Consider the following 144,179-nt stretch of genomic DNA (forward strand, 5'->3'; position numbering starts at 1 on the left):
TAAACTTACACAAATCTTTTTGTTGCTTGATGCGTTCTGGCAGCCTGTTCCACTCAGCTGGTCCCGCATATAGGAAAGTACTAGATTTCATAGTCGGTAAACGTAATTTTTTTATAAGTTGGAATAACCAAATTAGAATGTGTAGCAGAGCGCAATGGTTGAGAGGGCACATAGGTGTCACACAATACTGTAGATATTTTGGTGATAAACCAACAATAACAACTTATACTTCACTCTGTACTCCATGGTCAGCCAATGCAAATATGAAGTAACATGTTCATACTTCCTATTCCCAAACAAAGTTCAAATAATAGAATTTTGAACAACTTGTAACAAAGGCATGTCGGAAGATGTCATTCCTAAATACACAATGTTACAGTAGTCCAAACCAGTTAACACAACAGATTGAAAAATTTGTGTAAAATCACAGCCTGATAAATACATTCAAAGTTCCACAACTTAAAATAAGTCTTTAGGGATCTCTGACTTATATAAGGGCAGGCAGAACCATTGCAGCCACCCCAGAAAGGGAATTTTATAACGGAAAAGTATCCTCTCTAATTTGGTATGCGCCTAAGTGCAGGAGCATACTGGGTTAGGGAGGGCCCTGATCGGACCATAAGGAAAAAAAGAAGCCCAATTCTACAAACTACCCTAAAACATGGAAAAGAAACCTAGAAATAAAACTAAAACCAGAATCGATACAGTCAGGAACCAAGTTTTGCAGAATCTACTGTAATTGGCATTGTGGACAGGAATAACTGGGCATTGTGGATGGGTTAATTTATATATTTTTTTGTCATTGTTTACTGTTTCGTTTGGTTAATATCGGTGGCTCCATTTTCTTCAAAGGAAATTCATGCTTCATATGGCCTGGCCGAAACTGAGAGAAATATTTGTAGTTCTCATCCTTATGTCCTTACAGAAAAGGTTAAGAAGCAATAGCTAATGAATGCACATACTTAGCATATTTGCATTCAGGCTATGTGATATGTATCTGACTTTAATTATAACAGAGAAGTCTTTGTTTTCAGAAACAGTTCCCCCTCCTTAAAGTCAAGTTTTTCATGGAAGTTGCTGCCCTTCATGGAAATGACATGAAAGCCCTCTTCTAAGAGATACTAAGTCACATGGAAAAGCTGTAACATTGCCAACATCTTTAAACATAGAGTATTGTGAACTAACTCCCTGTTAATCTCTCTTTCTCCTTATCTCTTCTCACTGTTCCTCTCTCCTTCTTTGACTTCTGTCATCACTTCATCACTTCTTTTCTCCCTGAGCCTTATAATCTCTTTCTATTATTCCTTCGCCGCTTTTGCTGACTCCTCACACTTTCCTAACACGCCCCTTTCCTTTCTTCCCATAATCCTCTCTTTCTGTCTCCAAGCTTATCCCGCTTCATTCAGGACCAGTACAAAGGTATTAGTTGCACCCCTTTAAACTTTCAGGTTCCAAGCCTCTCCCCTCTCCCAAAGTTTTTATATTTTAACTCAACAGTAATGGTGGGGTGTGTGTGTGTAATTTTCTAAAAAGACATCTATGTGGAAAACCTTTACAAAATAGCCACCCAAGAGAGCAGGGGTGTGGCCATGGGTGGGCTTGGGCCTATCTACTTGCAACTCAGGTCCGCCAAACAACAGCGCACACTATTGAAGTAGCTGGCGGGGGTCCCCAAGTCCTACCAGTTGAAGACATCATCAGCCTGAACTCCCAGACTCTTGGAACACCACGGCAGCTGCCAACCCCATCACCCTGCATATGCTTAGTTCTTGTGCATATATAGTTCATGCATGACAGCCAAGCATGCTCAGGGTATTGGCAATGCTTCTGCTGGCTGATGCAGTGTTCCGATGGCCTGGGGTTAAGTGGGATGAGAATTTTTTCACCCAGTGCATTTGGAGAATTCCTGCCAGCTAAGGAATTTGATTTTTAAATTTGGTGGTGGTGTTGGTGGTGGTTGTGAATGGCAATTTTGATTTTTTTTTGACATGTTTGTTTTGTTATTTTTTTAAATTGTGTATGTTTGGTTGTAATCCGCCTTGTTTAAAGGTGGATTATAAATAATACTAGTGTTTAAGCCCGTTACATTAACGGGTGCTAGAATATATGCCTGTCTGTCTTTCTTTCTTTCTGTCTCTCTCCCTGCTCCTGTCTCTTTCTTCCTTTCTTTCTGTCTCTCTCCCTCCTGCTATTTTTCTCTCTCTCTCCCTGGCACCCTTTGTCTGTCTGTCTTTCTTTCTGTCTGTCTCTCTGGTCCCCTGTCTGTCTTTATTTCTGTCTGTCTCTCTCCCTGGCCTCCTTTGTCTATCTGTATTTCTTTCTGTCTCTCCCCCCCACCCCACTTTCCTTTGCAGAAGCAGCAGCGGTATTTTCCTTCCCCTCCAGATCCCTGTGAAGTAGTAGCAGCATTTTCCCCCACCCCCCATTCCCTTCTCTCCCCCCCCCCCCACTTTCCTTTGCAGAAGCAGCAGCGGTATTTCCCTTCCCCTCCAGGTCCCCTTGCTGCCACAAATTCAGGACTCTACTTTTTGACGATCGTGGTGACTGATCCTCCTCTAAAGAGCAGCCTGCGATGGTGGCCAGCTTTAGCGAACCTCGCAGGCCGCTCTCCAACTCGGTAGCACGTTCCCTCTGACGCAATCCCGTGCGTCAGAGGGAACGTGCTACCGAGGTTGGAGAGTGGCCTGCGAGGTTCGCTAAAGTCAGCCACCATCGCAGGCTGCTCTGAAGAGGAGGATCAGCAGCAGCAGCAGTGATGGCAGCGGCGGCAGCTGCGGCGAGTGAGGGCGGGAGGTGTGTTCCCTGCCGAGGACGCGGGCAGGGAGAGAGCTTGCCTGACTTCCATGGTGAGTGAGGGCGGGAGGAGGGGAGTGGCCAGAATGTTCCCTGCCGCCGGGTTGGCGGCCACGGATCACACACCACAGCGGCAGGGAACACGAAATCCTAAGTGCGCATGTGTGCTTAGGCTTTTATTATAAATAATATAAACTATAAAGAGGATATTTTGTAATAAATGTGTATGGATTTGTCAATGTGTATTGGTTCAGTTAATTATCTTCTCAAGATTGGATTATTGCAACTCAATGTACCTGGGTCTCTCAAAGGTCAGTCTGCAGAGACTTCAATTGATACAGAGCACTGCTGCTAAGCTCATTTTTGGTACGAGTAAAATCGATCACGTAACTCCATTGCTCAAGGAATTGCATTGACTTCCAGTGTATCTTTTAGTTCAATTTAAGTGCATTTGTATTGCATTTAAAATTCTCTTTGGCATTTTTATTACTTTGGTTCCTTTAGTTTCCAAGTTTTATTAATTTTTAATACACCGACCATCAACGGGTATCTAGCCAGTTTACAATAAAATTTTAAAATTGAGATAAAAGGTTAAGCTTATAAAAGTAAAATTTTGTGAGGAAGAAAAGGGGGTGCACATTAAGGACATAGACAGGACAGACTTGAAAGTGAGGATAAGGAGGAGGGAGAGGGGTAAAGTTACATTATTAGAAAGGAGAGGGAAAGAAGAAAGGGGGGGGGAAAGAAGAGAGTTGAAAGGAAACGGAGGGAGAGGAGTGAAACATGAGGATGGGATCGCTTCTTAAAAGCGGTTGGTTGAATGAGAAAGAGGTAATTCAAGAGCAGTAGTAAATATCTTGAAATAGGAAAGTTTTTAAGTTAATCTTAAATTTATTGATTAGTTTTTCATGACGGAGATGAGATGGAAGGGCGTTCCATTGAGTTGGAATGTACAGAGATCTCGTCTCACTAGGAGTTCAAATAAATTAAAACTTACACTTCCTTCCCATAGGGGTAAAAATAGAACTTTCAAGAGATTCAGCCACTCTTTCATTTTCAAACTAACTGAGCTCTGGAATAAGTTACTGCTTTCTTTTTTTTTTTTTTAATATAATTTTTATTGAAAAAGCAGTCAAAGATACTGCTTTCACTTAGAAGTCTAGGCCCCTTTGTTTTATTTCAGAAAGCTCTGAAAACCTTCTTGTTTACTAAAACCTTTGGAAACTATGAGCTCCTTTTACAAAGCCGCGCTAGCGGTTTAACGCGTGTATTAGCGCGCACTAAACCGCCGGCCGCGCTAGCCGCTACCGCCTCCTCTTGAGCAGGCGGTAGTTTTTCGGCCAGCGTGGGGGGGTTAGCGTGTGATGAAAAGTCACGCGCGTTAAACCCGCTAGCGCGGCTTTGTAAAAGGAGCCCTAAGTCATTTTAGATTCCATTCTTCTTCTACATCTATGTACTACACTTACATTATTGTAAACCGAGTCGAGCACCTTTTGGTGGAAGACCCGGTGTATAAAATGAAGTTTTAGTTTAGTTTGGTTTGGATTTGCTAAGATAAGCGGTGTGTGGTTGAGGCTTAGCCTTTGTATTTGGTTGTGCACAGCCCCCCTCCTTTACTAATGCGTAGCGTGGGTTTTAGCGCCGGCTGTGGCGGTAACTGCTCCGACGCTCATAGGAATTTTATGAGCGTCGGAGCAGTTGCTGCCGGTGCTAAAACCCGCACTATGTGTTAGTAAAGCAGAGATAGGAGAAATAAAAGGAAGCCCTCGAAGTACTAGACCCAATTAACTTAGGGACTGCTGAGCACTGCTACCTCTACTATTAATGCAGTTCTTGTGGCTTTCTCTTTCACTACTAGCCGGTTCCCTCACATCCAGCTTTTTATCATTCGGATTGGGAATGTCTCAACTTCTTCATTTTCATAATTCTTTTTAGATTGTGATCCTAGGGTACAATTATGATGTAATGCGTATTTACAAATTTTCCAGTGGATGAGATATGCCACTTAAGTGCGGCTTTCTACACAAAAATTTTCTGCCAGCCAGCAATGAGATAAGCGACCCTTTCCAGTACATAAAGCTAAGACATCAACACGTTACCGCAGTAGTGAAACGACGTTCCTGTGATATGCTGAACATGCATATGCAGTATAGTACTACCTGTGGAGAAACGCTTCTTTGTTGGAGTGAGGAGGAGAATAGTGGAGTCAGACAAATAGAGACAGATAGTGGGGAGAGTTTGTCAGAGAGTGTGAGAGGAGAGAATGTGCCCCAACTCTTGCATTGATGCACCTCACCCCTAACCCCTACAAAACACAAGCACATGACAAAGAGAGTGATGAAGGACAGCACACTGGCCACAAAGAGCCCTCACAGCATCCCTGGCCCCTCAAACTGATACCCGCTTGCACCCCGTAGCCCACATTCATTGGATAGACCACTGTAAGCACCACAGGCTGGGATGCTGCATGGGAGACATGCCTAGTAGGCACAAACCTTGGGCCCATTAAATATCTACAGCAGAGGGCCTTCCCAAACCCATTCCACCGCTATCTCTCTCCTTCTGTACCCTGGGAACCCCCACCTATGTTTTCATATCTGCTGATCTCGCCACACCCCCAAACTTTGACCATCAATTAGGACCCCATGGGCAGCCACCCCTATCATTCAGCTCCCTAACAGCTACCATGTATCTTCCAAACATACATGTCTCCAAACATAACTAACCTACCTACTCTCAAATCCCAAACATACCATCCTCCAGGAGAGCCCTCCCCCCTGTCAGCCAGAAGGGCCATATGGTACCAGTAGCTCCCCTGGTGGCTGTCATCCAGCATGAGGACCCGTATGCATGGTAATGCACCACTACATACACAACCCTGTCCATCCAGCATCCCTGGAACGATCCATCTCACTGGTTACCAAACCAGGACACACACCTGTCCCCATGCTTGCCTCCTGACCCTCATCTGTACCACCAAGCAACTCATGTATAATGTCCAGACCCTAACTATAAACCTTTTACACACAGGCCAACTTGAAGAGCAGCAGGAGGAGGCCCAGGAGCAGCCTGCTACCTGCAGCAGCCATACGAGCAGCCTGCTGCAACCCAGGTACCACAGGAGCAGCCTGATACTCACCAGTGTCCCAAGGAGCAGTCTGCCATCCCAGGGGAGGCCCAGGAAGGACAGGGAGGAGGAGAAGGTGGAGGTAGACACAGGAGCTTAGGAAGAGCTAATCCAGGGGCCAAAGGCAGACACCCAGCGGGATGGCATGTCTGCCCTGGAGGGTGAATAAGAGGGGGAGGAGGAGCCTCCAGCACCAGCAGCTCTGGCAGTTCCTACTGCCGGGCCCAGCCGCCCAGAGCTTCTCCTGCAGCAAGCCTCCCTCATGCGCAGATGTGCTCAGTGATGGCTCCGGTGCTCCTGTGTTTGTGGTTGTACTCCTCCTCTGCCTCATTTTGGGAGTAGCCAAAGGGGGTTATGAGTCAGGCTCACTGGGGATAGCCTCTAAAATCTGGGGGGATGAGAGAAAAAAAATGAGAGATGGGGTATTTATTAGGTTACCAGATGCCCAGATTCCACTGGACGTAGCCTCCTTTTTGAGGCTATGTCCGGGGATAGGGGCAGCTTTTCAAAACCTGGCACTTTGTCCTGGCTTTGAAAAGCTTTCCGTCAAAATCGTGTTGGGGAGGTGCATCCACGCTTGCGTGGCCACGATGTGGTGTTATGTCTGCGCAAGCGTGGATGCTATCTGGGGGCGGGGCTGGGGGGCGGAAGGGAGCATGGCACAGGTGGAACGTGGCAGAACTGGGCATGTCTGGGGGGCATAGCTATGGGTCCGGATTTTCCTTCGGGGAAATCTGGTAATCCTAGTATTTATTTATTTAAAATATTTATCATCTGTCTAAAACCTAGGCGACTTACAATAAAAACATCCAAAATCAATTAGACAGATATTTAACAGAAAATCTCATTTACATCAATAAAGTAAAAAAAATATAATTGCTGTGGTTACCTTGGGGCTGGGAGAAGTTTGGGCCAACCTGGCATAGAGGAAATGTATTGAGGGGATGGTTTGGAGGACAAGAATCTGAGGTTGGTGTGTCCTTGTAGCGCTTACCTAGTAGCCAGCCACTGGTGATCTCCCCAGGCTAATTTCCTGTAGATTTTTGAGTGCTGAAATATGTAGGCATCATGAGTGGAACCTGGGTATCAGGCACATAAGTCCATTATCTCCCCCTGGGTATCACACACAACCTGCATATTCATAGAGAGGAATGCTTTCCTGTTGCATTTAAGTGATCTCATTCACCTGGGGGGTTCTGACTGCGAAGCTTGTCCAGTCGATGATCCCTATGACCGAGAGGAAGCAGGATATGGTATAGAACTGTGCAATGATGTCCTGGAAAGGGGTGTGTGTGTGCTGGGAAGGTAATGTAGTCCAAGGTGTGGATGAGGAAGGCTTGGAGGAACTGGATAAGGCAGTTGGAGATGGTGGACCGGGTGAGACCTATGTTGGCTGTTAGGACAGACTGGAAGCTCCCGGAGTCCAGGAATGCAAGGAAAGTGGTGACCTTGAGGTGGACGGGTATGGGATGGTTCCTGCGGATGTGGGCCAGGAGGAGAGATTTGAGTTCATAGAGGTCCTGTAGGGCAGCCTTGTCAAAGTGGTATCTCTCTACGCATTCCTGGTCTGTGAGGCGGAGGGCAAATAGTTTCAAGTTTATTAGTTTTTTATATACCGCCTATCAAGATTATCTAAGCAGCTGCCCTGGGACTCACAGTTCCAGGGGGTCCCACAGTCTGGGCAACACCAGGCTAACTCAAATGATGAAGAACCTTCCTGTTTCTGGCACCCTCTCGCTGCCTGCCTGCCTCAAAGTCCATGCAAGACCCGACACTGGCGCAAACTTAAATGATGAAGAGCCTTCGAGTCTATCTGCTCGTAAGGCCTTGTTGGTACTGCCTCTCTGACGTATATGTGTCAAAGTGGGTGGAGCCGACATGGCCTTTACTGAGGAGGAATAAGAATCAAAAGTTCGCTACACAGCAAAAAGATAAAACACATGTAAAGGATTAACATAACATCAATAAATCACAGTGTGAATTATATAAAAGCATGTGGTAGTGATTTCACTTTTGAAAATTAGCCTGAATCAAAATAGATCACAATTTTATTGCCTCTTATAACACAATAACATAGCAGATGGTGGCAGAAAAAGGCCAACTAGCTTATCCAGTCTGCCTAGTTATTCTGGTTCTCAGTATCAAGGCTATATTACAGTTTACCAGCCACAGAGCTTTGATTATTCGTATGATATTGTACCTTATTTAAATCAGCTTTTGTTTGCCTTCTTTGGATGTCCTTAATCCATGTCTTTGGGTATACTTTTCAACATGTGATCAAATGCCCAACTACTCTCCTATCCATCTCATCCCCAAGCCCTGCAGTAATTCAAAAAGCCATGAAAACAAGTAATGTGCAAATATCTTTGTCCCCTTGGCATTGCAGAATCGTACCTGACTGTTGTTAACGTTCCAGTACTGACCTGGTGGATTTCTGGGGAGTTATAGCCTATTGGTATCAACCTGGCTCCCTGCCCCAAGCTAGTAACTGTTTCTCCGTATTCAACTAGCAACGGGCTATGCAGTAACTGCCCAATGCTAGCGGTCAGACCGGATATTACGGAATTGAATATCTGGTTTCATTATTGACTGTGGCAACTTAATCAGCTAAACCCATATTCAGTGGTTATATGTTTAGCAGTTAAATACAAGCCTTCTATTTATACAGCCTATTTTAACCATTAAACATAGCTGGTTTGGTGCTGAATATCAGAGCCTAACGTGATATAGCCAGTTGAGGGGAAATTCTAAAACTGGCACCTAAACTTAGCCACTGGTACAGCGGCATAGTGATGGTGAAAAGTGCCCGGGGTGGTGCGGCCCCTCCCCCGCCCTCTTCTCTGCTGCCCACTCCTTCCTCAATCCCGCCTGCCACGTTCGTCCCCTCCCCCCCTTTCCCCTTACTTCTAGTTGAAATTGTTGCTTATGGCAGTCAACAACATGCTACTCATGACCCCGTTGGCTTTCCCTCTGAAGTCACTTCCTATGCGCGGCACCCAGCAGTAACATCAGCGGGAGAGCCGATGGGGTCATGAAGAGCACGTTGTTGGCCGCCACGAACATCAACTTCAGTCTAGAGATATGGGGGAAGGGAAGGGGAGAGGAGGAATGGGAAGAGGCGGGGGGGGGGGGCAGAGAGGAGGAGGGATGCCAGCGTCCCCATCAACATGGCACCTGGGATGGACCACCCCCCTCGACCTCCCCCTTACTACGCCATTGTGCTGGTAGATGACCTGCCAGCACCTATTAATTGAAGAACACCATTAGAAATGGCAAAAAATGGTGAGGTTGAAGCGCCTACCAGGGCCTAAATAGAAGGCACCAGAATCACGCCTACATAAGTGCTGTAGACTGCCGAATGCCAAAGTAGGCATGGCCAATGCTGGAAATGGCATTAGGTGGAATAAAGCATCTTCCTAAGTGTGATTCATACAAAGATAGGCACTGGAAATGTAGACCCAGAAAACCCTAGCCTACATTTCCAGCGCCTATCTTTCCCATAGATGTGATTCCAAAACTTGCACCGATGCTTATAAAGTGGCCGCCGATATTGGCGCTGGTAACATAATCTGGCTCTTATTTGCTAGTCATTAACTGGAAGAGGTATTTATGCCCCTGTATAAGACTCTGGGGGAGATCTCATTTAGGAATATTGTGCACAATTCTGGAGGCCGCACCTTCAAAGAGATATAAAAAGGATAGAGTCGGTCTAGAGGAAGGCTACTAAAATGGTGTGTGGTCTTCGTCATAAGGTGTACCGGGACAGACTAAAAGATCTCAATATGTATACTTTGGAGAAAAGGCGGGAGAGGGGAGATATGATAGAGACACTTAAATACCTATGTGGCATAAATATGCATGAGGTGAGTCTCTTTCAATTGAAAGGAAAGTCCAGAGTGAGAGGGCTCAGGAGTAATCTAAGGAAATACAGTGGAACCTTGGTTTATGAGCATAATTCGTTCCAGAAGCATGCTCGTAAACCAATTTACTTGTATATCAAAGCGAGTTTCCCCATAGAAAGTAAGGGAAACTCGCTTGATTCATTCCACCTCCCATCCCCCCCTGACCACCGACGATGCTCCACCTCATCACATCCCCAAAAGACTCCCCCACCTCCAAGGCCACTGGTGCGCTACCACATCTCCCCCCCCCTGTGAACTGGCATGACCCCCCCGCCTGCAAACGCTGCCCCCCCTGCGAACTGGCATCACTCCCCCTCGCGAACGCCTGCCCCCCAGCGTAAACTGGCATCCTCCGCCTGCCCAAACTGAAAGCTTACCCCCCAATATGGCACTGACACGTAGCACCAACCCACAGGAGATGCGCCCGAAGATCGTGCCTCTCTTCCGACTGGGCCTTGAGCATTTGCGCATGCTCAAGGCCTTCTGGCTCTCATTCTCTCCGAGAATCTTGGAGAGAGGCGGGAGCCAGAAGGCCTTGAGCATGTGCAGATGCTCAAGGCCCAGTCAGAGAAGAGGCACGATCTTCAGGCACCGGCACCGGCGCTTCCTGTGGGTTGGTGCTGTGTGCCGGTGCCATATTGGGGGGTAAGCTTTCAGTTTGAGCGGGCGGGGATGCCAGTTCGCACGAGGTGGGGTGATGCTGGTTCACGGGGGGCAGCGTTTGCGGGTGGGCGGGCAATGCTGGTTATCAGGCGGGGGGCCTCGCAAATTGAGTCAATGCACAATTTGCGAAAATGTTTTGCTCATCTTGCAAAACACTCGCAAACCGGTGCACTCGTAAACCGAGGTTTGACTGTACTTTTTTTTACTGAAAGGGTGGTAGATGTATGGAATAGTCTCCCGGTAGAGGTGGTGGAGACAAAGACTGTGTCTGAATTCAAGAAAGCATGGGACAAACACATGGGATCTCTTAGGGAGAGGAGGAGATAGTGAATGCTGAGGATGGGCAGACTGGATGGGCCATTTGGCCTTTATTTTCCATCATATGTCTATGTTTCTATTTAGAAGGTGAAAACAAGGAATGGAAGTCATACAGTACAAATGCTGATATAAAGATGTTATTCACTATTTAGCTGTCACATGGTACAAAACCACAGTCAGATGTTTCTTGCAGCTCTGAGGATTAATGCTGTTTGCTGTTGTGATTGTAAAAGATATAGGACATTTTTTGTTCTTGCCGTTAATAATATCCTGATTTATATCTAGTGCAAACTTCTAAATCAGCCCTTTGATCTTTTTACTAGGAATGGGTTATTGTTTGAAACAAGAAATAAAATGCAATTTGTGCCCTGCTTTGTTTATGGCTGCCATTTTTTAAACATCCTGGCTGCCCCTTTTCCCCTTGTGGGCCTTTCTGGGCTCCTTGGACCTTTGAAAGCCTCTGTAAGCCCCAAGGCTGCCCTATACCCTCCCACCCCAGGTCTTCTATCAGTAAATTATATGAGGGCAAAGTTAAAAAAAAAAAAAAAAAAGCATTTAGATGTCCAAGAGTAAAAATGGAAGGTGCCATCAGACAGGTTAGTTAAGGCTGCAAATTGACCTAAGGATATGCTTTCATTTTTGCAAACAGTGACAACACATATTTCATACTCTGAATATTTGTTTGTCTATTGAAGAGCTAGCTTATTACTTTGAACCTTAAGGCTGATAGTGGAAGGAAAACCAGCACATAAGAGAAGATGGTGAAAGGTCACTTGGACACACAAAGTCAGAGGCATGAAGAAAGTACAAGAGTTTATTCACAGCATGCATGCTGGACCCCTGAGCTCCAAGCTGGCTCAGAAGTGCCGAAACCAGGAAGTTACAGAGATATTTATTCATTTTTCTGGCTATACAACTGAATTCTAGAAAAAGCTTTTCACGTGTTACTTTTCTTAACACTCATTGGTTCTAAGCTCACACTAGCAGGTCACTAGCAGGACACTTATCTAACTCTTACAGTTAAATGTACAGAAGGGCAGGGTACATCATGGCTCAAACTCTTATCTATTTAGCTTACAATGTGGTAAGGTAGGGACATACATTTTAGGCAGATGAAGTCAATAGATTGTACACTCTTTTCAGCTATGTAGACCAGAGCAATATTTTAAACAACAGTTAACCATTTCATGACCCTACAATGGTACCGGTGTAGACTTTTGTACCGACTCAAAAATGTTAGTAGACAACACAGGTAGAAGCATCATGGCTATTAATGACCACAAAACAGCTGTACACTGGAATTCTGTCCTATCAGTATAGTTGCCAAATTGGAAGATTTGATTGGTCCTGCTTTTTTGTCAATACTAGACAGCTCATTGCAATTAAGTATAGACCTGGATGCACCGAAAAGGTCCGTTGTACACCCTGTTCTGAATAAAATGGGAATGATATTTTAGTAACTAATTATTGACCCATTTTGAATGTCATATCACATGCTAAGACTGTTGATATGAGGCAGTCTATAGGCAATTACCATTCTGCCTTAACAGCATTCCCTTACAGTTACATTTGTATTTTTTATATACCATTGTGATGCCATATAAGTCACCCAGCGGTAAATCAAGTTTTAATAAAGATATGATAACGATATAGCCATGGACAAATAGTATACACTGAAGGGAGGAGTTAAGGGGATGCATCTATTTCCCAGAACTGCAAGCTTGGAGGTTTAAAATGATCAGTGCTGGGTATTGGTGTATGAAGGGCAACACTAGCTTAGAGCTGCACAGGTTGGCAGTTGGAGTAGAATAGGTTGAACCAGGCTGCTGGCGTCAACATTGAATACAATGCTATGCTCGGGGATTTTCCCTTTTTCTCTTGGGGATATTAACATTGCTCCTATAGTAAAGACTTTTAGAGTTCCACTTGATTCTCCTTCCAACTACAGGCCCATAGACTCCATCCCTTTTTTTTTTAAGTTGATGGAGGGGATGGTGGTCATTCAATTGGCAGATATTACATAATTCCCGGTCTTATGATATATTACATAATTCCCGGTTTCGCTCACAATTTAGTACTGAAACTGTGGTGGGGTCTTTGTTGGACAACCTGAATAAATTCTTAAGCAAGGGCACTGCTGCTGCAATTAGATCTGATGGCAGCCTTCGATCTGGTGAACAATGACCTGTATTTGCAAATCTTAGAGGACATAGGCATATCAGGTCTAATATATGAATGGTTTTGGAGTTTTCTGAAACCTTGTTCATATAGTGTGAAGGTGAGCCTGGAAGATCAGATTGTTGGAATAATCCTTGCGGCCTTCTGAAGGGCTCACTTCTTTCCTTACTGTTATTTAATGTTTACATGCATTTTTTAGGATATATGTTGGAGAAACAGGATATACTCTGATACATCTATCCAGATGATGTTACTATCCTATTGCCAATCCCATCCTCTGTTTCAGCAGTTACCAGTAATTCTTAAGATTTTTGTTCTGCTCAAGAATTAGATGTTGACTCATAAATTGAAACTTAATGAGAAAAGACAAACTCTTTGTTGGTTACTGGCTTATTTGAGCCAATTGTTACTAGGATTGTTATTAATTAGGTCATGTATGAGTTTTCAGCTGTAGTTAAGGTTCTTGGCAGTTTAGAAGATTCCAAGCTGTCCTTGCAACTTCAGATCAACCTGCTCATTAGCAGGGCTTTTATGCAAATACAAAAATTACACAGCATCCATAAATTCTTTGAGGAGGACTATTTTAGTTATTGGACTACTATAACGTAATCTATGTGGGTTGTCTGCAATATCAGCTGAAAACTTGTGCCTAAAGAAATCAAAGAAAAGAAGGAAGCTGTGGAATAAGAGGACTTAGGATGAAGTTAAGAGGTGATAGGCTCAGGAGTAATCTAAGGAAATACTTTTTTACAGAAAGGATGGTAGATACATGGAATAGTCTCCCAGTAGAGGTGGTGGAGACAGACGGTGTCTAAATTCAAGAAAGCATGGGACAGGCATGTGAGATCTCTTAGGGAAAGGAGGAGATAGTGATGCTGTGGATGGGCAGATTTGTCATCATGTTTCTAGACAGGATTTCCAGTTTCTGTTGTAAGACCCATTGGTTGCCAATGCCTGCTAGAATTGGTTTTAAGTTCTGCTCATACTTAAAGTGTTGTATGGGATGGCTCTCTTTTATCTGTATTCTCATTTTGAGTTGGCGATGTCCACAATACCTCTCTGACATATACGCCTCTTTTTGTTCCCTGTGATGTGGGGGGAAGACAAAACTGAAACATGTCAATAGAGTATTTAGCTATCAAGGTACTAAATTGGACCCTGACTTAATAGACATGCTTTGGCATTTCTCTGTTTATCGGGAGTTTAAATGTCAACTTAAGACATGGTTGCTCAGAAAATATGTTTTAATTGCATTATAAGGGATCTGTATATTGTAATTTATTTATGTGAACTGTAAGGTATGTGGCAGAATACAAAATGTTATGTTGTTATGATTAATAAGTATGATTAATAAGATTGTTGGTTGTCTCTGGTGTGTTTTTTTAAATTGTTGTAATTTTATTTTGTTAACCGCTTAGAAACTAGAATAAGCGGTCAAAAAAATACTTTAATAAACTTGAAACTTGAAACCCATCTGCTATGTATTTAAACTATAAATGGATGCTTACTGTTTTGTCTTTATTATTCTCATCATTCTCATTCTCTACATGTGTATTTCAATGGTTGGGGGAGGGAGGGCGTGACTGTCTTTTTTTGAGATTTGATTGCATAAGTTAGCTGTTGTATATTATTGCTTGCATTAGAGAATGAGATAGACGTTAGAGACGTGCGTCTCCGTTCCCACGGGAGCTCATTTTCCCATCCCAGCAAGCTCTGTTCCTGTCCCTGCCCCATTCCTACAAGCTCCATCTTCATCTGTACAAGCGGTTAAGGCAGAGCTTACAGGAATGGGGCAGGGACAGGGACAGCGACAATACTCAAGTTAAAATTTTGAATATATATTTTTAAAGTAGGGATACACTTTCCATGCATGTATACTTATGCTCACTATTGTAAGAGCCCTTTTTCTGCATGTAAAACCTGCTATACAGTCAGAGAAAGCTTTATAAAATACCCACCACATGCGTTAGCTGTACTGCAGGTTTTAGAGGTACTCCTTGGGGTGAGGTGGGGTTAGGGAGAGGCTTGCATTTGGAGGCCCACTTTTGAATTTTCAAATGCACACATCTGTATTTCTCAGGAATAAAAAATACATGAGGGAAATTAGTTTGTGTAACAGTGTGGGGATAATTTACTTCAGGCAGCTTTTGAAGTCAGAGGATAGGTGTATACTTTTTGCATGTAAATTGTGGCAAAATTTGCCAATAAAAAGTACTTATAGACTTTACACTGATGTAGACTGTGTGAATAACCCACCTAGCACTTAGGATAGACTCCTCTTAAGAGGCTTTCTTCAGCCCTAGGCTTATAAACATTATTAAAACTTCACCACCTTCTCAAATGATGACTTATCACAGCAACACATAAGTAGAAATCAGAACAAATTAAACACTAGAGGAGATTAGAAATCATCACACAGAGATAACCTTTTGGAGGTTATATTATTTTTCTTTTTGTTTCTGTAAAATTCCTTTCTTTATTATTTGTAAAAATGATAATGTCTAAAATTTGATAAATAAAAAAAAAAGAAATCATCACACATTTTCTCCTTTCTAAATTGGCAATATTTTATTTTGAAGACTGCTCAGCATTGAAATTACTGTATGTAGGGAGTACTGTAATATGTTATGCAGGCTGATCAGTGTCGGACACAATACAAGGCAATCCTTTCACTATTGATAAGAACGACAGTGTATGTATACCAAGGGCTTGATACACTAAAGCCTTTCTCCTATTCCATGTCTATGGGAAAAGATCTTGAACTATCAGGGCCCTACCAGTGTATTCAAAGTGTTTTGAATGACCAATATTCATCAGGAGAAAGCCAGCTCGGTTAATCCCAGTGACTGATTTGACCTTTCCCAATTCAAGCCAAGAATTTTGGCCACTCAAACAATGCATATAATTCCCTGAGAATCCAAATGAAATGTTTATTGGTTACGCCAGGCAAATTTTCCAGGAGCATCTGTGAGCCATGCAAGCTCTAGGAACTCTTAGGCGTGAAATGCTGATAGACTTCACTATCTCTGGAAACTTTGATCTGGCCGGTAACTGGAATAACATGGCTCCCCTTGAACTAGGTAAAAAATGTACAAACTTAAATATTCTTAGGGAAATAAATTTATAGTATCAATGAGTACTCCATGATATCCCAGAACAGCTTAAATGAATTGTTATCATGTGGACCGTCTGATATTCCCAACGCAGTGTCAATGAGAATAGCTTTTCACCCCATTTCTTCATCTGTCCAATTTATTAATAGAAATAACTTTCACAATATATCTTCATCAATCTAATTTACTGAATTTTATATTTATTGTTTTTCATAGAATATTTTCATGAGTTCCATTCACCTAGGTACTACCTCAATTTATCACATTTGGGCTCCTTTTACTAAGGTGCGCTAGCGTTTTTAGCACATGCAGGAAATTACCGCACGCTACACCGCGCGCTACACTTCTAGAACTAACGCCAGCTCAGTGCTGGCATTAAGATCTAGCGCGCGCAGCAATGTAGCGTGCGCTATTTCACACGTTAAAGCCCTAACGTGGCTTAGTATAAGGAGCCCAAAGTGTTATTTTAGCACATTATAGCATGAAAATAATTCAGCACCTATCTGAAATCACGTCGAGGGCTTTTTTTTGTTGTCAGCTGAGATGAGTTCATGTTTCGCCCATGCGGGCTGTCTCAAGGCAATATTCCCCTTGTAGAACAATATTTCAACTGCATTCAAAACATTGCAATAAAACATAACTAGAAATCAGAATAGAGCAAACACTAGAGGAGATTAGGAATCATCTGACATTATGCTAGATTATGCTAGATCAGGGATAGGCAATTCCGGTCCTCAAGAGCCACAGGCAGGTCAGGTTTTCAGGATATCCACAATGAATATGTATGAGATGGATTTGCATGCACTGCCTCCTTGAGATGAAAATCTATCTCATGCATATTCAGGGCAGGATTAATTTGTCGAGGGCCCCTAGGCACCCAAGTACATTGGGCCCCCTGCCCCACCCCACCCCACCATGCGCCTAGGCGGAAACAGGAAGCTGCGTCAGAGGGAAGCTTTGGGCAAGCAGCACCGCTTGCACAATTACAGTTCCCGTTGCCTTTCTTACCCGCGTTGCCTGCTTGTCTTACTTTCCGTCGATGGGGGGGGGAGGCCGCGTTGCCGATCAGGGGGGCCTACGTTGGCGATTGATGCTGGAGGGGCCCATCGCCGTTTTGAAAAAACAATGTTGATGCCCTCCTTCATCGGGCCCCCCTGACCATTTCGAACCCTAGGCACGTGCCTACTTGGCCTATTGGTTAATCCTGCCCTGTGCATATTTATTGTGGATATCCTGAAAACCTGACCTGCCTGTGGCTCTCGAGGACCGGAATTGCCTAACCCTGTGCTAGATTATGTTTTCTTCTTTCTAAATTGGCAATATGAATTTTTCCTATTCTTTTGTGGTTGTAACACTGTATTAGTGGGGTTTGTAAGGAATCTGACCCCACTTGTTATAATAAGCATATTGGAGACTCTAGTGTTAATTCTGTAATGATTTATTGGGTTGTTTTTTTTCAATAAAACATACTTGACATAAAATGTATTTTTATCAATGTATCAATGTTGAGTGTGAAAACTTAAAGCACAGCTATAATACCAGTAAGCAAAAATAATAACAAATTTTAAGAAAAACTTAGCTTTATGTAATTAGTGGCTTTGAGAGACCCTAGAATGGGCTTAAAATTTTTTTTAAAAAAATTTTCTGATCAAGCACAATCAAATTAATGGGAAAAACTTCAATTCATACAGTTTTCCCAACTTTAGGTTTTTCTTGCCAACCCTAATGTCCCATTCATGCATCAGGATGGGGTCATGAGAAATTTCAGAACTGGTCTAAAATCTCCCTTCTAAACCTGGGTAACTTGGCATTTGAAGAACACTGAACTTAACGGACTTCTAACTTTCTTTAATCCTTGATCAGGTAAGATTTGTCTCTTTGCTGATGATACCAAAATCTGCAATAGAGTAGAATGGTCTGAAATTTGACAGCTAAAATTTAATGCTAAGAAATGCAAGGTCATGCATTTGGGCTGCAAAAAACCCGAGGGAACAGTACAGTTTAGGGCAGTGTTCTTCAACCTTTTTATACCTATGAACCGGCGGAAATAAAATAATTATTTTGTGGACCGGCAAACTACTAAGACTGAAATTTTTTTAAAAAACCATCGCCGCCCCGTTCCCACGAGCTCGGTCCCACAAACCATCTGATCCCATCCGCACAAGCCTCAAATAGTTATGATTTTATATTGAACATATTTTATTAAAGTATAAAAAGAAACAATATTCTATACAATTGTCATTTTATAAATACAAATAATACAGGGCAAAGATCAACAAAACCCCTGTCTCCCCTCCCCTTCACATATATCCCCTCTACTATCAAGAAAACTGAATAAGCCAAATTATTACAGAATGATACACAAATATCATGTAACACAATACCACAGTTACACATGACAGGAATGGTGTTAGGAGAGTGGAACTAGGGCAACTGCCCCCTGGTCAGAGAGAGCCCTAAGCCAGCTGGAAGCTAAAGAAGAACTGCCTGGGCTTTGCACTCCCCAGTTATGTCTAGCAAGATACATATTTCAAATCTGATATATTTGAATCACAAGATAGAAATAAAATTATTTTTTTCTACCTTTTGTTGTCTCTGGTTTCTGCTTTCATTGCCTTTTCACTCTCTTCCATCCAGCGTCTGCCCTAAGAACATAAGAATTGCCACTGCTGGGTCAGACCAGTGGTCCATCATGCCCAGCAGCCAGCTCACGCAGCGGCCCTCTGGTCTAAGACCAGCACCCTAACTGAGACTAGCCCTACCAGCGCACGTTCTTGTTCAGCAGGAACTTGTCTTTGTCTTCAATCCTTGGAGGGTGTTTTCCCCTATAACAGCCTCTGGAAGAGTGTTCCAGCTTTCTACCACTCTCTGGGTGAAGAAGAACTTTATTACGTTTGTACGGAATCTATCCCCTTTCAACTTTAGAGAGTGCCCTCTGGTTCTACCTACCTTGGAGAGGGTGAATAGTGTCTTTCTCTATTAAGTCTATTCCCTTCAGTATCTTGAATGTTTTGATCATGCCCCCTCTTAATCTCCTCTGTTCGAGGGAGAAGAGGCCCAGTTTCTCTAATCTTTCGCTGTTCGGCAGCTCCTCCAACCCCTTAACCATCTTAGTCGCTCTTCTCTCGACCCTTTCGAGTAGTACCGTGTCCTTCTTTATGTACGGTGACCAGTGCTGGACGCAGTACTCCAGGTGAGGGCATACCATGACCAAGTACAGCGGCATGATAACCTTCTCTGTCTCTTCAGTCCAGCATCTTCCCCTTCCATTCACTGTCTGTCTTTCCCTGCCATCTCTCCTCCTGCCCCTCCTCCCCCCCAATTTGGTCTGGCATCCATCATCTTCCTTCTGTTCCCCTTATGGTCTGGCATCTCTGTCCTTCCCTCCCCCCTGTAGTTTTTAGCATCTCTCTCTTCTCATTTCCTCCACTCAGATCTGATATCGTTCTCTGCTCTCTCTTCCCTTTTCTTCTCTGGTCTTCCTTCTCTATTTTCTGCCTCCATCTAAATTAAATTCTTTCTTACTTTTTAGTCCTGTTTCCCTCTTTTCACTGTGTCTACCCACAGCTTGTTACCCCTTTCCCTCACCCCTCCATTTTCTTACCCCTTTATTTATCTCCTCCTTCCTTCCAGTATGTGTTCTTTCCCCACTTCCATTCAGCATCTGCTCTCCCCTCTCATCCATCTGCCTTCTGCTCTCTCTCCCTTCTTCTCACTTCCATCATCTGTCCCCTTCTCTCTCTCATCTCCTCCATTCCATCATCTGCCCCTTCTCTCTCTCCCCCCCCAACTTCCATCATCTGCCCTCCTTCCCCTCACCTTTGCGGGTCACTTTCTTTCTCCTGAGGGTGGCTCATGTCAGAGGGGAAGCTTTGGCCGAGCAGAACCGCTTGCAGGGAACAGTGGAACTTACTTGATGTCGATGCTGGGGCCCGTTGCCGTTTGAAGAAAAAAAAAAAAGGTTGAAAAAAGGGACCTGCAAAGGTGAGAGGAAGGGAAATCTCCAGGACAGCTGCTCTTTGCCCTCTTTCAGCGGCCCAAGAGTCTTTAGGCAAGCGGCAGCTCTGTGTGCTTTTAACTTTGGCATAGAGCTGCCCCTAAGCAATAGTTTAGGGCGGTTTCATGAGGCAGCCTCAGGGCCTTTGCTAGGCCTGCCCACATCGCATCATCGAAGCGGGCCGGCCTAGCAAAGGCCCCGAGGCTGCCTCATGAAACCTCGCTAAACTACTGCTTAGGGGCAGCTCTGTGCCGAAGTTAAAAGCACACAGAGCTGCCGCTGCTGGTCTGGAGGTGCGGAGACAAGGCAGTAAGCATACGCAGCAGGAGTCCCGGCGAAGGCAGGAGTCCTGGCACAGTGACGGCAACAGGAAGTTGCAAGCCAGCTGACGCCGGCACCTTTCGTTGCGGCGGGGACCTGAATCCTTTGCGGACCGGCAAGATATTTTTGCGGACCAGCAGTTGAAGAACTGTGGTTTAGGGGGTGAAGAACTTATGTGCACGATGGAAGAGCGGGACTTGGGTGTGATTGTATGTGATAATCTTAAGGTGGCCAAACAGATTGAAAAGGTGATGGCGAAAGCTAGAAGGACGTTAGGTTGCATAAGGAGAGGTATGGCCAGTAGGAAAAAGTAGATATTGATGCCTCTATATAAGACTCTGGTGAGACAGCATTTAGAATATTGTGTACAATTCTGGAGGCCGCACCTTCAAAAAGATATAAAAAGGATGGAGTCGGTTCAAAGGAATGCTACTAAAATGGTGTGTGGTCTTCATGATAAGGTGTATGGGGACAGACTTAAAGATCTCAATCTGTATACTTTGGAGAGGGGAGATATGATAGAGTCTTTTAAATACCTACATAATATAAATGTGCATGAGTCGAGCCTCTTTCATTTGAAAGGAAACTCTGCAATGAGAGGGCATAGGATGAAGTTAAGAGGTGATAGGCTCCGGAATAATCAGAGGAAATATTTTTTTTACAGAAAGGGTGGTAGGTGTGTGGAACTGTCTCCCAGAAGAGGTGGTGGAAACAGAGACTGTGTCTGAATTCAGAAGGGCCTGGGATTGGCACGTGGGATCTCTCAGAGAGAGAGAGAGTGAGATAATGGTTACTGTGGATGGGCAGAATGGATGGGCCATTTGGCCTTTGTCTGCCGTCATGTTTCTATTTTTCTATGATCAACTAACTAGCTAGGCATACCTGGCACTAACTAGTCTTTATGTCTGGAACATAGCAAGTTCAAAGTTGTGTTCAAAGCAAGTGAAATGAGGCTAGGATTCTGGGTTCAAATCTCTTTTCTCCCTCTGTTTATGTTTGGCGATAAGCAAGCTCCTGCCTTGTTCCCATCTCCCATGCTGCTCCTCTTAATCATTGAATAGAACTTCCTCTGCTATTTGTATAGATTTAACTATGTACAATGTTTTGGCATATAAGAATGTGTAATTACGTAACAGTGGTGTCTGATGCTGTAGGAGATGCACATGGAGGGTTTGGTTTTTTTTGTGTGTGTGTGCGTGTTGTCAGCTGGAACTGGAAAGGGTTTCCCCCAGTTACCACCAACTCACAGCTGTTTGTTTTTATTTTGTTTCTCTTGGCTCCTATGTCATATTATCTATTTATTTTTGCTGTTGTTACACTATAGTAACTACTCAGGTCTTCTTTTTTTCAGCAAATAAACCTTGGTTCCTATAAACAACTGCTGTTTTTGTGTTCTGTTATTACTCATCTTCAGTTCTTTTACCATTCATTTTTTCCTCTGTGGTTTTTGCTGCTCTGAGTCAGGAGTCTATAAGAGATTTCTTTGAAATTTCTGTCCCTCCCAGTCTCTCCTCCTAAGCAGTTGCCAAGTTAACAGGGTGGAGCTGGATAATTTTTTTTTTAAAGATAGGCTGATTCATATTAACTCCTTTAAAACACATAGGCACACCAACGCCCCCCATCACACTGCCAGACCCAGCTACAGGAAACTCATAACCTCAGGAGCAGCGAGAGCCCAAGCCTGCCTTAGTACAGCTGCATCCACCGAGCTAGGGAGCCAAAATTACAGGGACATAGTTCACAAGGTAAGCTGTCTTCAGTTTCTCTGACATCCTCAGAACACCTGTTTTTTTTTTTCTGACTTTTGCAATTTTGGTTCAAGTCCAGAGAGATAGAACAGGTAGTGCAATCTGCAGAGCTTCTGCTGGATGTTTTATTAACCACTCTGCAAGTGTCTGCATGTTCACAAGAGGGAGGCTTAGACGAGAGGTAAAGGCTTTAATTTTGGCCTTGATATTACACTAGGGATCAGGGGTCATAGATTTTTAGCAGGGAGAGTGGAAAAAGTGTGATTTTATTTTATTTGTGCCAAAGAAGAGGAAGCTACCCTCCTGGAGAGAGTTTGCATCTCCCAGTCTCAATAGAGGCTTCTTTTGTGGGAGGGTTCAGAGCAAAGCTGTCAGCACACGCCTTGCATGCTGTCCATTCCCAGCTCTGCAAAAGTTCTGTATGTAATTGATCGTGTACAACAGAAATGTTTAAAACAAATATTAATATTTTATAGTTCTCAAGTTAGGTCTGGATAAAATTGTAGATTTGCTTTCAGAGTCTTGCACAACCAATTGACTATTTTTTTTTAACCTCGGATTTCCAGAAGCTTCCTGTGAAGTTGTTCTTTACTGGTGGCCCTTTGCAAAGCTATCTATTCTTTCACAAATTTAACAGAAATGGTCAAGAATGAAGGAGGCTCTGTGGTGATTGATAAAAAGGCAAAAAGTTTTGAACTGTTCTATAGTGCTCAGCAGCGAAAGGCTGTCTCATGGCACTGCTAACTTCCCTTTTCAAACCTTCTCTGGGGTTTATGTTTCCACTAATATATATATATATATGACAATCCTATGGTGAATGCATAAGTTTGTGTCTATTTTTTCAACAACTTGAGCGTCTAGTTACAAAGTTCTCAGATCTGGATTTTAAAGTCCCTTGGAGCCTGAGGCTACCAAAAAGCACACAATGTATGTGTATATATATATATATATATATATATATATATATATAAATAATTTTTTTAGCTCATCCTTTCTGTATTTTGAGAATGAGTTTGAACTTGAAAATTCAATTTAGATCTTGGGTTGGTTTAGATTTAGCAAAACCTGGACGGATAAACATCAGGCAACTACTACAGTTACATGCATGCCCAAAGAGATATACACAATCAATTCCTAAATAAATGTGTAAAAATCACCAGCATTCTAATTTAAACATATGGGAATTTGGAGTGTTTGGAACCTGTTCATTAAATAACTAACTATATGCAGATTTGTGAGCACGCCTGTACTTACAAGCATGCCTTCAAGCATGGGTGCAGTAGTATTTAAAAGTGGATCTGGAATTGCCAAATCTGAACAAGACTGCTCTGCTCAAACTTGCAAAGCTAAATCTAAATCCCTTTCTCCCTCCCTGTCTTAAGCATTCTACTTGAAAATGCTCTGGCAGGGTAGGTACAGTGTGCAGGCATGCTGCGGGAGGTGTGGTGCCGCTGGCATGGACAGCAGCTCAGAAGACTTCTGCAAGAGTGCGGTCATTCTGAAAAATAGCTGGAGATAGCTCTCAATTTTCAGAAGTAGAAACGTTATCCGTGGCCGAATCTGTCTGCAAGAAGGGAAGTACGGGCTAAATCCCACGGCACAATACAGTTCTTTGTGCTAATCCTAAACTAGGATAGGTCCTTAGGGTAAACAGCTTGCTTTTTCCTGTCAGGAAGTTTCTAGCCGCAAAGAGGTGTGCCCCAGAGATTTTTTGACCACATCTGTCTATGTAGTAATGCACTTGCAAAACCTGCCTCTCCCTTCCGATACACTGTTGCATACCGTCCCAGAATTTTTCCAAAATGTTACTGGATGTAGTAGTCCTCCTTGCTTACTAACAAGCATTTTTAAGGGTTTTTTTTTTTTTTTTTAAGCAGTTGTATCTGAATATCTTTCTCCTGCTCACTTTATGGCACTTTTTTTTTTTTTGTTAATTCTCCTTTGGGCTCCGACTGAGAAAATGACTTTTTGAAACATATATTTTAAGTTTATTAGTGTGATAGTATTTTTCATGTTGGCTTCATTGCTCATAATGCAAAAGTAGAGTGATTCTCAGGGCTTCTAAATTTCCAGAGGGAGCCTTCATGCTAGTAAAGTACTATTCTTTTAAATAACTTGCATTCTAATGCATTGTAGAGTGTGTGAGTGGGATATCAAATACAAGCACCAAAGTGGATGAAAAGGGAAGTCATAAAGCCAGGGTTGACCTACCGTATATGTAAACTTAACCACCTGGCAGCTTTGCTCTCTTTTTTCTTTTCAGATAGGGGTAGTGCTCTTGAATCATGCAGAGATGCCAAGTTACCCGGTTCCAGACTGGAGATTTTGGAACAGTCCTGGTTTTGAACTTGCAACCCAAAGCAGTGTGGGATTTGTAGTGTCTGATCCTGTCCATTGAAATCAGTGATGCAAATCCCATAATGCACCAGAATGGGGTAGCCAGAAATCCAAGAATGTCCCCAAATCTTCAGCCCAGAAAATTGGTAACATGGCATCAGTGGTGTTGCCATGAGGAGTTCTCAGGAACCTAAGCCCCGTCACTTTGGGCTCACGCCATCTCCAAAATGGTGGCACCCATGGATTGACTGGTTCGCATGCCCAAGCCCCTGCAGTTCAAGAGGTGCACTGCCTGAGCCCCTCCCATGCAGCCTGAGCAGCAAGGAAGTCAGTGGCACGCTTCAGTTATCAATGCTGGCACTCTACGCTTGGTCAGTTCAGAAGCAGTTCAGTGGGAGAGCCGAAGGGTTTGCGAATAGCACGTTGTTGACCGCTGTGAATAGCAACTTCAACTAGAGGTATTAGAAGGGGGGGGCATGTGCATGGAGGGAAGGAATGGGAAGAGGTGGGGGGGGGCAGAGAAGTGCCGGCACCCCCACCAAAATGGCACCTGGGGTGAAGGGCCCCCCTTGCCCCCCCTTACTATGCCACTGCTCTTGAATTTGATGGGTGTGGCCAGTGGGGGAGAACATTTCTTCTTTACACAGGCTGAAGCACCGATGCACCTGTAAGTAGTCCATAAAGAGAGGACTGGGTAGATTCATTGGCTCCCAACAGAGCCATTCCATGTCAAGCAGTCCATTGATCCTCAGTTGACCATCTCGGAATTCCATGACAGTTTATGTATGATGCATTGTGAATATATGATGGATTACTATTACGGGTTGGTCCCTGTTGGCTTTGCTACTGCCAGTTCAATGAACTGGTTATCCCATAGCCAGGGATCATGCCCAAGCCAGGCAAGGCCAGGTCAGGCCAGGCAAGGTCAGGATTCACCAAATAAATGGTAGGAGAATTGAATCATCATCTCCCAAAAATGATTTTTTAATAAAGGTTCCTAAGCCCAGTAGGGTCTTGCCAGTTGTTCCCAAGCCTGGGTTTTGCCAGGTACTAATGCCCTGGATTGGCCACCATGAAGATGGGCTACTGGGCTAGATGGACCATAGGTCTGACCCAGTATGGCTATTCTTTTGAAAATGTGGGTTTCTTAATCACAATGTCCTTATTCAATGCTTGAAACACATCAATGAGTTTCAAGCAGTTTTAAAGGCCATAGAAGGTCTGGGAGCAAGATGACAACCATTGTCCTTTGCAGAAAAGATGTTCTTTCTTGTGGTATAAAAAAAAAATAAAATTCTAAGATAGCCTACGTGGAGATATTTTGCCCAGAAAACAAGACGAAATTAAAAAAACAAGTTCACGAGGGCATTTTTACCATGCCTTATTTTCACAGTGTCTCTTGCTGGACAGCTTACAATTTAAACATACATAGAAACCAGCATTGTTAATGTTTGTAAAGTTATGAGGCATATGTTAAAATATTTTCAGTTATTGATGACCAAAGCATGAGCCTTGCTTTGTGTGATGAATGTTTTAGCCCATTTTGCTGGGCAATAATGAAAAAGTAATCTAATTTGGGTAATTCCATCAGTATTAGCATCAAAATCGGTAGAGAGAAGCCAAATTTGAGCTTTCTACCAGTAGCTACTTTGGTTCCGATCATGCACAGACTGACAAGAGTACTCCTCATATCGGATGCTGCAGTTTAGGAACATATGTATATCTAAGTATAATATTTTGCACAGCTTAGTTTAAGACCTTAGGTTACTCATATATAAAATTTCATGGAATTCTGAGATGGTCGACTGGGGACATGTTTTGAAATTGGACCACTTGATATGGAATGACCCAGCAAAGTTAATAGAAGCAGAGGGCCTAGTATTAAAAGAAAAAGCTGAGCTCCTACAGTTTAGGCCTCTAGACTTGTGCCCTATTTTTGAAAAAATTATCTTAATTTAGAATCCTAAAAGTTATGGGCCCAATATTCAGAAAAAGCTGCGCTCTTACAGATATATTCCCATGCTACCGTCTGAAATTTGGGCCCTTATTTTCGGCCAAATTTATGAGCATAACTTTTCAGTTGAAAATTCATCTTATGTGAGATTAGAGTCGATATTCAAAGTGATTTAATTGGCTATTTATAAATTGCCTGTTTGGGACTAACCACTGATTTTCAGTGGCACTTAACTGGTTAGTGCAGCTGAAAATTACTGGTTAGTGCCAAACTTAAAACCAACTATTTTGGGTGCATTCTGAGAGCAGAGTCAGCACTTGGCTGGTTAAATGCCCATATTCGGCATACAACTGGCTAGGTTAGCCGCATAGATAGGACCGCATAAAAATCAGTCCTATCTTTATGCGATAGCCCACAGCTGGTTAAGTGCTGAATATTGCATTTAACCAATTATGCTTTATCCAACTTCTAAAACCCAGAATTCAGTGCCAATGCCTGGACATACCTCGACATTGACTTTCTGAGTTTAACGTTTGCAGCAGTCAGCAAAATGCTCATAATAGTTATGCTCATAAATTTAGGCCTGCAATTCATGTGCCTTGATTTATGAGCCTAGTGCTGAAAAGCAGTGCTAAGCTCCTAACTTCTTTCCCCTCTCTTAAATCCTCTCCTGTTGCTGTCCTCTTTGTATGCTCCTACATTTTAGTGAAATTTTGAGTAAAAACATATATATTCAGCCCTATAACATTTTCAAAAAGGCCAATTTATGAGCATAAATCTCAAAATTAGGAGCATAAATCCTTTGAATATTGGGTCCTAAATATATTTCTTAAATTTAGGAGTTTAGTGGTCAATAGTCAAAATGATTTAACTGGCCAGAAAAAGCTGTTGATCGGTTGTTGATGGAGTGGCATCCACAGCTAATGTTATTGTATCAAACCATCATATTTCAGGTCTTCCTCTTTTGCGCTGTCCTTTGGCCTTGCCAAGCATGTCTAATGATCGATCCCTTTGTATGATATGTCTGAAATATGAAAGTCGAAATACTGTAATTTGAACTTCCAAGGAAAGTTAGGTTTGATCTCAAATACTAATATTTGTTCTGCAGGCAGTCTGTGTTGTACGCAATATTCTTCTCCAGCATTTGAAAGGAAGCTCTGAAATGAGAGGGCGTAGGATGAAGTTAAGAAGTGATAGGCTCAGGAGTAATCTAATGAAATACTTTTTTACAGAAAGGATGGGAGATGCATGGAACAGTCTCTCGGAAGAGGTGGTGGAGACTGTGTCTGAATTCAAGAAAGCGTGGGATAGGCATGTGGGATCTCTTAGAGAGAGGAAGAGACAATGGTTACCGCAGATGGGCAGACTGGGTGGGCCATTTGGCCTTTATCTGCCATCATGTTTCTAGCATCATAATTCTTAGGCATCAGTTAAGTTCCTGTCTTGCTTTTTCATTGTCAAACTTTCATATTCATATGACATTATTGGATGTCATGGCTTAGACAAGTCAAATATTTATATGCAGAGATACATCTCTGCCCCTGAAGATCTAGTCTAGGTCCTTTATAGTTGTTCTTTCAACAGCAATACATTATTAGATTTCATGTCCATTTGTAGTTTTATTATTGATTAATGCAGGTTGAAGTTGTCTACTATTTCTATTACTTCTCCATCAAGAACGAAAATAATGATTTTATCAGTATCTTTCTCTTCTTCATATTAGAGGTACAGGCCTGTTTTGAGGCTATATTCCTTGAGCTTGAGTTTTAGATCATCTTGGCCTTTAGCTAGTAATGCGACATCACTAGCATTGTGAAGGTTGTTGATGAGTCTCTCAACAATTTTCACATCTCAGGTTACTTCATACAGTCCTGCTTATCTGATGAATTGTTCTGATAGAGATTGAACAGATAAGTATGCCGCCTTGTCGTACACCTTTGCTGATTTTGAACTATTCTCTCATTCCATTTGAAATGTTTCTTGATCAATGTAAAGATTTTGCATGAGAGCTAACAGGTGGTCTGGCATACTCAGTTCTTAGTTCTTCATGTTTTATACAAAGGTCTTGCTGTAATCGATGAAGCACTTTTAGTATTTTTTTCATCTTTTCATGGATCTAATGTCCATGATGATGTCTCTTGTTTCTCATTCTTTCCTGAACTCTGCTTGGACTTCAGTCAGTTCTTGTTTCAGTTTTGGCTGTAATTTCCACTGAATTATCTTGAGTAGAATCCTACTGGCATGTGAGATCAGAGTGACTATGCAATAATTTCCTTAGTCAGTTGGATCATCTTTCTTCAGTATTGGTATAAACACAGTCGGCCATGATATTGTCGTCTCACCATAGGGTCCAGTCTGTCTAGTTTTGTTATTTTATTGCCGTAGATTGGATTGATTCCTGTCTTTCCATTCACTTCTATGAGTGCATTCAACTTTTAATGTATAAATAAAAAATATATTTATATACATCTAAATCCAGGTGTATTCATAGGGCTCCTTTTACAAAGGCATGCTAGCGGTTTTAGCACGCGCTTAGTGCGCGTTAAAATGCCACACGAGCTAGCCGCTACCGCTTACTCTTCAGCAGGCAGTAGTTTTTTGGGTAGTGCGCACTATAGCGTGCGCTAAAAACGCTAGCGCACCTTTGTAAAAGGAGCCCATAGTCTCTTAAATAGCACAGTCTTAAGATTACAAAATTCAAACTGAAATGAAAACAAGTTGGGAAGAGTTACTGAATATATAAAATAGGGATACATTTTGAGTTTACATATACCTCAAACTAGGCCAATCTGAACCAAATTCGTGATTCCCCCAGAACTTTCCCTGAAGGAGTAGGTAACAAATTTCAGGACAAATCAAGTATCTTTGTGAGAAGACAAATGGTCAAACAACAGGCACATTGTCCTGACAAATATGCCTAAAAATGTGGAAGTCAATAACTTCCACCTTTTCATTCTTATTTGCTATTTCCCATTTTTTTAATAACTAAAAATGTCCCTTTTTTAATTGAAGTTAACTGAATAACAGACAGCTGCCAAAGGCTACTTTCTTTCCCCTTAAGAAAAATGGAGTCTGGGATTTTTAAGAGACTTTTTTTTCCCCCAGGGTTGTTTATGTTTACCCTAAACCTGCCTGAAAAAAGCCCCAATTCTCATCTTAAAACACACACACACACCCCTACCACACCCTTTGCCAATGTTCAAGAAAAAGGCTGGCCGAAACTAACAGTCTCACCCTTGTTTTAGCCCCCTGGCTAATGGCTCTCCAGTCATAGCTGGTGACCGTCTACTTCTCTCCCTGACAGCCATAGAATATGCTTTCTAGGCATGAGGGCATGGCAACTTTGCTATGCTCCTTCTGCTGGCTTGGGGACAAGTCTGCATAGCCGAGAACAGGAGAGCGGGAAGCATTTTGCAGACACTGGGAGTGGCAGTACGGGGATGAGCATGCACATTGTGGGCTACTGCCATAGAGTGATAAGCCCCTGCTACATGGGAAAGCCCCTCTCTTGTCTCCTGTTTTATCCGTAGCCCAATACATTCTTCTCAGCTTCAAAGAGGAAGGTCATGTTCTAGGCCCAAACAAACCTCAGGCTAGTGTGAGAAGAAAGAACCTCTCTTATCTGCTTTAACATCCCTTTAGAACGGATAAAACAGTTCTCTGCTGAAGGATATTCCAGCTGAAGTAGAAAAGGGAAGCAAGTCTTTCCTTATAAGAGAGTTGAGCCAGAGACATTGTTCACATTTTCCATTGCTTTCAGCTGTGTCATTTGGCTCATTAAATGTACTCTCCCTCACTCCGTGTGTTTCAAGGGAGGCTAAGCTAGGGCACACCTAGTGCAAACCACCCTTTAAAATTTTGATTACTAGATACAGACTAGGTGTTAGAGAAACTAGAGAGCCACTCCTCTGTGGGTAGAAACTTCTTTCCCTTAGTTCAGAGACACCTTCTATAGCAGTAGTCTTCACTAGATTTTTAAGTCAGGGCCACTTTGAACCCAAATGAGCTGAAGGAGAGCCATCAGATATCTTCCCATGCAAGGCTGTGACACTGCTGACCAGCATGTGTCGATGACATCTGCCCTACCAGCCCGCCTTCAAACTTTTTTATTGAGGGTATCCCCAAGGATTTAGGCATTTTAAAATGCATTCTTTTCATCTATTGAAAAGTGCCTTGTCCTTCAAGCAGGAAGTGTTTCTCCCACGAGCTTGTGTAGGGAGGCAAAGAGTAGCAGAGAAAAAAGTCAGAATGATGATGAGGGCTGCAATAGACCCCCGGGCCTTGCATTGAAGAACACTGTTCTATAGGGAAGTTAAAGCAGATAAGAGAGGTTCTTTCTTCTCACACTAGCCTGAGGTTTTTTTGGGCCTAGAACATGACCTTCCTCTTTGAGGCTGAGAAGAATGTGTTGGGCTACGGATAATTTATTTCCTTTTCTGATGAGTTTGACATTTTTGGTGACAGATAGCTGTGCCTCTTATATTCAACACTAGTCAAGAGGTAATTTGTATTTTTTTGTTGTTGTTGTTTTGGTAGAAATATCTGAAGTAAAAATTATGATCTGATAAACTGTACAGTATCTTTGGGTAATTGTGTTGTCTGTTTATATTAGTCAGGATTTTTCTTTTTTTTTTTGTGATGCACACAAAATAGAAGAAGCTATGGATTAAATGACAGAGGTGAAGCCAGAGGGAGAGGCATCTTGCAAGATATATTATTTCCACATAGGCTCAAGTGCTCAATGAACAGGGATGGGTGTGTAATTGGGAACACATTAAGGGCAAGATAAACCACTATCAAAGTTATAGAAAAGGAATTTTATTTTTGTTCTAATAAATGAAGTACTTTTTGCTTATGGGGTCACAAAATATTCCACCCAGCTAGGTAATGTACTGTAGGTCAAGGCACAGCCTCCTGGACAAAAGAAAAGGATGATGACCCTGGCTATTGTGACAGGCTGAAACACTTCAGTATAAGAGCTGAGAAGACAAGTCTGGCTCACCTGATCATTCTGTCTGCATAATATTTGAACATTGGCATTAAAGAAACAGAATAACATTGTGGTTTTAAAGACAGCCTATAAAGCTGAGCAGATTTGATTGATGACAAGAACTAGAAAACGGTTAAAATGGATCGGAAGGTATAGATAAGGGAAGATTGTGACATTCCACAGAAGGAAGGCACCGTATTTGGGGTTAGAAGAGCAGGGATCATTGTATGCATGCATGCGGCCATATATACCACTGCAAAGCCTGCTAACTTACAGAGTAACATTTCTTCATATACAATACTTCCATTATATTGATGGTAGGGTGACTAGATAGTTCAGTGCTGCTACTAACCTGTATTTGGATTTAGCTCGTCTTTTTTATTCAGTTGTAGCTCAAGGTGAGTTACTTTCAGATATAATGCCACATACAGAATGAGTGCAAACAAAAAAAAAAGTTTTCCTATTCTGTTAGTAAAAAGTTGCCAAGTTAACAGGGTGGAGCTGGATATTTCTAGTTAAGGCAGACTGATTCATATTCTTTTCTGTACAACACATGGACACACCACCACCACCACCTCCAGACTGGAAACTCCTAAGAGGAAAGCAAAGCCCCATAGCCTGTTTAGTCGCCTCTAATAAGTCAGGGAGTCAGCCTCATCCCAAACAAAAACTGTGCTGCTGAGATCCTCATCACTGCAGGTTTGCTCTCCTTGTGCTTTTTTATTATTATTATTTTTTATAGAATTTGATTTGACTCTTTTCAAGCTTGATATCAAAGTAATTTACATCCAAATATAATAAACTGGTAGAGATAAATCAACCTTGAACACTTGCACAACAGCCGACAAAATGCAGAGCGCAACAATATATACCAGGGGTCTCCAAAGTCCCTCCTCGAGGGCCGAATCCCGTCATGTTTTCGGGATTTCCCTAATGAATATGCATGAGATCTATGTGCATGTATTGCTTTCAATGCATATTCATTGGGGAAATCCCGAAAACATGACTGGATTCGGCCCTCGAGGAGGGACTTTGGAGACCCCTGATATATACCAAGGACTTCTTGTAACAGAGATACACGGTGAAAGCTATTTTGGTTCAAATTCAGAGATTTGACAGGTAGTACAACTCTGTAATTCATGCAGCAGCACCACACCTTTAACTTCGGATCCTGTGGCACACCTTTCTTGCTAAACAGGCCTAATTTCTTGGTGGCGAGGCCTTGAGGTTTGGGCTGTGAATGTTTTTTCACGAGAAACGGAGGCGGACTCTATATTCTAAAGTAGGTGTGGGGTGTAAAGTTAACTGAAAAGGCTGAGTCAATCTTGGCACTATGCCACTGCACAAATGGATTTTGAATTCAGATTTTTGGGAGGAAATTGATGGGAAAATAAATAGAGATGCACATCTCATAAGTGTGTATATGGGAAGCTAAAGATTTTAAACGAGTGGGAATGACCAAGCAGATTTATTTAATTTTTTTTTTTTTTTTTTTTTAATGTTCTATCCCACACCATCTACCATTCTGGGTGGCTTACACAGGGCCGCCATCAGAAATTTCTGGGCCCCTTACTGAGCAATCCTATTGGGCCCCCCACGCACCCCTTCCCCCCCGACCCCCCCTTCTTCCATGGGCCAAATACACACATACTTTTCTCTGTCGCCGCATTCTTTGACCAAAAGATTTGTAAGCCTTCAACCACGTCAAGGTAGACTCTTTCAGCAGGGCCCTAACCTAACTTAAACTAAACTAATCCATACCTATCTATTCTAAATTAACATATGTCTAATACTGAACTAATAACAAACTAACAAACATCTGCTTAATAAATAACTAATAAATAATAGTGCTAGTAGCTATAATTCACTTTTGAATGTAAAATCTCAGTTAAGGATTTCTTTTGACCTTTGTAGGCCAGAAGTAGATCACAATTGCACTGGAGGTCTCTGTTGCAGGATTAGCTGCTCTAATCGGATACCATCGAACAGAAAAAGAATTCCGATCGATATTGATCAAACGGATTAATAAAAATGTACAAAATTATTTACAATCGATTATTTAATTGATCAGAACTGATTGATCTGACAAAATAATTAATGTGTCTACTAGCCCTTACATATCTGACCGAGCACATATCTGAACATACATATCTGTATGATCCCATCCTCCTCAGCTTGCCTATAGTTGCATCATGCATGTTAAAAATGTACGATATGTTGATATGAGCACCTTCCTTCCTTCCCATCCATCCTCCTCAGCCTGTCCTTACACATCCACAGCTGCATGTTAATGATGATGTATATGTTATGATGATAAATAAGTGCATATGAGCACATCATTAACATGCAGCTATGATGAATATATAATGATGTTATGAGTGTGCACCTCTTCCTTCCCATCCTCCTCAGCATGTCACATACAGCATGTTACATTACACAGATTTTGTGTAATGTAACATGCTGTATGTGACATGCTAAGGAGGATGGGAAGGAAGAGGTGCACACTCATAACATTATTATATATTCATGAATCAATCCGATAATCATCACCACCAGGCTGTGTGTGTTATGGGATGGAGGAAGAAAGGTGCATGTTTAAATTGCGCGGGGACAGAAATCCCACCCGTCCCCGCCAAAGTCCCACCCGTCCCCGTGAGGACTCCCACCCGTCCCCACGAGGAATCCCTCCGTCCCCACCCGTCCCCGCGAGGAATCCCCTCCGTCCCCGCCCATCCCTATAAACTACAGAAATAGTTATTTCAATTAATTATGCTACTGAATTAAAGGCTCTGGTAGAAACCCATTTAAAAATAAGCAAAAAGATTATTAATTTGGAAATATTAATTGGGAAGAATACATACTTTGTAAACGGGTTTCTAACAGAGCCTCTAATGTTTATAAATTTTTATCAACACAACTAATATACTACTTTATCCTGAAGCAAAAAAAAAAAAAAAAAAAAGAATTTTTTTCCTACCTTTGTTGCCTGGTTTCTGCTTTCCTCATGTTCTCATTTAATTCCTTCCATCCACTGTCTCTCTTCTTTCTGCGTCTTCCATTTGCTCTGTTACTGTGCTTCTCCCTTTCTCCCCCCTCCCAAATTGGTCTGGCACCCATCTTCTTCCCTCCACTCCCCCCATAGTCTGGCATCTCTGTCTTCTTCCCTGCCAGTGTATTCTCCCCACTCTCTCTTCCCCATTTCCTTTCAGCGTCCTCCTCCCCCATCTTCCCCATGTCCTGTCAGCATCCTTCTCCCCCCTCTGTCTTCCACATTTGCTTTCAGTGTCCTTCTCCCCCCTGTCTTCCCCATGTCCTTTCAGCGTCCTTCTCCCCCCTCTGTCTTCCACATTTGCTTTCAGTGTCCTTCTCCCCCCTGTCTTCCCCATGTCCTTTCAGCGTCCTTCTCCCCCCTCTGTCTTCCCCATGTGCTTTCAGCGTCCTTCTTCACCCCTTTGTCTTCCCCATATCCTTTCAGGGTCCTTCTCCACCCATCTTCCCATGTCCTTTCAGCGTTCTTCTCCACCCCTTTGTCTTCCCCATGTCCTTTCAGAGTCCTTCTCCCCCCTCTGTCTTCCCCATGTGCTTTCAGCATCCTTCTCCCCCCTTCCGTCTTCCCCATGTCCTTTCAGCATCCTTCTCCACCCCTTTGTCTTCCCCAGTGCTTTCAGCGGCCTTCTCCCCCCTCAGTTTTACCCATTTCCCTTAAGCGTCTTTTCTTCTCCACTCCACCTTTCCTCCCTTTCTCCCTTCCTGCCCCTTACCTTTGTGGTGCTTCCCCACCCGACCAACAACAGAACAGGCCCAGTCGGACAAACCTCCCTGCCCTGTAGCCGCAAATCTAAATTACCTTCTTACAGCAGCTGGAGTATTGAAGCTGCTGTAAGAAGGTAATTTAGATTCGCTGCTACAGGGCAGGGAGGTTTGTCGGCCTGGCCTGTTGTCGGTCGGTCGGGGGAAGCGCCACAAGGCTAAGGGGACCTGACCGGCTGTGCACACTCCCCCCCCATGGCTGCATCCGGGGCGGACCACCCCCCCCCCCCCCTTCGGTACATGACTGCCTTTTCCCTACCTGCCCTGCCACAAGCAGCCGACCGGAAGTCTTCCCGATGTCAGCGCTGACATCGGAGGAAGGGAGGGCTTTGCTTAAGCCCTCCCTGCGACGTCAGTGCTGACATCGGGAAGACTTCCAGTCGGCTGTGTGCTGCGGCAGAGCAGGTAAGGAGAAGGAGAGGAGACTATGCTTGCGACCCTGGGGGAGCCCGGGCCCCCTGTCAGCTCCGGGCCCCTGAATGCAGGACTGGTAGTACTGCCCTGATGGCGGCCCTGGGCTTACAAACAATATACATACATGAATCAGGATGAATGATGGCAAGTTCTTGTATTGGTGAATACTTAATCTCAATTGCAGAATGAAATACAGAAACTTGATTGAAGGAGGACCCAACACGGGCTGTGTTTTGGCTAACAAGCTTTCATCGGGAGTCCTATTACATTGTAAATGGCACTCAAAAATTAGCACTAAATCATCACTCAGTGCTATTCGATAATTGCAATCAAAGATGAGTATCCATTATAGAATTATACCATGATAAAGCTTAACCCCCCTCTTACTTATCCCCTCCCTAACCCCAGATCCTACTTTTCCCTCTTTTGGAAACCTTCTCTGATCTAACGTTGTAACCCTTCTTCCATAACTCTTTTTGTAATCCGCTTTGAACCGAAAGGTAATGGCGGAATAGAAATCTGTAATGTAATGTAATTATTTGTAATAATTATCAAAACACTTGGAGAATAAGATGTAGAGCATCAGCATCTATGAGACAAACGGCTTTTTTTTGTTGTATAGAATATTTTGGACTCCTATTCGTTTGCAAAAATTGGATAACACAAAGGATTCCTTTTACTAAGCTGAGTTAGGGCTTTAACGCGTGGAATAGCGCACGCTACAATGCTGCGCGTGCTAGACGCTAACGCCAGCGTTGAGCATAGCGCAGGGTTAGCGCACGCTAATCTGCTGCGTGCACTAAAAATGCTAGTGCACCTTATTAAAAGGAGCTCAACATCTCATAGATGCTGGCACTGTCAACTTGAAGTAGGGACACTGGATCATCTTTTATTTTATTGCCCGTTGATACTCAACTTCTGGAAGTCAATTTGGGGCAAAATTAATCTGGTATTAAGTGTCTATTCCATTGTCGTATGACGTGATTTTATATGCCACCCCTGAAATACCTTCTATTAATAATTCTTCAGGCCTTCTGAAATGCCACCAAATGTTCAATAAAAAGTCAACAAAAAGTTGACAAAAAAAGTTGTAAAAATAGTTGTAAAAGTTGATAAAATAATCGATAGCTTAACCTAATTTATTAAATAATTTATTATGGCGTTAATATAATGTCTCAATAAGTGACCCGATGAAGATTTGGATGCATAAAGCCAAATGTTATGATATTTTATTGAACATTTGGTGGCATTTCAGAGGGCCTGAAGAATTATTAATAGAAGGTATTTCAGGGGTGGTTAAAGATACTCTACCCTAAAATAAAGATTCTGGTCAGACCTTCTATCAGAATTTACTGTCTAAGCCTAATATAAGAAGTGATTTTATTTGCGACATTGTTAAAACTTAATAGTCCAATTGACAAATATAAAAATAGACTTCTTCTTATGACTGGGGTGGCCATGCAATTAATAACTAGAAATTGGAAAAATTGGGATAGGCTGACTTTTTCTTTTTGGTGGGAAACACTTTGGGCTCCTTTTACGAAGGTGCGCTAGTGTTATTAGCGCACGCACCGGATTATCACGCGTTAGCTGAAAAACTACTGCCTGCTCAAGAGGAGGCGGTAGCAGCTAATGCACATGGCATTTTAGCATGCGCTATTCCACGCGATAAGGCCCTAACGCACATTCGTAAAAGGAGCCCTTTGTTTATATTATAGATATGAAAAGATGCTAGCGGAACAATCTGGGAATTGTAAGTTTTTTAAAGTTATTTGGAGTCCATTGGACTCATTTGTTAAACAACAGAATGATTAAAAACTTTAGTTAATAGGTACACAGGTAGGGAGGGAGGGGGATGGGTAATTTGTTTCAGTTAATTTGCAAGTATGTAAGTGCTACTCTTTGGTATTTTTGAATGTATAATTTTTGCACTTTGGGCTCCTTTAACTAAGCTGCGATAGCGGTTTTAGCGCGCGCTAGACCTTAATGCCAGCATTGAGTTGGCGCTAGTTCTAGCCGCATAGCGCAGGTTTAGCGCACACTAAAATCCTGCGTGCGCTAAAAACGCTATCGCATCTTAGTAAAAGGAGCCCTTTGCGTAAGCTGAGAAAAATCAATAAAGATTTAAAAAAAAAATTATCAAAACAAACTACTCAAAAAGACTCAAAAAACTCAAGGCAACACTTATCTTATGTGGCTTTTGCCAAAAACAGCACTGTAAAAGGCTGTGAAACTCCCATGGCCACATCCCCTTTTGGGGTGCATGTTATGGGGTTTGAGCACACATTATTGCAAAATAGAATTCAATTGCTGCCAATTAGGGCCCAGTAATTACGCACATCATGGGTTGGCACCACTATATATAGAATCCAGGGGCAAATGTTCACAATAAAATGGGATGATGCAATTTTGCATGAGGTAAAACTCGTTAGTTACTATAACGAGTTTTACCTCATGCAAAGTTGTCCTTTCTTCAGTAAGACATTAACTATTTTTTCTGCGGCCCTCCAAGTACCTACAAATCCAAAATGTGGCCCTGCAAAGGGTTTGAGTTTGAGACCACCGCTCTAGACTGACTCCATCCTTTTCATACCTTTTTGAGGTGAAATATTATTACTAACCGGAAGAAAGTCAGTGCATGTGCGTAAAAGCTTCCATATTCAAATTTGGAAGTATACTTATGGTTTCAGAAGTCATACTACAAAGACCTTACATTTTACATCTAAAGAACATTTTTATAAAGCATTTAGAGCAGGGGTAGGAAACTCCGGTCCTCGAGAGCCGTATTCCAGTCGGGTTTTCAGGATTTCCCCAATGAATATGCATTGAAAGCAGTGCATGCAAATAGATCTCATGCATATTCATTGGGGGAAATCCTGAAAACCCGACTGGAATACGGCTCTCGAGGACCGGAGTTCCCTACCCCTGATTTAGAGGGTTGATATTTAAAATGATTTAGCCAGGCAGGAGAGACTCCTGCCCATTTAAATCACACTGGTTGGCCCTAGAGCACATATTCAGAAGTACTTAAATGCATAGCACCACTGTATAAATGTTCCAGGTAGTACAAGGCGGTCGAGGGGTGTAGTTGGTGCAGAGGTGGAAGTTTTCCAGACACTGCAGATATTCAGGCCCTCTTTCACCAAGGTGCGCTAACCGATTAGCGAGCGCTAAACGCTAACGCGTGCATGTTAGTTTATGGACACGTTAACGTCTAGCACGCGCTAATTGATTAGCGCACCTAAATAAAAGAGGGAGGGTCAGTGTCTGTGGCTAGATAGCTAATTGGGCATGTTGGACCATGTTTACTGGAAAATTCTACAAATGGTAATGTAAATCCAACAATCTGCACTCTGTGTGAAGTTGTGTCAAACACACTACTTTTCACATATGAAGAGAGAAAAAAGAGACATCAGTTGCCGCATTCAAAGCTCAGTATCTACAGTGTGTGTTGATATTCGCAACACCTGTTGCCTTAGCTCTTTTCAGCAGCACATTTTGTTTGTGCAACTACACCGTATATAGATCAGGCATATTTGTTGACACCCCCTTTTTTATGGGACCCCTGAAGAAAACGTGTTGATCGAAACACGAACCGTGTTGGGTCCCATATTGCAACAAGTGGTTTATTTGTCCGCAACAATTTGTTTGTTCATAATAAATTTTGTCTGTTTCTTATACACCTGTCTGCAGGTCCTTTCTTTGTCCTTGGTTTATCGTATCTTCACTGCAGATCTGTTGGATCATTTTTTTTTTTTTTTGCTTTCGTTATATTCGCAGCACCAGCATCAATCATCAAAAAACTCTTGGTGCTCTCAGACTGTGTTCAATAGGCATTTTTACATTTCAATTATAATCATGTGTTACATGATTTAAATTTAAGAGTTTTTTGGAAGACCTATGATTGATGTTGGGTCATGAATAATAAAGCACCGATACTGAGCTTTGAGTGCGGCAACTTTTTCTCTCTTCATATAGGAGGGGGTACTGAAAAGTTATCAGCTCAACCAAGAAGAGAATGACATGGATATGGTTCAATCAATGATCTGAAACAATGTCAAAACATTGCCTCGCCAATTTGCTTGACTTCTATGAAAATGTGAATAAACATGTTAATAAAGGCAAGCTGGTTGACGTAGTATGTCTAGATTTCCAGAGAGCTTTTGGCAAAGTTCCTCATGAGAGGCTCCAGAGAAAATTAAAGAGTCATGAGATAGGAGGCAATGTTCAATTGTGGATTAAGAATTTGTTATCGGAGAGAAAATAGAGGGTAAGGTTAAATGGCCATTTTTCTCAATGGAGGAAGGTAAATAGTGGTGTTCTGCAGGGATCTGTACTGGGACTGGTGCTATTTAACTTATTTATAAGTTCTATTTAACTTATTTAAAAGATCTGGAAATTGGAACTACGAGTGAGGTGATTAAATTTACAGATGATACTAAACTGTTCAAAGTTGTTAAAATACATGCAGACTGTGAAGAACTGCAGGATTATTTTAGGAAATTGGAAGACTGGGCATCCAAATGGCAGATGAAATTTAATGTGGACAAATGCAAAGTGATGCACATTGGGAAGAATAATCCAAATCATAATTACAGGATGCTAGGATCCACCTTAGCGGTCAGCACTCAAGAAAAAGATCTGGGTGTCATCGTGGACAATATACTGAAACTTTCCGCCCAATGTGCGGTGGTAGCCACAAAGCAAACAAGATGCTAGGAATTATTAAAAGAGGGATGGTAAATAAGACTAAGAATGTTATAATGCTTCTGTATCGCTGAATGGTGCGACCTCCTCTTGAGTATTACATTCAGTCCTGGTCTCCTTATCTCAAAAAAGATATAGCGGCACTAGAAAAGGTTCAAAGAAGAGCAACCAAAATGATAAAGGGGATGGAACTCCTCTCGTATGAGGAAAGACTAAAGAGGTTAGGGCTTTTCAGCTTGGAAAAGAGATGGCTGAGGGGAGATATTATTGAAGTCTACAAAATTCTGAATGGTGTAGAACGGGTAGGAGTGGATCGATTTTTTACGGCATCAAGATTTACAAAGACTAGAGGATACTTGATGAAGTTACTTTTAAAAGCAATAGGAGGAAATCTTTTTTCACTCAGAGAATAGTTAAGCTCTGGAATGCGTTGCCAGAGGATGTGGTAAGAGTGGTTAATGTAGCTAGTTTTAAAAAAAGTTTGGACAAATTCCTAGAGGAAAAGTCCATAATCTGCTATTGAGACAGACTATGGACTTAGCCACTGCTTGTCCTGGATCAGTGGCATGGAATGCTGCTACTAATTGGGTTTTTGCCAGGTACTTTTGACTTGGATTGGCTTCTGTGAAGATGGGATATTGGGCTGACTCAGTAAGGCTATTTTTATATAGAATTTCATTTCTGGAAATTGACAACGAAATAAGATAACATGCTTTTCAGCTACAGAGGCCAAAATAACGCTCAGAATTTAGGAATCTGGTTGGTTGGGCTGAGAATGTTTCAGCACCCCCCTCGTATGAAAAGTGGTGTGTATGACACAGTGTCACACAGATTGCTGGGTTTGCACTGGCATATTTGTTTGCACTTAAGAACCATTGCATTGTGGTTGAAATTCTATAAATGGTACTTAAAGTTAGGTGCTATTTTCATATCCAACATTTGGTGTGGAAACACTTTCTAACAGACGCAGGGCGCCAAAACAGGACTGAAATGGCAGATTGACATGGAAATAAATTTTGGGCCTAGTTATAGGACAGTGCCTAAGTGTATCCATGTTCAACTGCAAAAGGGGGCATTCCCGTGGGAGGGGCATGGGCGGGTCAGCAGCATTCCAGAAAACTGTGCACTCTGTTATTTACTACTATGGATGAGCGCCTAACATGGTAACATAAAGTACAAAATCAAATTACCGTATTCTCTCTAATAATCACACTCGGGCTTCTAAAGCCTACGGAGATATTATTTCTCTTTCGCAGTTCTCCTCCTGTGATGACCAATTCTCTTCTCCACCCTGCCCCCGCAATGTGTGCAAGGGGTGGGGTGGGGTGAGGAGGAGGGGTTCTGTCTTTCATCCTGCCTCCTGCTGTAACTGATCTTGTGCTCTTCCACCCTTCACCCCCTCCCCCGACCATTGGATCTCTCTTCTTACCTCATCTTGAGGTTATGGTGCTGGGCTAGTGTGTGATTTATACAGGTTTCAGCCGGTGTAAGTTCTCACGCCCAAAGTTGGGCATGGAATTCGGTGACCAATGCTATTCTATAAAGAGCACTCATCTTGGAATGCCCTTTGTAGAATCGTTCTGGATGACATTTACTGAATCCAGCCCATAATGCTGTCCCATCAGTGGTGTAGTGAGGGAGGGGGCACCCAGGCTGGTGGTGCCCCACATTGCCGTACCATGTGCCCCCCCCCACTGTTCCTCATCCCTGAGCACCCCCTGCCTCCTGCATAACTCTTGAAATGTTTTCTATCATGAGTAGCATCTTCCAGTGGCTGCTCGCGCCGGCTCCAGCTCCCGTCTGACTTCACATCCTGATCCCATGACCAGGAAATGAAGTTAGAAGGCAGCCAAGGCCAGCGCGAGGAACAAGTGTGCTAGTGAATATTTATGCAGGGAGTGGGGCAGAGAGGATGAGAGGCACCGGCATTCCCCCGTGAAGACGGTGCTCGGGGCTGTCCATCCCTCGCCCTCTCCCTTATCACGCCACTGCTAATTATGCTCGGCTAGCTATCTGGCTACAGCACCGGATATCAGCTGTATTCAGAAAAATTTTGGGTACCACCAAACACCCAGATATTCAGTACCAGTACCCAGAGAGGGGCCACAATTGAATATCTAAGTACAATCTCTTTGGTGATTGTTAGTATTAAAAGAAATGCTGATTGCTGTCAAATGAATAGCTCCCCCACCCCCTTAGATACTTTACTTATATTATTTTATCTTTGGAAGTTTGGGGAAATAAATTTGCCTGTCACATTGCGCTGAACCAAAGGCCTGCCTGCAGGATTTGATCCCAACCTGTCCCAGTGCCAAAACTATGCAGTGAGAAGGTGGTATGGTGCTGAATTCTGGTAGGAACTGATTGTGAAACACTTTGATTTGCACTGAGGATACTTGATCGTGTGCAAAAGTTACTGAGGTGTGGTTAACCATCTTTCCACATCTTGTACAAACAAGTCCACATCTCCATGAAATCATCTCCTCATTCTGCCAAGGAGCCTGCAAATGGATTAAAGGATGGAGTTGGTCCAGAAGAAGGCTACTAAAATGTTGCGTGGTCTTCGTCATGAGGCGTATGTGGACAGACTTAAAGATCTCAATCTGTATACTTTGGAGGCAAGGCGGGAGAGGGGAGATATGATAGAGACGTTTAAATACCTACATAATATAAATGTGCATGAGTCGAGTCTCTTTCATTTGAAAGGAAGCTCTGGAATGAGAGGGCATAGGATGAAGTTAAGAGGTGATAGGCTCTGGAGTAATCTAAGGAAATACTTTTTTACGGAAAGGGTGGTAGATGCGTGGAACAGTCTCCCGGAAGAGGTGGTGGAGACAGAGACTGTGTCTGAATTCAAGAGGGCCTGGGATAGGCATGTGGGATCTTTCGGAGAGAGAAAGAGATAATGGTTACTGCGGATGGGCAGCTCTATGACCTCACAATGTAGGTGCACAGAGCCTTAGCCTATAGGAAGAGGAGATGCAAATGTTAAGAGCCTTAGCCAATAGGGAGAGAAAGAGATAATGGTTACTGCGGATGGGCAAACTAGATGGGCCATTTGGCCTTTATCTGCTGTTATGTTTCTATGTTTCTAAATGCTTTTAAAGTAGTATTAATATTTTCAAATCAGAGTCCTTGACAGTCTATTAGACAGCTTCAGCACCTTAAGTGCTAGTGCAGTTGTTAGACTTGGGTCAGAATGAGTCTTTCATAATTTCTTGTGTGAGGAGCCCAATCAGTGCATAACAGGGATTCTGTATCTGTGCATCAGAGATATGAAATGACCGAGAGCTCCTTTTACTAAGGTGCGCTAGCATTTTTAGCGCGCGCTTCCGATTAACGCGCACTAACCCCCGCACTACGCGTAAAAACTAACGCCAGCTCAATGGTGGCATTGGCATCTAGCGTGCGTTAAAACCGCTAATGCAGCTTAGTAAAAGGAGCCCTGAATGAAGAATGTAGCTTTTCTTCAGGGTTTGAAGGAAGTAAGGAAAATTGCTGTCTTTTAAGTCATAGAGGAAGTTGGAAAACTGGTATTATCCAGGGCCTGAGGAAGATATGGAAACGTAAAAAGCATACATTGCACTATGCCCCTGTTTGCTAAGGTGTGCTAAGGTTCTGGAATGCGTGTGTGAAAATTGCTAAAATTCATGTGTGGTAACTGCAAAACTTCTCATTAACTGTTGGAGACATTCCCAACATTTTTGAGAGAGCTGCCATTCAGTTACCACAGAGAAAAAAAAATCACTACTAAATTTTAATTGTACCGTTGATAATGCACGATATAGATAGCTACAGCTGTTGAGACAGCGTCAGCTGCTCTGTATTATCTGCTGCATTAGCAGGTATCACAAGATAATGACTTCCATGTTAATTTATTTTAATTTTATTTATTTATATATTTCTATACCACACAATCCAAAGTTCTTGGCAGTTCACAAGAGAACATACGTAATAAAGCAAACATAGGCAAAACATAAACATAGTAATTGGCTTGAAGTTTCTTCCTGTAAGTGTCTGATATTCAAAACTGAATAAGTTCATTGTTTTGGCTACTCAGAGCATGTCATGTTGTCTTTATTTATGCCGCTCTCTTGGCAGCAAGATTTTGACATGGGGTGACTTTTGCGGCCTACTCCCCGTCTCGACCCCAGCCTTTCAAACTAGTTTCAAACTTGTAGTGGTCCACAGGTTCAGGTAGGCGGTGTGGGCCAAGCACACAGTTAGGGCTACCACAAGCCCTAAACAGTAACAAAGTAAATGACGACAGACAAACACCCGAGTAGTCCATCCAGTCTGCCCAACCATACATGCTCGCTAAATTAATTTACCCCCTATTTTACAAAACTGCAATAGCGGTTTCTAGTGCGGGGAGCGGATCCTGACACTCATAGGAACTCTATGAGCGTCGGGAGCAGCTTGGGCAATTCAGTATGGCTCCCCGCACTAGAAACTGCTATTGCAGTTTTGTAAAAGGAGGCCTTAGTTTAAATGGTCCTTTTACTTAGATATTTCTGGGCCAGAAACCAGAGCCCTGCCCAGTAGTGTGCTTAGGTTCTATTTCTCTTGAGTGAATATTATTTGATCTTTTATTCTTCTACTTAAATGATGACTATATTATATTATATGATATATATTATATAATATATGATTGTAGTTTTCTAGATTTGTTTGCGTGGTAATGTGACATCTAGCAACATTGGTAATAATACTTTTTCTGACCATGCTCCCTGTTGATTTGATATTGTAAGCTTACAATCAGGGCAGGATTAACCAATAGGCCAAGTAGGCACATGCCTAGGGCCCGAAATGGTCAGGGGGGCCCGATGAAGGGCATCAACATTGTTTTTTCCAAATGGCGATGGTCCCCTCCAGCATCGATTGGCAATGCGGCCCCCCCCCCCGATTGGCAACGTGGGCCCCACCACAATCGGCAACGCGGCCCCCCCGCATCAATGGAAAGTAAGACAAGCAAGCAACGTGGGTAAGAAAGACAATAGGAACTGTAATTGTGCAAGTGGTGCTGCTTGCCCAAAGCTTCCCTCTGACGCAGCTTCCTGTTTCCGCCTGGGCGCATGGTGGGGTGGGGTGGGGCGGGGGGGCCCGGTGTACTTGTGTGCCTAGGGGCCCTCGACAAATTAATCCTGCCCTGCTTACAATTGGACCATAGGGATACGAGGTGGGCTCTCAGTTTGACATCTCAAAATGGCAATTTCCACATTAGCTGTTTAACATGAGAATTAGTGTACATTAACAGTTAGCATGTGATAATTCCCATGTTAACCAGCTAATACAACTTTGTAAATAAAGCATGATGTGCATTTCCTTCGTCTCCCTTTTCTTGTTTCCGCCTTTTGATTTTGTTGCAATCTTTCCCTGTTGTTTCTTTGCTTATGTTCTTGTGACATCGGTAATGTTATCGTCAGTTTTTCAGCTTTCTGTTACCCTCCTACATTATATTGCACACTGCTTAGATTTTAATCTTGGTTTTATATTGGCAGTATATCAAATAAATTGTACTTGAACTGAGCTCATGCTACATGATTTTCAATTGTAAGGAAAGTCATTTTAAAATTCTGCACACAATATTTGATTTTTGTTTGAAAATTCTGCAGTTCTATGCTACGATTACACAATATAATCACTGCCCTTGAATCATAATAAATGAAACTACAATAGATGAAAAAAAATATGCAGAATTGTTTTAGAATTCAGGGCAGAATTCTCTTAGGGCAGTGGTTTCCAACCTTTTCATATAAAGGGCTTCAATGTGAATACAAGAAAGCTGTGAGGGCCACCAAATATTTCAAGCTTACACTTTTAAGCCTTGTTAAAAATTCTGTTTTCATCATGCACTCTTCTCTGTTTTTACAAACTTTGGCATGGTTTACACAATTCTTTGAACATAAGTGTTTCGTGGTTTCTCTAGCTTTCTCATACCACTGCAGTACACAAGCATCTAAATATGACTCCTGACCTTTGCCCTGAACTTCAGTTGTATGTACATATGGTGTAGGCATAGCTGCCCTATGCTAACCTTCATCCAGGCTTCGCCTACAACAATCTTTTTATCAGACATTTGATGCACTGAGTGGGCAAGATTGAACTTAATGAATCTGCAGAACTTGAGGAATATTTCAGCCAGCTGGTTTAAAACAAAAACATTTGGACAAGTTCCTGGAGGAAAAGCCCATAGTCTGCTGTTGAGTCAGACATGGGGGAAGCCACTTCTTGCCCTGGATACGTGGCATGGAATGCTGCTACTATTTGGGGTTTTGCCAGGTACTTGTGACTTGGATTGGCCTCCGTGAAGACGGAATACTGGGCTAGACGATAATATTACCAATGTCTGACCCAGTAAGGCTATTTCTTGTGTTTGAGAGCCACAATGGAGGACCTGGAGGCCACACATTAGAAATCACTGCCCTAAGAATATCCTAATGCACATGATAACTATAGGTCTTGTTTATTTAAAAAACATTATAACTCTGTGGAGCTCAAGGAGTGGAGCTACATGAATGCTTGAAGCTGCTGATAGTGGTAGTAATCTCCCAAATCAGTCATCCAGTTCTGCCACCCCTTCCTTAAACATCTATTTGCTCTGTCCAGGTAACAATTCAGCCTGCCTCCTATCCAGTTAGTGAGCCTGCCTGACACCCTTCCCACATGCATACAGCCAATTTTCTCCCTCTTTCTCCAAAAAAGAAGCAGCCAGTCAGAATTCATGTGTGAAGTGCCGTTAACAGAATTGGGGCCTAAGTGCTCATGACAGAAGGACTGAGATTATATCACTACCCAGTAATATCTGATAAACTGAAATGCTTATATGCGACTACAATCAAATGAAACGATAAATGCATTTCCTAAATTGATCTACATCAGGGGTGTCAAAGTCCCTCCTCGAGGGTTGCAATCCAGTCGGGTTTTCAGGATTTCATCAATGAATATGCATGAGATCTATTTGCATGCGCTGCTTTCATTGTATGCTAATAGATCTCATGCATAATCATTGGGGAAGTGGGAGTTCTGAAATGCGGGGCTAGAGACCTATTGATCACTATCAATGTAGACTGCACAGAAGTGTGTTGCCCTTCCACTAGCCACTTGACTGTGTTATTGGAAGTGTGATCTTATGCTGTTAGATCAGGCTGTATCACATTTGGATGGCAGTACTTCAGAAAATCCAGCTCATATACAAGGCTTTCTTCAGAGTTGTAGTGCAAGATATAGGCTTTAAAAAATAATTTGTCCCCTGCCTTTGCACAAGAGGAAAAGCAAAACTTTCTTGAATAAGGCCCATAGTTTGTACAAGGGCTGATTGAGACTGCCTCTGTTTTTCTTTCCAAAAAGTAGACGTGGCAACACTATGCTGGTTCTTGTGAAGTTCATACATCAATGTTTCTGAACCTGCAGTTATTTTGCCTTAGTCTTCATTGTTGGATCCGGGCGAGAGGAAGAACTTTGTATGTTTTGTCATGGAAGACATGTCTGTGAGAGTACTCCAGAGGCATGTGATTGAATTTTTTATTAGACTTGGAAAGAGCGGTTATGAAACTCAAAATTCAATCACACAGCTCTAGGCGCATCTCATAGGCGCATCTTCCTCATCTACCATGACGAAATGTACAAAGTTCTTCCTCTCACTCTGACCGAACAATGAAGACTATGGCAGTTCAACCGCAGGTTCAGAAATGTTTAGGGTTACCAAATGGCTCCAGAAAAAGGAGGACGGATTGAGACATTCGGGTTTTACTTCTGCTGAATACAATGGAAGTAAGGATGACAGATAGAGACATCTGGGCTTTACTTCTGTTGAAACCAATGGAAGTAAAACCCGTATGTCTCAATCCGTCCTCCTTTTTCTGGGGCCTTATGGTAATCCTAGAAAAATGTCGATGGATGAGCTTCACAAGAACCAGCACAGCGTTGCCACGTCTACTTCCTGGAAGGAAAAACAGAGGCGGTTTCATTACTTTTCAATCAGCCCTCCTGACTGGTTGGTATTGTGACCTTTCTCGCTAATAAGAAACTGGAGAGGAAGAGTAGGAAATAGTTCAAGTAGGTGCAGGGTTGACATCACCAGGTGTCTGCAAAGGCAAACCTGAATTAGGAGCCCAGCTAGGGCCTTACAAATATCTGTTACCTGCTCCTTACTTTTATTCTTCCACTTTCCATCACTTTCCTAGGATACTTTTTCTTCAAGTCTTGATATACTCAAATTGCTATATGCTTTTTTCTGGAATAAAAGATTTATACTTTTTATGTTAAGGTCAGGCTGCTATTTATGAAAACCCTTTTATGAGCCCCTTATCTCCCCCTGCTTTAAGGTTTATATGTATCAGTCGATGCTTGCATGAAGGTTTGGTAATTATGACCACAACATTGCCAAAGAATACTTAGAGGGCAATTTTGAAGGCCAGTTTCCATAAGTAAAGGGCTTTCTGCTGTTTGAAAAGTACCTACCGTGGAGGTGGGAGAAAGTACACACCTTACTCTCCTCCTCCCACCATCCTGTCAGGAGACCTTTCCAAGGGAGCTTCTGCCTAGGTAGGAAAAGTAAATCCCTGCATAGATTAGATTTTTAAATCTTTGTGTTATATTTTCCTTTAGAACTTTACCCTTAAAAAAAAAATGCATGCATACTGCTCCAAAAGGTACCTACAGCTGCAACCAAAGCAGAGTATAAGAATTGCCATGCTGGGACCGACTGAAGGACCATCAAGCTCAGTACCCTGTTTCCAACAGTAGCCAATCCAGATCACAAGTACCTGGCAAGATCCCAAGGAGAACTATGTGTGGAATTTTGTTTTGATTATTGGCACACTCTACGGCCCATCTAGTCTACCCAGTTTCGACACTGTTGCATTTTCATAAATGCAAGAAAGTGAAGAAGAAAGGAACAAATCTCCATAGGTTTGAAAAGCAAACAGATTAGTGGAAAAGGCCAAAGAAGGTAGTCCAGTGCTGAACGTTAATCAAAGCACAATTTTGTTATGAGGTTTAATAAAGTCAGCAGAAAACAACGAACAGACTGCAGATAATGTACAAGATGCAGGCGTTGTTTATTAATAAATGCAGTAACATATACAACCTTATAGCCAACCAAGGGTGTTTCGGATAACACGCCTTCCTCAGGGGTCCTAATGAATTTAAGCATAAATACTAAGATAATGTGTAAACATAAAAAGGTGAAGCAAGCAAATGGTGATGTGACAAAGGTGACAGTGTCATACAAAAACATATTAAAGAGAAATAAAGTGAAAATGCGCAAATAATATCCAGTGTCTCTAAGTGTAATTGAAATACAGCGCAATTCAAGTTTCAAGTTTCAAGTTTATTCAAATTATTTGATGAAACGCTTTTCAAATTACAAAGCGTTTTACAGAAATAAAAATGAGATTTTAAAGAAATCACTGATACATAATATTTATAACTAGACCAACAGGGGTAATTAAACTTGAGAAACAATAGGAATGGAGGGCAGAAATACAATTTTTCAAGAAAAGTACATAAAAGGGAAGTACATTGGGTAGGGTAAGAAAAAGCAGAAAGTGATTGTGAAAGATCAAAAGAGAGAAAAATACTGGTGAACTGGTTTCATGAATGAGAAAAATCATAAGATGTTGTCTCATGATAGACTTAGTAAATTCAGTTGAAGGCTTCTTTGAAAAGAAGACACTTTAAACTACTCTTGAATTTCTGCAAATCTTGTTCAAGTCTCATGAACAAAGGGAGAGAATTCCAAATCGTTGGTGCTGTAACTGAAAAAATAGAGGCACGGCGTGTTCCGATAATTTTCAAGGAGGGAACGTTAAGGGTAGACTGAGAGGATGATCTAAGAACTCTCGATGAACTATATGGGATCAGGAGCCTATCAATAAAAGCCGGTATATTGGTCTTAATTGATTAACATTTGCTGTGTGGCCTTCTCCATGAATCTGTTTCCAGTGCCATAGACCATGGTTGGTCTCAGAGGTGAAGTGGGTCACAAGAGGAGCAGTCAATCCCCCAAACAGATTTTTCAGAAATATGCTTCTGAGGCTCCCCCATACCTAGGGTTACCAGATTTTACAATTGTAAAATTTTACAATTGTACAATTTTACAATCAAGCATGGCCCCGCCCCAGGCTCACCCAGTTCCATCCAGCCCCACTCTGTTCCGCCTAAGTCAAGCCCTGTTCTGCCCTAATTCCGCCCCTCCAACCTCTTCTTGTGCTTGGAGCTGCGTCAGGAGGGCATCTGCACACGCGGCAGATGTGACACGATGATGTCCCGTGCACGCGTGTGACGTCACCATGTTGAGTCTGCGCATGCGCACATGCCCTACCGACGCGGTCCCGAGCTGGAAGCTTTTCAAAACCTGGACAAAGTGCCGGGTTTTGAAAAGCTGACCAGATGCCCGGACAGTCCTCGAAAAAGAGGACATGCCTGGGTGAATCCAGACGTCTGGTAACCCTAGCCTTTGCTACTAATTTATTTTACCGCCGCTGCTTCTGCACTCTTCTGAACTTGCAGGCCGCTGGTAGTGTCAGCGAAATAACCATTGCCTTCTGCCTGCCCCATAATCCTTCTGTGTACAGCCACTTCCTGTTCCCATGTAGGCAGAACACTGTACACTGAAGGCTTGTGGAGCAGGCTCAAGGCAGCACTGACCTTGCTGATACTGAAAGGTCACTTGGACATACAAAGTCAGAGGCGTGAACAAAGTACAAGACAGGTTTATTACAGCATACCGGACTCTAGTGCAGTTAACAGCCTGCCTACTAGAGTGTTAGAATCAGGAAACGCATGGACTTTTATGCCCTTTTCGCAAACTAATATATGCAAAAACTACAATTTTCATTTGTTACTTCTATAACTTTTCTACAATTATTATTGGTCCTAAGCTCACACTAGCAGGTCACTTATCTAACTCTTACAGTTCTAAATGTTAAATGTACAGAAGGGCAGGGTACATCATGGCTCAAACTCTTATCTATTTAGCTTACAATGTGGTAAGGCAGAGACATACATTTCAGGCAGATGAGGTCAATAGATTGTACACTGTTTTCAGCTATGTAGGCCAGAGCAATATTTTAAACAACAGTTAACCATTTCATGACCCTACAATACTGCCTTTTTTTCCAACTTCCCAAATGATTTTTCTGTTTGGCTAAATGCTTTTGGGTCCATGGCATACCCTCTAAAGTGGTGCAACCAGCATACGCCAAACCTTCTGTAATAGTTTCTCACTAGAGCTTAAATAGCACTCAAGGGCTTTAAGCACCAATGGGCTTGATTCTGTAAAGGTTCAGCTTTAAAGATGTAAGAAATTGGAACAAGACAAAAACTAAAACTAAAACCTCCTGCTGTGGATTCATAATAGGGTAACTGAATATTTCATAGCTTCAAAATAAGTCAAGATAATTTTTGTGTTCTTGTAGATAGAAGAAACCAGAAGATACTGAAGTTACAGTGGTAGGGAACTCCGGTCCTCAAGAGCCATATTCCAGTCGGGTTTTCAGGATTTCCCCAATGAATATGCATGAGATCTATTTGCATGCACTGCTTTCACTGCACTGCACTGCATATTCATTGGAGAAATCCGGCTCTCGAGGACTGGAGTTCCCTACCCCTGGACTAGAGAATGACATGGGGAAAAATTTTTCCCCATCCCATCCCCACAAGTTTTGCTACTGTCGCTGTCCATGCCCCATTCCTGTAAGCTCTGCCTTAACCGCACAAGCTTTGAACATGCAGGAATGGGGCAGGATCAGGAAAAGAAGTCACCAGGACCGGACAGGAAAATAAGTTCCCATGGGGACAGGGAAATATTTGTCCCCGTGTCATTCTCTACTTGGGAGAACAGTATAGAAAATTGAATAAATAGCGTGAAAAGTTTCAGCCTCTGATAACCAGAGCAGGTATTGTGACATCATAATGCCTCATTCCACCAATGCCTAAGAGCCAACCTCATCAATGATGTCACAATGGCTTGATTGTTCTTTACTTGGCTCACTTTTACTACATTTTGATTTCTAGAGTGGTGAAGTATAGAGAATAACACGGGGTCAAATTTGTCCCCGCATGAGTTCAATTTCCACGACTCATCCCAGTGAGTTTTGTTGCTGTCCCTGTCCATGCCCCATTCCTGTAAGCTCTGCCTTAACCGCACAAGCCTCGGACACTTATGATTTTAAAGTGTTTGAGGCTTGTGCAGATGAGGACAGAGCTTGCTGGAAAGAGACAGGGACAGGAAAAGAACTTGTCGGGATGGGACAGGAAAATGAGTTCCTGCAGGGATGGGGACAAATTTGTCCCCGTGTCATTCTCTAACGAGGACCAGGAACCAACTCATCCTTATACTATGCAGTTACTTACTCTTGTACAAACTCTCTGTTCTTTTTTAGTTCAGGATGGTTTCTGTTGTGATTTTCGTGCAATTTGCGGTTGTCTTTCAGGCGGCTGCTGATACCAGCGCCATTTGTAGAATGCGACCCTTGGTGCTGATGTTTTTGGGCGCCAAATTTTGAACACCATTTACTGAATTTGGTCCTTAATGTGTAATAACTATCTCTGCACACCATTTTAGCTGTGGTAATTTCCATGTGAAGCACCTAACGTGCTTTAATTATAAGGCCCTAAGCGGGCAAGTCTATAACCAGGTGCCTATTACATAAAGGAATGTAGGCCTGTATTCTCTAAATGGCGCTGTTGTTTAAGGCCATCTTAAAAACAGCCACGGATCACATGTAAATCACGTAACGGTGCTGGTTAGACAATTGCACCCCCAGCAAAGACAGGGGCCAGAAATGCAGGCCAGGGTTTTCCATGCCTACATTTCTAGTGCCTATCTTTGATATGAATTGTGCCTAATGCCACTTTTGGCATTAACCCTGCCTATAGTGGCGTTAGGCGCTGGTAGGCACATCCAGAAGCACAATTCCAGCGCCTTTTGTTTAGACGTCGGTAGGCACTTTGAAACTTTACTTAAACACAGTTAAAAATGGCGTTTCCCTCTTAACTTAGGCGCCGGTGTAATTTTCCTTTTACTTTCCTTCTTAGAACACTGGCATGAGTACTTATGCCATCCATAGAGCAGGTGTATGTGTGTGCCTAAGTGCCAGAGATAGGCGTATAACTTAGAGTAGAGAATGACACGGGGACCAAATTTTCCCCATCCCCGCGGGAACTTACTTTCCCGTCCCGTCCCCGTGAGTTCTTGTCCTGTCCCTGCCCCATTCCTGCAAGCTCCGTCCTTATCTGCACAAGCCTCAAACACCTTAAAATCATAAGTGTTTGACGCTTGTGCGGTTAAAGCAGAACTTACAGGAATGGGGCATGGACAGGGACAGTGACAAAACTCATGGGGACAGGACGTGGAAATTGATTTCCTGCAGGGATGGGGACAAATTTGTCCCTGTGTCATTCTGTAACTTAGACTAGAGTATTCTATATGTTACCTGCCTGTAAGATCCGCCCACAATCTGCCCAGACCAGAACCTTCCCATGTAAATGCCTGAGACCCAACACACTCCTTCTTTCCAACCTCATTACCCAGTGGTAGGGATACTGATATAATTAGTAAGGGATATTTTAGTGATACCCTTAAGCTATGCGAAAAAAGGATGCTTTCAATCTTGATTCAAATATGGTCAATTTCAGTCCAAAGATCTTGGAGGAAAGGAGGACTGTACAAGGCCATACCAGCTAAGTAAAGATGAAAGCCTGAGAGATACAAGACTGTATAAGCACATAATACAAGTGTGAGTGTCTTATGGTGAGAAAAACAGACAGGTAACTAATGAATCAGCAGTGAGGTGGGGATGAGAGGGAAGAGTGGAAAAGCATGATCCAGTGGGGTAGAGATATTGTGAGTTAGGGACACTCTAGATTTCTCTTTCATATGGTACGTGTTGCGCTCATCTCTCATCTGGTGGCTTGACACGGTGACAGAATTTATCACCGTCTCCATCCCCGCAGATAAGTTTCAAGTTTTATTAAAATTTTGATGTATTGCAATATCATTAATTCAAAGTGATTTACTATTAAAAACGGGGTCTTAATTATTAACTAAAACCAACACAAACGGACCTGACGTACCAATACATAAGGGAAGTAGGGAGAACTACAATAAGTATAGTAAAGGATACATACAAAGAAAATACAAATGGAGGGTAAGAAAGTTTAAAAGTATAACTGTGGGAAACCATCCTGTATCATTCTTTAGCGTCTATTTCAGCCTCAGTCCTTCTGCACCAGTATTCTTCAATGCAAGGCTTGAGGGTCACTGGTTATGCCTATTCTTACATTGATTCTTCCCTCTCTCCTTAAAGAATGACATGGGAATGGTTTTATTTATTTATTTTTAGTATTTATATACTACTTATAGCCTAATAAGTAGTTTACATTCAGGTACTCGGGCATTTTTCCCTATCTGTCCTGGCAGGCTCACAATCTATCTAATGTACCTGGGGCAATGGGGGATTAAGTGACTTGCCCAGGGTCACATGGCATTTGAACCCACAACCTCACTGAATGGCCCGCGCTGTTCCCAACGCTCATAGAGTTCCTATAAGCGTTGGGAGCAGCGCGGCTCTCTGCGCTAGAAACTGCTAGCGCAGTTCCGGAACAGTCCTCTATAATAAAATCCTAAGCGCGCATGCGCACATAGGACGGCGTGTTTCCTGACAGTGTGCTGTGTCCCTCCGTGTCGAATTCCATTTTCGAACACGGAGGCAGGAAATATGACAGCGACTCCCCCCCCTCCCGCCCTCACTCACTGCCAGAGAACCCTCCATAGGCGTTGGAATGGGGAGGGGGAGGCACAGGCGCCCCTGCTGGCATCTACTTCTCCCCCTCGCCTGCTCACCCGCCCGCCGCGTTTAACTTCAAAGAAAAGCACTGCGCCGTGCTGCCGCTGGCCTCACCGTCTTCTCTCCACTGTGGCCTGCCCTCTGACAACTTCCTGTTTCCACTAGGGCTGGTCGCAGTGGACAGAAGGCACCGAGGCCAGCAACAGCGTGGCACAGCGCTTTTCTTTGAAGTTAAACACTGGGTGGGGTGGGTGGAACAGTTTTGAACTGGTTATGCTCCTTCCTGATGAAAAGATGGGAGAAGGGGGCTGGGGGGAGGGGGGATGGGTTTGGAGCTGGGGCTGAAAATAGGGGACATGTGAGGGAAGGGGGCTTTACTAGCACCCGTTAATGTAAAGGGCTTAACCCTTTCAGGACCATAAGGATCGTAGGCCAATTTTTGTGGTTTTGACGACATTTTTATGGTAAAAAGGGCTTGCAGATGCCAAAAAATTGATTTTTTTTGTGAAATATCATTATTTTTTTTTTTTAAAAATCAAACTTCTGGCTTATGGACAGTGTGGCAAGTGAATCTTCTCGTCAATCTGGCAACGACGCTAATGAATGAATGTCGGAACCAGTTTGTTTACATAAAGGCAGTATCATATGGAATCCGTACATATCAAATTTAGAACTGTAGACTATCCCAATCAAAATTTATAGGATTTTAAAGTTATGGGACAAATATGTCCCTTGGTCCTGAAAGGGTTAAACACTAGTATTTTAATATTTTTATTTCAGTTTCATGGCTTGGAGACCACCTAGTAGTTTTTTTTTAAGTTCAATGAGTTTTATTGATTTTATATATAAGATAAAACAAAACTAAATAAAGAGAATATCAGTCAAGAAGTAAAACGATCATAACAATCATCATCTGTGATACAAAGGAAAATGAAAATGAAAGGACAGATCCATAAATGTAAGATTCATTACATAGATGTGCATCAATATTCATGTGTATATAGCATTTCTTATGGAAGAGATAGAAGTATATAAGCATATTCAAGAAACAGTGCTTGAAATCCAATTGACAGAAAGAAACCTTATATATCAGATATGTTACACATATTGGAGCAATAATTTAATACAGGGTCCCATGAGTTTCAGGCCAGTCCAATGCTTGCCCCATGCTTCCCTCTGTGCCACATTCTAGTAATGTTCTGTTTCCCATTCTTCTTTTTCTCTCAGGTTTCTCTGTGGTTGCAGTGACTCTTAGATGCCATCATGTTGGTGTTGCTGGCTGGTATCTTTGTGGTCCACATTGCTACAGTGATCATGCTGTTTGTCTCTACCATTTCCAATGTAAGTGAGATGATTTAATTTAATTTGTGTAGTATCTACAGTTTTATGCTCGTAAACCCGTTTAACAAGGAAGTTCTCTTTTCTGTCTTATGATAGTACCACCAATAGCCGCAAAGCTTGAAGATGCAGTGGGTCACACACGTAGAGAAGTTTTGTTACAGGCATTAAATTTTGAGTCATTTGCTTATTTTGCAATATTAGTAGAAAGTCTCTTGGTAACATAAAGTACAAAATCAAATTACTGTATTCTCTCTAATAATCACACTTGGGCTTCTAAAGCCTACGGAGATATTATTTCTCTTTCGCAGTTCTCCTCCTGTGATGACCAATTCTCTTCTCCACCCTGCCCCCGCAATGTGTGCAAGGGGTGGGGTGGGGTGAGGAGGAGGGGTTCTGTCTTTCATCCTGCCTCCTGCTGTAACTGATCTTGTGCTCTTCCACCCTTCACCCCCTCCCCCGACCATTGGATCTCTCTTCTTACCTCATCTTGAGGTTATGGTGCTGGGCTAGTGTGTGACTTTGAGTATCTGTGCATGCTCAAGGTCCCCAATCATGCGCACATGCTCAAAGCCTTCAACATGTGCATATCCTCAAGACCCTGCACTGGCCCAGCACATAACCTTGAGATCAGTAAGAAGAGAGATCTACAGTATATAATCTCGAGGGATGATAGAGGAGAGCAATGCCAAGGTAGGGTGATTATTGGGGGAATTTTGATTTGATTTTAAAACCAAATGTTATATTGTTTCTGGGTCCTGAAGCAGGTTGGGTGGGCGATTATTGGAGGTGGGTGAATATTAGAGAGAATACGGTATCTCTCATGAAAAGAATGAAATCAGATAGCAGGACATGGCAAGTAAGGCAGGTTAAATTGTGCAATTGGGTGGAAGAGGCCTGCAGTAGGGATGATGGAGCCATGCTGAGAGTAGCTATGCCACCACCTAACAGATGCTGTTTACCAATGCATGAAAAATTTGGGATGATGGAGATATAGTTAGAATTATCAGACAGCTCCAGATCATGAAAACTGAGGCTGAACCATTCTGGGTGTACCAATATTCCAAAGTTTCTATCTATGTCTTTCAAAAGAGAAAAGTTCTGAAACCTAAACTATAAGGTGTGTTATAGCGATGTAATGATAGATGGAACTAATTGTCCATCACTGCCAATTAGGGGTTCCCATTTTTGTTTTGGAAATTTGGAAACCCCTGTAATTAGGGGGTTCGAGGCCTTTCAGTGAGGAATCTGAAGGAGGTCTTTTGGGTTCCAGACTGCTAAAAAGTAAAAGGGAATGGCTCTTATTGTGGCTGGCTAAGCTTTGTACAAAAAGAGAGTAGTTTCCCAGGCCAGCTTGACCTGGGAAACTAACAAAGGGGAGTAGGAGGAGTGCAGACTTCAGTACTGTAGCTAGAAGGCAATTTTTGGATGGGTTAGCATGTAGATTAGGTGAGCATAGATTTTCACACCCTGCTTACCTTTCACACTTAAAAATTAAATACCTTAGCTTGTGGGGATCCCTAAGCCCTGCCAAGCGAAGACTCAGGAGTCTGCTGACCCTTTTCAGAAAACTATAGCAATCAGCAGGAGAGACTCAAGTTGATAACCAACACCATGTACATGATCAGTTCTTGCACATTAACTAAGCATCTGTGAGAACTGAGCATGCCTGTGGTGCTGGTATTGGCATCAAAACACGGATGCTGACTGCCACAGTTTCCTAAAAGGTGTTGGTGGGCTGATGGATCTTCAGCTACTGAGACTTGAGGATCCCTGCCAGCTAAGGCATTTAATTTCTAAGTTCAGAGGGTCTGCAGGCTACTGAGTCTTCAGCTGGTGGAGCTTAGAGATTCCTGCCAGCTATAGGAATGGCACATCACCGATGGGTGAGCCTGAGATAAAACTGGATAGGCCCAGGCCCATCTGTGGATGGGTTTCTGGCATACCTGAGGGGGGAGGGGTTAGATCTGGCAATGAAGTTCCAGCTGTGAAGAGTAAAATGAAGAAACAATCCAACCAAAACTTAACCAGAACCTCAAAAAAAGGAGTGAAGCTGCAAAGTGTTAGATTACTGTATTCCTTAAGGAGCTAGTGGGACATAGAAAATGCATGAGTGCAGATGAGTTATTAGACTGAGAGTCCAAAAACTGGTGAATCCCAAGGACTCTAAAGAGATTTTTTAAAGTTTTGCTGATTTTATCTTCGGGGGATATGAAGTAATTATCTCAGACCAGGGAGGGGTGAGGGTGAGGGGAAATAAATTTTGTATTATTTTTTGATCAAATGTAGTGCTGTTCATGATATTAATTGTATGTAAAATTTATTGCACTTTGTATTCGAATTGAAAATCAATAACGAATAAAAAAAAGACCTGTTATATTTTCCTCCAAATTCCCCCCCCCTTATATTTCAACCCCCCTACCCCAGTCTACCTTAAAACACATTTTTCTTCACATAGATCATCAGCACTGCACTGATTCTGATACGTTCTCTGTGGTCAGTTCTGGAACCTTCCCTCTCCCACATTCCACCCAGGTGGAAACAGAAAGTTATGTCAGATGGAGAGAGATACAGCAGAGGGAAAAATACAAGACAGCTATAGGCAGTGTATCAAAATTGCTGGCAACCCCTGTTTTAAGTTGACTTGAAAATGGGAGGCTGGGAGATGTTGGGCCTAGCAATGGAAGTAAAACTCAGATGTCTCAATCCGTCCTCCTTTTTCTGGAGCCATATGGTAACCCTAGCCCAGGTGGAAAGGGAAAAGATGCTGGAACACAGGGCCACTTGTAATTGTGGGACCCACAGCAGCTGCCTTGTTTGCCCTCCCCCAAATGCTGGTCCCTTTGGCTAGAAAAATAAGTGAATTTCAAGCCTTAGTATCTATGTACTATACCAATTTCAGAATAATAAAAATACTTATCATATTATAGCAATATTGACAATATGCAGTGCTACATAATAGGTGATAAATATTCAGGTAGGATATGTCAAAAGAGCTTACAATCTAGGAGGCTGCATGAGGCAATGGGAGATAAAGGGGGTCTTTTTCTAAAGGGTTAGCAGTTACCTACCACTGGACTCATTGTATTCCTGTGGGCCCTGTTACAGATAACATGAGCTAATCTTTAGTAAAAGACCTACAAAGTGACTTGTCCAAGCTCATCATACCAAAGTATTTCTTAGAACTCATCCCACATTCTTACCTAGCGCTGGCTTTTACAAAGCTGTGGTAGAGATTTCTACTGCAAGCTGGCAAGGTAAAAGCTCTGACGCTTATCGAATTCCTATGAGCACTGGAGCATTTACCTCGCTGGCTGGTGGTAGAAACCTCTATTGTGGCTTTGTAAAAGGGGGGCCTAAGGTAGTTAACACTTTTACATATTAAGTAGAAAAAAAAAGTGCTTTTTACATTCTGTTCAAAACCATACAAAAAAATCCTTACAGGAAGTCCTTTCAGACTGGGCTCTCACTATTTATTTTCAATTTAGCTTACACCTTTTCAGTGACAGCTCAAGGTGAGTTATATTCCTGTAGGGGAGGTATTTCCCTGTCCCCCTGAGGGCTGATAATCTTTTACAATCTAAGTCTATACCTACTTGCAACATTAAAAGAACTGAGTCCAATTCAGCTGTTTGTTTCCTTCATCTTTAAAAGAATCAGCATTCCAGCAACCAAACCAACTTTGACAAATTAGCTAACATTTTGCATCCAGTTCTATTATGAACAAACTGGCTTTCCTTTAACCAGTAATGGGAAATTTCATCAAACCAGTCACTCCTGCTACTCTAGCTCTCTTGAAGAATGCTTTGATAGATACCATATCCTGCTTTTTGATGAGGGGGGAAAAAGATCATTGTTTCTCAACCTGTGTTTAACATAGACCACAGGACAATCAGACCCCAAATCCTTCCCATCTCCCTGAGAGTTACATTCTATAGTGCACTATAGGACTGACTGAGGACCTGAAGAGACCACACAGTGTGAGAAGGACTGTGCATACTTCCCTGGCATACTTAGACCTTCACACAGACGTCTGAGCAGGGGTCTCAAAGTCCCTCCTTCAGGGCCGCAATCCAGTCGGGTTTTCAGGATTTCCGCAATGAATATGCATGAGATCTATGTGCATACACTACTTTCAATGCATATTCATTGGGGAAATCCTGAAAACCCGACTGGATTGCGGCCCTCAAGGAGGGACTTTGAGATCCCTGCGTCTGAGCTCTAGACTCACAGTGGTTCCCAACCCTTCCTGGAGGACCACCAAGCCAATCGGGTTTTCAGGCTAGCCCTAATGAATATGCATGAGAGAGATTTGCATATAATGGAAGTGAGAGGCATGCAAATCTGCTCCATGCATATTCATTAGGGCTAGCCAGAAAACCCGATTGGCCTGATGGTCCTCTAGGACAGGATTGGGAACCACTGCTTCTAGAGAAAACACCTATCACAGGTGAGCACTTTTAAACTGGGGATTTCATACAGCTGCCAAGTTAACAATTCCAGGAGAGATGCTTTTTTAGCCGGTCCTGGATTTCTGTTGCATTATGGTACCTGCAGCACTGATGTCAATGGATAAAATCATGGACTACAAATACTACACTGCTTTGGGATGTAAGTTTTAAACCAGACTGGCCAAAAAGTCTCCCTCTTGGCAGCTCTGATTTCAACATAATAAAGATAAACTTTTAATTTAAAAGCACAGCTGAGTGGATTTTTGTTTTGGAGTGGAGTGGAGTTTTATTAGTCTTTCTAGAGTCATTGAGTGATGACTTTGGGGAACTTTGCCTCCTCCTCCTGACCATCAAGACCTAGTTCCTGAGTTATACTATACATACTGTTTCATGTATTCCTTGAGATTCATAAGCCCAAACCACCAACCTCAGTAGACTAAGACTATACAAGTTTTGTTTTATTGGGCAAAGACATGTTTTTAGCTCTGGCTTCCAAAAGAAAAGCAGTGTTTACTGGTCTTCAACAACTTGGATCTCCTAAAAATAATAAATGTCACACCAGGTATATATGAGGGGCATTCAATAATTTATCTACCTGAGAATGAAAGAAAGTAGCAAGTGTGCTGAAACAAGTCTGCATTGTATGACATGTCTCAAGGTTACTCATGCATAGTTGTGTCTCAGTGCAAGTTTAACATTCCAAGATGTCAGGAGAGTCCTTCTGCAAATCAAGTAAGGAACGTTTGGAGCACTGTCCATGATAAAATTTCTCACAAAGAAGGGAAAAGCCAAAGGAGATCCATAAATGCTTTACTGAAGTTTATGATGAGTCTGCCCCATCATCTTACAAAGTAAAATTATGGAGCAAGCAGTTTAAGTGGGGCAGAGAGTCCATTGAAGATGACCCTCACACTAGACGGCCTATGGAAGCAACTTCCACAGAAATGTGCAAGGAAGTTGAGGATTTAATTTTGTCAGAAAGATGAATTAAGGTTTCCTGAATAGCTGAAGAAATGGGTATCTTGGCAGGTACAGTTTGGAAAACAATTCAAGAAAAGTTGGGCATGTCCAAGGTTAGTGAAAGATGGGTTCCAAGAATGTTGACGCCATGTCAGAAGGCCACAAGGCTCCAGTGCTGTCAGGAGAACTTGGAGATACTCTGTGATGACCAAATGAATTATTTTCATCGTTTGGTAACTGGAGATGAGACTTGGGTCTATCACAGAGATCCTGAGTCCAAAATGGAGTCAATGCAGTAGAAGCACAAGTCATCCCTCATACCAAAAAAGTTCAAAACAGAAAAACCTGCAGGCAAAGTCATGGCAGTTGTCTTCTGGGATGATGAAAGACTTTTGCTTCTAGAGTTTATGCCACACAAGACAACCATAACTGGGGAGAGTTAAGCCAACACAACAATCACTTTGCAGGAGTCAATCAAGAAGAAAAGATGGCGTGCTGCTTCTTCATGACAAAGCACCAGTGCACATGTCACAACAATCACAGGCTTCCATCCGAGAATGTGGGTTTCAGTAGCTGAGCCATCCACCCTGCAGTTCTGGCCTGACTCCCACGGATTATTTCCTGTTTCGAATTTTGAAGAAATCTCTCCATGGATTGCAGTTTTCAAGTTATGAAGATGTCAAGGAAGCTGTGACGTTCTGGTTTGAAGGTCAAACAGAAGAATTCTTTTCAAAGGGGTTAGTAATTGCAGGAAAAGTGAATGAAGTATATGGAGCTATCGGGAGACTATACTGAAAAATAAAACAAAGTTTTTTTTGAAAACTCTTTTCTTTCCTATTGAGGAAGATAAATTGTTGAATGCCCCTCAAACAACCATAAAAGGACCTCAGGGACTTTATCACAGATGTCAAGTTACCCAGTTCTAGGAGGAAAAAAAGGCCTGAATTTCTGACAACCCCATCCTGTCTCATGTGACTGTTTAACACTGATTTCAATTAGAAACAGGGACTACAAATACCACAGTACTTTGTGAAATAAGTTGAAAACCACGGCTGACCAAAATGTCTTCCTCATGGAAACTTGATATCTCTGCTTTTTCAGTTTGTGGAATACATAGCTACAAAATGCATTATAATAGGGAAGAAATTTAGTTTGTAATTTTCTTTGGGATTGTACTGCCCTCTGGTGAGCAATACTTTTACGAGCTTTTCCAGCTGCAGATCTCAGAAGAAATTGCAATTTGTGAGTCAACATATTCTTTTAAATTGGCACATTAAAAAAAAAGGTATCTGCCAGTTTAGCACTTTCAACACATGTCACATGGTATATACCCCCATGTTAATTTCCAGGTTCTCCACACAGCTGCCAAGTTACTTAGCTCCAAGAGAAAAATTTTAAGCTAGTCCTGGCTTTCTGACAATTACAGTCCCTGCAGCATGAATTTCAATACACAGACTGAGGGACTATTAATCCCCACTAGAGGCTGACTGCCTTCCGGCTTCAGCACTGAAATCTGTGTTTGGATTTTGGCCAAAAATGCCTGTGCATTTTTGACTGAAAATCAAAACACATGTCCTCCCTAGTCATACTTTAGTGGCCTCTTTAGGGCAAGAACAAACCACACTCATTCCTGCCCTGTGACGTTGCTCCAAAGCAATGGCTGCTAAGATTACCGCAAATGGTTCTAGCAGCAATTTTGCAATTAGAACCAGCATGGTCAGGAGACTCCCTCCTGTTCATTCTGGATCCAATCATGAAATGGCTGACAAGACCTTCAGCAGCAGTCTCAGGAGAGCATCATGGAGCAGGAATTAGTATGGTTTGCTCCTGCCCCCACTAGACTACTAGGATGAGATGAGGGACAGAAAGTGATCATTGGTGTTAATGTGTGGAGAGAGAGGGTGCCACCTGGGTTTGGGCTCGAGAAGGGGTCCTTTTATTTGGGTGTGGGGGAGGGAGTAGAGGGCAGTTTCATTTACAGTTTCTACCAAAACCAAGCATCCAATTTTAGTTGCAGGTTCAGTTTTGGCAGTAACCAAAGACCCTGGGGTCTGTCAGGCTCTAATCCCCACACTGCTCTGGGATGTTCTGGCCAAAATGTCTCCATCCTAGAACTGGGTAATTTAGCATCTCTGTGTCCACTCTTTACCCATTCTATAACCCCTATATGAATTTCTGCCCTAGGTGTTCAATGTGGCAATTAGTGGTGTCTAACAGATAACATAGTGCTACACTAAGAGCTCCTTTAACAAAGCTGCAATAAAAAATGGGCCTTAGTGCACCCTTATGTGGGTTTTTCCTGTGTACTAAGGCCATTTCTACCTCAGCCGAAACATGGCTGATTTTCCCATTTTCTAAATTAATGGGCTGTGTGCTAATGTTGCCATTAGTAAGCAACTATAAACAAAAATTAGCATGTGAGCCCTTACCTAGGGATACCAGACATCTGGGAAAACCCGGACAAGTCCTATTTTTAGAGGACTGTCCAGGTTTCTGGACAGACTTTCCAAAATCTGGCAGTTTGTCCAGATTTTGGAAAGCCTAGAGCTCCAGCCACGTCTGGAGGGCTTTCAATAAGCATGCGTGGATGATATCACATGCATCCAATATAACAAGTTTGCCTATGCCTGCTATCCAAATTCCTAAATTAGCAAAGACATGGGATGTGGGTTCAAAACAGTCCACCTACAAAAAGGCACACTCTCCTGAAAAACAAAGCTTACTGCCTAAGGTTATCTATCTCCTTAGAGAACACTAGATGGAGCAGGAGTGCAGAACGTCACCAGAAGAGAAACACATACCCAAACAATAGTTATTCTCCTGAAGGCCAGAGAGGGAGACTTAGGACATCCAAAATACTACCTCCATCTGGAAGTTTGGGGCGTGGTAAACAATTAAACAGTAGGGCTGCCATATGGCTTCAGAAAAAGGAGGACAGATTGAGACATCCGGGTTTTACTTCCATTGCTTTCAATAGAAGTAAAGCACAGATGTCTCAATTTGTCCTCCTTTTTTTGGAGCCATATGGTAACCCTAGATTTGGAGGAGTAGCAGGAGCACACAGGACTGAGGGGCACTCATGCTGAACTGCCTGAACCTATGGAAATAATTGACACAAATTGTCACTAATTAGAAGTTAGTCGCATAACTTGGTAGGTGCATTCTATAAAAAGATACGTGTCACGTCTAATTAATGAGTCTCTAAAGGGGGCATGGTCAGGGGAGGAGCAAAGGCAGATTGTGAGTATTCCTAAAAGTTAAGCACATTGGTAAAAAATACGCCCAATCCACATACAGCTTAGGTGCAGATATTTAGGCCTGGTGTTTCTTGGGAGGAGAGAGGAGAAATAGCACAGTTACCATAGCAGGTGTTATCTGGGGACAGTAGGCAGATATTCTCACTTGTGGGTGACATCATCCATGGAGCCTGGTATGGCAGTGCTGCCTGATTGGTGTTTTGTGGTTGTTTTTTTTCAAACATCCTAATGGGTTTATTTTATAGCCTCTTCACCCACTCCACCCCCTATGCCCTCTCCTACCCACACTGGCGCTGTGGTGTAAACAAAATAAACAAAAAAGACTTTTCCTCACTTTGTTAAATCTTAGCTCACGTTCGTGGTCTAATACCAGCTCTGGCAGGATACAAATCTCAAATCTGACACATTGCAATCACAAAACAGAAAATAAAATTATTTTTTCTACCTTTTGTTGTCTGGTCATTATTCTAACCATGTTGGTCCCAGGCTCTGCGACAAACGTCTTCTGATAACTCGCTTGACAGGGTCTCTTGCCCTTTTGTCGTTTTCTTCTTTCTCCATGCTAACCATCCATCTTCCATGATAACCATCCATCTTCCTTCTCTGTCCTCCCCTTCCATTTCCCTTCCCTCCCCTGGAGGTCTGGTATCTTTCCTTTTTTTCGTCTCCATTCCTGTAGCTGCAGTGATGGACCCCACCATCTCCCGATCCACCATCTCTCCTTTTCTCAACTATCTTTTCATCCAGCATCTCTCCCTCCTTCCCTACCACCCCAGGGTCCACCATCTCTCCCTTTTTCTTCCCAACTACCTTCCAATTCAGTATTTGTATCCCTCCCCATACACCATCCCTTGTGTCCAACTGCTCTCCCTTTCTGTTCCTTCCCTAAATCCCATTGTCCACCATCTCTCTCCCTCTCCTCTGTTTTTAAATCCTTTATTTCTTCCATACCCCATCTCTGCTCTCCATGATCTCCCCCCAGCCTCCACCATCCATCTTCCCCCTCCACCAAGTTCATCTCTCCCATCCATCTTCGCCCCATCTCTCCCTCTCCAGTCCACCAACTCCCCCAAGTCCATCTCCCCTCTCTATGATCTCCCCCAAGTCAGTCTCCCCCTGGCCTCTACCATCCATCTTCCCCCCTCCACCAAATTCATCTTTCCCATCCATCTTCTCCCCATCTCTCCCTCTCCAGTACATCAACTCCCCCAAGTCCATCTCCCCTCTTCTCCATCTACCTTTTTTTAATGTTGCCAGTGGCGGTAGTGATTTAGCGATCCAAAGTTCTCCTGCCGCCACTCCTTGTGTCTTCTCTCCATTGCAGCCCGCCCTCAGTGAAAACTTCCTGTTTCGCTTGGGCGGTTGAATGGAGAGAAGACAACTGGAGTAGCAGCAGGAGAACTCTGTAGATCGCTAAATCACCACCGCTTTTGCCTGAAGTAGAAACTTGGTAGATGCGGCCGGGGAAAAGAGGAGAAATGCTTCCGGCCGGGAAGGAGAGAGCCAGCCAACCAATCACCTTGCTGCTGCCGATCCGCACAAGAGTTCTGCTCGGCACTCTCTTTGCCGAAGTCCTTCTGATGTAACTTCCAGTTTCACAAAACCAGAAGTTACATTAGATGGAAGGACCGGTGGCAGAGAGAAAGCCCAAATGGGTCTCAGGGAGCTAACGAATCAGTGAGTTTGGTTTTGTGGTATAACAAATTGATTCAAATCGATTCACCCAAAGTGAATTGGTGAATTGATTTGAATCAGGAATCGGGCAGCACTAATGGACAGTGCTAAAGTGTACTGTCACTTTAAGCTTTTGCAAAGCTTCAAGACTGTCCGCACCACGCATGGCTGTGAGAGCTGTGGCAGAGGCATAGCCAGACACCCCAGTGTGGGTGGGCCTGGACCCAACTTGGGTGGACAGATCTCTCCCTCTCCCACCTGGGCATTCAGGCTCCCGTCGGCACTCTGGTGTCTCAAGCCACCACCCTACTCCTCCCCATGGCATTTCGGTGTCTCAAGCTGCCATATACTTTTTAGAGAGAGAAATCTTCATCAGCAGTAAGCAGCTTGACTGATTCACTGCTTGTGCTGGCCCTGCAACTTTTCTTCTGACGAAATTTCCTGTTTCCACATAGGCGGAGTCAGTCAGAAGGAAGTCTGTGGCACCAGCACGAGCAGTGTGAATCAGTCAGTCTGCTCTCTGCTATGAAGATATGTTTAAGGATAAGCAGGAGGGAGATGTTTTGGAAGCTTTTAGCTAGCGGGGACTGGGGACAAAGATATACTGATACTGGGTAGGCCTGGGCCCACTTGATCCCACCCATGGCAATGCCTCTGTGATGTGTGTGTGTTTCAATCAGGTTTTGAGAGAGCACTATGGATGTGCATATGTGTGTGCTGGAGGAGGGGGAATTTGAGAGGGAGCTATGGGAAGGTGCTGGAAGAGGGAGGGAGGTTTCAGAGACAGCAAGCACTATGGGTAGGGCTACCAGATTTTCCGTCTAGAAAATCTGGACCCCTAGACGCGCCCCCCCCTAGTCCAACCCAGTCCCACTCATCCCCACCACGACATACCCTGGTTCCTCCACATCATGCCCTCGATCCCGCCCCAGCCCTGCCTCCCCCCCCCCAGCTGCCTGTTCTCATTGGGCAGCACATCCACACATGCGCGAATGAGATGCAATGATGTAACGCACGCACGCACACATAAACATGCGCATTACATCATCGTGTCGTATCCACGCATGCGCGGATGCCCTCCTGCACGAAGGAAAGCTTTTCAAAACTGGACAAAGTGCCGGGTTTTGAAAAGCCGTCCGGACCCCCGGACATATCCTCAAAAGGAGGACATGTCCCTGGAAATCCAGACATCTGGTAACCCTATCTATGGGGGGTCTTCGCTGGCTGAGTGTTTGGGGGATCTGACAGAGCTTTGGAGATATGTGTGCTGAGGTGGATTTGAGACAGGGATGGAGAGCAGAATCTTATTGGGGAATGGGAAGAAGGAATGCATTGCCTGGAGGGTTATGACTATGCTCACATATAGGGATTTTTTTTTTTTTAAATTACTACAAACAAATCTGTTTGCACATGCTTTTATGATTAAGTAGAGCAAACAATTGTTATGAGATAAGGGAGGGGTTGTATGTTTTTATTATTATATAAAGTATTTACCTTGTGCGCTGCTTAGGTGTAAGCCGATTATAAATGTGAAAAATAAATAAATAATAAAAGAATGGTGGGAGTTTTCTGCCCTCAAGCCAGGGTAGAGAAAACTGGTTAGAGGGGGAAGACAGAAATCAAGCCTAGGGTGGGGAGTAATGGCGAGGGTATGGGGGATGTAAGAAGGGAGAAATCTGGAGGGCTGTCTAACCTGGGGCAGGGAGGGCCAGGCCTTTATGATGAAGGAATTCTACACACAAATGTATAAATAAAAAATATAGGCATTTTCAAAATTTTTGCACAGAATTTTCAATTTATTTTTTTTGTGCACAAAATTCTACCCAGAGTACAGGGCACATGCTTTCTCTCTCTCTCTCTCTCTTTTAAATGTTAGAGTCTGTTCTATCTCATATTTAATTTTCCCTCATGGTAGGATGATTCATGCAGGATTTTGTCAGATTCCAGTTTGTCAATTTATTCATAAAAACTTTTATTTTCATTTCAGGTCTGGATTAAAACCATTCAAAATTATTCTGAAGGAATATGGAAACAGTGCAATCCTGAGGGGTCATGTTATGGTCTGCCTGACCTTGAAGGCAATGAAAGTAAGGAATTTCTGCATTCAACTTTTGGTTGTCTATGATAGCTGCATAATTTGAGTTATTATGGTTTGCTAGAGCTTTTCTCTTGCCCCCGATAGGCTGGTGTAAGTACACTGAGAAGTTATAGATTTTTTATGAACAGCTGTGGGTGGTTCCACATAGCTGAATTTCTTGTACAAAAGGATTGGTTTCTTTAATGATCTGCTCTGTACTAGTGCTGCCCGATTCACGATTCGAATCGGTTCACCGATTCACTTCATGTGAATCGATTTGAATCAATTTAAATTTTTTAAAAAATCAGCTTCCCGATTCGGACCCTCTCCCCTCACCCCCTAAAGCAGGAGCGGCAGCGCTGCTCTTGCTGGCTGGCCCCTGCCGCACTTGTTTTAGAGGTCGAGGAGGGAGGGTCAGTCGGGAAGTGCTGCAGTCCGGCTTCCCTCCTGGTCTCCCGGAAGGACTGCCTCCCCCGAAAGACTGCCCCCCCCGAAGGACAGCGCCCCCCCAAGGGAAGGCCTCCGCATTGTTCCTGGCCTCCCTGAACCATTTACCTTATTGCTGGAGCCTGCAGCCGATGATCACGATTACAGCGTCTTTGTGCTCTGAGCTGTTTCCTCTGCTGAGGTCCCGCCCTCCTCTGATGTCAGAGACAGGATAGCACCAGTCGCGGCAGTAAGAGCTCCGATGCTCTTAGAATTCCTATGAGTGTCAGAGCTGTTACTGCCGTGACTGGAACTAAAAACTGCGCTACGGTTTTGTAAAAGGGAGGGGGGGGGACAGTGCAAAATAACAGATTTATTTCTGAATGATCTTCTCCATCCAAACTTTTTTTAAAAATTCACTCTGATTTTATTAGATTTTATCCCCTTCTGGTTGTACGCTATTACGTAGGGATACTTTTAATAGTTTGGGGTTGATATGAAAAGTGATTTAAGTGGGCAGGAAGTTTTCATGCCTGCTTAAATCACTTCCTGCTGCCTGAATGGGAATATTCAGCAGCACTTAACCTGAGAGTGCCACTGAATATCATGGACAGCGCTAGTAAAGCACCAGGTTACACGGGTGCCAGCAGTATTCAGTACTGGCACCCACATAGCTGAGCGGCCTAATTTAAGACTGCACAAAAATATTTATGCAGGCCCGGCCAGATATTCAGCCAGGGCTTCATAACTCTTATGCAGCCCCAATTGAATATTGGCCTGGCCTGCATAAGCTCTGGGGGCCCAAGTCACCCAAATGTTTGCACTAATTGTGCACAGCTAGGGTTACCAGACGTTCCGGATTTCCATGGACATGTCCTCCATTTTTCAAAACACGGCACTTTGTCTGGGTTTTGAAAAGCCTCCTTAAATCACATCGGGTAGGGAGAAAATCTGCACAAGCACGGATTTCCTCCCTTCCCGAAAAGAGCAGGCAGTGGGGGGTGGGGGTGGGGTGGGATTAGGGCATTATAGGGTGGGTCTAGGGGTCTGGATTTCCGATTGGAAAATCTGGCAACCCTATGCACAGCCAGCACTGAATAGCAGTGCATAATTTAACTAGCGAAGATCAGTGTTGGGGGGGGGAGATGTTTCAATTTGTAAGGGCCAAAATTTAAGGCATTTAAAAATGAGACTCATCGCAAATCATTTGTGAAGGTAAAGACTTCGGCTTTTACACTTCACTTTTGGTGTAAACGTTCCATCTTGTTTTCTGAGTCTCTCTCAAGCTTCACAGACTCCGTTGTATAACACTGCGGGTTATTTCTGTGCGTACTGTTTGGGGCCCATATTGAGACCATGGGAAGGAGGCTGGTTAACTCCCACAGTCGAAGGCGAACCTGGAAATTCAATGTCGGATCATAGCTGGTGGCCATCATTGAATTTCTGGGTGTTTTTTAAAGCCGCTTTTGACATAGCCGGTTAAGCTGTTATTCATCGGCATACAGGCTAAGTTCTAGCGGCCAAAGATAGACCTGCTATTTAGGTGATTCTGTCTGTCCGCTAAACTTTTAAGTTGGTGTAGCGAGGGTGAGAGGCGCCTGGGGCGGTGGTGCCCCTCCCCCCACCTTCTTCTCCGCCACTCGCTCCTTCCTAAAAAACCCCCCCGCTGCGCCCGCACCCATTTCCAACCTCTTTTGACTTCCCTGGCGTGAGCAGCATCACCAACTCCCTGTCAGCGTCGGCTCTCCCTCTGACATCACTTCCTAGGCACGGGAACCAGAAGTGACGCCACAGGGAGAGCCGAGGCTGGTGTGAGCAGCGGGTTGGAGTTGCTGCTCGTGCTAGGGAAGAGGCAGAGGTATGATGAAGGGTGGGGGGGGAAATGAAGACACACGCATGGTGGGTGGAGGGGTGTGAAGGAGCTGGAGTAGAGAGGAGGAGGCTCCTGGGGCATACCGCTCCCCTCGCTTCTCTCTTACTGCGCCACTGAATAGTGGTGCTAACTGGCTATGCTGTGCGACATATCCGGTGATCGGGCTAGCTGCTAAGCACTAATATTCAAAGGAGAAAAAGTCTCCCCTGACCCGAAAGGAGTGAGGGGGAGAGACAGCCCGAACAAACATGGATCTAATATATGCTGGCTACATGGCGTCCTACACCGGATCTTTTTTGGGAAAAGCTAAGTACCTCACTACCTTCTATGTCCGGCTTGTGATTTTGTTTGGCCCGGATGATTTTGGCTGCTACTGTACCCTTGGGTGAGGGGTAGAGACAGCCTGACCAGTTTATTGGGGGGTTTTTTTTTTTTTTTCTTATTTAGTAATTTTCACTTTTAGCACACTAGTTTGTGCACTAGTTATTTCACATTAAAATTGCACTTGGGAAAGCCCGAGGATGTTTCACAAGTAATACCCTTCTGGGTGTATGATTGTGACAGCTGGGCATTAGGGGCCGTGTTCCCCACTGAGGGCCTCCCATTCATTTCAATAATTTATTAGGTGCTTGTTCGGGCTGTCTTTCCACCTCACTCCTTTCGGGTCAGGGGAGACTTTTTCTCCTTATACTTTTCAGTACTCCTCTTTTTGGGGTTTTTGTTGCTAAGCACTAATATTCAGCAGCCATCTTGTGCTGAATATTAATGCTTAGCTGGCTAAGTGTTAAGTGTATAAGACTGAAACAGGTTTCATATACAGAACTAATATCGAAAAAAAGAACAGGTTTTCTTTCATAGGTCCTAAAATTGGGCCAAATGTGGTCCGGACTAGCACCCATATAAGTGCATAATTTTTTCCTGCTGATCTTGATTAATACAGATTTTTGAAAAAAGTAAAAGAGGAATAAAAAAAAAAAAGAATAAAAATAATTATTTGATCAGCTAGAGAGGTTTTTTGGACCTATGAAAGAAAACCTGTTCCTGCATATGCTATTTTGTGAGTCTATACTCGTCAGTAGCGCAGGCATCTGAGGTCCTTTTTCTCTCTTTTTTCTATATTAGTTGTATATAAACTAAACTAAAACTAAGTTTTATAGACTGGGTCATCAACCAAAAGGAGCTCGACTCGGTTTACAATAATTACATTACATTAGTGATTTCTATTCCGCCATTACCTTATGGTTCAAGGCGGATTACATAAGAATTTCATGATATTGCTAAAAAACATAAGGCAGGTTATATAAGGATTGTCATGATATTTGGAAATATATAAGGGGTTAGGTGAACATTTTTAATATGCTAAGATAATCAGGTAGTGTTATATAGGTTTTATGTTATCCCGCATTTGTTTTTGAGTATCACTATACAATGCTACATACATCCAGGAGTTTTATAAAAGAAATGCGGTTACATCACTGCTAACCAAAAAATCTACAATTTATTATTTTTCTTCATCTTAGTAATTTACCATTTGTTTGAAAAGTCATGCCTCCTTACCAGTGCAAAATGTACCATTTCTTTGATATCTGCTCCCAATTACTCAAAAATGCCAAGTCTGAACTGTAATTGACTTAATCTTCCTCCGCTAGCCAATGCCCAAATCAGGATCTAATATTTTGACACTTCATTTATTGGAACAAATGCCTCTCCACTCTCATCTCCAATTCCCCCCCCCCCCATCAAACTTTCAGGAAGTTAACTAAAACCTACCTTTTTGACAAATTCCTCTGAACGTTCTCCTCTCCTCCCTCCTCCTCCTCTGACCTCGACTCTCTCCAGACCCTTTACCGCCGTATGTAACACTTCTATTTGTAACTCTGTTGTATGTAACTCATAGCAAACATAACTACTCCGAATATATTACCTACCTGCAAAAATTAACTTCTCCGTAAATGTATCGTCTAAAATGTAAATTTAACTTGATTGAAAAAATGCATTGTCTAAAATGTTAATGTAACATTAACGAAATTGTATCTTCGCTGTAATTGTACAGTCTCTTCTTCTGTTAACCGCATAGAACTTCCATGGTAATGCGGTATACAAAAATAAAGTTATTATTATTATTATTATTATCTGGAAATGTAGGTATTTTGTAAAACAGCTTAGTGGAGGGAACGCATTATTCATAACATGTAAAACATAATACATAAATTTGACAAGAAAAAGTAGACTGAAATAGTTAATTTCCAAAATGTTTAGCAAACAAAAAAGTTTTCAGAACTTTCCGGAACAAAGCAAAAGAACCTAAACTTCTTAATGTAAGCGGTAAAGCATTCCAGAATTTGGTTAATTTAAAAGCAAAAGAATAACTAAATCTCATAAAGGTTCTGTTTTTACCACTGAGAGAGGGAAATGTAAGTTTTAATTTTTGAGAACTTCTGGCGAGATGAGATCTATGAACATTCCAGTCTAAAGGAATCAAAGTGGAAAAATGCCAAATAGGATCTTAAATGCAATACAAATGCACTTAATTGAATTCTGAGATACACTAGAAGCCAATGTAATTCCTTGAGCAGAGGGGTTATGTGATCAAATTTACTCTTACCAAAGATAAGTTTAGCTGCAGTGTATGAAACCTGTTTCAGTCTTGTGTTCATAACAATTGAAATTTCTTGCCATTACCTGCTCCTGGCCCGCTGAATAGAAGGCCATTTATGTTTTTTCCCCATTCTGTAATGATTAGTACACAACTTGCCCTTGTTTTACTCCCTCTCATTTTGCAGAGATTTTTCTGCATAACTGTCTCTTTGTTTTTGTGTATGCTGTCTCTCTAGGTGCACTGAAGGCAGTTCAAGCTTTCATGATCCTTGCCATCATCTTCTCTGTCATTGCCCTAGCAGCGTTTATTGGTCAGCTCTTCACGCTGGAGAAGGGGTGTCGCTTCTATGTCACTGGAGGCATGATGCTTGTCTGCTGTAAGTATAATCCATCTGTCACCACTTGAAAGGATTTACGCTGCTGTTCCATCTCTTTTCCAAAGGCTGAGAAAGAGTTCAGTTTTAAAGATTGTAGACTGTGATTAGGGTAATTCCTGGGAACCTCTTTAAAAGTTCACCCAGGTGAAGAACCGCATCCAACCGTGAAGAATTTAAACATCAAGTTGAGGAGTTGAGGGTTGGGCCATGGGGCTTACAGATGTTCCAGATTCAGAAGAAGATCTATTATTCCCATTTACCTGTCAAAGTAAAGTCACACGATAGTTCATAGGTACGCTTACCTGGATAGCCATTGTTTTATAGGGAACTGGAAGAATAAAATAAAATATTGTATCTTTATAACTGCTACTGTTCAAGGAAGAGCAATGGCATGCTTCAATTTTTTTTCAATTACAAAGGAAAGGTATTTCCATCGTTATTCTTCTTAGAAGATACTCCATCACAATTCCTTCAGTCCATCTTTGGACCTGCTTCAGTGCTTCAAAGTGGCAAAGTGTCTCTTTAGACACACCTCTGCCACTGTGAAACTGGGCACCTGCCATGGCATTTCAAAGTTTAAAGTACTTTTTGAAGTCACATAATTGGCAGAGCCAATCAGCCCCAAAACAGCAGGAAATCACACAGTTCAACTCCTGAGGCTCAGATGTTGCTCTTCTGATCAATGGTAATCCTAGCTATCCCCAATGTTTTGAAATCCTCAAGATATATTTGCCTTGTGTTGTATGGAAATATAAACTAAAACACAGATGCAACCCAGAAGGCCTTTCTTTGCCTGAAAGGTAAAGAAAAACTCACAGAGACTTCAAATCTCATCTTATTGTGAAAGGTTACATAAAAACATAGAAACATGATGGTAGATAAAGACCAAATGGCCCATCTAGTCTGCCCATCCTCAAAAGATCGGAGAAGGTTATCATGCCGCTGTACTTGGCCATGGTGCACCCTCACCTGGAGTACTGTGTCCAGCACTGGTCACCGTACACGAAGAAGGACACAGTATTACTCGAAAGGGTCCAGAAAAGAGTGACTAAGATGGTTAAGGGGCTGGAGGAGTTGCCGTACAGCGAAAGATTAGAGAAACTCCCTTGAACAGAGGAGATTGAGAGGAGACATAATCGAAACAGTCAAGGTACTGAAGGGGATAGACTTAGTAGATAAGGACAGGTTGCTCACCCTCTCCAAGGTAGGGAGAACGAGAGGGCACTCTAAAATTGAAAGGGGATAGACTGTAAGGAAGTTCTTCTTCACCCAGAGAGTGGTAGAAAACTGGAACGCTCTTCCGGAATCTGTCATAGGGGAAAACACCCTCCCAGGGATTCAAGACAAAGTTAGATAAGTTCCTGCTGAACCAGAACGTAGGAAGGCAGGACTAGTCTCAGTTAGGATGCTGGTCTTTGACTAGAGGGCCGCCGCATGAGTGGACTGCTGGGCACGATGGACCACTGGTCTGACCCAGCAGCGGCAATTCTTATGTTCTTATGTAATAACCATTATCTCTTTCTCTCTCCGAGAGATTCCCACGTGCCTATCCCCCGCCTTCTTGAATTTAGACACAGTCTCTGTCTACACCACTTCTTTTGGGAGACTGTTCCATGCGTCTACCACCCTTTCTGTAAAAAAGTATTTCCTTAGAATACTCCTAAGCCTATCATCTCTTAATTTCATCCTATGCCCTCTCATTCCAGTGTTTACTTTCAGTTGAAAGAGACTCGACTCATGCACATTTATGCCACGTAGGTATTTAAACATCTCTATCATATCTTTGAGCATTAGTATATACTGCTTTCCTGGTTGGCTGAAGAGCCAAAAAAGCTCTGCCTTGGGGTGGACAGGTGGAAATTTACCTCAAGTGTCACCTATGGAGTCACCTATGGAGTCAGGCTCTCGGTATGCTCCTATGTGAGTTGTAATATTTTAACTTGTACCCTAACACAGTCTGACATTTTTTAGCCACATTGTTATAAAAAGAGAAGGGTGAGGTACTAGGAAAATTCTTATCCTTTAAATCAGGGTTGTCAAAGTCCCTCCTGGAGGGCCGCAATCCAGTTGGGTTTTTAGGATTTCCCCAATGAATATGCAAGAGATCTATTAGCATACAATGAAAGCAGTGCATGCAAATAGATCTCATGCATATTCATTGGGAAATCCTGAAAACCCGACTGGATTGCGGCCCTCCAGGAGGGACTTTGACACCCCTGATTTAATGGTTTCTCACCTGAGGCATTCTATGCTCATTTGTGTTCCACTCCCCTCACCTGAAGTAACATTTATTAATCCTCTTGGTCCTTAAAGACTAGAACAGGGGTCTCCAAAGTCCCTCCTTGAGGGCCGAATCCAGTCGGGTTTTCAGGATTTCCCCAATGAATATGCATGAGATCTATGTGCATGCACTGCTTTCAATGCATATCCATTGGGGAAATCCTGAAAACCCGATTGGATTCGGTCCTCAAGGAGGGATTTTGGAGACCCCTGACTTAGAATAAGTTAGAGCAGTGATTCCCAACCCTGTCCTGGAGGACCACCAGGCCAATCAGGTTTTCAGGCTAGCCCTAATGAATATGCATGAGAGAGATTTGCATATAATGGAAGTGAGAGGCATGCAAATCTGCTCCATGCATATGCATATTCATTAGGGCTAGCCTGAAAACCCGATTGGCCTGGTGGCCCTCTAGGACAGGGTTGGGAACCACTGAGTTAGAGCTAAATGTACTAAAAGGTACCACTGCATTACCATTTGCTAACACATATTAAAAATAAGAATGAGGTCAATATTTTAAGGTAACAGCTCCTGACTGGTTAAATTGATTGTTTGAGACTAACCAGTAACTTTCAGCAGCACTTAACCCAGGGGTGTCCAATGTCGGTCCTCGAGGGCCGCAGTCCAGTCGGATTTTCAGGATTTCCCCAATGAATATACATGAGGTCTATTTGCATGCACTGCTTTCATTGTATGCTAATAGATCTCATGCATATTCATTGGGGAAATCCTGAAAACCCGACTGGATTGCGGCCCTCGAGGACTGACATTGGACACCCCTGACTTAACCAGATAGTGTCGCTGAAAATGACTGGCTAGCACCTAACACAAAACCGTCTATTTTGGGGAGTTGTCAGCACTTAACCATCCGAAGTCATGCATAAATAGAACATGGCTTGGCATTGAATTTCTGGGCATTATGCCAGTAACAGCAAATCGCTGAGCACTGTTAGCTGAGCAATTTTTACATTTGTACCCCACATTTACCAATCAGGCTAAAGGCAAGGAAAGAAATATTTATTTAAAAATGGATTGCCCACAGCATCCTACAATTCTGCGCAGGGTACAATAAAAACATACGCAATAAAATCAGAACATACAATCAAACGCAGCAGAATCAAACATTAAAAACCAGTAACAGTCAAGGGTATGCTTTCTTGAATAAAATAGTCTTCACAAGTTTCCTAACCTGAAACATATTAGAAGCTCTCTTCACCTCAACCAGTAAAGCATTCCACAATGACATTTAGGGCCTGATTCTCTAAAAGTGCGTCCCGATTTTAGGCAGCTGTAGGCGTCCTACAGCTGTCTAATCAGCCAATCGGGATGCACATTTTTTTTAAAAAATGCTCCCCAGGCAGGCCGCCTATATTGAAGGCGAGGCCCGCAAGACACCTAGGCCCTGATTCTGAATAGGACGCCCGGGAGAGGCGTCCTATTCAGAATCGGCCTAAACTAAACCCCGATTCTGTAATCGGCGTCCATGTTACAGATGCGGGTTAGAGAAACGGGTTAGATTAGACACGGCCCGCTACACTTATCGCGGCAAGGGATCTCTCTGCCGCTATAAGTATAGCGGGCCGTGGCCCCCTGACCAGGAGGGTGCCCAAACCCTCTGCCCGAAGACGCACCCCCCCCACACTACCGACCGCCCCCCCCGACACTACCGACCGCCTCCCCGACATTAACGATCTCCCCCCCGACAATATCGATAGCTGGCAGGAGGGTGCCCAATCCCTCCTGCCCGAAGACGCACCCCCCCGGCGCTAACAACCCCCAAACCTCCACTCCACCAAACCTGTTCTTAGATGGGTCTTGCACGTCTTGAGCCGGCAGGCACGCCTCGTTGAAATGAAGCGGGCCCGCCCCTTCCCGGCCCATCCTGCCGAAGCCTAAGGCCTGATTGGCCCAGGCTCTAGAAGCCTGGACCAATCAGGCCTTAGGCATAGCGGGTCCGCCCATCCCCACTAAGTCTAAGGTCTGATTGGCCAAGGAAATATTAAATTACAAAAGAAAGAGCTATTAATTCACCAGTTTGTTCCTATTATACACAAACTTTCAATTTCTGGAGAGATTTTTTAGGTTCAGAAAAGATCTCAGTTGCTCTGGTGAAAACCAACAACATATATTTTATTTCCTAAGTAGCGAACTGTACATTTGCATGGGTACGGTAATAGAAAGGTGCCACCCCCAATTTTTTTTTTTTTACTTCATCTCTCATTATAAGAAATTCCTTTCTCCTATCCTGTGTCACCTTAGCAACATCAGGATATATCTAAATTTTTTGACCACAAAACTTTTTCTGAGAGTTTCAGATGTATAATTTCATTTACTGCATTCAAGTCTTGCGCAAATACAAAGGAAACTATCAAAGTTGCTCTTTCTGCCACTTCTGTAAGTGAAGTCTCCAAAATGTGAGAAACATCCTCCAATGGATTTACATCCTCTTGAGCTTTTTCTTGATGTCGGATTAAATCACTACTCAAATCCTATTCACTCATAGTGACAAGTAATATATCTTATCGATAGGCGGAATAGCCTGAATCGGCATAGACAAAATTTCTTTTTTTTTAAATTCTTTATTGATTTTTCATACTTCAATAGTGTAATACATGAATATATAATACGTCAATACAAGCACATTCAACTTACAAATATACATAACCAATCATTTTCTCCCACCTAACCACTCAGTGATTATTCAATAAAACACAGAAACATAGATTTTCCCAATAACCTTACCCTAATCAAATTAATAATTATCCTCCCATCCTCCCACCCACCCCAAGTGTAAATACTCAAAGGTCAAAATTAGGACAGAAATAGCCCCCCCCTCCAAAACCCTTCTCTGGATATGTATGAAAATAAACAAAAACTGGCTCATAATCAAAGACCTACTATAGTGAAGTAATATAAGATGGCAATGGACCCCAAACCAATTTAAATAAATTATTGTGCCCAAAACTATCGGCATTCGTGGAACTAGGTCACATTGCTGAGGATACGTTGAAACCCTCAGCTCAATGAGTGGTGGCTGCTAAGAAAGCAAATAGAGTGTTAGGAATTATCAGGAAAGGAATGGAAAACAAAGATGAAATTGTTACTATGCACTGGTATTGCTCCATGGTATGGCTGCACCTCGAATACTGTGTGCAGTTCTGGTCACCATATCTCAAAAATGATATAGCAGAATTAGAAAAGGGTACAGAGAAGGGCGACAAAAATGATAAAAGGAATGGGACAACTTCCTTATGAGGAAAGGCTAAAGCAGCTAGGGCTCTTCAGCTTGGAGAAGAGACGGCTCAGGGGTGATATGATAGGGGAGTAGAAAGGGTAGATGTGAATTTTGTTCACTCTTTCCAAAAATACTAGGACTTGGGGGACATGCGATGAAGCTACTAAGTAATAGATTTAAAACAAACCGGAGAAAATATTTCTTCACACAACGTGTAATTAAACTCAAATTCGTTGCCAGAGAATGTGATGAAATCAGTTGGTTTAGAGGGGTTTAAAAAAGGTTTGGATAATTTCCTATAAGAGAAATCCAAAGGCCATTATTGAGATGGCTTAAGAACATAAGAATTGCCGCTGCTGGGTCAGGCCAGTGGTCCATCGTGTCCAGCAGTCTGCTCATGTGGTAGCTCTTAGGTCAAAGACCAGTGCTCTGAGACTAGCCTTACCTAGGATAAGCAGCCTAAAATCTGTTTTTATGTTGCTACTTGGGAATCTAGCTAGGTACTTAGGACCTGGGTTGGCCACTGTTGGAAATAGAATACTGTACACTTCTCCCTCCGTATTCGCGGTTTCAGCAATCGTGGTTTCGATTATTTGCGGTTTTTAGCTCGCTGACTCCTCCCCCATATTAAGTCAGCTTGCATAGAGAAATCGCAGATTCCAAGCGTTTACAGAGAAAAATGGCCGATTCCCAGCACTTTCTTCACTGTGTTTTGCCTTGCCTTCAGGAACAGGCCAGGTTTTCCACCATGTTATTCACCATATTCATGATGGTTTTTAATAGAAAACAGTGAAAAACGTATGAAAAAGTTATTTGCATTTTTTTCTATATTTGCGGGTCTGTTAATCCCCTATCACAGCGAAAACGGAGAGAGAAGTGTACTGGGCTTGATGGAACTTTGATCTGCCCCAGTATGGCGATTTTATGTTCTCATGAGAGATACTGAGGGCTTTGGCATGAAGACACTTGCAAAGGCAGATAGGGATTCAGTGAAGTTATTTGAGGTAAAGGGAAGGCGAGTGAAGTGAAGTTGGTAGAAAATGAGTCATGTAGCAGAATTTTAAACAGATTGCAATTTCAGGCTTTTTGGTAATTGCTGATAACTAGATATTGCCTCTGAATATCAGTGGATAGGCCCACACAGGTGATTTAACCAGGCAAGAACCTCTCCTGCCCAGTTAAATCACTTTGAATTTTGACTCCCTAGCTACCAAATGGGGGGTTTACATGTAGGCATCCAGATTTCACCCCTAAATACAAGGGCTCAATAATGCATGTTATTTATTGCAGGCCTCGCTTTATGCAGTGGGACTTGTTTACTAATAATACACTTTACCAGTATTATCATACTTTAATAAATCTAATAATACACTAATAATCTAGAAAATCTAATAATTCACTAATACACTTTAACAGCGTTATCACACTTTAGTAAATCTAGTTCTTAATGTGGAGACAGAAGTAGGGTAATCAGAAGTCCGGGAAACCCCAGACATATCCTATTTTTAGAGGACTGTCCAGGGTCCCGGACTGACTTTTCAAAACCCGGCAGTTTGTCTGGGTTTTAGAAAGCCCTGACAAGCTCTGGCCACATCTGGAGGGCATCTAAGCATGCGTGGATGACATCACACACATCCGACATGCTCCAGGCCCTCCAGTCGCAGCCAGAGCTTGTTGGGGAAGAAGAGAGGAGGTTTGTGGGGGCGGGAGACTGAACAGGGTGGGGCTGGGGTGGAATGGGCCCGAAAAATGGTAACCCTAAATACAAGGCCTTGGAGGACTTTGCCCATAATTCTCATTAATAACATGAATTATCATTTTCTACTTCATTATGGTAGTGCAAATAGCTTTATTAATATAAACCTTCAAAATAAGGATTGTGGGAGACAGAGGAATGAGGTATTATACTGTAATGGTATAATTGTTTCACATTTTTTTTTACTGAGCAGGAAGCAAATCTTTCACTGTGATGTTTCCTAACACAAGTACTTTTGCTCCTACAGGGATATGTGTGCTGATTGCCGTTTCAATCTACACAGCACGATTTTCACACAGACAAATAATCAATGTTGAGTCCTATCATGCCTACTGCTTTATCCTGGCCTGGATCTGCTTTTGCTTCAGCTTTCTCACGGCGATCCTATACTTCGTACTCCGAAAGAAATAAGGATCACAGGAATGGGGGGGGGGAGGGGGTGTCTCTGATGGAGAACAGATTGGCATAATCCCGGAACCTCATCAAGCACAGGCATAAAAACACTACGGAGAGACAGCAGTGGTTCTACTATACGGAGAGGAAGAGGATGCTTGTGCCAAAGCTACAGCTGATCCATTAGAGGTGGCTCTCCACAAGTCTCACATTTAAAGAAAGCTCAGATCAAAACCACAAGTATCAGCAACGTCTACCCCTTTCACAGAACTGAGGGCTATGGGGTACAACCTGTTTTTGCATTTCCCTTGCCATGTAATATTCTGCTATAGACATCCTGTTCCACTTATAGAGTCATGTATCTAAATAATAATAAAAAAAAGTACATGAAATGAATTAATTAGTGAGGAAGAAAGACACATAGTCTGGTATGAACTTATCAGTCACCAGAGTTCAGCTATGACAATTTGGGGTGTAACTTCATTTTATGGTTAGGGTGCTTGCCCTTCTCATGGTTCTCATGGAGTTGCTCTGCTGCCTATTTATTTCCATTCCAAAGGCAGAATCATGAGGCAGTTTTTCCCCAAAATTCCTTTAAAAATAAAGAAATAATAATAATTTGGGGTTAAGTAACTTATAATTCAGTAGCAGGGAAGCTTTGAGGAATGTGTTGTATGCCTTGGCATCGTACTGTATCCTGAATAAAGATTTTGACTTGAGGTGTAATAAAATAATAAATCCATGCCTGAAACACTATAAAGTAAAGAAAAAAAAAATAAGGAAACTGTAATGTAGGCATTTACTCATAAGAATTCAAAGTGAAATTTAAGTGGTTGCATTGTAAGTTCCTGTTCTGTATTTATTTATTGGAAAAAAAATACAAAAACCTGTTAAAAATACAGTAGAATAAAACCAATTAGTTAGTAAACATGCACAAATCAATCCAGATCAACTTAACAGTGTTTTAAGTTAGAATCTATGTGGGCAAGTACGGGAAAACCTAGGTATACATCTTTCTAACCCTTCCCCCCACCTCTTATAGACCTTTTCAATAATGAAGTTAAAACATGCATAGCATCTCCAACCTAAAAATAATTATTGGAAATTAAAATCCCTTATTATGAATGTAGTATTAAATGTATTCCTGAAGAAGAAGACATCATCCTTTCTTTATTAATTCTGTTCTATGACATTAAATGGGACAGTGAGAAAGGTCTTCCAGAGCCCCTATCAAACACAGGATCTGCATGCAACCAGCAGCTGCCCAGATCTCTAGTACTGTATACAGGAAGAGACCTTGATTTTCTTGCCTCATAACTAGTTTTTATTCAACACATGTAAAGGCCTTTGGGTTTCAAGCATCTTCGTTTTCCACATCATCCCAGCCCTTAATCTCTAAAAAAAAAAAAAGTTCTTCAGTATACAGATTTTAAATCAGAGTAATCTTGTGAATACAGTATATTAAGAATAAAAATAAATACAGTTATACCTAGAGTGTAAAATATCTTAGCAATAATGGGTTCTAGGTAGGGAGCGTTTTGAATTACTAAGGGCCTAATGCACTAAGGCCTAGATTCACTAAACTCACCTTACCTTTCCGATCCGATCCGAGGCCGAGTCTTGCCGGCCGACGGATTCACTATGCATCCTCATGGAAATTAATTTGATCGGAGGTACGCCCCACAGTGACCCCACGGATCACTGCAGATCGATCCAGATGCATGCGTAGATCGCACTAGCGAGGTCAAAACAAAGGGTAGGGGGGGGGGGTGGCTGCAGTTTTGAGTGGACAGAACACACTTTAGCCAGGATAGAACACGCTGCAGATGGAACAGAACACGCTTTTAACCCGCGGGTTAAAACTGCGGGCTAACACTGCAGGGACAGGGCGGCAGAGAGCAGGAGAGTCGGCAGGGGCAGGGCGGCAGAGAGCAGGAGAGTCGGCAGCGACTGGTCCTCAGCAGTCGCTTCTTTTTGAATCAGCCAGCCCAATCGGTGTTCCTTCTTCTGTTTAGTGAATTGCTGCCTTCCTACTTTGCATGTCATTTCCCCTTATTTGCATGGGCAGATCGGATCGGGTGGGAGGCTGATCGGCCAGGAGGCTAGTGAATCGGGTCGGGGTCGGAGAAGGCTCGCAAACTGGTTGGAGAAGGCTCGCAAAGCTTAGTGAATCTAGCCCTAAGCCTTTATCTCAAAGACACATGATTGAAAAGCAAAACAAGCCTTCTTAAGTCCTGAGTCTATTGTGTGATGGAAACCCAAATGCTAACTAACTACTCCACCCAGGAAGTAATTGCTGGCAACAAATCCTCCCCCCACAATAGGCTATTGCTTTTGTGAAAATTAGTTTTCATACAACTGTGCAGGAAAACTGATGTGAAAATTTAGTTCTATCATCAGCTTTTGTTCAGTATCGTTACAGCTAGGGAATCTCTCACAGCCAAACAGTTTCCATTTACTCTTTTCATAAATTCTCTTACACTTATCGACCGATAGTAAATAGCACTTGTCTAGTTAGCGAGTGTTTCTAACTGGATGAGCGCTGGTGAGCAGGATATGGAGTGGCACATTTGCCACGGATTATTCCCTCTGACCACCCTGGCACTATATGGACAGTGCATGAGGGGTGGAGCTTGGGCCCAGCCTGAAGTTATCCCATTAGTGGCGATATTCAAACCGCTAACCAGCCACATTTAGGACTAGAAAACATCTATCCTAACTTTGATTAAAAAAAAAAATCCAGTTAGTGGTTAGAATATCATCACTTATCAGATAGCAATGCTGGTTTGGGCTGATTGCTGGATATTCAGCGCCATCTAGGTTCCTGGTACCAGCGTGAGTGTCTGGTAGGTTATTTTACTTTTGGCAGCTGGCATTGTAAAACCCAGTAACTGTGGCAGGCTGAATTTCTGCCCCTTAATTTATTGCCAGAAAAAGACAGTTCTAATTTCTCTTGGCTTGTAGAACAATCATGGCAGTAATAACTCTTTAAATAAAACAGTTTCACTAGTTAATGCAATGGTGAGGGCTTGATTCCATGTAGTTATCCCCAGTCATGATTGTCCAGTGGTGGAGAGAACCATTCTGTGCAGTTAGTACAATGGCGTCTCTTGCCATGTTATAACGGTTGCCCATCTGTCTCTCCACAGATACATCTGAATATATGTGAGAATCTGATGCATACATTCTCCCTTGTTCACACATTCTCCTTAGAAGTAAATTGTATTTCACATGTGCCATTGTTCTAGAGTTTGGCTTGTTCTTTGGTGAAATAAGACATTATTGTATACACTAACTGTAAATATTTTGATACAAGCATTTATAATCCTAGGTATTAAAAACATGTTCTCCTTCCATTTAAGCTGTGTGGAATATATTTGAGTGGATCAATAAGTTCTTGACTCTGCATGCTGTCACCACCCAAGGCCTCAGTCTTGTTTGCAGGGAATGGGGTTAGGCTAGTTTCCTAAACCAATCCTGTTGGCTCGACTAAACAGTCTGGGTTTTTGGATAGCCACAATGAATATGCACGAGCTAGATCTGGAGACACTAGAGCAGGGGTGGGGAACGAGGGCCACAATCCAGTCAGGCTTTCAGGATGTCCCTAATGAATATGCATGAGATCTATTTACATACAATGGAGGCAGTGTAGCAAATGGATCTCAAAGGTTAGAGCAATGGCTGGTTCAAATTCTGCTGTAGCTCCTTGTGATTTGGGGTAAGTCACAACTCTTCATTACCTGAGGCACAAGCTTAGGGGGTCCTTTTACCAAACCGTGGTAAAAGGGGTTCATAGACAACGGCGTGAAAGACAAAAGCGTGCGCCGACAATTGAGCGCAGCGCGCGCTGCCACGCCGCTCTAAATTACAGTTTTTAGGGGCTCTGACGGGGGTTTTGTTGGGGAACCCCCCCAGTTTACTTAATAGACATCGTGCCGGCGTTATGGGGGCTTTGGGGGGTTGTAACCCTCCACATTTTACTGTAAACTGAACTTTTTCCCTAAAAACAGGGAAAAAGTGAAGTTTTCAGTAAAATGTGGGGGGTTACAACCCCCCACACCCCCCACAACGCCCTCACAACGCGGCGCGATGTCTATTAAGTAAAGTGTGGGGGGGGGGTTACCCCCATGCCCCCCCGTCGGAGCGCTAAAAACAGTAATTTAGAGAGGCGCGGCGGCGCGCGCTACGCTCAATTGTCTGGGCGCGCCTTTGTCCCGGCGCACTTTTGACCTGACACTGTAAAAGGTGGCCTCGGCATGTCCTTGTGCAGGTCATTGCCACGTGCTAAGGCCATTTTATTGGGGTAAAGCGGCCAATTTTTCTGTTTTCACTATTAATGGCCATACGCTCTTTTTCCCATTTTCAAGAGTGCTTCCCATTTTTGACTCCTAACTCCTCTCGCCTTGGGTTCTGCATCCCCAACCCTATATGTCATGTCTGTCCAAGTTAAATTGTAAGCATTTCCGAGCAGGGACCGTCTATAAATGTAAAAATATACAGTGCTGCGTACGCCTTTTAGCGCTATATGTGATAAGCAGTAGTAGTAAACTTTGTTGTTCTCACAATTTTTAAATGGTTTAACTACAGCCTCAATGAAATGATAATATTATAGTTATTTTTCTTATGCTTTTCATATATATTTTGGTTTTTAATTAGTTCTTCCTTCTATGTTTTCTGCTATGTACTCTAGTCTTAATTATATGTGAACCGAGTTGAGCTCCACTGGGAGATGACCCGGTATATAAACCAAAGATTCGATTAGATTAGCACGTGAGTCCCTACTGCAACTCATTATGTATTAAAGCCCTGATTATATGGTGTCTAACTCTATTCAGTGCAGTTGTCAATCAACCACTAGGTGCTGTTTGTAGGATCATTTTCCTGTCCCTGCCCCATTCCTGCAAGCTCCATCCTCATCTGCACAAACCCTTAAACGCTTTAAAATCAGAAGTGTTTGAGGCCTGTGCTGTTAGGGCAAAGCTTACAGGAATGGGGCAGGGAGAGGGACAGCGACAAAACTCACAGGGATGGGACAGGGAAATTGAGTTCCTGTGTCATTCTCTACTACTGACATCAAGATTGAGAGGGTAACAACTGCTTACTTACATACAGAGGGCCGGAGATACTAAAGACTTTTGTTGTTTTGTATCTATGAAAAGAAAGCTTAGTATGTCTGGCTCATAATTTGCACAAAGTACTTATATAAAGTACTTTCTGCATGTAAAGGTCGTTTCTAGTGCAAAAGTCTTGACTAGTGGGTCTTTAATTCTAAATTTTATAGAGTGGATGTGGCGGCTCATGTGAACGCTGCTTTAGGGTCTTCAGTTTTGTCAGCAGGCTCCTTTACCCCGCCCTAGACTAGAGAGTTGCGCGGGGACAGAAATCCCACCCATCCCCGCCCGTCCCCATCAGGATCCTCTCCGTCCCCACCCATCCCCGCCAGGAATTACCTCCATCCCCGCCCAACCCCATAAAAAGCAGCAATTACTTCTGACAAGATCATCAATTTCACAGTTTGTTTTGCTGTTTTCTTTGTGGAATCTCTTTGGTGGAACCCCTCTTTTACTAAGGCTGATGTGTCCATTATATTATATAGACGAACCCAGGTACGTTAGATAGATTGTGAACCCACCGGGACAGATAGGGAAAATACTTGAGTACCTGATTGTAAAACCGCTTAGATAACCTTGATAGGTGGTATATAAAATCCTAATAAAACTTGAAACTTCTTCCAAAGCTTTCCATCCCCGTGGGAGTCCCATTGTCTAGAGGGGGTCCCCGTGGGAATCCCGTGGGCCAGAGGGGGGTCCCTGTGGGAGTCCCATAGGTTATGAGGGGATTCCCACGGGACCCGCGGGATTCCCGTGATCCCCGTTCCCGTGCAGACCTCTACCCTAGACTCAAGGGATTGCTTTGGTATGTCACACTGGTCAAGACTCGAATGCCTTTTGCCTATATGATATTTTTTCTCCTATGGTTCCTATCTCATTTAATTCGCAAGAAATCTCTTATAAAAAAAAAAAACTTTATTAAATTTCCAAACTACAATTGTGCATACAAATAATTCATGTACATATAATATTACAAGAAAAGCACATTAAACTTACAGATATTAATGAGCAATTATTTTCCCCCACCCTCCAACCTAGTAATCAAGAAAATAAATACCCACAAGAAACTACCTAAAAAAATCCCCGAATCAATTCCAATGCAAACCTCCCCACCCTCCCTCCCACCCTAGATGTATATGTTTAAAGGTCAGTAAAATAAAGTCAGATATCATTCCTTATAGAATTTAGTCAATGGCTCCCAAAAATCCAGAAATTTCCTGTAACTTCCCTGCTGTATAACCATCAGACGTTCCATTTTAAAAGTATGACAAAGAGATTCCCCCCACAAAGTATAATTTAACCTATCCCAGTTCTTCCAATTCTTCAATATAAGTTGTATGGCAACCCCAGTCATTATAAAGAGAAGTGTGTTTTCCAAGCAGATATTAGGCTTTTAGCTCTTATTAATGTCCCAAATAAAATGGTATCATACGTTAATGCCACTGGATTTTCTAATATATTGTTCACTTGATCCCATATGGATCTCCAAAATTTAAGTATCAAGGGACAATAGTACAGTAAATGGTCCAATGTCCCAGCTTCAAGATGACAGTGCCAGCATCTATTAGACTTTGAACTATCTAATTTCTGTAAATGAACTGGGGTCCAAAATGCTCTATGTAATAAGAAAAACCATGTTTGTCTCATAGATGCAGACACCGTACATTTCATCCTCCAAGTCCAGATTTGTGGCCATTGAGACGCAGTAATCTGATGCTTTATCTCAATGCTCCAAATGTCACGAAGACCAGTCTTTGGTTTCTTTTACAAAAATCCAGATATTAATTTATACCACTGAGCGGCCTGGTGTCGCAGGAAGTCCACTTGAAAACACAAGACCGGCAAGCTATACTGATTTTTAAGATTTTTCCAGTCAGGGAACCCTTCCTGAATGGCCTGCTTCAACTGCAACCATCTGTAATTTTAAGATTTAGCAAGACCAAATGTATGTTGCAATCGTGAACAGTCAAGCAGTTTACCATCTGACATTATATCTTCCAAAGTGCATATACCTGCCTTCATCTAATGCTTCCAGATGACCTTAAACCCGCCAATTTGAATCTTGGAGTTCAGCCAAAGGGGCTGATACTTGGATTTATGTATCGAAATAGGTGTTAAATTATTAATATAGTTTAATATCTGCCATGTATCCAGCAAAATTCTATTGTCCTTATATAATCGTGGAAACTTGATACTCAAAACATGACTTAATCTTAGTGGAGACATTGTATTATGGGGCTCATTTTCAAAAAAGATAGACATCCAAAAAAAAAAGTATAAACTGGCACTTAGATGTCTTACTAGTCAAAAAGTCCAAGTGGGCATTTTCAAAACTGACTTTCCAGATATCTTTCTGGTTGTTTTGTGTCTAAATCTTAAGGGTGCGTGTTTTGGGTGGTCTTAGAGAGGTCTTAGGACTTGGACGTTCTGCAGGAATCATCAGACCTTTAACAAAACATCCAGGGCTTTTTTTAGACGTTTGGAGCTAGACCTGTTTTAAAAACGAATAAGGGTTTAAAAGGTGCCCAAACCTACCAGATGATCACTGGACAGATTAAGGCATTACCCCCCCTTATTCCCCCAGTGGTCACCAACCCCCTCCTACCACCCAATGATGTGACCCCCCCCAGTACATTCTAGCCTGTATTACGAGGGGGTGCTGAAAAGTTCTCAGTCCAACCAACCAATTTCCTAAAATCTGAGTGTTATTTTGCCACTGTAGCTGAAAAGAATTATCTTATTTCGTTAAGTGCCAATTTGCAGAAACGAAATTCTATGTTTTTGACACTGTTTCAGATCATTGATTGAACCATATCCACATCATTCTCTTATTGAGAACTTTTCAGCACCCCCCTCTTACAGCTTCAGATGGCCACACAGACAGCTGAGCCCAGCAGTGCAGAGGGGCACTCTAGGGGTTATTGCTGTGACTGTCATATTTAAAAGTTCCAGGTATATGTCACTATATAACCTACTTATATTGTATAATGAGCCCACCCAAACCCACCCCAAACCTACTGTACCTACATAAAGATGACAGCTGCAGGCATAAGGACTATTGTGGTATAAAGGCAGGTACAGTAAGATTTAGGTGGGTTTTGAGGGCTCACCTTACAATACAAGCAGGTTATATTGACATGTATACCTGGGACTTTTAAATGTGACAGTCACTGCAGAACCCACTAGAGTGCCCCTATTGTCTGTCCGTGTGGCCAGTTTGCTAAGAATGCTGGGTGCTTGGACATCCCAATAGCAGTGGCGTACCTAGCATATGTGACACCCAGGGCCTATCATTTTTTGACAACCCCCCCCCCATCTTTATGAAAAACATGATTTTTATTAACAATCCACACGTCACATATCTAGGAAAAGGCAGCATCTTACATACTGCAGTGAGCAGTACATCAATACACCCATTGTAAAACTAAACAAGCCAGACTAGTACAGAATAGATCAATCCTACACAGTCAATCCTAACAGAAAACCATGTCTTTTCAAACACACAGAACACAGAAAACACCTTTGCCTAGTATGTAATCACAAACTAACTCCTCCCCCTTTTACAAAACTGGGTCTGAGAATGCCACACCTGGCATGGTCTGTGGAGGGAGAGCAATGGGTCCATTTGGAGTCACTGGGGACATAGCTGTTGATGGAGAGGACCCGGAGTAGTACAGAGACAAAAGTGGGATTGACTGTGAGCTCCCCCAGGGCATTTCTGAGAGGTGGAGAGAAGGATGGTCCCTCTGCTGTCAAGGAAAGGATTTAGCTTCTGTGCTCCATGCCCCTTTGGTGAAACCTGAAACCTTAACGATCTCTTCTCTATAGGATGTGCTACCTTCTGCCATAACTCATTAACTGCTCATACTAAATTGATGTCCTCTACATGTTCCTCCTTGAACATGGTAAAGACACCAAGGCATCTGAGCAAAGGATGGGCACTTTGGAAGGTCAGAGGTCAGACTGCTAAACTACAGAAAGTACAGTTTTCCTTGATTCAAAAATAGGGCATAGTTGATTAAAAAATTGGAAGATATGGGAAATGCTTTATGCTTTTTAATTCTTCACTTTATCAAATGTTAAAACACCCATTAATGTCTTCTTAAGACATGTTTAAAAAATATATGGAAGAAAATCTACATATTCTAATCTAAGCAGTGGATTAGCAAGGGTGACCGGCGTCTGATGCGGTGGTGTCCCTCTCCCACCGCTTCCTCGCCCCCCCACCGCACACCTGCACCCTGCCCCATACCTTTTTAACTTCGGATGTGACATCAGAGAAAGTGCCAAAGATGACGCCTAGGAATTCTTTGAGCATTAGAGCTGATACCGCATTGGCCTATGCTAAAAACGATAGCGCGGCTTTGTAAAGGAGGAGGTAAATGAACTGCATAAATGACATTTTTAAGACAATTATGTGGCTACAGAGGTATTTCAGACTCTTTGTACATCCAAATAAATATTATTTAATTTCTACATGTTTCAACCATGATTTGATGTAGGTGTAAGCCCCCTTCTTATAGGAGGTGCTAGGTAGTTGCCCAGATGAAGGCAAGAGGGGCACAAAGACCAGGGACCAGGGTCAGGACCAACTTTAAAACCTATAAAATGTATGAAAATAAATATATAAATAACATAAAAAACAAACAAACCAGATCCAAGATGGCCGCAGCCTAGGAGATTGGGTACAAGCTCCCGAATGAAGTGCTTCTTCCTGAACGAATTTTGGCTGAAAACTGCTGTTTCCGGCCTGGACGTACCTGCGATGATGAAGAGGAGAGACAGGAGTGCTGCTGGCGCCTCGCGGCACTCCGGGGTGCCATCCCTCGGCAACATTGAGGAACTTCTTCGGAGGATGCAGGGAGCTGCTCCAGTGGATCCGGTTGCTATAAGCCCGCTGAGGATCTCTGGTGTTGGTGAGACTGACGGGACTCCTCCTGGGCTAGACACTACTCTTAGCCCGGATGTCAGAGCACTGCCTCCTCCACCACAGTTGGCCAGCTCACCCAGGGGTCAGGAAATCCTGGAGAAAGGGGTGTTATTTTCCCCAGAGGCAGACAATCTAACTTTGGGAAGCTTGGAAATGGAGACCACGGTTTGGGTAATCTCCAAAGAAGACGCTGTGGGGTCCCTAACAACTGGAGGAGGACTGAACTAGAGGGAACAGAAACCAGAACATCCAAAGGAAGGTGAGAGACTTTGTACTACAATACAAGCTACTTTTTGGGATAGACCTGCTGAGGTGAACTTAGAAGCCCTATGGGACCTGGTAGCAAATTTTGCGAAGGTAATTAGTCCCAATTTCCAGCAGATTGAAAATAAACTTATCCACCATTCAGAAGAATTGGGAAAATTAAAATTGGATATGACTTCTTCTAATAATTTACTTCAAAAGACTCAGCAGGATATGGTTTCAATAAAACAACTCCAGGAAATTAAAATTAAAGACAATTTTCTTAGAAGAAAAGTGGAGTCTTTAGAGAATCAGGCACGTAGCAATAATTTGAGATTGATAAACTTTCCAAGAATAACCATGGTAACTCCTAGAGATATGCTTAAGAGATATTTATCAGAAATTTTGGAAATACCGGAAGGTAATCTCCATCATTTGCTCAAGTTTATTATCTCCCCAGTAAAACTCCGCATCAAGAGCAACCTGAGCCTACTGAAGGACAAGTATTGCCAAGGGATACAAACTTGAATTAGTCTGCCGAGAAAAAAAGCGAGGGGGCGGTCTGGCCATCCTAGTAAAAAACAACCTTACCATCACTGTCCTAGACAAACACTCCGCCCCACAATCAGACCTGCTTGCCGTCCAACTTTCCAGTAACTAACTCAAAGACACCCTAACCTGCATCCTCTGCTACATAGCTCCAGGAAAATGGAACACCACAAAACACGATCTTGAAGATTTCATCTTCCGGAATTCATTATCTTAATCGATGTTCACACTATTTCAAATAGTGTGAACATCGATTAAGATAAGTGCTTTATCTTGAAAACATGCACTTTCTCTTATATCTCTCATAGTATTTGGTACTTAAGATGTGTATACATCTATTGAAAATTTTGAAAAAATAATATTGTTTGAAAAAAATCTTTTTGAAAAAATCTTTGAGACATTGAATGAAAGTATCACAATACTCACAATAGCCACTTGCCAATGATTGAGATTTGAACCGATTTATTCATCTAGCAAGATTTGCTTGAACATTCGGTCTCTGAGGCGTGGCGTTTGTTAAATTATTGTACACATTTATGTGTTTCAAGACATAAATCTCCACCTAGAAGACACCTCTTCCAAACAAGCTGCTGGCATAATCTCATACCTCAATGCACTCTCCTACCAAATTCTGTATCCTCAACCCACACATGAAAAAGGCCACCAACTTGATATTGCAGCTTACATGTCCCAACACCCCCACGCACCAAACATTCATATCTCCAATGGGGCCTGGCACCCCTCCCTCTGGTCAGACCACTTCAAATTCACCTTCAACATCAACTGGACTCAAAGCACAAACAAGCACGAAACCCACAAAACCTCTTTCAAAACCCGACCAAAAATCGACCCTTCTACATTCTGGACCACAGTAGACCCCTCAATCGCCTCCATAGACCACAATGTATTCATTCACCAGTGGCGCTCCCTGAGCGAAACAACCTTGAACGGACTAGCCCCAGAAAAGACAAAACACAAACTCTGCAGATCTTCAGACAAATGGTTCGACACAGAATTTCTTCAACTAAAAAGACACTGCAGACAACTCGAAAGAGCATGGCAAAAAAAGAACCAAGAACCAACCAAAGTAGCTTGGAGAAACCTAATAAAACAATACAAGATCAAACTTAAGGAAAAACGAAGAGCTTATTACTCCAAACTAATAGGCACAGAATCCTTAGACACAAAAAAACTCTTCCAACTTGTGAAGAACCTCACCGACACTCAACCATTCCTAACCACTCAAGGAATCCACCCTCCAACGGCCACCCAACTAGCGGACCATTTCAAGAACAAGATCGCCAATATTAGAGCCTCCTTCAACAACTCACCGACCCTCCTAGACGAGATCATAATAAACCCTACAACAGATGAAGCCACTGCAGCTGACAGGCACTGGTCCAACTTTACAAAGGTGCAATGGTTGGACATGAACCGACTCTACAGAAAATACAGTCGAGCGTCATGCGACCTGAACAATTGCCCCTCATATTTACTGACAAATGCATCCCCCAAATTTAGAGCTTGCCTCTTGCAATGGATCCAAACAACTCTCACGGAAGGCCAATTCCCACAAGACCTAGGGGAAATCATAATCACCCCAATACTGAAAGATCCCAAAGGACCAATAGACACCCCCTCCAACTACCGACCCATTGCCTCAATTCCATTATATGTTAAACTAATAGAAGGTCTGGTTGCCAAATACCTCACCAACTACCTTGAAGACCACAACCTACTCCACCCAACTCAATCGGGGTTCAGATCTAACCACCGCACCGAGACACTGCTAGTTTCTCCTTCTAGATATAGCCAGACAGCACCTTAGCAAAGGAAGAAGGATGCTGATAATTCAACTCGACCTCTCTGCCGCATTTGACCTGGTCGACCACACTATACTTCTTCAGATATTAGAAGCAATAGGGATCTCAGGCGAAGTATACAACTGGTTTCAAGGATTCCTTAAAACAAGAACATACAGAGTAAAAACAAAGGATCTTATATCGGAGCCTTGGACCAATCCCTGCGGAGTACCCCAAGGTTCCCCACTGTCACCCATGCTCTTCAATCTTTACATTTCCTCCCTCGGTACCCTGTTAGACAAACTCAAAGTAACTTCATTCAGCTATGCAGACGATATCACCATACTCCTCCCCTTTGACACACAAGACCCCACCAAATCAGGCACCCTGGAAAAAACCCTAGAAGCAGTGGAAAAATGGATGACAGAACACAAACTGAAGCTCAACCCAGATAAAACTAAATTTCTACTGCTTGAAAAGGACAAAACCCCTTCTATAACTGAACTAGAAATAAAAACCACCAAATATCCCTTACAACCCACTCTCAAACTCCTTGGAGTAACAGTAGACAGAGGTTGCACTCTTCGGTTGCAAATCAACAAAATCACACAAAAAACATTCTTCACCATGCGCAACCTTCGCAAAATCAGAAAATTCTTTGAAAAAGAACAATTCAGACTCATAGTCCAATACCTAGTCCTAAGTCTATTGGATTATTGCAATATCCTCTACCTTTCCTGTCCCACCTACCTAATAAAACAACTACAGACCGTGCAGAACACTGCCCTCAGAATGATCTATTCCCTTGGAAAATTTGACCACATCACCAACGCCTTCCTAGACTCACACTGGCTTCCAATACAAGCCCGCATCCAATTCAAACTACACTGCATGTTATTCAAAACATTAAACGGAACGGCACCCACCCACCTAAACAACCGTCTAAACAGGAACCTCTCAACCAGACAGAGGAGAACCCAATCCCCTTTCTCCTACCCCCCTTTTAAAGGAACTAAACGCAAAAAGATGTATGACAACTTACTAGCAACACATGCAGCTAAATTGGACCCCACCATCACCAACCTACTGACAGCTTCAACTGACCTCAAGGCTTTCCGCAAAGAAATCAAGACCCTACTATTCAAGAAATTAACCCAAACGTCCTAATCCCATCCTTTTCCCTCTCACCCCCTCTTAGAATCCTCTCATCAAAATTGCTTTAGACCTTACGCCTTTAATTGTATTCCTTTTACTGGAAAAGTCCAGCTATCTTTTTGATGTACTAGGTCCAACTTCTTTAATTGTATTTCTCTTCCTGGAAATGTCCAGTTATCTTTCTGATGTAATCCGCTTAGAACTGCAAGGTACAGACGGAATATAAGCCAGTAATGTAATGTAATGTAATGTATTGAATATTACTGAGATTTTGGAGAAGTCAGCTAAGGAAGTGGTAACACCTGCAACATTAGTAGCCACTTTGGCTCTCTTATTGATAAATCTTGGTTATTGAGACTACAGTGGAACCTCGGTTTGCGAGTAACCCAGTTTGCGAGTGTTTTGCAAGACGAGCATAACACAAAGCAAACTTTTGACTCGCAAACCAAGCACTGCCCCGATAAACGAGCACTTACAGTCCAGGAAGCGCCGCTTCAGGGGATTCCTCTTCCGTCTTCCAGCCAGCCTTCCACGTCGGATGCCTTTCGCAGGTTAAGAACATAAGAAGATAAGAAGTTGCCTCCACTGGGTCAGACCAGAGGTCCATCGCGCCCAGCGGTCCGCTCCCGCGGCGGCCCATCAGGTCCATGACCTGTGAAGTGGTTTCTGTCTAATCCTATAACCTATCTCTACTTCTATCTGTACCCCTCTATCCCCTTTTCTTTTAGGAACCTATCTAGACCCTCCTTGAACCCCTGTAGCGTGCTCTGGCCTATCACAGCCTCCGGGAGCGCGTTCCATGTGTCCACCACCCTCTGAGTGAAATAGAACCTCCTAGCATTTGTTCTAAACCTGTCCTTTTTCAATTTCTCCGAGTGCCCCCTTGTGCTTGTGGCTCCCCACAGCCTGAAGAATTTGTCCCTGTCTACCTTCTCTATGCCCTTCATGATTTTGAAGGTTTCTATCATGTCTCCCCTAAGTCTCCGCTTTTCCAGGGAGAACAGCCCCAGCATTTCCAATCTTTCAGCATATGAGAAGTTTTCCATACCCTTTATCAACTTTGTCGCTCTTCTCTGGACTCCCTCAAGCACCGCCATGTCCTTTTTGAGGTACGGCGACCAGTACTGGACACAGTACTCCAGATGTGGGCGCACCATTGCCCGATACAGCGGCAAAATGACTTCCTTCGTCCTGGTCGTGATACCCTTTTTGATGATACCCAACATTCTGTTCACTTTCTTTGAGGCTGTCACACACTGTGTTGATGCTTTCAATGTTTTGTCCACCATCACCCCCAGGTCTCTTTCAAGTTGCTCACCCCCAGCAACGATCCCCCCATTTTATAGTTGAACATCGGGTTTTTTTTACCTACATGCATGACTTTGCATTTCTCAGTGTTAAAACTCATTTGCCATTTTCTTGCCCAGTCTTCCAATCTCGTTAAGTCCCTTTGCAGGTTTTCACAGTCTTCCTTGGTTCTAACCCTGCTGTAGAGTTTGGTGTCGTCCGCAAATTTAATGACCTCACAGTTCGTTCCTATCTCCAAGTCGTTAATAAATATATTGAACAGGAGCGGTCCCAGCACCGACCCCTGCGGGACTCCACTCGTGACCCATTGCTATTCTGAGTACTGGCCCTTTACTCCAACCCTTTGTTTCCTGCCTGCCAGCCAGTGTTTGATCCATCGGTGGATATCCCCTTGCACCCTGTGGTTCCACAGCTTCTTAAGCAGCCGTTCGTGGGGTACCTTGTCGAAGGCTTTTTGGAAGTCAAGGTAAATGATGTCAATGGATTCCCCTTTATCTATCTGTCTGTTTATTCCCTCAAAGAAGTACAGCAAGTACAGCAGGTTGGAGGACCTCTGTCTGGGCCTGCGCAGCCAGGTGCCGTCCCACCTGCACGTTGCGTGTGATGCACACAGCGTCAATCATCGGCGTTGTGTGTGTCGTGTGCGGTGTGCGGGTTGGGCGGCGCTCAGCTGCATGGGATTGGGTGGGGGCTCTCCAGCATGCGAGGGGCATATGACGTGGAGGGCTGGCCGGCGGATGGAGGAGGCATCCTTCTGAAGTGGCACTGTGGGGTTCTCTGGCGGCTGGCGGACATTAGAGGCATCCCCTCGAAGTGGCACTGTGGGGTTCTGCTTTGGATGACGGACGGAGGAGACGGCGCTGCAGCACCCAGCACCCGATAGGTACAGACCCCGGGTTCTGGAACGAATCGTTGCTGTTGCCACTATTTTCTATGGGGAACTTTGCTTTGATAAACGAGCATTTTGGATTACGAGCATGCTCCTGGAACGGATTATGCTCGTAATCCAAGGTACCACTGTATTTCTAAAGAATAAACAAAAGGAATTTCTTGGTTGTAAAATCCAAATGTTCCCTGATGTTACAAGGGAAACACAAAAACGTAGATGTGATTTTCTTCTTTTGAAACCAGGGGTCATCTCATTAGGGGCTACATTTTATTTGAGACATCCCTGTAAGTGCATTGTCCGTTACCATTCAATTAAATATGTATTCTTTGAACCTCAACATTTGACTAATTTTCTGGCGATATCCCGTCGGGACAAAGAAAAAACTCAAGGTTAAGCTCTAAAGAAAATAGTAGCTTCCTTCCCGATTTATAGGAATTGCATTACTTATTTGATTGTTTTCTTAATTTTTTCTCACAATTAATTGTTGGATCCAATGAGGACTTGAGCTAATTTTACCATAATAGTTTCTTTTGAAATCTGCTTAACCCTGTTAAGTATGGATTTATATGATTGTAATATGCTGTGGTTAAATTTGCTTTCTGTACAAGTTTACTTGATATAATATTGAAATCAATAAAAATACTTAAATATTAAAAAACCCAAACAAACCAAAAACATGTATACAGCATTTCTATGCAAAATCATTACTATGAGAAACCTAACTATGCTTCTGATGGGTGTAGCTAATTCTTACAATAATTGCCATGTGAAACTGCATATGTAATATTTAGCTACAAACTAATTTTTTGTGAATAACTAGGGCTTTAACAGCATTTTAATTAATATGTATATACTTAATTAGAATGCAATGTCAATCCATATTATCACAATTTGGTATCTTGATCTTTAAGTGAGGCAGTAGTCTCTATGAATGAATGTTTAACTGTATGACCTGAATATCTAGGTTTTAAAAATTATTATTATTGAATAAGTTTTTACCTGTAAAGAATGATGTTTTAAAACAATACTTCTATGTGAGAAATTGTTATTAAAGAACAAATGAGTAGATATAATTCCAAAAGGCCTTAAAACTAAGCATACCTTCTTTTGGAAGAACCTTTGGGATGTGATGACTGCCCACAGGAAACTAATAGATGGAGACACCCACAGAGTGTAACAGGTTTTTCTAATGACACAATTAGCTGTCATCCTTCAGTGTCAGATTCTGATTAGGAGCTTATTTCATGTTTGGACAGTAGATGGCACTGCTGCCCAGGCGAAACAAATTAGACATCAGGCATCTTGACAAGTTACAACTTCAATTTTTTTTTTTTTTTAATTTGTCTCACTCCCAGTCTCTATTCTATGGGGCCAGTTTTCAATGGATTCAATGTCTATTTTAAATGCCTATTTACTAAAGTCTTTCTCCCATTCTGAGAATAATTTTTAAAACCATTTCTATAGGTAAAGCAGTACCTTTACCTGTAGATGTAACCTCTTACAAAGTCGTCCACACGATATGTGAGTAAAAGAAGGCACATTGTGCTATTTCAAAGGTGGGGCTTAGGAGGGGTTTGAATTTTTTTAAAGTTTGAACTTAAAGTTTCCTGAAAAGTCCTCTTGCTTAAATCAGCTGGTATGCAGGTAGCTTTGATGAGCTCATTTTCAAAGGCAAAGTATGCACATATTTTATGCAAAGTGTGCACCTGTTACATGCACAGGTAATGGCCTGGAAATCTACATGGGCTTTTGCAAAATTATCCTTTGAGTCAGTGGGGAAGAAAGCCTTGTAAATCAAATCCTATGACATCAGATGCCTAAATCAGCCCTGCTGAAACTTGACTAAGGTAGAGCATCTAAATTAAGCCATCTATTTTCATTTGGTGGAAAAATTTAGGTGCCTACAAAGTGGGTAGATAGGGAGCGAAGTTAGGACATAGATATAGGCAGGCAGCTATCATTGATTTCCAATATTATGCACTCAATTTAAGAGCCTTCTATTAAACTGTGGTAAAATTTGTAGTTGCCATGGCTGAACATGGGATTTTACCGCTGGAGCTTCAAATTGAATACGGCGGCTATTGGGGGTATTACCACAATTTTTTGTTATTGTAGGTTGTGCATTAACATTCAGATTAATGTGTGATTAATGAGACAGGGCTGTGGTTCACTGAATGAGCCCCACCTGAAATACTGTGTGCAATTCTGGAGGCCGCATTATCGCAAGGACGTGCTGAGACTGGAGTCGGTGCAAAGAATGGCCACCCGGATGGTCTCGGGACTCAAGGATCTCCCATACGATAAACGGCTTGACAAATTACAGCTATACTCGCTCGAGGAGCGCAGAGAGAGGGGGGACATGATCGAGACGTTCAAGTATCTTACGGGCTGCATCAAGGCGGAGGAAGATATCTTCTTTTTCAAGGGTCCTACGACAACAAGAGGGCACCCGTGGAAAATCAGGGGCGGGAAACTACGAGGTGACACCAGGAAATTCTTTTTCACTGAAAGGGTGGTTGATCGCTGGAATAGTCTTCCACTGCAGGTGATTGAGGCCAGCAGCGTGCCTGACTTTAAAGCCAAATGGGATCGGCACGTGGGATCTATTCACAGGGCAAAGGTAGGGGAGGGACATTAGGGTGGGCAGACTAGATGGGCCATGGCCCTTATCTGCCGTCTATTTCTATGTTTCTATGAGCTGCTGATTTTGTACCCGGAGGTTGTGCAATCAAATCCCAGTTCTGCTCTTTATGACCCTGGGAAAGTCACTTAGGCCCAAATTCTGTAACTGGCGCCTAATGTTAGGAACCTATTTTGGAGGCGCCCATCTAGTTAGGCGCCTATCTAAATGGAGTAACAAGCTCAATTAAACTTTTTAATCAGCAATAATTGAAACTTAGGCGCCTATCAAGAAAGAGCGATTCTGCAACAAGGCGCCTCTAAAAATTTAGGCGGCCTTCCAAAAAATAGGAGGTGTGCACGGTAGGCGCCTTGTTGCAGAATCGCTGCTCTTAAGCGTGCTTAAGCGCTCAGCTAGGCGCCTAACTTTTAGTTGTGCCTAGAGCTGGCCTATTTCTTGGGCGCCTCCAAAATAGGTGCCGCTCAGCGTGATTCATTAAACAGCACCCAGTTTTACTTGAATCGCGCTGAACAGTGCCTAATTAGGCGCCTAACTTTTGGGCGCTTCTTATAGAATTTGCCCTTTAATCCTCCAGTGCTCACTGCTTTGAATGTCAGCTTTGACATGCCAAAGCCACAAAAAGACAGTATACAAGTCCCCATTCTCTCAAGATTAATGTTGAAAAGGGGCGGGGGGGGGGAGGAATTTCATTTTGCAGCATTAGGGCTTTAAGTTGTATTATTGGGCCCTAGTAGTGCTGCTTGACTAAAAATATTGCAGCGACAATTAAGTTGCCATGGGTTACACATTAATGAGATCCGCAATATGCAAATTTATTTATTTATTTATTTTATATGCAACTTATATCCCACTGGTTTACATTAAATAGTAATTAGGTACTCTATGTATTTTCCATATCTGTCCTGGCAGGTTCACAATGTAACTGTAGTACCTGGAGCAACGGAGGGTTAAATAAATTGCCCAGGGTCACAAAGAAGGCTAAGATGGAACCCACAACCTCTCATTACTATGCAAGGACCCTAATGCTACTTGTGGTATATCACTACAAGTAGTGTTAAGACCCCAACTTTTGGGGGGACTTATTTTGCAGAGAGGGGTCTACCAATTAAATATAAAATGAACCCCATTAATAAACACAGTGAGCTGTGTGAGAAGGGAGAAAAAGAATCGCAGGATCCTGCTCAGTGCACAATGAAAAACGAATGACAGAGACTTAATGGCTCCAGATTTCAATCATTGATCCTCAAAAAAACTCTCAATGTGTGATTATAATACTGCATTCATTCTGTGCAATATAACACTTCTTCAAAAATCAAACTTGTGCAAAAAAAAACCACCTCTCTTATAATAAATATTCACTCATAAACTCTTTGTCAAAAACTGCTTACACTTATTTTAAAGAACAGCCCAAACCCAACGGGACCCATTTCATCAGGTAATACCAGCTTCTTCAGGGATCACATTTTTAGGCTGCTTCACTTTTGTGATCAGGCTTCCTGTAACGCCACCCCCTGACTTTAGCCTACATCCTCTGCACAGGCACACCCATCCCCCTTCCATAGGGGCTACCTTTCAAATTCATGGGGCTTGTGGGGAGTCATCCGGAGTTCCTTAGGGGGTGTCCAGGGGTCTAGGAGGTCTTTGATAGGAGCTATGCCCAATTGCTCCTGCTCTGTACTGCTCTAGCTTCCAAATGGTGCCCCTAGCGTAATTTTTATTTTTTATTTTTTTTATTTATAGATTTCAACTATCAATTCAAGATTAACTTGTACAGAAAGTGATCACAGCAAAAGAAAAACAATACATCTTCCAGTTTTATATAAGAACATAAATATTGCTTAATCACTCAAATCCACAAATAAGATCCATGATGTAGTATAAACGGAATAAGAAGAAATTAATAACTAAGATACATGGAACACGGTTAACTGATATTCAGGCGTCTAATATCAAAGCCCTCATTTCTTTTCCTTCTCCAGGGGGGACATAGAAAGAAGAGCCGTTAGCTGGTGCGGCTCAAAGAAAACATATTTCTGAGAATTATATTGTACTATACATTTGCAAGGATGATGGAGATAAAAAGTTCCCCCAAGAGCCAAAACACCAAGTTTTAATAATAACTCTCTTCGACGCCTCTGTGTATCTTTTGCCAGATCTGGGAACATTTGTATCTTAAAATCAAGAAACTTTTTCTCTTTATTTTTGAAGAATAATCTCAGGAGCCAGTTTTTATCCAATGTAATAGCCAAGGGCACAATCAGCGTTGCAGGTGTTGCACTTTCTTTATCTGACAATTCAAGTAAAGCAGAAACATCAATTGGACCTTGGTTCCTTTCCTGGTGATCTTGATTTTTACTCGGTAAATAATAGACCTGAGTGAAAGGAGGCAATGAATCTTCCGGTACTTCTAGTATCTCTAACAAATAACGTTTTAACATTTCTCTTGGGGTAACTGTTAATATTCGGGGAAAATTAATCAATCTAAGATTATTACTCCTAGAGAAATTTTCAAATGTCTCCATCTTCCTTCTTAAATTAACATTGTCCTTAATTAATGTCTCTTGGAGCAATTTGGAAGACTTAAGTTGATTTTTAATGTTCTGAATATCTAATTTTGTTTCATCCAGGTCTGGTTTTATCTGAAGAACGTCTTTCTCCTGAGATTTTATTTTTCCCTCAGTCTGAAAATAGTTAGTATTGACTGTTCTAACCAAATTGGAAGTCAGATCCCACAAAGCTTCTAAAGTCACTTCTTGGGGCTTTACAATATTAAAAGTTTGCAAATCTGAAATTGAAAAGGCAGGCTCACCAACCAAGGGTTTTTCTCCTCTCTGTTACTCCTGGGTCGGGACTAGTCCCAATGTTGTACCATCCTCGTGTACATTCAGGCTCTGGTGTAGACTCAGAGATCCTGAGTCAATGTTAGTAGTCTCGCTGTCCCCAGGAACCTGGGGGGAGAGCTCATGCTGACTTCCGACTGCCTCTCTACCCCCGGAGAACTAGCGGCACGAGGATTGGGAGGAGGAGCTCTCACAGTCGGGGCTCAATGAGATCTCATGCGCCTGAAACGACGCCTCCATTCCGTCTCCTGGAAGCGCCTCAGGCAATGGCAACACCAGCGTTCCTAAGGGGCTTGCATGAGCCTCAGAAAATCTTCAATGTTGCCGGAGGAGACCGCTCCAGGGGGCCGCGAGGTTCCAGGGACACTCTTTCCTCTCCTCTTCGGCATTACTGTTATACACCAAGACGAAAAACCGCCGGGAGAAAAGTTTCAAAGGATAAGGCTTGCTGGCAGCTGCTCAGCAAACCGTGACCGCGGCCATCTTGGATCTTCCCACAGAGGGCCCTAGCGTAATTTTATGACTACCACTAAAGGTCATATTTCTGCTAGGAGTCATATTTACATATGGAAACATGACCCCTGGTGGTATTCACATGAGACTACCGCTAGGGGAATCATTTAGGATCCAGCGCAGCACAGCGCTTGAATGATTGGGCATTACTCCTGCCCTTGGAACCCAGATCCCCAGAGCTCCAATGAATTTGAAAAGTAGCCCCTGTGGTGGGGGAAGTGGGAGGGCCATGTGTGAGAGCAGGAATTACCAGGAGCACCTGGGAGCATCGGGCCATGGCTTTGTGAGGTGACTCACAAATGGGGTCTTTACCCTTTCCTCACAGGGAAATCATCCTACCCCCTTTTCTAATTCTGCTGTATCATTTTTTCAGATGCAATTGCCAGAACTGCACATAGGTGCAGTTGCACTATGAAGTGATACAAAAGCATTGTAATATAATTAATTTTGTTTTTAATTACTTTCCTAGTAGTTCCTAACATTCTATTTACTTTCTTAGCTGCTGCTGTACATTGAGCAAAGGGTTTCAACGTATCTTCAATAACGCCATCTAGATCCTTTTCCTGGGTAGTGACTCCAAATGTGGAACCTTGCATCACATACAGTAGCTATGGTTTGGGTTCCTCTTTTGTGTACATGCATCACTTTGCATTTATTCACTTTAAATGTCATCTGCCATTTGGATGCCTGATTTTCTAGTTTCATAAGGTCCTTTTGCAATTTTTTTAATGATCTTCTTGTGATTGAACAACTTTGTGGTCATCAGCAAATCTCTAGATCATTAATAGATGTTAAAAAGTGGTCCCAGCACAGACGCTTGGGGAACCCCACTATGGCCTGATGCTGAGAGGGGACACGGCCAGGACAAATGTCAGAAAGTTCTGCTTCACACAGCGAGTGGTGAACGCCTGGAACTCTCTCCCGGAAGAGATGGTGAAGGAAACCACCATTCTAAGATTTAAGGAAATATTGGACGCACATCTTCTTGCGGGACACATTGAGGGATATGAGTGAGCAATGTATTCGCCAGGGTATGCCTGGCTGAGCCTCCGTATGTGCGGATAACCGGACTGGATGGACCCCAGGTCTGATCCGGTGCAGGCATTTCTTATGTTCTTATGTTCTATCTATTTTTTAGTGAGAATACTAATCATTTAACCCTACTCTGTATTTTAACTTTTAACCCGTTCTTAATCCACAGTAGTACACTACCTCCTATCTTATGTCCTTCCAATTTCCTCAGGCGTTGTTTATGAGGCACTTTGTCAAATGCTTTTTTTTTTTTTTTTAATATCTTTATTCATTTTAAAGCCAAAAATAAGTGCAACATATTATACAAGCATTTTACACTTTAACAGCACTTAAATTCTATCAAATTATATTTCATGACAAATATATATATCATCCTCCCCATTCTACATATACAACAATTGCACTCAAATTAAAAATATTTCCCCACCCTGGACGTGTATGTTCAAAGGGCAAAATCACCAATCATTCCGTACAAAATCTTGTCAATGGCTCCCAAACCTCCTTAAATTTCCTATACTGTCCCTGCTGTATAGCAATCATATGTTCCATTTTAAAGATGTCAGAATAATAATAGAACCTGAAAAAAATGGGAGAGGAATGACAATGTGTGTGGAGATGGCGCGGTATACAAACCTAAGGTTTAGTTTAGTTTAGTTTAGATTTATCACATCAATTCTCACTGAGAGAGCCCGGGGATGTTTCACAGTTAACACCCTTTCTGGGTGTAAGCCAGTGACAGCCAACACTTCTGGGGATTTCCCCATGGGTGGCTGTGTGACTGAGGGCTCTCTCAATTTCTCCAAATTTCTTTATTATATTGCTTGTATGGTAGCAGTGCAGATATAGTTCGGGTTGTCTCTCCTCCTCATCTAATTCTATTTCTTGGGTGTTGGGAGATTTTTCTTCTTTTCCATTTTAAAGATGTGGCATAAAGACTCCCACCAGAAATTATAATTTAAGCGGTCCCAGTTTTTCCAGTTCCTCAAAATAAGTTGTATGGCAATCCCTGTCATAATAAAGAGATGTTTATTACTATGGGAAGATATTGGGCTTTTAGCCCTCATTAACGTGCCAAATAGCACGGCATCGTATGTCAATTACACTGGATTTTCCAATATTTTATTCACTTGACCCCAAATGGATCTCCAAAACTTAAGTATCATCTTAACTGTTTGAACTCTCCCCCATCAAGTCAGATGTAAAGGGTTCCATTGCTCACACATTTCTGTAGCCTTCAGCAATAAAGATTTTTCATTTACTTTCATCGTCTTGTCCGTTTTCTGTATCCAAATAGCTAAATATTTTATACCCTCTTCCTTCCAAAGAAAAGGGAATGTATCAAATAATCCTTTTGGACAATGTTCATTTAGTGGAAGAACCTCTGATTTATTCCAATTTATTTTATAGCCAGAAATTGGTCAATCAAATCCAGTAAATGCGGGATGGAAGTTTCAGGATTCCTCAAATGAAGCAAAATGTCATCTGCATACGCAGAGACTTTATATTCCCGACCTGCATAAGGAATACCCTGTATCTCCTTTGCCTGTTGAATAGCCAATAGCAAGGGTTCCAGTACAATGTCAAAAAGCAAAGCAGATAACGGACACCCTTGTCTAACTCCCCTCTCCAGACAAAAACGTTCTGAAAAAGTATTATTAATATATAATCTGGCAGAAGGGGAACTATAGGAGGTTTGAATCATTTGTATAAATCCGAAACAAATACCAAACCAATCCATTGCTTGATACATGAAGGTCCACTCCACACGATCAAAGGCCTTCTCTGCATCCAAGGATACAGAGAAGGTCGGATCTTCCATGGCTTTTGTTAAATTTAACATGTGGAAAGTCAGTCTGGTGTTGTTTGAAAAATGTCTTTGAGCAACGAATCCTGTTTGGTGCATACCAATAATATAAGGGAGAGCTGTGGCCAAGCGTCAAATGCTTTTTGAAAATCCAAGCATTTTATTGCACTGCTCCTTCTCTCTGTAATTCACTTCCAGCTGCAGTTTGCTTGAAGCCTTCCTACCCAAAGTTCAGAATTTCTCTGAAGATGCTTTAATTTTTGCAAGCCTTTGATACCTAGATGGGTGGCAGTGAGGCCTCAAGGGTCCACTGAAAACTACAATCTCTTTTCTTCTGTTGACTGTAATGTATGTGATCTCCCTTAGCTAAACGTTTACACTGACTGAATGTAGTACAGTAGACTCTCAGTTAACCGGCACCCATGAGAATTAATAGATGCTGGATAAATGTAGTTTCTGGTTGCTTGAGAGTTACTATTAAAAATAGGCCTAACTCATCACATGCACACACCATCCATACCGGCTTGAGAGTAAGCAAACAGTAAGGAGCCAGTAGAGCTCCGCTAGGCAGAGGCACAATCAATCAGCAGAGGCGGCCACTTCAGCCGACAGAGATGCCCGCCATAGAGATACATAGTGTCGTTTAACACTAGATAAGTTCAAATCTCAAATGCAGCAACCTCCTTCATTTTCTGTAACCACTGGGGGAAGGAAGCAGGCGTCGACTCTACCCAGTGTTGTAATAAGACCTTTCTCACCAACAGGAGCGCAATGTAAAGGAACTTCCTATGGGGAAGGGCCAACCCCTGCTGAAGAAGCTCCCATTGATCCCCCAAAACCAGTAATCCATAGTCCCGGGATACCTGCTGCCCAACCACTTTGTCAAGGAGGGGGAGGACCTGGAGCCAAACAGCGGTGTGAGGGCATTCAAGAAACATATGTACCAAAGTGTCTGTGGCCTTCTGGCAGTGGGAGCAGGTCGCATCTTCCCAGAGTCCCATAGCCTTACCCCGGGCTTTAGAGATATAGGCACGGTGTAAGATTTTAAATTGCCTCTCTCTGAGGTCAGTGGAACCAACCAACAGAGAGATGTTAGCAAAAAGGTCCAAAAATTTATTCTCCATAGCCTGCTGACCTACTCTTTCCTCTGGGGGAGCCTTATACACGCTGCTTTTTCCTGATTGTTGTTCTGTGTTGCATTTCCTGTTCCCCTTCCTGGGTTTCATGTACTGTTGTAGGAGTTCCTTGTATTGTGCTCCTTGTTATTCATCTTGTATTGGCTGCTTTACCAATAAAACTTATTAAAAAAAAAAAATTAAGCCTAACTAATACTATACCCCATAGTATGCCATACCATAAACTGTTCCAGATAAAATACCGGACATGCGGTAGGCAAAGCGTGGGTGTACTCAGGTGTAGTGTGCCAAGTTTACACTTAAATTTACACCAGAAATTGATTTTATTTTCATTTTTATTTAAAGGATTTCAGTATTTCTTTGATTTTTTTTTTTTTCTGGTTGCTTGAGTTCCAGTTAACAGAGTCTACTGTACCTGTTTAGCCTTTGACCTTTCAACTACTTGCTTTCCTGTATTATAATGGCGTTCCTTTCTATTTAAAAAAAAAATTGTATACTGCCTTGCTACTGCTGTAAGAATGGCAGTAAATTAAACCTAATAAACCATACTATGGGGCTCACAATCAAAACTTAAATACATCTAAAAACCCGCCCAAGTCAGCAGTTGAACGACCTAAAAGACAGGTCGTCTAAGTGCCGTTAATCAAACAAACTTTCTGGACGTGCCATGGGACTTTTTATGCCTCTGAATACCACTGTGCGCCCAGGGCTGAAAGGGGTATATCTGGAGGAGTGTTTAGGGCAGTATGTGGGCGGGATGGGGGCTGACCTACCCTAGCCCCCCTCTTTTACAAAGGCGCATTAGCTGTTTTAGTGCATGCTAAATCTATGATTAACATGCATGTGTTAGCGGTTTGCGCGTGTTTAGCGCGCACTAAAATGCTTAGTGCGCCTTTGTAAAAGGACCCCTTAGTCGTCCTGCAGGGATAATCAAATGTTTTACTAGACATCCTGGACGAAACTTAAATGTTATGAGTTAGACAATGTAAAAACAGGTATAAGTGTCAAAAGGTATCCAAAGTGATCAGATAACCACTGCAGAGATAAAGTAAAGACCCTCACACACTCCCCCAGTGTTCACTGACCCCCTCACACCCCCTCAAAATCAGAATAAAAAAGTATATACCTGCCACCAGAACATCAGCACCTTCTATAGGAAAGCCTAGTAGAGCTGCACACAGGTCTCAAATAGCCTGGGGGTGGGCTAGTGAACCATAGAGAGGAGGACCCAGGCCCATAAGCCACTCTAACCACTACATTAATGATGCAACATGTATGTCCCCCCAAAAACCCGACTCTACTGCCATATAGGTGTCACCTGCAGCCATAAGGGCTATTAGGGTTGTAGCAGCATAACCTATAAGGGAGTTCTGGTGAGATGTTTATCTGGCACCCTTTTTGTGATGTTCACAGCAGTGCTCTCTAAGGTGCTTCACTGCTCTGTTGCCATGTCTGGGTGGCCAGTCCATTACAAGATTGGCCTCTCCCACGTCCAATGGTCTTGTTCTGGATGTTTGGGACTTGGACTAAATTTTGGTCGAAAATGTGGAATAAGGATAGACATCCTGACGGTCTAGACCAGTGGTTCCCAAACCTGTCCTGGGGGACCCCCAGCCAGTCAGGTTTTCAAGATATCCCTAATGAATATGCATGAGGGAGATTTGCATATAATGGAAGTGACAGGTATGCAAATCTCTCTCATGCATATTCATTAGGGATATCTTGAAAACCTGACTGGCTGGGGGTCCCCCAGGACAGGTTTGGGAACCACTGGTCTAGACGAACAATAGCCTGGATGTTCAGATAGACAATTTTTGAAAAAAAGAATTCTAGATGTATTTTTCGAAAATGGGCATTTTCCCACTGACTAGCACCATATGCCTATATTGGACTTAGATTATGCCCTTCCATGGCTCCAAGAGATTGGTTACAGTTTGTAGGATGAAACATCAACCACTGTATTTATTAGTTACCTAGGGGGAGATTCTCAAAAGCTTGTCGTGGAAGTAAGACTGGTTGTAGCCAGTCTTGCTTCCATGTCAGCTCAGCTGCCGATGCTCAAAAGTGTTCTTGGGGGCTTCTACCAATCGCTGTTGCAGCCACCGAGAACCCTATGCAAATGCATTACAAAGAGCTCATTAGTATTAAAATGAGCACTCCTTTTAATGCTCAGAAGGGAACTTCTACCTCTTACTGGGCAAAATTTTCCAGCAGGTCTGGAGCTGCTGGTAGCTGGTTGTGCATCTGTTGTGTGAGTGTATGTCCTGTGCCTATGGTCAGAACGCAGGTGTTAGGTGGAACACCCACTCACACAGCACACGCACAACAGCTGTCAATATCACGGCTGGGAAGCAAACAAACAAATCCCCTCCCTTTCAAAATAAAACTCCAGAGCTCTAGCAATCGGGAACTATACTGGGCCTTCGCCGAAGAGCTATGCCTACAGCTTAGCTCTTTTGCGCAGGTGCCAGGCACAGTTTTTCCCCCTTTTACCAGCCTCCTCAGCACTAAATTAGCATGCATATTATTTGCATGATATTTGTGCTGAGCATGCCCAGGAAAACCCAAATCGCTTCCAACCCAGTATTTTTTACCGGGTTGCTGGAGCTTTGTGCATCCTGCCCCTTGTGAGAAAACAAAATTAAGATAGATGGAGTAGAAATGGAGGAAGAGCTGAACTGATAATGATTTAGTTGTTCATTAAACTGAGGTGAAAAAGTATCAGGTAGATGTATTGGTGGGAAAAAATGTACTATTATCAAGAAATAGAGCTTGCAGGTTTGACAAGTCCATTGCTTTAAGCGGCAAAAGAAAAGTTATAGAGAGAGCTTCTTCAAATGTCTGTTCAGGAGTTGGAAGAAGCTTTTCAGGATGAGGTGAGAAAGTTAACTGACAAATTTCCTTTAGATGCATGTGATAGTGTAAGGGATGGGATTGGGGAGGAGATGGAATGGAGCATGTTTCATGAAGTTTCAGTAAAGTGGATAAGGTAATAAGTTCACTGAGAGATTCTTCAACTCTGTTGAATTTCTGTAAGACAAAGATTTTAAAATGTTTAAAACAAAATATTGTGGAAGCAGTAAGGCAGATTATGAATAAATCATTGTCTTCATGCATACCACTTAGGACCTCTTTTATCAAGCTGCGTTAGCAACGGCAGTGTGTCAAATGCACTGAAGCCCTTTAAATCCATATGGCCTTTGGCATGGTTGCCACACTGGCCCATGCTAATTTGTAGAGTTGACAAAGATGGCAGGTGTTCATCCTTTTTTGAAAAATATGAAATTAGGGAAAGTGGATGGGACTTGAAGTACTGCCTTTCTCTGATTACAATCAAAGTGATTTATGTATTATATACAGGTACAGTAAAACCTTGGTTTGAGAGCATAATTCGTTCCAGAAGCATGCTTGTAATCCAAAGCACTCATATATCAAAGTGAATTTCCCCATAAGAAATAATGGAAACTCAGACGATTCGTTCCACAACCCAAAAACTTTAATACAAAATACTATACATAGAAATAGACGGCAGATAAGGGCCCACGGCCCATCTAGTCTGCCCACCTTAATGTCCCTCCCCTACCTTTGCCCTGTGAATAGACCCCATGTGCCGATCCCATTTGGCCTTAAAATCAGGCACGCTGCTGGCCTCAATCACCTGTAGTGGAAGACTATTCCAGCAATCAACCACTCTTTCAGTGAAAAATAATTTCCTGGTGTCACCTCGTAGTTTCCCGCCCCTGATTTTCAACGGATGCCCTCTTGTTGTCGTGGGACCCTTGAAAAAGAAGATATCTTCCTCCACCTCGATGCGGCCCGTAAGATACTTGAACGTCTCGATCATGTCTCCCCTCTCTCTGCGCTCCTCGAGCGAGTATAGCTGTAATTTGTCAAGCCGTTTTTCGTATGGTAGATCCTTGAGTCCCGAGACCATCCGGGTGGCCATTCTTTGCACCGACTCCAGTCTCAGCACATCCTTGCGATAATGCGGCCTCCAGAATTGCACACAGTATTCCAGGTGGGGCCTCACCATGGATCTATACAATGGCATAATGACTTCCGCCTTACGACTGACGAAACCCCTTCGTATGCAGCCCATGATTTGTCTTGCCTTGGACGAAGCCTGCTCCACTTGATTGGCAGACTTCATGTCCTCACTGACGATTACCCCCAAGTCTCGTTCTGCTACCGTTTTTGCTAGGATCTCGCCATTAAGGGTATAAGACTTGCATGGATTCTGGCTGCCCAGGTGCATAACTTTGCATTTTTTGGCATTGAAGTTGAGTTGCCATGTCCTAGACCATCGCTCCAGTAGGAGTAGGTCGTGCATCATGTTGTCGGGCACTGAATCTTCGTCTGTTGTGCATTTGCCCACTACATTACTCAGTTTGGCGTACATGCATTGCAAGACCTCGCTGTTTTAGAACAGTCACTACACTCCTGCAGCATCAGAGAGAGAAGAACCATCGGCTCAGTTGTGATGATGTGATGCGTGTATACTGTATGTACTCATATTGCAAGACTTTGCTTGTTTAAAACAGTCACTACACTCCCACAGCGTCAGAGAGAGAAGAACCATCAGCTCAGTTGTGATGTGTGTATACTGCATGTACTTGTATTGCAAGACATTGCTTGAATAGCAAGTTAACATTTAATAAAATATTTTGCTTGTCTTGAAAAACACTTGCAAACCAAGTTACTTGCAATCCAAGGTTTTACTGTACTTATTTTATACCTGGGACAATGGAGGGTTGAATGACTTGCCCAGAGTCATAAGGAGCTGCAGTTGGAATCAAACCCAGTTCAATAGGTTCTCAGGCTGCTGCACTAACCACCATAGAAGCAAAATTTTCAAAATGATTGGGGGCACTCAAAAGCTCTGCCCCCATTCCACGCCCAAGCTCCGCCCCAGACCCCCGCCTCCATAATAATAGTACTAATTGTAATGCCATTTTTTCCATTCATTTTTCATATACACATACACAGGTATAATCTTATTAACAATGCATAATGGTTAACTTTAAAAATTAAACTACACTGTATTCATTCCTACCAGAACATCTGGCCTTGGTCACACATGACTATGCAAATACAGGACCACAAACTAAAAGTACTAAAATATACACAAACAAATCCCTAAAATCCAGACTCTACTTGCAGTACAACATCAGAGAAATAGAAAGAAAATATTTTTTTCCTGAACAATACAAAATATAAACAGCAGATATAAATTCTCAAAATTGACACATTTCATTCACTAAATTGAAGATAAAATCATTTGCCTTATATTGGTGTCTGGTGATTTTATTTTTCTAATCATCTTTTCCCAGGCTCTGGTTGTGCTCTTAACTGTGTTTCCAGGGCCTTCTTATCCATTTGCTGTTTCTCTCTCCTTCACATTCTATCCTACATCCATCTTTGGCATTAACTTTTAGCTTCAACTTTCTTCCATTTTTCTTCGCAAAATCTACCTGTATCTACTTTTCCATGTCTTACTTTCCCTTCTCATCTATCCATGTGTACCATCTCCTCTCCTCCCAGGCAGTGGGGGGCAGGGCGGGACTAGGAGCGGGTCTACGGGTCTGGATTTTCTGATTGGAAAATCTGGCAATCCTAGGCTCACCTAACCCCCATATATTCTAAGTAGATTCATTGCACATTTCAGATTTTTTATCCCTACGTTTCCTGGCAAGGACCATAGCTCTACTCCTCCTTCCCAGACACTATTCATATCTAGAACTCACAGGCTGAAATACAATAGCATAATAATTAAAACTGTCAAACCAAATTGGAGGATCAATCTCTCTAAAGGCTGCATGTAAAAACTGAATAACAACGGGGAAAGACAAGATCTCTTTGGTACCCCACAACCAACTAGCCAGTGAAAAAATGTAGAGGACCATGTATCTGTTTGTTCACAGCAGAACTGTATAAAAAATGCTAACCAGTTTTCTAAAGTTCTTTTTGCAATTGGCTTGCCAGTTCTATTGAAAGACTGAAGGAGACAAAAAGTTGTGTGAGTATTCTAATGGAATTTAGTGCATTCACGCCCAGAAAGCATCACAATAGATTTGCTCACAATCTTGGCGTTCTTCCTGCCACTTGCATTCAAAAGGCAAAGTTGCACCCTCCACCAATAAAAATTTCTGATGATGACATCTTTCTATACTGGCCGATCATAAACGGTCACGTCAGTACAGATCTAAAAATATCCAAATGCAGCTCAAAAAACCAAAAGCCAGATTAGTCTCTGCTATTATCCAAAATGTTGCCCATTCAAGATGAGTATTTGGACTTTGGGCAGTCGGCAGCAGCAATGAGGTGAGCCTGCTGCCGCCAGCCTGCCCCAGATGCCGTCTCTCTGAAGCAACTTCCTGTTTCTGCGTAGGCAGAACCTACAGAGAGGCAGTTTTTGGGGCAGGCCGGCAACAACAGGCTCAAGTCATTGCTGCTACCGGCTGCCCGAAGATTGAGGAGGAGGTAAGTGGGGGGAGTTGGGAGAACTGGCTAAACCCGGAAAGACTCTCCATAAAAAAAAAATGTCCGAGCACCCAGACAGTCCTCTAAAAAGAGGACATGTCTGGGTTTTCTCAGATGTATGGTGACCCAAGCGACAACCCCACTACCTCTGAGAAGTGGACCTAGAACCACAAGAACCCCCCCCCCACACACACACACTTAGAACAAGACAAAAACTGCACTGTCAGCAGCAATCTAGAGACAAAGCCTATTCAGATAAGAATCAGCAGGGATCCTAAAGTAGGACAGAACTGATTGTGCCTCGAGCACTCATAGAGACCTGTAACTAGGCAAGATGAACTTCCCTAGTGTTATGTACACAATAGTTAATACAGGAACTGTGCCTGGTAATGGATCATAAGAGCAGAGTTGTATAATTTAGCTAACCTGAAAGAAAAACAAATCAGGCTGCTTTTAGGTTAATATATAATGTGGTGGATTACATTTAATGTACAGGACGCAGTTGCTACGCGCCTGCTTTCCAAGAGTACTAGACGGTGAGTAATCTGATAGACTGGAAACCTCTGGTGCTTTAGAATTTACTGTTGGTGAATCACTGAATATAACCTGTTAGTTATTTACCTCTTTTGTGCACTGGTTTCGATAATAGTGATAATAATTGACCAGTGAAGATAAAATATTAGAGCATTTGAATTCAGATTATAGGATGAAGGAAGGTTTCGTATTTAAAACCTTAGACTATGAGATTAGTTCATCAGACTGGACAGAGAAGATGCAGACGGGGTGCAAGTCTCAGCCAAACAAGTGCCATACATGACTGGTATCCAGGGCGCATGCACAAAATTTATCTCTTAATTTTGTATCACCTCTATTATCTGGGTTTGCCCGTGTAACAAGTGGTACTTAGGGCAAACAAAATGTAAAGTTAAATACCGTATTGCTCAGCATTTGAGCAATTTATGTTTAGAAAAAACTGATCTGCCCCTAGTAGCCCACTGGGGCCAACAAAAGCATGAAATTAAGGACTGAAGGTTTATAGTATTGATGACTATTTGACTTAATAGAGGGGGGTAATATATCTAAGATATTGATTAGGAAGGAACAAAGGTTAATATATTTATGGGAAACAGTAGAACTTAAGGGCTTGAATAAGGAGATTGAGTGGCACCTGGTATGAAGTGCAATCAATTTAAAGGAAAAGAGGAAAGTAAAGGGAAAAGAGTTTTTCAGTGGGTTACTGCTGTTGGATCATGGTTTGGAGATCTCATCCGCATTCGCTGCCTTTAGATATGTTGGTATGATGAACAAACAGGTATTTAAAGATATTATATATTGTTATATAGGTAGATATATGTTAGTATAAGTACTGTAAGAATATAATGGGGAGCCGTAACCAGTGAGGCGAAACACGTGTCAAGCATGTCAAGCGTGATTATTGTTCATGATTTCCAAATACTGATGACATTATGGAATGAGTTGTGTGAAAAATTGAATCCACTGAAGAACAACTGCAATAAGAACCAATAAGTGCAACTTTCGCTGCTAATCCACGGAGATACGGGTGAACCTTTCAATGAACTGTAACAAGAGATATTGTGACTGACTTTAATGAAACGGAGGGCTCCGTTTGTTTGATTAATGTATGTTTGTAATGTGATGCGATATGATAAGTTATATAATGAATTTTTGAATTTGTATTAATAAATGAAATTATATTGACATATTAGCTTTTTGTGTTTTAAGATATCTAATATAATAAAATGCTAGGCCGCGCATGCGCACTAAAAAAAACGTGTTCCCTGATCCGTCCCGAAAACACGAGTGCGCATGCGCGCGTTTTACGTCATCACCTACTCTCCACCTTGCGCCACCAATCACTGTCATCACCTGCTCTCTACCTCGCGCCACCGATCACTCCTCCTGCACCATGCCACGCCAGGCATGTCCGAAACCGGCCTCGAGCTCCTGGGGGCCGGCGGCGCGAGCCGCCCGGCGGTGCTGTGCTGAGGTCCCGCCTTCGCCCTACACGGCGCCGCCAGACCCGGCCCTACACTGAGATCCGCGATCGGGTTGCCATGGAAACCCCGCCGCAGCCTCGCGGCTAGGTAGGGGGACAACAATCGCGCTTATGTTCAAGCCGCCGCCATGACTCCTCTCTCGAACCGCACCAGGATCGAGAGAGGAGCTGCGGCGGGGGCTTGAGCATAAGCGCCATTGTTGTCCCCCTACCTAGCAGGCGGCCTTACTCACCCGGCCCCACCGTTCCTTCCTTTCAGTTCAGCTCCGCCTATGTTAAAAGGAGCTGCTTTGAAATTGGAGCCCTGCCTCCACCGTAACACATTCCTTCTGCCGCGGTCCCATAGGTCAGAGAAGGGGCGGGACCAAGGCAGAAGGGAACGTGCTACAGCAGTGGCAGGCCTCCGATTTCGACGCGGCTCCTTTTAACATTGGTGGATTCACTGCACTTGATGGAGGGAGGGAAGGAAAGGTGGTTGGGCGCTGTTGAGCCCCTCTTTGCCCTTAGAGCCTCTCCTAACTGCTCCCTCCTGTCTCAGACCACTGGGGGGAGGTGCCTGTCTTCAGCTGCCGGGATGGAGGGAGGGAAGAAGAAAGAAGGGGCCCTGGCAAGCGAGTTATCAAAAGCCAACCATAGCCTGGGACCCCTACATAATATGAATAATGACCAGACAACAAAAGGTAAGAAAAATAATTTTATTTTCTGTTTTGTGATTACAATATGTCAGATTTGAAATGTGTCTTGAGGGAGGCTGCCGCGGCGGCTTTGGACAGAGGGGTACCATTTTCGTGGGAGCCGGCCTTCGGAGAGGCTTGGAACGCGGGGACGGATGCGGGAGGGGCTGCCACTGCGAAGGGCTTTGGTGGGGGAGCCAGCCAGACTGCAAGTGTGGGGACGTTGTAAGCGCGGATTGGTCAAGGAGCCACCGCTGCTGAGGCTTTGAAATTGCTCTCCCACCGTCACTCCCTCCCGCCCCGGCTCTGCCTCTGCCCCTGCCCAAGTTCAAAAGCAGGAGACATCTAGCACCCGTTAATCTAACGGGCTTAAACACTAGTTTATATATAATATTAAAGCTATTGATAGGTGTTGATAAGTCCCAATAGGTATTGTGTATTGGACCTCTATTGTCTTGAGATGCTGAAGCAAGGACTATTATTTAATATGATCACAATTATTTATTTACAAAAGTAACATGCACAAAATGACACTGAACAAACTTGTACAGACATCTTAAATTACAAATGAATAGTTACAACTTAGGAAGCCATAATTTAATAGATCCTCACAGTACAAATCTTCCTAAAACCAGCATTAAACAACACATCTTTCATTGAAAAGCTTCTGAAAATGGTGTACTTTTAAGTAATTTTTTAAACTTGTGAATGTCAGATAGCGCCCTTAGCGGTCCAGTTAATTTGCTCCACAGCGTTACTCCCATGATGGAAATATCAGAAGTTCTCGGGTTCTCATAATGCATTTTTGAGAAGTCTGTCAGAGCCAATTGTATCGCACCATCAGATCGCAAAGTTCTGAGTGGTCAGTAGATTGCCATAATTTGAGATAGATACGTGGAGGGGCATAATCGAAAGGAACGTCTAAGTCCGTTTTCGTCTATGTCGCAAGTCATCCAAAGTAAAAAACAGCGTAGGACATATTTTTGAAAAATACATTCAAATAATTTTTTTTAAAAAAATCATCTAACTATATGTCCAGCCGCCTGAACGTCCAGATCATTAAATCGTCCATCTTTATACCACATTTTTGTCCAACTTTTCGTCCAAGTCCAAAATGCCTAGAAACAGACCTTTTGGACATGGGAGGGATCTGCAAAGTGGTGGACAGGACACCCTCACAGGGCACCTAAACAGTGGGGTACATTACAGGGCACTGCTGTGAACTTCACAAAAAGGGTGGCATGTAATCATCTCACTACAGCTCCCTTATAGGTAATGGTGAGCCCCCTCAAACCACCTCCAGTATCTCCTAGACCCACCTTTAAGGCTGCAGGAGCCACTTATAAGGCAGTACAAAAGGGTTTGGGGGATTTTTGAGGAGTGCACATGTTTTACCATGATTGCAGTGATTAGATGGCTCATGGGTCTGGGTCTGGGTCGAACCCACCATCAAGATGACTTATGACGCCTCTGTGCAGGTTGACTAGGCTTTCCTATGCCAGGCTGCCAGGTTCTGATGTTCTGGAGGCAGAATTTAAAAGTTATGATTATGATTTTTAGGGGGGGGGGGGTCAGTGATCACTGGGGTAGTGTGGGGGGGTCTGTATTATGTGTTTGCAGTGCTTATCTGGACACTTTAGGTTGGTTTTTGTGACTTAGATAATGTTTTAAATGGTCAAAGTCACAACGTCCAAGTTCCGTCTATGCTGTGTTGTAAAACATTTGGTTATACATGCAGTACGACTAAGTCTAAGCCGGCCCACATCCCGCCCAAATCCCGCCCTCGACACGCCTCCTGAAACGCCCCGTTTAGCTCTGGTCATTCAGCAGCACTGGGAAGGCCTAAGTCGTTTGTAAACACGTCCAAAACCCGTTTCGATTATCGGCACTTGGACGTCTTTCTTTTATGATCGGCCAAGTGCCGACTTAGGCCGGTTTTTAGATGTTTTTCTCTTTCGATTATGAGCCCCCAAGTGTTCACTCCACTGTTTCTGCTCTGTACCACCTCTCTTGTTATTTGCCACAAGGCTCAGTCCCCACACCGCTCCTTTTCAACCTTTTCCTTAGGCTTCTTGCTTCTACTCTCCATGACCAGGATATTCTTTTCTACTTCTATGCTGATGTGGCATTGAACTGTGTCTCCCCAGATTTCTTTCCAGTACAGTAATGCCTGGATAAGTCTTGTTTGGTTCCATACCAACTGTGTAATCTTGAATTGTAGATTAAAACAACAACAATGTTTGTTGGATCACTGGGGCAAAAAACTGCCCTCCATCACAAGTAGAGAATGACATGGGAACAAATTTTTCTTCATCCCGCAGGAACTCAATTTCCCCATCCCGTCTCTGCAAGTTTTATCACTGGCGCTGCCCCATTCCTGTGAGCTCTGCCTTAACTGCACAAGCCTCGAACACTTATAATTTTAAAGTGTTTGAGGCTTGTGCAGATGAGGATGGAGCTTGCAGGAATAGGGCAGGGACAGGAAAAGAACTCGCTAGGACGTGATGGGAAAATGAGGTCCTCATGGGGACGGGGGAAAATTTTTTCCCCATGTTATTCTCTAATTACGAGTATGCCTACTATAGCAGGTTAACCCATTTCTCTTGTGGATTCTTTTAAGCATCTTTGAATCTACAATAATCGATCTCTCTCCTTTGACAAGTTTCACAAGAAGTCCACACTCTCGTCATTATGACAATTTAGGTCAGTTTACTTGTTTCTTGACACTCTCAACTTATTCTTCTTGATGTCCATGTCACATCCAGATTGGCTTATTGTTAAACAATCTATGTGGGGCATCACCAAGGTCAGATATGATTAGGTCCCTTCTTTTAAAACACCACTGGCTATTTGTCACTTATCATATTCACTTTAAACTACTAAGGGGCTCATTTTCAAAGCACTTAGACACATGAAGTACCATAGGTTTCTATGGTACTTTGGTCTCTTAGTGCTTTTAAAATGAGCCTCTAATTCTTTTTCGTAAGGCAATGTACTCTGGTTCCTCCCCGTCCTCCCACTTTGTCTTCCTTATTACATTTTACTCGTCCTCCTGCCTCCTCCACTAATCCAATACCCGCTGGAGGGGGGGGGGGTGTCAGGTAGGGGTTGCTGGACTTCGGCTTGTGGCTCGATTTGTTGTTGTTGTTGGAGGGGGGGGGGGTGTTGCTATGTTTATTCTGCAATGTGCCCGTTGCTATCACCAGCAATGGGTACATGCAAATTTAGCAAATTTTTGCTACTCGCCACCAACCTCATTTACATGAGCGGTTTTTTTTGAGAATGATGCGCTTTTTTTAAAAAAAAAAAAATCGCTACAATAATGGCTGCAACAGTAGCTCATTGGGGATGGGTGGAACTGAGAGGGCCTGGGGGTGGGACTAGGGGTCCAGATTTTCCAAACGTAAATTTGGTAACCCTATGTTGGAGAATCAAAATCATCTTTTAAATCCTTGTATAAGGGTATAATACCTTTGAACTCATGCAATATTTATGGACTCCATCAACTTTGGTAGTCCCAGGTTTGAAAACGTGATGACACAGTTGCCTTCTTACTTCCTTCCACTAGATATCTCCTTGTGCCTTTCTTTCTCTTCTCTCTGTTCCTTCCTTTCCTCTTTCTCCTTCTCTTTGACCTCTATATTGCAGCTTTTCCTGGTGTAACAATCAAAATGTCTCCGGCCATCGGTTAACTTTTAGATCAGGTGTAACCAGTGTTCAATGTCAGTTCCAGAGTGGGTGACAAATGTTTAAATCTGGCATGTGGGTGGTACCTTAGTGTACTCATGCATTTATTTACATACGCTTGTTTTAGCATTTCCATATTGATGTGTTAGTAACCACCGTAGCATGCTTTAGTGCAGGGGTCTCAAAGTCTCTCCTCGAAGGCCGCAATCCAGTCAGGTTTTCAGGATTTCCCCAATGAATATGCATGAGATCTATGTGCATGCACTGCTTTCAATGCATATTCATTGCGGAAATCCTGAAAACCCGAGTGGATTGCGGCCCTCAAGGAGGGACTTTGAGATCCCTGCTTTAGTGTGAGATTTGAACCCACAGCCTCAGGGAGCTGAGGTTGTAGCTCTAACCACCGCACCACACACTCCCCAACTTGAGCAAGCACAATAAGTATATTATGTTCTGGCCAATTATACACTCACATACATGCATGCTGTTAGCAACCTGCAATATGCAGATTACGTTGTTTGTATGGCTTTGGCCAAAGACAGGTGAAGGGCCATTTTCGGACAAAAAAAAGTCTAAATATGACTTGTATGTTTCTCGCTAAATGTGCATTTTTGAACAGGACACCCAAATAATTTTTTTTAAAAAAAATCATCTATTTGGATGTTTTGGCCGTCAAAACATCTAGACCAGTGGTCCCCAACCCTGTCCTGGCCAATCGGGTTTTCAGGCTAGCCCTAATAAATATGCATGATAGAGATTTGCATATAATGGAAGTGACAGGCATGCAAATCTGTTTCATACATATTCATTAGGGCTAGCCTGAAAACCCGATTGGCCTGTTGGTCCTCCAGGACAGGGTTGGGGGACCACTGATCTAGACCACCAGGATGTCTAATTTTATTCACCATTTTTGACCACAAAAACATCTAAGTTAGAAAAACTCCCACATCAGCACCATTTAGATGTGGGAGGGGCCACCATTCTAATGGATTGGACACATAGACCTGCTAACAGTGGGGCACCTTAGAGGGTACTGCTGTGAGCTTCACATAAAGGGTGCCAGATATACTGTACTCCTTATAAGTTCTGTCCAGGACGTTTTGCAAAAGGTTTGATTATCATTGCAAGCAGTGGCGTACCTAGGGAATGTGGTACCCTGGGCCCATAATTTTTTGACACCCCCCCATGTAAAAAAATATTTTTTGTAATAACCATGAAACTGAATAAATGGTCATAATAGAAACAGGCAATGAAAATTTTCTTTTATTGAACCTCATATATGTAACCATTAATCCAAACATAACATAAATTATGTCTGAATTGTCATGACATCAAAACTACATATGGAGTAGTTGCAGGTGATGCTTGGGACAATTCTGATTGTGTTAGTTCGGTTTTATGTGTTTTTTGAATAGAAAGGTTTTTATTTCTTTTTTGAAGGTTTTGAAGTTTGTGGTCAAGGTCAATAGGTTGTAGAGTTGGGGGTCGAGTGTTAGGAGGTTGTCGAACTGTTTTTTTCTTTTGATGTTTTTTGGGTTGGAGGGTGTGTGAATGGTGTGCGAGTTCTCCTATGTCTGGTTGAGGTGGATTGAATTATTTAGCTGAAGAAATTAGTTACCCCCCCATTCCACACACATTAATTCTCTTCCATTTTTGTTCCCATTATAAAAAACACTGATAAGTTCTCAGAAAAAAAATACATTAAAATAAGAAGTGAAAACAAAGGCCCCTACAGATGAGAACATAACATAAGAATAGCCTAACTGGGTCAGACCAATGGTCCATCATGCCCAGTAACCCATTCTCATGGAAGCCAATCCAGGTCACTAGTACCTGATCAAAACCAAAGAGTAGCAACATTCCATGCTACCGATCCAGGGCAAGCAGATGTTTCCCCCATGTCTTACTTTTCCTCCAGGAATTTGTCCAAACCTTTCTTAAAACTAGCTATGCTATCTGCTTTTACCATAACTTCTGGCCACTTCATTTTTAAGCTGAGATCTTTCCTTCCAAACAGAGACTTTGCTAGTTGTCAAATACAGCACAAGATAACTTCACACGGACTTAGCTGTGCAGGAAATGTGAATCTCCTCATACACCCACCATAGTGCAAAAATGTGCAAAGGTCTGGTTTTTTCTTTCGATCACTGCATAGACTAATGCCACACAAGCAGCGCTGTTACAAACATATTCTGTAGGTCAGTGCTAAGGTTAATAAAGTTTCCTTCCTTGGACCAGAAGGAGATGCTGACAAACCACTGGAAGAGATCCCAAAACAACTACCCAGGAACAACACCCAAAGACCCACTCAGTGTGTGAACCAGTTGAGTGGAGTGGACTAACTGGGGGTGGAAATGGGCCCGGAGTTTACTCAGCAGAATTTCCCAGATCACCTCTTCCTCTCAACACATTGACACGCTGCCACCACCACCACTAGGAACACCTCACCGGGTAGGCCAGCAATGCTATAAACTTTATAAAACACATTATTATATTTTCTTATAAAGCACATATTTTAACTGAACTCTGACATTTTCAGCCTTTCCATTCACAAAAATAGAAGGAAGAAAAGTTCCCATTTCCTGCTGTCTCATGTCCCCGGCCTATACAATATTTTTCTTCTGCAGAATGCAGACCCTTCAAAAATCTGACCAAATCCTCATTTCACTTGCATTATAAAGTACTGAGGATGCCATCTCTCCCCAATCCCAGGTCCTAAAGTCTAAGACAGTAGCACAAACTAGTGCTGCCAGATTCAGGAAAAAAAATTTCGATTCGATTCAGCCTATTGAATTGGTTTATCGATTCGATTATTTTTTCAAACATCCTGGTGGGTTTATTTTATAGCTTTTTCACCCCCCTTTGGCTTCTCCTAACCACACTGGCGCTGTGGTGTAAATAAAATAAAGAAACAAAAAGGACTTTTCCTCTCTCTGTTAAATCCTAGCTCACGTTTGCGGTCTAACACCAGCTCTGGCAGGATACACATTTCAAATCTGACATATTGTAATCACAAAACAGAAAACAAAATTAGTTTTTCTACCTTTTTGTTGTCTGGTTATTTTTCATATCTTGTTGGTCCAAGGCTCTGGTTGTCTTCTGATAACTTGCTTTCTTCTTTCTCCGTGCTAACCATCCATCTGCCATATCTGTCCTTCCCTTTCTTTTCCCTTCTCTCCCCCGGATGTTTGGCATCGTTCCTTTTTTTGTCTCCCTCCACAGATCCACCTTTTCTTAACTACCCTTTCATCCAGCAGCTCTCCCTCCTTCCCCACCACCCCAGGGTCCACCATCTCTCCCTTTCTTTTCCCAACTACCCTTCTAACCAGTATCTCTATCCCCCCCTCCACACCATCCCTTGTGTCCAACTTCTCTCCCTTTCTGTTCCTTCCCTTCCTAAAACCCATGTCCATCATCTCTCTCCTCTATTTTCAGACCCATTATTTCTTCCCACCCAAAGTCCGGCATATGCACGTCTCTTTGAACCCCTCCCCCTTCCCTCCGTGTACTTCTACACCAGGGCCCCCCCCTCCCCTGAAGGCCTGTCCTCCCCTTAAAGGTCTGCATCCCACCCCTGAAGGCCTGTCCCCCCCTTGAAGGCCTGTCCCCCCCCTTGAAGGCCTGTCCCCCCTGAAGGACTGTCCCCCCCCTTGAAGGCCTGCCTGCCTGTTCCCCTTGAAGGCCTGCACCCCCTGAAGGCCTGTCCCCCCCCTTGAAGGCCTGCACCCCCCCAAAGGCCTGCATCCCCCCCTGAAGGCTTGCACCCCCGAAGGCCTATACCCCCCTCGAAAGCCTGCCCCCCTTGAAGGCCTGCATCACCCCCGAAGGCCTGCACCCCCGAAGACCTACACCCCCCCGAAGGCCTACACCCCCTCGAAGGCCTGTACCCCCCTTGAAGGTCTGCCTGCATGTCCCCCCCTTGAAGGCCTGTCCCCTCCCTAAGGCCTGCACCCCCCCCTGACGGCCTGTCTGTCCCCCTTGAAGGCCTGTCCCCCCCTGAAGGCCTGCACCCCTGATGGCCTGTCACCCCCCCCGAAGGCCTGCCTGTCCCCCTCAACAAGGTCTGCTTGCCTGCCCCACCCTGAAGGCCTGCTGCCCCCCCCACTACCTCGAAAGACCGCTCGGCCCCACCACCACCACCACGAAGCACTGCTCATTCCCCCGGCCTCCACGCTTCATTTTCCTGGGGAAACAGCCTGCAGCAAGATCGCGCGATGCCAGCGATCTTTGCTTGCTTCGGCTGTTTCCTCTGCCGCGGTCCTGCCCCTCCTCTGACGTCAGAGGAGGGGCGGGACCGTGGCGGAGGAAACAGCCGAAGCAGGCAAAGATCGCTAGCATCACGATCTTGCTGCAGGCTGTTTCCAAACGCGTCACCCGGCGCAGGGGGGGAACCGGACCGGACCGGACCAGGAGCACCCCCTCAGGGCTTGGCACCCGGGGCGGACCGCCCCCCACGCCCTCCCCTTGGCACGCCACTGATTGCAAGACGTCCAAGTAACAGAACTAAACTAGTTGCTGCTTTGCAAGACGTCCAAGTCTAGCCTGCCCATAGCCCTCCCAAACCATGTCCATAGCACGTCCCCTTGAACTCTGAATGCCCTGCAGGTGTTTTGCTAGACGTCCCAGAAAATGGTTATGATTATCAGCACTTGGGCCTCACAGCGGTTAGGACATCCAAGTGCCAATGTAGGCAGGTTTTGATTATGCCCCTAATTTTCATCTTGTGGTGATTAGCTCACTATCCTGGTTAATAAATTAAATTTAAAAAACCAACACCAATACCTATGTATTATAATATCTTGGTAGTTTCCCTATTAGTTTTGACTGCTAGACAGTTTTTTGTCTTTATGACTAGGAAGTTTGTATTTCTAGAGCTCTCGGGGACAAAGGCACTTGTGAACAGATTGGGCTAGCATTTTACTGGTAGTGATGGACTTGCATGCCATCTGTGTATTGCTCCAAACCATGCTTTCTCTTTGTACTAACTAGCCAAATGTTTATTATACGAGAGTCTTGCGCAAAACTCCTCTAGAGGGCATGAAAGGCACATATATCATGATTTATAAGTGCTGTGTATTGGAATATTTTTTTTTTCATTTTCATCCCAGTAACAGATTTGCATATTAACTACACATTTTCCCTCATATCTTTAATTTTCTTTTGGCTTCCTTTCCCCTGTTCTCATTGACTGCTCATCTCACTCTTATACCCTTGTTCTTTCATTATTGCCTTCTCTTTCATTGTGACATTGCATACTCAACCTGGGGTCAATATTCAAACAGCAGTTATGCATTTTGGGATTTGATAAACATGACTTTATTTTTTAGTATCTATTAGTCTTCTATGTAGAAGGGGTAATTCTATAACAGTGTACCTCCTTTTAGGTGCCAGTTTGGAGCCAAGTCTATAAAGAAAAGAAGGCATCTACATTTCTTTATAGCAGGGTCTTGTAAACTATTTCCAGCCATGGCACACTGAACAGGTGGCCACGGCTCGAGGGCACCCGGAAGTGTGCAGACATATGCTTATGCATGAAGACTCTGTAGATGGGGGGAGTCAACACGAGAGACATGGAGAGCAGGTGCCGTGGAGGAAGAGGGGCACTGGTTGTCTACAGGATGTGCCTCTTTCCGCGAAAGGCACATCCTGTAGGCAGTAAACCTGTGCTGGCGACTCTCCTCCTTGCCAGCGTCTTGCAGCACAGTTCGAATCATGCCACGGCACAGCAGTGGCGTACCTAGGGTATGTGGCACCCGAGGCCCATCATTTTTTGACACCCCCCCCATGTAAAAAAATATTTTTTGTAATGACCATGAAACGGAACAAATGGTCAGAATAGAAACAGGCAGTGAAAATTTTCTTATATTCCAAACATAACATAACATAAATTATGTCTGAATTGTCATGACATCAGAAGTACATATGGAGTAGTTGCAGGTGATGCTTGGGACAGTTCTGATTGTGTTAGTTCGGTTTTATGTGTTTTTTGAATAGAAGGGTTTTTATTTCTTTTTGAAGGTTTTGCAGTCTGTGGTCGATGTCAATTGGTTGTAGAGTTGGGGGTCGAGTGTTGCAGCTCGAATGGCTAGGAGGTTGTCAAACAGTTTTTTTCTTTTGACGTTTTTGGTTGGAGGGTGTATGAATGGTGCGTGAGTTCTCCTATGTCTGTTTGAAGTGGATTGAATTATTTAGCTGAAGAAATTAGTTACCCCCTCATCCCACACACATTAATTCTCTTCCATTTTTGTTCCCATTATAAAAAACACTGATAAGTTCCCAGAAAAAAAATACATTAAAATAAGAAGTGAAAACAAAGGCCCCTACAGATGAGAACATAACATAAGAATAGCCTAACTGGGTCAGACCAATGGTCCATCATGCCCAGTAGCCCATTCTCATGGTAGCCAATCCAGGATACTAATACCTGGTCAAAACCCAAAGAGTAGCAACATTCCATGCTACCGATCCAGGGCAAGCAGACACTTCCCCCATGTCTTAATAACAGATTATGGACTTTTCCTCCAGGAATTTGTCCAAATATTTCTTAAAACCAGCTACACTATCTGCTTTTACCATAACTTCTGGCCACTTCATTTTTAAGTTTAGATCTTTCCTTTCAAACAGAGACCTTGCTAGATGTCAAATACAGCACAAGGTAACTTCACATGGACTTAGCTGTGCAGGAAATGTGAATCTCCTCATACACCCACCATATAGTGCAAAAATGTGCAAAGGTCTGTTTTTTTCTTTCGATCACTACATAGCCTAATGCCACACAAGCAGCGCTGTTACAAACATATTCTGTAGGTCAATGCTAAGGATAACAAAGTTTCCTTCCTTGGACCAGAAGGAGATACTGATAAACCACTGGAAGAGATCCCAACACAACACCCAAAGACCCACTCAGTGTGTGAACCAGTTGAGTGGAGTGAACTAACTGGGGGGTGGAAATGGGCCCGGAGTTTGCTCAGCAGAATTTCCCAGACCACCTCTTCCTCTCAACACATTGACATGCTGCCACCACCACCACTAGGAACACCTCACTGGGTAGGCCAGCTATGCTATAAACTTTATAAAACACATTATTATATTTTCTTATAAAGCACATATTTTAACTGAACTCTCTGACATCCTCAGCCTTTCCATTCACAAAAATAGAAGGAAGAAAAGTTCCCATTTCCTGCTGTTTCATGTCCCTGGCCTATACAATATTTTTTTTCTGCAGACCCTTCAAAAGTCTGACCAAATCTTCGTTTCACTTGCATTATAAAGTACTGAGGATGCCATCTCTCCCCAATCACAGGTCCTAAAGTCTAAGACAGTAGCGCAAACTAATGCTGCCAGATTCAGGAAAAAAATTTTTGATTCGATTCAGCCTATTGAATTGGTTTTTCAATTCGATTTTCCTGCCCAGTTGGGTGATTTTTTTCAAAACTCCTGGTGGGTTTTATAGCTTTTTCACCCCCTTTGGCTTCTCCTAACCACACTGACGCTGAGGTGTAAATAAAATAAAGAAACAAAAAGGACTTTTCCTCTCTCTGTTAAATCCTAGCTCACGTTTGCAGTCCAACACCAGCTCTGTCAGGATACACATTTCAAATCTGACATATTATAATCACAAAACAGAAAATAAAATTAATTTTTCTACCTTTTGTTGTCCGGTTATATTTCAAATCTTGTTGGTCCAAGGCTCTGGTTTTCTTCTGATAACTTGCTTGCCAGGGACTCCTTCTTTCTTCTTTCTGCGTGCTAACCATCCATCTGCCAACTCTGTCCTCCCTTTCCATTTCCCTTCCCTCCCCAGGAAGTCTGGTATCTTTCCTTTTTTTCATCTCCCTCCACAGATCCACCTTTTCTTAACTACCCTTTCATCCGGCATCTCTCCCTCCTTCCCCACCACCCCAGAGTCCATCATCTCTCCCTTTCTTTTCCCAATTACCCTCCTATCCAGTATCTCTATCCCTCCTCCACACCATCCCTTGTGTCCAATTTCTCTCCATTTCAGTTCCTTCCCTCCATAAATCCCATGGTCCATCATCTCTCTCCCTCTCCTCTATTTTCAGACCCATTATTTCTTCCTCCCCCCCCCCAAAGTTTGGCATATGCACGTCTTTTTGAACACCCCCTTCCCTCCGTGTACTTCTAAACCAGGGTCCCCCCCAAAGACCTGTCCCCCCTTAAAGGTCTGCCTGTCCCCCCTTGAAGGCCTGCACCCCCCAAAGGCCTGTCCCCCCTTGAAGGCCTGTCCCACCCCCTTGTAGGCCTATCCCCCCTTGTAGGCCTGTCCCCCCTTGAAGGCTTGCCTGCCTGTCCCCCCTTGAAGGCCTGTCCTCCCCTTGAAGGCCTGTCCCCCCCTTGAAGGCCTACACCCCCTTGAAGGTCTGCACCCCCCCCGAAGGCCTGCACCCCCCCTGAAGGCCTGTACCCCCCCTGAAGGCCTGTCCCCCCTTGAAGGCCTGTCCCACCCCCTTGTAGGCCTGTCCCATCCCCTTGTAGACCTGTCCCCCCCTTGAAGGCCTGCCTGCCCCCCCCTTGAAGGCCTGCCTGCCCCCCCCTTGAAGGCCTGTCCCTCCCCCTTGAAGGTCTGCACACCCCCCTGAAGGCCTGTCCCCCCCTTGAAGGCCTGCCTCCCCCCTTGAAGGCCTGCCTGCCCCCCCCGATGGCCTGTCCCCCCTTGAAGGCCTGCCTGCCTGCCTGTCACTCCCCTCCCCCTTGAAAGCCTGCCTGCCTGCCCGCCCGCCCGCCCCACCCCGAAGGACCGCTCGCCCCCCTGGCCTCCCCGCACCACCTATGAAGCAGCACTACCTATGCTCCCAGCCTTGCTGTTCAGTCCCCCCCCACCACCCCCGAAGGACCGCTCGCCCCACTGACCTTCCTGCACCACCTATGAAGCAGCCGCAGCAGGATCGCGACGTCAGCTATCCCTGCGCTGCTTAGGCGCTGCTTCCTGCGCCGCGATCCCGTCCCTCCTCTGACGTCAGAGGAGGGGCGGGACCGCAGCGCAGGAAGCAGCGCCCAAGCAGCTCAGGGATCACTGACGTCGCGAAACTGCTGCGGGCTGCTTCACAGGTGGTGCAGGAAGGTCAGTGGGGCGAGCGGTCCTTCGGGGGTGGGGGGGACTGAATGGCAAGGCCGGGAGCACCCCCTCAGGACTGGCACCCGGGGCGGACCGCCCCTCCCGCCCCCCCACTTGGTACGCCACTGCGGCACAGTAGTGTGGCGCGGTACACAGTTTGCGATTCACTGCTTTATAGAAACATGAAACATGGAAACATGATGGCAGATAAAGGCCAAATGGCCCATCCAGTCTGCCCATCCGCAGTAACCATTATCTCTTCCTCTCTCTAAGAGATCCCACGTGCCTATCACAGACTTTCTTGAAATCAGACAGTCTCTGTGTTCACCACCTCTTCCGGGAGATTGTTCAAGGGTAAACTAAAGAGCTTTCTCTTTAAAGATGCCTTTGTAAATTAGTCATTTAGTTTCTAACTAATTTTATTTTTTCTCTATAATTTTATTGAAGTAATTTTTATCTTCCCTCTCCTTATGTATCTCCCTTATTTGTTTCTATAACTTTTAAACAAATTGTAACTCTTATCCATCTCCTCTCTTATGTTCCTAGTTTCGTTAAATTTGTCAATACTCTCGTTAGTCTTAGTTTTGTTATTTATTGTATTATTCCCCTTATTTTGTAATTTTATTATTATGTACATCGCTTAGAATTTAGATTAAGCGATTAATCAAATTATTATTAAACTTGAAACTTGAAACTTCCATGCATCTACCACCCTTTCTGTAAAAAAAAGTATTTCCTTAGATTACTCCTGAGCCTATCACCTCTTAACTTCATCCTAACTTAACTACCAGCATAATAGGGCAACTAAGGCAAACCTCACATATACTAGCAATAGAGCTGGTGTAAATTCTTGAGGCTCGATCACCAAAATGCACAAACAAATTAGAGTATTCTATCATGTGCATGTATAAATGTGCACTCCATCCATGATCAAGCCAAAGTCCGCCTCTAACTGGAATACTGGCATTACCTGCACATTTGTGTAACTCATATATTTTCCAGTATTCTGGTCATTTACATGTGTTTCTATTACTTAAAAATAGGCACATTGTCATAACATTATTCTTGTAGCACTATACAGATAAATCATCTATCGCATGTATAGATCTTTATGTAGAGTGAAAGGGGTAAGGTGAGGACGTTTCAGGATAGGGCTGCAAATACATATACGTGATACTTGTGGAGGGGTATTTTCGAAAGGACATCCAAGTCAGAATGACCCAAATGGATGTCCTATGAGCGTCGGAGCACCTAGCTCGCCGGCCCACGCTAAAAATCTCCAGCGCAGCTTGATAAAAGGGGAGGGGGTAAATTAGTTATTCGATTACTGTAACTACAAATTATTTTTAGCTGGGAAGTAACTAGAAACTTCAATTAATTACTACTGAAAAGTAACTAGCACTAGTTCCCCTAAATTCTTCAGACTTACTCACTGGGTTGATGAGGGTCCTACTAACACACCAGTAAACACAGTGCACCTGCTGGTCTCAGTGACAGATGCTGCAAGTAATTAGTGCTGAACACAAGTGGTAACACTTAAAGGTCTTTCCAGCATATCAATAGTATAGTTGGGCTCCTATGATAAATGGTCTAATTAATAGTAGGTGTTACACCCTTCATTCCTATAGAGCAGTGTATTGCAAACTGTGTGCCTCCTGTGATTTCTGGTGTGCCGCGACACACTGGCAAGGAGGAGAATTGCCCATGCCGGCTGTCTGCCTAAAGGATGTGCCTCTCGCAGCGAGAAGCATGCCCTATAGGCAGACAGCCTGTGCGGGCAACTCTCCTCCTCGCAGGCATCTCTCCGCCTCTCCCCACACCTCCCGGAGCCCTCCACCGGCGGGGTCTCGGCCAGACGAACCTCAGCACATGCCTTCCAGCCGGGGCACTGGATTTAGTGTGCCGCCGGCTGGAAAGTTTGCGTAACAGAAATTCACACTGATCTCTTTCTCTAGGAGCTTACAAGGGTAGATGGGTTTCCTATTGACAACTGGTCCAATTTCAAGGCGGGTCCCCATTCAACATTTGTGGATACATAAAAGTGGTCCAGATAAAGGGACCCCTAACTCTAGACTTAATTGAAATCATGTCCGAAAACTTTGGTTATCCTGAAAAAATTTCATCAATTTCTGAGATGGTTGAATTGGGAGCTCTGGACCACTTGACATGGAATGACCCTATTCCCTTCCACTAAAAGAATGCAGCAACTAGTTTAGTTCTGTTACTTGTCCCTGGATCCTTCTTGAATCCTTGCTCTTTTAGCTAGTGCCTTTAATGGCCAACCCATGGGGGTACGAACGCAGGATCAAAGTTATACTATTCATATGCTGTCTAAGTGTTACCATCTATGTTCAGTTCTAATTACTTGCAGCATCTGTCACTGAGCACAGCAGACCCTCATCTACCCAGTGAGTAGGTCCGATGAATTTAAGGGAGCTAAAGTAATCTCTAAAAGTATCTACACGCATTCATTTGTGAGAGGAGAGAACTATAAATAGTTAATATCTGTTCAACAAAGAGGAAAGTGTATTGTGCCTTAATCTTTTGAAGAACAGTAAAGTTTTGGTTCAGACAGAAAAGACTGTGTAATGTGGACTGAGTCAAACCGATACAGCTTGCAGTGGCCTCCCAGGATAAATCCTGATTTCAATCCAACAAATTTGATGGGTGTCTCTTCCATCTATTGTAGCTTCCCAGGTTTATACCAGGCAGCCACCTAAGTATGCAGACAAGAGAGTTGCAGGCACCATTTTGAACCTGAAGCTCAATGGGGCAGGAACAATTGGGGATCGCTCCTGCACCAGCTGATAAAAACACCAGGCGAAGCTGGTTATCTCCCATGGAGGGTCTTGCATTGGGATCTGCAGAACGAGTCTTTGGTGGGGTGGAAGGTCATTCCTTGCGATCTGGGAAATGGATCTTCAGCGGGGTATAGGGTCTTGCTGGAATCCAAGGGTGGGTCAAAAGTCTTACTGTTGTACATCGCAATAAAGACAGTTCAGATTAGGAGCAGAAATTTCAGAACGCTCTTCTGTTTGAACAATAGAGAACGCATTGTGGTATCTCACTACACAGTGAAAATGTTCTCAGTATACTATGGGAGTCTTTCGGGGTGAGGGTGGGGAGCTCTTGGCTGGGGAGGAGGGAATCTGCATGACATGTGGTAAACTCTGGCCTCTTTATTATGGTTTAAACACAACCAGGTTAAAGTTGATGGCTTTTTTTTTTTTTTTTACATGAATAATATAGTTGGTGAAGTTGAACACAAGATGTATTATTTGATTTGCATAATAATGATTTGTTTTGCATGTATTTGCATCTCATTATGCAATTGGTGTTCTGGTATTTTTAGTGTTTTTTTTAAATGTTTGTATGCATGTAGGCATAAATTCTTTAGGGTAACTTTCAAATTTGAAGAATGCACATACCCTTCAGTATGAAAATTTGCTGCCACCCCTATAGGGGAAACTATGAGAGTGCAACTTAGATGTGCTCTCAGCAGCCAAGAATGATTGTCCCTAGCATGTGAGTTTCAAAACTGATTATGGTTGGTGCAGGAATGGGGCAGACGATGGAGCTCATCATCCCATTTGCCAAAGAACCAAGGATCATGGCAGATGAAATGGAGCACATCTTATCAGCTGCCAAAACGAAGAAGGAAGACCAGATCCACCTCATTTGTCCAAACAGGGTGAAGGGAAGGGTATGGTGAGTTGAAGGAAAAGTAAAGTCCTCCTACTTCATACCTCCACACCTCTGCTACCTCCTCACTCTGATTCTAATACCCTTTTATCTTTCTTTCTAAGAAAATCACCCCTTCGGTCATATAATTTCTTTACAGCATTCCAAATGTCGAGAAAACTTTAGAAAGAAAGGGCCAGCCTTTAAGAAAAGCTCTGAAAGTCTTAAACATGTGTAAGGTGATGCATATCGGTAACAAACATCTTATACACGAATACAGGATGCATACTCAGAGAGACCCCCCAGGAAAGAGACTTGGGAGTACTGGTCGACAAGTCGATGAAGCCATCTGTGCAATGCGTGGCGGCGGCGAAAAGGGCGCACAGAATGCTAGGAATGATTAAGAAGGGAATCACGAGCAGATCGGAGAAGGTTATCATGCCGCTGTACCGGGCCAAGGTACGCCCTCACCTGGAATACTGCATCCAGCACTGGTGGCCTTACATGAAAAAGGACACGGTACTACTCGATAGGGTCCAGAGAAGAGCAACTAAAATGGTTAAGGGGCTGGAGGAGTAGCCGTACAGTGAGAGATTAGAGAAACTGGGCCTCTTCTCCCTTAAAAAGACGAGACATGATAGAAACATTCAAGATAATGAAGGGAATAGACTTAGTAGATAGAGACAGGTTGTTCACCCTATCCAAGGTAGAGATAACGAGAGGGCACTCTCTAAAGTTAAAAGGGGACAGATTCCATACAAACGTAAGGAAGTTCTTCATCCAAAGAGTGGTGGAAAACTGGAACGCTCTTCCAGAGGCTGTTATAGGGGAAAACACCCTCCAGGGATTCAAGATAAAGTTAGACAAGTTCCTGCTGAATCAGAATGTACGCAGGTAAGGCTAGTCTTAGTTAGGGAACTGGTGTTTGACCTAAGGGCTGCCGTATAAGCGGACTGCTGGGCACGATGCACCACTGGTCTTATGTTTTAAGAGTACTGGCAAAATTACTAAGACACACAATTCTGTTGTAGATGTAAAGTTGATGTGTTTTTTTTTTTTTTTTTTTTAAATAACCATAAAGGCCTTCCACCCATTCTGTTCCTATGGATAAAAGTTTTATTGAAGAGATCCAAGTTTTTTAGTGAGTCAAATACTTTTACAACAGACATTTTTTATTGTACAGGTATATTTGCTCATACATGCAAGATCTGCCCAGTAGTGAACCCATCTAGTTTCTCCTTCTGTCTGTCTTTCATTTCTTTTGGGTACATTTTCTTTTTCCTGCATCTTTTTTCTTTTTTTCTTGTGCTCCTTTCTCTGCTTTTATTTCTTTTAGCCCACTTGATTTCTGCTTTAGTCTCTTCTGTCTTCCACTTGCATTTTCTCCCTCTGAAAGGCAGTGCACGTCACTTAGTATGCAACAATATGGGCTGTTCTGCTTCTCTCCGGAAGATGAAACAGTAACAGGATTAGTTTCGAGAACTGGTTTCCTTGGGAAATAGTGTCACTTGTTCTATAGCTGGCGATTTTATGGTGCGGAGGAGCTGTGTTGCTAAGCGCTGACTGCGTTGGAATGTACAGCTTTTCCTGACACACTTCCCTCCTGTTACTAAGTGTGTCACTGGGAGGAGAGAGGAGCGTGGGATAGGGGAAGGATGAGGTTGCTAGGATCCACCACTTGCTGCACTGTGCTGTCAATCTCTTTCATCGTAGATCTGAAGCACAGGCAGTCCCCAGGTTACGAATAAGTTCCATTTTTAAAACTGCCCTTAAGTTAAATTTGTATGTAACTCAGATCCTAGTATTCTTCCCACCTTCTCTACCTCCTTGAGGCCCCTCTTGCATCCTTTCCATCCATCCCACTATTCCCTCTCCACCACCATATCCAACATTTCTCCCTCTCATCTCTTTCTTCTCTATGCATCTCTACCTCACTCCTCTCCCACCATGTTCAAGAATTCTCTCGCCCTCCCTATGCCCAACAATTCTCCTCTTTCTTCATTTCCATCTCTTTTTCCCTCTCAGAGACTCAATTATCTCTTTCTATTCCCTCCCCCCCCACCTCAGCATCTCTTTCCCTCACTCTATTCTTTCTTCCATTCTATGGCCCAAGTTCATGCTCCCCTCCCTCCATTCTGTGTCCCAAGTTCATGGCCTCCTGAGTTGCCCTCTTCCTCCTATGTCCCAATGAACTCCTCTCTCTCCCTCCCTCCATTCTGTTTCCCAAGTTTGTGTCTTTTTTTTGGCTGGCTCCCTTCTCCTTTCAGCTGCAGTCACTTTTCTTCACAAAGCCGACAGCTGACCCGGAAGCTTTCCCTCTGACGTCAGAGGAAGCTCCTCTATTGTCAGATCTGTCTATGCTATCTGTCCTGGTGGACTCATACTCTATCTAATGTATCTGGGGCATTGGGGGATTAAGTGACTTGCCCAGGGTCACAAGGAGCAGTGTGAGATTTGAACCCCCACAAGTTGAACAGGCACAATAAGTATATTATACTCTGGCCAATTATTCACATTCTCAAATGTTCTTTGCGTATACCTCCTGACTGGAGATTCAACAGTGGAAAATTTACTCTCTTCTCTGCAAGATTAAATTGGGGGGGGGGGGGGGATCTATTAATGCAAAAATCTATCAAAACACCCCCTTGATTTTGAGATATACTGGAATGTCTGGTCCCTGTTTCCTCGGCTCCTGGGATCTCATGGGTAAAAATGGGGGTCCCATTCACCTCACTGAGGCAAACACTCTGGCCATTACTTAGCTCCATAGGTCTATGTCTTCATTAACTTAGCATTTAGCTATGGTTGACTGGCCGGCTTAGGGATAACAGTAATCTAAAGGGAGTGATTCAAATCAGGTCTGAATTGTTAGGATACACAATGAAGATAATCATGAAATATTAATTTGGTTTTAACATACAAGTTAATTTGCATATTTTGATTATGCTGAAAAGCCGACAAGGACCAGACTTAACACACCAGGGCTCTAATCGTTCGTTTCTAAAATAGTTATCATTTACGGTTAACGTATTAAGTTTTCTTAAATTTGAGTTTTAAAATGCACCGTCATTTCCGTTTTTAGCATTTGAATTGTCCAGATATGAGTTTTAAATTCAGTTAATATCAATTTGAGATGAATTGCCTAATGAGGCAGAAATGTATTAGTGTCTCACTGTGCAAGGTGCCTGAAATTTGTTTTAAGCTGAAGTAGAAAAGAAAAACACATTGGATAGATTGTCAAATGTGCTGCTGCAAAGCTTCACAATGTGTAGCAGATCCAGGACCAATAGTTGTGCATGGGCGTCAGAATGGGGGGAGCTACGGATGCCATTATGGCACCCCTAAATATCTCCCCTCTTTGCTACCGCTGCTGCTGTAAAACAAAAGATAAAGGCATCACAGGGTCGCTCAATTCATTCTCAGGGCTACAGGCTCTGCCCCAGAACTGAAAGTGATGTCAGAAGAGGGTGGGGCCAGCTGTCGCAAAATGGATAGAGCGGCCCACGATGTCTTTATCTTTGTTTTGACACCACCTCCATAGCCACATGGATGTAGCAGGGGAGAGGAGGCAGACTCGAGAGAGAGGGGGGAGAGATATTGGATGGAAGGGGAGGACAGACACACTGGATGCCATGGGAGTAGAGAGAAGAGGGATGCTGGATGTAAAGAAGAGCCTATATAAGGCGGAGGGGGGAGGGAGGGTCAGGGGATGGAAAGGGGGAGAGAGGAGGCCAGGTGCTGGATGGAAGGGAGGAGAGAGAAAGGGTGCAGACACTGGATGGAAGGGGACAGAGAAGGGCAGATGCTGTTTGGAAGGAAGAGAGAGAGGGGGCAGATGCTGTATAGAAGGGGGAGGAAGCAGGTACTGGATGGAAAGGGGAAATAGGAGGTCAGGCTCTGGATGGAAAGGGGAGAGAGGTCAGGTGCTGGATGTAAGGAGGAGAGAGGAGGCCAAGCACTGGAATGGAGGGAAGAGAGGGAGGGGCAGATGCTGGGTGGAAGGGGGAGAAGAGGAGAGGGAGCAGATACTGGATGGAAGAGAGAGGAGGGGCAGAAGCTGGATGACAGTGGGAGGCAGGGTGAAATGCTGGATGGGGCAGACAAAAGAGGAAAGAGTTACTGAGAGACTGGGAAATAAAAGGAAGTGAAATAGGAGAGCCAGAGTGAGGGAAAGAGATGGCAAGCAGTAGGTAGGCACAGTAAAAAAATATAATAAATGGAAACCATAGGCTGTAAAGTAGGACAGAATTAAGTATGGGCAGAGGCAGAAAAATACATTGTAGAAAGCTGAGTGGAAAAGGAGAAAAAAGAAGAAAAAAATGACAAATTGACAGGAAATCTTTACAGGACAGTTAAGAGGAAAACAAGGAAAGAAGAAACCAGAGTCTGGGTCAAACATGATTAGAAAAAAATAAATGACCAGACAACAAAGATAGAAAAAATGAATTTTATTTTTAGTTTAGGATAGCTGTGTTAATAAATAATGAAAATAATAATAATAAATATTTTTTTATTGTTGTTAGATCAAACCCTGCTAACTCATGTCAACAGGGTACCATAATTGCTGTATACTCTCCTGACCTGAGGAAAGAAGTTTTGGCCTCTAAAAGCTAATTTAAAAAATGTATTTATACCAATAAAATGGTATCATATTACCTAAATTTACCCCCTCCCTCTTTTATAAAACCATAGCACGGTTTTTAGCCCCGGCTAAAGGGGGGGGGTGAGTTTTATATGTATTTGTTAACCTATAGTGTAATGATTGTAATGTAGGTGTGCTAAAAAGTTCTCGGCCCAACCAACTTCCTAAATCTGATGTTATTTTGCTACTGTAGCTGAAAATAATGTTATTTTAATTTATTTCATTAGAGTTTGCAAATTGGCACTTTGCAAAATTAAAATAACACCTGTTTTGACAATGAATACTTGCCATAAAGGTGGCCAAACTGACCAGATGACTACTGGAGGGATGCTCGAGTACCTGAATAAATTCACGTAAACCATTCTGAGCTCCCCTGGGAGAATGGTATAGAAAATTGAATAAATAAATAAATATAAGTATGACCTGAAGGCCTAAGGGCTATTGTTGTGGTGTACAGTTGGGTCCAGTAGGTTTTGGAGGGCTCACAACATAATGTAAGGAAGTTATGATGAGATGTTTACCGGGGAACCTTTATGTGAGGGTCCCACTGCTCTACTAGGATGCCTTTGTGGCTAGTCTACTACAAATGCTGGCCCCTCCTACATCTCAGTTGCTTGCTTTGTGCATTTTTCTTTTTGTGAATTTTTTTATTCGAAAATGATTTAAAAGGCAAATCCACATCTGAAAAATGACCAGTTTTGAAAAAAAACCAAGATAGACATTTTGCAGTTTTGAAAATGAGCACATCTGGTACTGGATTTTTGCGTGTCTTCCGCAAAACATCTAAACTCGGTTCTCTTTATATTTTCTTATGTTACCCTTTAGTTGTGAGAAGGGTTTTTTTTTCTCCTTCCAGACTTGATTCTCTATCATATGCAGAATTAATTGTTTCCTTATGTTTCTGTTTGATTGCCTTTTAAACTTAGGGCTCCTTTTACAAAGGTGCGCTAGCGTTTTTAGCGCACGCACCGGATTAGCGCGCGCTAGCCGGAAAACTACCACCTGCTCAAGAGGAGGCGGTAGCGGCTAGGGCGTGGGGCATTTTAGCACGCGCTATTCCGCGCGTTAAGGCCCTAAAGCGCCTTCGTAAAAGGAGCCCTTAGATTGCGAACCTACTAGGGATAGAGAAAGCACCTGCATATAGGGGCTGATTCTACAAACTCATGCAAGGAAGATTTGCCTACATTGTATGCATCTGTCGCGGCTCTACAGAGATGCGTAGAGACACTTAAGCTCGCCCAAGTCTGAGCGTGTTTTCGCCGGAAAGTAGTCTTGGGCGAGTTTAAGAATCTATGCATCTCCCTAGAGCCATGACAGATGCCTGAAATATGGGCCTATAACAGTGGTCTCAAACTCAAACCTTTTGCAGGGCCACATTTTGGATTTGTAGGTCCTTGGAGGGCCTCAGATAAAAATAGTTAAAGTCTTATTAAAGAAATGACAATCTTGCATGAGGTAAAACTCTTTATAGTTGATAAATCTTTCCTTTTGGCTAAGTCTTAATAATAATATTGTCATTTATAGCTAAAGAGACATATGATCAAGAAACTGATTTATTTTACTTTTGTGATTATGATAAACATACCGAGGGCCTCAAAATAGTACCTGGCGGGCTGCATGTGGCCCCCGGGCCGCGAGTTTGAGACCACTGGCCTATAAGTAGACACCACTGCCGGCTCATCTAATCACGACAAGGGAATCCCCAATCAGCTGAGCCGGCAGAACTTCCCGAAACCATGGCATTTGATTCCATATACAGTATTCTTACTAGATCTTTTAGCTCAATAAATCAAGACCAATTACATGTCCTATCATATAGAATAATTATTCATGAACATGTTTGACAATCAATCTTTTCAGTACAAGGTCCCTCATTACGGAATTTACTTCCTATGTGTATTAAGTTACAATCAGCCCTTGACAAATTTAAGACAGATTTAAAGACATTTTTATTCAGTGATGCTTATAATTAAAATGAGATTGATTCACCAATAAGGAGACAAATTATGGAAGATATACAATTGATCCTTATGTGTTTTCCTTCCCTATCTTTTCTATTTATAATTGTAGTTCTTCCCTTAGTCCTCACTTTTATGTGATATTTTAAATAACACTATCCTCTTGTAGGATAATTTTATATAGATTGTTAGCTGCTTAGATGGTTATAACCACATAGAAACTTGGAAACTAGGAAACTTGGAAACTAGGAAACTCATGAATAGTCAAAAAGCTACTCTCCAATGCTTGCTTAGTTATTTGTAGAATTAAATCTGTAATTCAGCTGTAGGACTTTCTTCCCAAATCTGGTATTCCTCTCCACTTGATAATCTGCCCTGTCTTGTAGCATAATTCCTCCACCTGTATCAGATTGGCAAATAACAATTGTGGTTTTATTTTGCAGTATTTGAAACATTTGCTATTCTGATTTCTATAAATTGTAATTTTTCTTTCCAGGTTGTTTACCAAGACCATCCAGATTCCTTAAGAATAATTGTTTAAAAGCTTTAATTTGCAGGTTTAGGGGATTGGGAGGTGTCATAAGACCATAAGAATTGCCACTGCTGGGTAAAACCAGTGGTCCATCGTGCCCAGCACGACCAGTGCCCTAACTGAGATTAGCCTTACCTGCATACATTCTGGTTCAGCAGGAACTTGTCTTTGTCTTGAATCCCTAGAGGGTGTTTTCCCCTATAACAGCCTCCGGAAGAGCGTTCCAGTTTTCTACCACTCTCTGGGTGAAGAAGAACTTCCTTAGGTTTGTACGGAATCTTTCCCCTTTGAACTTTAGAGAGTGCCCTCTCGTTCTCTCTACTTTGGAGAGGATGAACAACCTGCCTTTATCTACTAAGTCTATTCCCTTCAGTATCTTGAATGTTTCGATCATGTCACCTCTCAGTCTCCTCTTTTCAAGGGAGAAGAGGCCAGTTTCTTTAATCTCTCACTGTACGGCAACTACTCCAGCCCCTTAACCATTTTAGTCGCTCTTCTCTGGACCCTTTCGAGTAGTACTGTGTCCTTCTTCATGTACGGCGACCAGTGCTGGACGCAGTATTCCAGGTGGAGGTGTACCATGGCCCGGTACAGCAGCATGATAACCTTCTCCGATCTGTTCGTGATCCCTTTCTTAATTATTCCTAGCATTCTGTTCGCCCTTTTCACTGCCACCGCACATTGCGTGGATGGTTTCATTGACTTGTCAACCAGTACTCCCAAGTCTCTTTCCTGGGGGGGTCTCTCCAAGTACCGCACCAGACATCCTGTATTCATGTATAAGATTTTTGTTACTGACATGCATCACCTTACACTTATCCACATTGAACCTCATGTGCCATGTCGTGGCCCATTTCTCGAACAGTTTTATTGTGGACTAACGAGGAATACATAACATTAGTTCCATGTTGCAAAAAAAAAAATACAGTACAATTTAACTTGTAAAGGATGTACAATTTGGTCATGTCAATTCCTGTTTGAAATGAATCATAGTGCTGAGGGCGAATGAAAGATAGCCCCTTAGATAATTCTTGTCTCGTAGTTTATGCCAATACATAACTAGAAAAGGTTAATGATTGGTATCTCTGGTTCTACTAGGAGTGAATTGCTGGATGATGTCCTTGAGTTTGACTCCTGCTGCTTCATCCCCCCGGTCTCTGACTCTGTGGACAGTCTTCTAAAAAGTTTCCATTATCTTCAATGGAACTTGAGGAACTTAAAAATGCCACAGCTTTGCAGAAACAGCTGCCTAGTCTGTCTTTTGGGAAATCTACTTCTGTGTGTGTCTCTGAGTAGTTAAATGCACTACTGAAAAGTTACCCAAGAGTTTCCTAAGGACCTGTTTAACATATTTACATAGATGGTAAGTTTCAAGTTTTATGTTTTTATAAAATTTGATTTGATCACTTATCTTGTTTTTTTTTTTTAATTCTTTATTCCTTTTTAAACGTACAATACGTGCATCAATATAATATAACAAATAGATCATAAATATATCACTTAATAGTCATCAAGAGTACACATAAAATGCTATTAACCCCCACCCTCCCCAACCCTTCCTATTATATAATCAAATACAATGTACAATATACATTAATAAAATAATAAAATTATTCCCCCTCCCCCCTTGTAATTGAACCTGTAAATCAAGGGAAAAGAATCATTTAATCTTATCATTTAATTTTATCTTGTTTTACTAAGTGAAATACAATAATAAAAAAAGCATTAAAAGACATGCAATTACAATTTAAAAACTGAACATAAAATAAGGTAAACTAAACTGACATATGAACAAACTTATACAAAAGGGTAGAGGGGAGTAGAACTACAATCTTGTTTTTAAAGTCCAAAGAAGTAACATGTATGGAACGCACGATATGGTAGGGGTGGAAAAGAGAAAAAAAATAGGGAGAACGAGAGAAAAGAAAAGTACTTGGAAAAGGAAGAAGAGATATCAATTTTAAAAGAAAATTAAAGGCATCTTTGAGGAAGATACTTTTCAGGTTATTTTTGAAGTGTGTCAGATTATCTTCCTCTCTTAAATGTTGTGGCATAGCATTCCAGAGCTGAGGCGCAGACAGAGAAAATGTCTTGTCGTCGAGTCCATATAATTTTCAGAGAAGGGACTGTTAACAGCTTTTGATCCATACACCAAAGTGAACGTGAGATATTATACGGGATGAGTAATTTATCAATAAATTGTGGTTCATTTGAGGACAGAGTTTTTAATGACAAAAGTAGAATTTTGAAGGTGATTCTATGAGTGACCAGGAGCCAGTGAGATTTAACTAGTAAAGGCATTACATATTGTTTTTGCATTATGAATGAATTTAACAGCTGTATTTTGGATTATTTGTAGACACTTCTTTTCTTTTTTTTGTAATTCTGACGAATAAGGAATTACAGTAGTCAAGTTTTGCAATAATTAGCAAATGGATTAATATATTTAATGATTTTGGTTTGGGAAATTTGAACATTGAACGAATCATTCGTAGCCTATAGAAGCAAGATTTTACTATACTGCTTATGTTCTTGTGATATGAAAGTCTATCATCGATGATGACACCAAGAATTTTATCTGAATTTACTATATCTAATTGTACGTTATTAAGAGTAAAAGGACACTTAAATTTATTCCATTCTTCCATGGAAGGAGCATGTTTTTTGAATATTTAGAGATAACATATTGGAGGTTAAACATTGTCTGACGCACTCATGTTTATTGTTTATTTCAAGTATTTCTTTTTTGTTTTCCGGGTTCAAAGGGTGCAATAGCTGAATATTATCAGCATGGGCAAAAGTGGTAAATCCGATGGACTGACAGAGACTTAGGAGAGATGATAGAAAGATATTAAAAAAAGTGGAGACACAATAGATCCATGAGGTATTCCGTATTTAAGAGCATATGGATTGGAAGTGGTGTCATTAAAGATAATTATGGAAGAACGATCAGTAAGGAAGGATCGAAGCCATTCATGTATTTGCCCTGAAATGCCTATCAATGTGAGCCTTTCGAGAAGTAGTACATGATTAATGGTATCAAATGCTGCTGACAAATCTAATGAAAAAAAAATTATAGAATTATGATGATCTAAATCAGTGGTTCCCAACCCTGTCCAGGCCAATTGGGTTTTAAAGCTAGCCCTAATAAATATGCATGAGAGATTTGCATATAATGAAAGTGACAGGTATGCAAATCTGCTCCATGCATATTCATTAGGGCTATCCTGAAAACCCGATTGGCCTGGACAGGGTTGGGAACCACTGATCTAAATGATATAGTATGTTCATAGTCAAACCTATTAGGTAATATTCAGTGGAATGGTATTTTCTAAAGCCTGTTTGGTTTGTATGCAGATTTTTATACCTTGAAAAAAAAAGAAAAGAATCCTATCATTGGATTGACCCATTAGAACTCTTCCTTTGAATATAATTGCAATTGATGAACACATTTTGGTCAGGTCACTAATTCAATTGAAGTCCGTAAGAAATGAATGATGTGCCACCATCAATTAAATCTTGAATAACTAAATTTCAAACCACTATGAACTGAGCTTCTCAGCATTCTCTGTATTCCAGAAAGCCTAAAACAGTAGCAATTGTGCATCACTTTACTCAA

The 144,179-nt window shown here is 42.8% G+C and overlaps 1 protein-coding gene across 1 annotated transcript; it reads left to right on the plus strand.

Moving 5' to 3' along the window:
• The first annotated feature begins 22,010 nt into the window (after positions 1 to 22,010).
• EMP1 (epithelial membrane protein 1) lies at positions 22,011 to 85,216 on the plus strand. The gene is made up of 5 exons (XM_033935210.1): positions 22,011 to 22,157; positions 56,395 to 56,508; positions 68,835 to 68,934; positions 74,058 to 74,198; positions 81,715 to 85,216. Exons 2-5 carry the CDS (start codon positions 56,431 to 56,433, stop codon positions 81,876 to 81,878), a joined length of 483 nt encoding a protein of 160 aa, XP_033791101.1. The 5' UTR covers positions 22,011 to 22,157; positions 56,395 to 56,430; the 3' UTR covers positions 81,879 to 85,216.
• The last annotated feature ends 58,963 nt before the right edge of the window (positions 85,217 to 144,179 follow it).

The sequence above is a fragment of the Geotrypetes seraphini genome, chromosome 2 (assembly GCF_902459505.1).
Source record: "Geotrypetes seraphini chromosome 2, aGeoSer1.1, whole genome shotgun sequence".
Classification (NCBI taxonomy): Eukaryota; Metazoa; Chordata; class Amphibia; order Gymnophiona; family Dermophiidae; genus Geotrypetes; species Geotrypetes seraphini.

Excerpts from the sequence above, each read along its gene's own strand:
- EMP1 (XM_033935210.1), top strand. The coding sequence starts at position 56,431 with ATGTTGGTGTTGCTGGCTGGTATCTTTGTGGTCCACATTGCTACAGTG. Across the intron at positions 56,509-68,834 it reads TTGTCTCTACCATTTCCAAT|GTCTGGATTAAAACCATTCA; the intron begins GTAAGTGAGATG and ends TTTTCATTTCAG. Across the intron at positions 68,935-74,057 it reads TGACCTTGAAGGCAATGAAA|GTGCACTGAAGGCAGTTCAA; the intron begins GTAAGGAATTTC and ends CTGTCTCTCTAG.